Source organism: Phragmites australis, chromosome 13 (assembly GCF_958298935.1).
Source record: "Phragmites australis chromosome 13, lpPhrAust1.1, whole genome shotgun sequence".
NCBI lineage: Eukaryota > Viridiplantae > Streptophyta > Magnoliopsida > Poales > Poaceae > Phragmites > Phragmites australis.
This window is the reverse complement of record NC_084933.1, coordinates 22,916,114-23,055,296: the sequence shown is the minus strand read 5'-3', so window position 1 is coordinate 23,055,296 and position 139,183 is coordinate 22,916,114. Positions and strand designations below refer to the sequence as shown.

General features: G+C 43.9%; 12 protein-coding genes and 1 non-coding gene across 15 annotated transcripts; 5 read left to right on the top strand and 8 right to left on the bottom strand.

Annotated features, from left to right (window-relative positions):
• Positions 1-9,113: 9,113 nt before the first annotated feature.
• Positions 9,114-14,988, bottom strand: LOC133887994 (uncharacterized). Its single transcript, XM_062328067.1, has 7 exons — positions 13,174-14,988; positions 11,627-11,717; positions 11,338-11,495; positions 11,203-11,254; positions 11,028-11,107; positions 10,825-10,924; positions 9,114-10,285 (listed from the first exon to the last, which is right to left on the bottom strand). The coding sequence occupies exons 1-7, from the start codon at positions 14,491-14,493 to the stop codon at positions 9,732-9,734; spliced, it is 2,355 nt and encodes a 784-aa protein (XP_062184051.1). The 5' UTR covers positions 14,494-14,988; the 3' UTR covers positions 9,114-9,731.
• Positions 14,989-60,081: 45,093 nt separating this feature from the next.
• Positions 60,082-62,131, top strand: LOC133888981 (ethylene-responsive transcription factor ERF054-like). Its single transcript, XM_062329406.1, has 2 exons — positions 60,082-60,211; positions 60,338-62,131. The coding sequence occupies exon 2, from the start codon at positions 60,339-60,341 to the stop codon at positions 61,671-61,673; it is 1,335 nt and encodes a 444-aa protein (XP_062185390.1). The 5' UTR covers positions 60,082-60,211; position 60,338; the 3' UTR covers positions 61,674-62,131.
• Positions 62,132-67,547: 5,416 nt separating this feature from the next.
• LOC133887672 (ferredoxin-thioredoxin reductase, variable chain-like) lies at positions 67,548-69,278 on the top strand. Of its 3 annotated transcripts, none has more exons than XR_009903637.1 (2): positions 67,548-68,271; positions 68,891-69,278. XR_009903637.1 is itself a non-coding variant. In XM_062327633.1 (1 exon), the coding sequence occupies exon 1, from the start codon at positions 67,675-67,677 to the stop codon at positions 68,164-68,166; it is 492 nt and encodes a 163-aa protein (XP_062183617.1). In that variant the 5' UTR covers positions 67,548-67,674; the 3' UTR covers positions 68,167-68,353. The 3 variants fall into 3 exon arrangements, 1 of the variants encoding a protein (XP_062183617.1); XR_009903638.1 differs by having other exon boundaries at positions 68,964-69,276; XM_062327633.1 differs by lacking the exon at positions 68,891-69,278 and having other exon boundaries at positions 67,548-68,353.
• A 9,287-nt stretch (positions 69,279-78,565) lies between these two features.
• On the top strand, positions 78,566-81,223 carry LOC133887870 (uncharacterized protein At1g65710-like). The gene is made up of 2 exons (XM_062327863.1): positions 78,566-79,939; positions 80,028-81,223. The coding sequence occupies exons 1-2, from the start codon at positions 78,947-78,949 to the stop codon at positions 80,907-80,909; spliced, it is 1,875 nt and encodes a 624-aa protein (XP_062183847.1). The 5' UTR covers positions 78,566-78,946; the 3' UTR covers positions 80,910-81,223.
• Positions 81,224-85,403: 4,180 nt separating this feature from the next.
• Positions 85,404-88,066, top strand: LOC133887734 (uncharacterized). Its single transcript, XM_062327700.1, has 6 exons — positions 85,404-85,635; positions 85,744-86,219; positions 86,956-87,133; positions 87,243-87,325; positions 87,418-87,487; positions 87,583-88,066. Exons 1-6 carry the CDS (start codon positions 85,584-85,586, stop codon positions 87,705-87,707), a joined length of 984 nt encoding a protein of 327 aa, XP_062183684.1. The 5' UTR covers positions 85,404-85,583; the 3' UTR covers positions 87,708-88,066.
• Positions 88,067-90,287: 2,221 nt separating this feature from the next.
• Positions 90,288-95,529, bottom strand: LOC133888096 (ABC transporter G family member 11-like). The gene is made up of 10 exons (XM_062328211.1): positions 94,845-95,529; positions 93,299-93,588; positions 92,998-93,169; positions 92,782-92,904; positions 92,561-92,689; positions 92,236-92,430; positions 92,024-92,110; positions 91,666-91,938; positions 90,897-91,004; positions 90,288-90,818 (listed from the first exon to the last, which is right to left on the bottom strand). Exons 1-10 carry the CDS (start codon positions 95,451-95,453, stop codon positions 90,486-90,488), a joined length of 2,319 nt encoding a protein of 772 aa, XP_062184195.1. The 5' UTR covers positions 95,454-95,529; the 3' UTR covers positions 90,288-90,485.
• Positions 95,530-98,714: 3,185 nt separating this feature from the next.
• Positions 98,715-99,937, bottom strand: LOC133888978 (uncharacterized). The gene has a single exon (XM_062329403.1). It carries the CDS (start codon positions 99,310-99,312, stop codon positions 98,920-98,922), a length of 393 nt encoding a protein of 130 aa, XP_062185387.1. The 5' UTR covers positions 99,313-99,937; the 3' UTR covers positions 98,715-98,919.
• Positions 99,938-102,770: 2,833 nt separating this feature from the next.
• LOC133889721 (UPF0426 protein At1g28150, chloroplastic-like) lies at positions 102,771-104,067 on the bottom strand. Its single transcript, XM_062330179.1, has 3 exons — positions 103,850-104,067; positions 103,635-103,763; positions 102,771-103,160 (listed from the first exon to the last, which is right to left on the bottom strand). The coding sequence occupies exons 1-3, from the start codon at positions 103,910-103,912 to the stop codon at positions 102,981-102,983; spliced, it is 372 nt and encodes a 123-aa protein (XP_062186163.1). The 5' UTR covers positions 103,913-104,067; the 3' UTR covers positions 102,771-102,980.
• Positions 104,068-111,231: 7,164 nt separating this feature from the next.
• On the bottom strand, positions 111,232-115,107 carry LOC133889250 (uncharacterized). Its single transcript, XM_062329746.1, has 6 exons — positions 114,475-115,107; positions 113,901-113,999; positions 113,326-113,503; positions 112,509-112,606; positions 111,771-111,832; positions 111,232-111,635 (listed from the first exon to the last, which is right to left on the bottom strand). Exons 1-6 carry the CDS (start codon positions 115,093-115,095, stop codon positions 111,521-111,523), a joined length of 1,173 nt encoding a protein of 390 aa, XP_062185730.1. The 5' UTR covers positions 115,096-115,107; the 3' UTR covers positions 111,232-111,520.
• An 877-nt stretch (positions 115,108-115,984) lies between these two features.
• Positions 115,985-119,862, bottom strand: LOC133888679 (mitochondrial intermembrane space import and assembly protein 40 homolog). Its single transcript, XM_062329009.1, has 4 exons — positions 119,677-119,862; positions 118,995-119,029; positions 117,310-117,435; positions 115,985-116,429 (listed from the first exon to the last, which is right to left on the bottom strand). The coding sequence occupies exons 1-4, from the start codon at positions 119,792-119,794 to the stop codon at positions 116,259-116,261; spliced, it is 450 nt and encodes a 149-aa protein (XP_062184993.1). The 5' UTR covers positions 119,795-119,862; the 3' UTR covers positions 115,985-116,258.
• Positions 119,863-120,163: 301 nt separating this feature from the next.
• On the top strand, positions 120,164-122,816 carry LOC133888678 (uncharacterized). Its single transcript, XM_062329007.1, has 6 exons — positions 120,164-120,363; positions 120,463-120,541; positions 121,090-121,185; positions 121,506-122,022; positions 122,150-122,285; positions 122,412-122,816. Exons 1-6 carry the CDS (start codon positions 120,238-120,240, stop codon positions 122,598-122,600), a joined length of 1,143 nt encoding a protein of 380 aa, XP_062184991.1. The 5' UTR covers positions 120,164-120,237; the 3' UTR covers positions 122,601-122,816.
• Positions 122,817-123,095: 279 nt separating this feature from the next.
• Positions 123,096-127,091, bottom strand: LOC133888677 (uncharacterized). Its single transcript, XM_062329006.1, has 12 exons — positions 126,914-127,091; positions 126,434-126,527; positions 125,874-126,148; positions 125,703-125,774; positions 125,555-125,613; positions 125,338-125,473; positions 125,066-125,162; positions 124,909-124,975; positions 124,385-124,573; positions 124,048-124,202; positions 123,694-123,795; positions 123,096-123,602 (listed from the first exon to the last, which is right to left on the bottom strand). Exons 3-12 carry the CDS (start codon positions 126,124-126,126, stop codon positions 123,494-123,496), a joined length of 1,239 nt encoding a protein of 412 aa, XP_062184990.1. The 5' UTR covers positions 126,127-126,148; positions 126,434-126,527; positions 126,914-127,091; the 3' UTR covers positions 123,096-123,493.
• An 8,433-nt stretch (positions 127,092-135,524) lies between these two features.
• On the bottom strand, positions 135,525-135,597 carry TRNAA-UGC (transfer RNA alanine (anticodon UGC)). Its single transcript has one exon. It is a non-coding gene; the product is annotated as a tRNA-Ala (tRNA).
• Positions 135,598-139,183: the final 3,586 nt, after the last annotated feature.

Below are 139,183 nucleotides of genomic sequence, written 5' to 3'. Positions count from 1 at the left end.
ACAATAGTTGAACCACTGCTCAATTTCTATTGAGGACTTATGCATTGCTAAGCATTTTGATCAACCTTTTAAGTTAGACATAAACAAGATGAAGGTAGAAATAATGCACAACATAGGTTCTACCCATATAACCTGATATTAGAACGCTAGCATGCATAACTTACATAAGTAAAAACTTATCAGTTTAGATTCCACATGATCCAAATTATGAGGTGAAATATGTGTAGATGTTTGCCATGCTGCTCTACTTCAAAACGAGATCAACCCACAAAACCTTCTCGCGAAAACCTGCTACTCTCCGGCTCGACAATCACTAAAAGAGGAGAATGCATCACAATAAGCATGATGAAATGCTACAATATAATATATATGATGTGTGATTACAAAAATATTTGTAAAAGAACGCTCAAACGATTCAGCAAGAAGAGGTTTAAACATCGGACAAGGCAACCTAAGGGTATTGTGATCTGGGTGGCTGATGGTCAGACCGGGGGCAGAGTGGTGGTTAGACTGGGGGTGGATAGAGAGGAAAATAGCTCTGGGTGGATCTGGCAGTCAGACAGGTAGGGTTGGTGGTCTGACTCCTGACTATGGAGTATGAAATGGAACTAATTGGCTTAGTTTCCATCCCGACGGTTAAACCAGCCATAATGGTGGTCAAACTGCTGGGTCTGGTTGGTAGCGCCTCCGTGAGGCCGTCGACATGAAGGGTACCAAGACACTCTAGGAGGCTAGTGCAGTGCTTCTATGATGGGTTGGACAACACTCATTGAGCTAAACTTGGAAAGCTCCATGATGGGATCTAGGCTAGGGTGGAGCTCGAGTCTAAATGGAATGGAGACCGATTATAGCTCAGAAACGATAGGAAAAAAGTAGTAGATATCTCACCTTAGCATAGGAAAGTTTTCTATTGGAGGAGAACACTCTAGGGAAGCTTTGATTTGGGGATCGGGTTTCAGGGTGGTGTACAGGCTTAGGGTGGATGAATCCGTGTAGAAACATCTCCGATGAAGATGAAGGGGATGAGCTCGAGAAATTTCTCGAAGAGCTTGGGGAAGCCGTCTCCATTGATCTCCGGCCGTCGTGGTAGTTGAGATGAAGCTCTTTTCTCTCTCCTTCGGCTTGGGTCTTGCTCCGACAAGAGGAAAACTTGGGGACGAGCTCGGAGATGATGTGGGGGACTCGGGGACGACGTGGGGGATTCATGGAGGACCATATCCTTCAATCTTCAGCCTCTGTTGAGGTCGAGGTGGGGAATCTTCCCTCTTCTCTCTCTCCCCCTCTAGTTGGGAAAGAACTGTGAGGAACCGTCCAAATAGTATTCTAATTAATTATTAAATTGATCTTTTGCATAATCACGACTATAATAATTAACGAAAATACCATTTCAGTAGTTCCGACATGTGTTTTGTGTCCAAGACCGGAACACACACCTTTATAACATATACCATCACAACAAAACTTAATAAAGAGCAAATAATTAACATTATATTACAAGTTTTTAAACATTAATAATTTACAACAAAAGAGAGCTAGAAGGACAATACAATACAACTCCTAGACAAAAAAAAAAAAACTACGCAGCGAAAGACAAAAACCATGAACAACAAAAGATAGGTGGAGACGTATGCCCTTAGGCTCCACCCCAAAATAATGTCACTCGAGTAGTTGCCTACTTATGCACACCACCAACGTCAGCGGATGTGAAGTAGCCAAACACTAGCTCCTCCTTGCCAGTAGCACCAGAAAGAGCAGCGTGAGTATAAAGGTACTCGCAAGACTTAATCCATAATTGATACATATAAATAACCTGACTTTTAAGGATAATGTATTTGGTTAATTAGCAAGGGTCAGCCACAAGATTAAGTAAATTCATATGCAAAAGTCATTTGACACAATGTGTGAGCATCTAGCTTAACCACATATATGTTTCTATCATATATTTATCAACATGAATTTGTATGTGACTAGAGCATAATAATTAGTCTAATGCCATCACCTACCAAATCTCAACATACCATTCATCCCACATTCGTGACTCTACGACCAATGCAGATGGACATAAGCATGCTCATAACCGAGAGCACCATAATTCAAATTGATCTTACACCCTGTAGAGGGGTACAACTTTACTCACATAACTCGGGTCCATCATCTTGGCCGTGAGACAACATTTATTATACCTGAAAGTACCCACTTACATATGCCGGTATGGCACTGGGGTTACTGCGAGCGTGCCCTAGATACCTCCGGCTTCCCGCCACCTTGCTTTTTCTTTTCTTTTTCTCTTACGCGTCATAGGGACGCACGACAAGCGTTAGCACGACATATGATAATTGGCTTATCTTACCATTAGATTGACATGTAGTTAGTACGGAAAGTGCTAAAGCCAACGACACCGACAGACGATACTTAACCGATGCAAGCGGTCTATGACATTCGAGTTCCTCTACTGACTTACCCCTAGCACCGCCCACATGTCGCCTCATCCTCACATCACATACATCCCAACATTATTGTTATCCTTGTGAATAATTAGATAATCCTTATAGCTCGCGAATGATGGTCGAACCACCGATCGACTTTTACCGAGGACCTATGCATTGCTAAGCATTTCGGTTAACCTTTGAAGTTATACATCAACAATATTATACCTGGGTTACAAGGATAAGGATAATTAACAAAATCAAGGTAGAAGTAACGCATCAACATAGGTTCTACCCACAAGACTCCCGACATTCGACTCACCCCTCATGCAAATATACATAGAGCATAATTTATCAAATTAGACAACATATGATCCAAAGTAGTAGGTAGAGTATGCTTAGATGCTTGCCTTCCTGCTCCGGTGCTTGCCTGATACTGCTCGCGCATCACTCACAGAATTCTGGACCACCCTCGGTCGCGCCCATGTCACACTTCGGTCCTTCGTTCACTAAAGAAGAACACGTGCAATGATGAGCATGAAAATGATGCAATGAAGTATGGCACATGAATCATAATGTTAAGTTAAAAGTGCAAGATATGCGGAAGAATAACAAATTTTGCGAACTAAACAACTTCGAAAACTCATACAGAACTCGAAACCTCTGGGTTCAGAACTTCCGGGTTAACATCTGGACAGGGGTCCTCGGTTAGTAATTTCTGAATTAACTCGAAAGTTTCAGGTCAAATTGGAACTTCTGGGTTGGGCCAAAATATTTGGGTTAGCTTCCGGGTGAGGGCTCTTTGTTTGGCTTTGCTCCGTTTATCCTGGAACTTCCGGGCTATACCCGAAACTTTTGGGTGGTCGGATTTTTCGGGTGAGTATCCGAGCGAGGGGCTCTGTTAAACCTAACTTGAGGTATCTGGAACTTTTGGGTTGAGCAGACTTGAACTTCGCGATGAATTTTCTCGGTTGATTCAACTCACATGTTAAATCTGCCCCATATAAACCTGCATATGCACTATACAAAAGGTTCTAGACTCAATTTGCACCTTAAATCCTCACGATTCTGAAGGATAATTCAATAGGGATTTCTCAGGGCTACCCAAAACATCTAGATTGCTGTAGAGAGCATTTTTCGTAGGGAAACTTTGGTCGATTCGATTGCACGCCTCACCAATTCAAAGGTACAAGGGCTTTACACTAACTCATGGATTCTAGACTTCATCTACCAACACAACCACACAATTCCCCGGCTAAAACTCATCCAAGATCCTTTAATCAGCTCCAAAGCTCAAGAACTAGAGACATGTTGCAACTTCACAACTGAAGCTACAAACTCAAAATCTATCCAACCAAAATGCATATTCTCACCATGGATGCCTAGGGGACTTACCTGATTCTTTGCCGAGGTTGGTGATCATCGGTTGAAGGAGGAAACGACGGAAAAGCCCAGGGAAGAGGAAGAAGGCCAGTGCTCCTCGTTCTTCAACCAAGAACACCAAAACGAGTCAAGAACGGCTCGAATCCTTCAGTAATGTGCAAAATAATTGGATGATGGAAAGTTTAGGAGCTAATGACCGCGTGGGTACCACATACATACCTCGGTTTCGCTTCTTGAGGCAGGAATCCGAAGAGAAATAGAAAGATCTAGAGAGGGAGGGAGAGCTCCTTGCTCTTGGCTAGTTGGGAGGAGAGAGAGCACGTGAGAGAGTGAGGGAGAGGGAGGGAGTGGGTGGGGTTGTTGCCCCATTGAGAGATGGGGTGGTTGGCCCAATCATGTGGGCCCTATTTGCTTGAGAAATAAGATATTTCCAATGCAAGTTTTGATTCATTCTCTCTCGAATTTCTTTCTCTCATCCTATTGACTCAAAATGAAGTGTTTTAGTGCTCTAGAATAAAATGGCTCAAAATTAAGCATGACGCCTATGAAGCATAATTATGCTTAATTAGGGTTTTGGGACGTGACAAGAATGAATGAGTGGGCGAGTGGATAAGAGTTGATCGATAGCTTTAAGTGGACATTCTGGGTTCTGGAGGTTAGATGGCGAGAAGTCTCGGTCAGACCGCCCAGGAACAGACGCTATGGGGGTTCTGCACGCCTCTGGCACTGTCGCCGCCAATCTAGAGAATAATCTATGGTTTTAACAAGACCAACTTGTGATGAGTGTCATCCTATGTTCTCTCATCGAGGAGGTCTTGGCAAAAGTTGTTGGATGCTCAACAACATGTGAAGTATGACGCACAATTGAAAAGGTGCATGCATCAAGTTTCAGGTCTTGTAGAGAGAAAGCATACACATATTGTAGAGACTGGTATCTCTTTGTTGGCCTAATCCCAAATGCCCATTCAGTTTTGGGATGAAGCATTCCACTCTGCTTGCTATTTAATTAATAGAATGCAAAGCCGTGTTATAAAAAATGATACTCCTCTTCATCATCTTGTCGGTCAGAATCTTGATTATCACTCTCTAAAGGTTTTCGGTTGTGCTTGCTAGCCCAATTTGAGAGCCTACAACTTGAAGAAGCTTGATTTTAGACCACAACAATGTGTCTTTGTGGGATACGGTGCTAACCACAAGGGGTACAAGTGCTTCAATCGAAATATTGGACGGATGTACATTTCCAGGTATGTAATGTTTAATGAGAATATTTTTCCCTTTTGCTTCTGCTCCTGAAAAACTCACTCAAGATCCATATAATACTCATCATCCAATTCTACTCCCTTCTGTCACGCCTTCAGGTTATTACACTAAAGAATTCCTCACTGAGGTTAATCTGACAACAAGTACTTATGTCACTGATCCACACATATCCACCAGTTCAAAACCGACAATAGAAACCTCACCTCACCACCAATTATTACCAGCAAGCAGTCCAACAGTAGGTGATTTTTCTGCTGACAATAGACAAACTAACTCTAATGGTAACCATTCTCTCGGTGATGCTTCTAGTTTTGTAGATGCTCAAGGTGAACTAGCCAACTCTTCAAAGGTGTCATAATATATGCCATAGATAGGCCATCCTATGCGCACAAGACTTAAGGACAACATCATTCAACCTCAAGAATTCAAGGATGGTACTATCAGGTACATTGCTGGAATTACTGTTCAGTAACTGCTATTTTTACCTGCTGAGCCATCCTCTCATGTAGAACCATTACAATCACGAGAATGGAAGCAAGCCATGAATGAAGAATACTCTCCATTGATGAGAAATCACTCATGGACAATTGTGCCTCCCAAAAAAGGGGTAAATCTCATTGATAGTAGATGGGTTTTCAAGCTAAAAAGGAAATCAGACAGTTCAATTGACAAATATAAGGCCAGGTTAGTTGCGAAGGGATTCAAGCAAAGTTTTTGAGTTGATTACCTTGACACGTATAGTCCTATGGTTAAGCCTATAACAGTTAGAGTGATCATGTCCCTTGCCGTCTCTAGAGGATGGACAATGAGACATATTGACATTCAAAATGCTTTTCTCCATGGAGTTCTTGAAGAAACTATTTATATGTGTCAACCTCCTGGCTATGAAGATCCAAAGTTTCCCTCCAATTATATTTGTCAGCTGAACAAGACATTATATGGCCTAAAACAAGCCCTAGGGCTTGGCACTCTAGGTTAACAGGAAAACTGTAGGAACTGGGGTTCACTCCCTCTTCTACAGATCCATCCCTTCTTGTCCTTAATTAGAAGGACCTTATCATTTATATGCTTATCTATGTAGATGATATAATAGTCATTCCTTAGATGGTGCCACTGATAAGTTGATACATGTGCTCAACTTGGCACATTGGAGTACTTCTTGGGAATTGAGGTCAGACCTGCTCATGGAGGAGTTCTGCTATCTCAAAGAAGATATGCTGAAGATGTTTTGAAGAAGGCAAACATAAACAAATGCAAACCAATATCTACTCCTATGTCGTCCAGTGAAAAGCTTACAAAAGATCAAGGCAACTGTTTTGCAGGAGAAATGCAGTTCAAATACAGAAGTATTGTCGGGGGCCTATGGTATCTGACGATAACAAGGCATGTCATTTCCTTAGCGGTAAGTCAGGTATGCTAGTTCATTCAAACTCCCACAGATGCTCACTGGTCATCCATAAAACGGATTATCTGGTATATAAAAGGGGCAATTGAGCGAGGATTGCAAATTCAGATATCATCTACAGATATCATCAGTGTGTTTTCGGACGCAAACTGAGCTAGGTGCCCGAATGGTCGAAGATCAACTAGTGGCTTCACTGTGTTCTTAGGATTAAATTTGGTGTCATGGAGCTCACGTAAACAAGCCACTATTTCACGTTCAAGCACTAATGTTGAGTACAAAGCAATCGCAAATGCGACGGCTGAGCTGACTTGGGTGCAGTCTCTACTGAAGGAACTCAAAGTTTTTCAGCGTATGACGCCTATACTGTGGTGTGATAATCTTGGTTCCACATATTTGACTTCCAAGCCGGTGTTTCATGCTCACACCAAACACATCGAAGTGAATTTCTATTTTGTGCGTGAACAAGTGGCTCGCAAAGCAATGGAGATTCAATTCATCTCTTCTAAAGATTAGCTAGCTAACATATTTACTAAGGCTGTGTCGAGATCACCATTCAACTCGATTTGTTTCAATCTCAACCTGAGTGGATTGTGATTGAGGGGGACAGTTAAACAAATGTATGTCACGTTTTATTAGTTTGTTAGTGAGTCACGAGATGCTCGCGCTCCACGTGTGTGCGTGTGTTCAGAGCACACCCAGAGTGCGTTCATGCCGTAGTTTGCATGATCCGGCTGAGTCATGGATTGTTAGCTTACCGATTCCTTTGGATCATGGATCCGCTGTAACATTAGTTAATCTATAAATAAAGAGCTTGGTCCAACTTAGAATTGGTGCGTTAGACAATCTCCCCTTACCTCAATTCGTTTTAAAATCAACCTTCCAATCACACTCCCCTCCTCCATTTCCAGCTTCCTGCTCTCCCTGTTCCACCAGTGGATCCCAAAGCTCTCGCCTTTGATGTTTTCCACCTTGGCCTTTACCCACCTCTCGTCTCTCCTATCCTTGGGTGCAATGAACAGCCCGTCGATCTTTAACACGCACGGCGGCAGCACCGTCACGTTAACCCCCACCTACCTCCGATGCAGCAGCCTCGCCGTGGCCCTCGATACCAGGTACGGCCTGTTGTGGCCCCACTTGCTCCCATCGAACGTGGCGGCGAACTCTACGATGAACTCCCGCAACAGCGGGTGGTCTTGATCGAACGCCATCACGGTGTTGTTCAGCCGCCTCTAGTCCCTTGTGGCCTCGTCCACGGCCTGCGCACCGATGGCGTTGCGGAGGTCGGAGAGAGGCCTGGGACGACGACGTCGGCGTCGAGGTAGACGCCGCCGTCCTTGTAGAGCAGCGCGAAGCGGAGGAGGTTGGAGAGGTTCTGCCCGAGCGGGACGTTCCCGAGCCTGACTTCCCTGCACCTCACCACGCTGAGCCACGCGCCCACACCTCGGTGGGCGTGCCTCCTCGGCATAGCCCAACCTTAGCTTGGAGATGCTCTAGCCAAGGCCAATCATCCCGAAGGGCATCGACCTTCTCTCCTCTCTTCGAGAATCAAAGGTCATGCCTCCATCGCTCGTTGTGAATCATGCTCTCATTCACTAATCCGAGCTGATCACCTTCCTCTTCTCCTCCTCCTTTATCTCCTTGCCAAACCGAGGAGCACGAAGTGCCCTAGATTGCCCAACTAAGAACGAGCGTCACCGACTATCCATTCTTTTGCTATGTTCATCTTCTTCCTCCCGCCGAGCCCATTTCTATTCTCCCTCTCCCCTCCATGAGCTCAGTCTATCATAGACCACAGACCCACGTCAGCAAAACCAACGAAAAAACAACTCAAGAGGGTTATGTAATCTGGTATTTAAAGTTTGAAGTTAAATAAATGGTTTTAAAGTTTGAGTTATCTAAACACTAGGAATAGTCAAGGAGTAATTTGGACTTTTTTCTTTTCGTATTTTTTTTCATGGTGTTGATGAAATCGTTTGATGTTACCAAAAGAGTTAAGAGTCTTATAGAAGAGCCCATCGTCACCAAATAATTATACGTGGACCCTTGCATGATTGGATGGTGAGGTCGACAAATATGTTTGTGTGGCCCTAAAGATACAGTACAAAGGCGTCAGCATCAGCATTGCAAGTGGTACAGTCTTCAAAAAGGAGAATTCGCACAATACAACCGCAAAAGTCAGAGAAGGATTTGATAGGGGAGAAGGCACATTGCATCTCGGAAGTGGCCTAATTGGCTGATTGCCTTCGTGAAGCCAATTCCCACTGCGTTTCCCCGTTCGTTTGACATCACATCAAACAATCTAGCGATTCACCACCACTGTTTTCTGAATCCTCGTGTTGTTACGAGACGAACATGCGTTTTGGCGTCACCTTCGACACGCATCACGATCAGATCCTCAAATAGCTGACAGAACGAGGTCCCCGGACCCGGAGGCTGGATTTCAATTTTCAACTCACCTGGAGATTGCTTTTGCTGCCGTGGCCGCACCTCCACCGCGAGCAAGATCGGCGCTCCGGGCCTGCTGCCACTGAACAGTTGAATTCCAAGAAAATGGGATCGTCTTCTCTAGCAGCCACAAGGAAGTGAACGCCACAGTGCGCAGACAGGACGCGACACAACGGGAAAAGTGCAAGTAGCAATGATCCATAACAGGAACTGGATAGGATATCTGTTGAATAACCGACAGTTAGACATCAGATACATCAGAAACGCACCTGCCAGCCTCGTCCAGAAGCAAGGCTTAAAAGCTTCAGTAACTCAAAAAATTTCAGCTCTTCCTATTCCCTATTACTCCTATATCCATGTGCCATGAACATCCGCAAGCCAGCTATACCAGTACAACGAATTTACCACTCTATGCAACTCTTTTTTGCTTTTCTATTCCTGTAGCACCGAGATTTCTTCTTACAAGATTATATAATAAAGGGGTAAACATGAGAGGAAGAAACAAAAGCTAATCCAGACCCAACGGAGAATACAGATGAAAAGTTGGTTGGCGAAAGATCTTGGTCCAACCGGCCGACGATCCTCGTCCTTTCCCGGGCTCCATTCCCATGTACAATTCCGGGCAAACGAATTCACCACACCTTGCCAGGTCGTAGGTTAGTTGAAGTTCCAAGCAGGCGCACCTAGGAGCAAGAAAATCCAATCCCAGACCGCTGTGCAAATCACCCATATTTCCACCTATCTATACACAAAAATCACCCCCGGTTTGCCGTTGGAGCAGCAACCGAGTCCATGCAACAGCCTCATAGCTACTATACTCGAGCAGGAAATCCAAAATTCTGAAATGTTTTGATCTGACCTCCACGGCCTGCGGTGACGATTACCAAGCCCCAGGCTGACCGACTAGGAGCTTGCCCAGTACCAGTGGGAAGACTGGTACTAGATCGAGGGCTCTGCTTTGTTGGCGTCATAAGCTCTTCTGGCCAGGTTGCTCTATCACCACTGTGATTTGAACTGGTGCTTAGGATATTGCCGCCTTGGGGATGGAAATCAGAGGAATCTTGCAGTTTGTCAGGTACAGCATGCAGCAGATGATTCTCAGATACACAATCCAGCTCCTCATGCTTCCCAGAGTTGGTTCTGGATACCATTGCCGAACCAGTAGATGGCAAAGCAATTGCGACTGTCACATCCTGGCAGTGGAAATATTCGTAGGAATTGGTGACCGTAACACTACCCTTGCTTCTGCCCTGTTCAGAATTGTCATTTCTCCATATATATACGTGGGAATCCTCACTCGCGGAGATCACGTACCTCCCATTTGCAGCTAAACAGGCTGAAATTTGGCTGTTGGTGTTCCGGAAACCTTAAAAGAAACAGAATAGTGTGTCAGGAGAAAATGTAATGGATACAACCAACAATTGAAAAAGCAGCGGTGAAGAGAAAAATCTATGCATATTAGACCCACCAACTGGCAGATATGACTATTTTAGCATGCTGAGCGAACTAGGGCACCACTTTGTTGAAAGCACATAACAAGAGAAATAATATTCTCTATTCATATTCAATCAATATCCGGGAAAACATTAATCAGATGATCACTCCATGATTTGACTACTGCAGACCTATTGCAAGCATATCAAACTGCAGATACCGGGATTGTAATACAGCAAAAAAGATAGGTAATGGTAGCAAACAGCAATAGGCTGTTAACATGTAAAGAACTGGTTAATTTGGACTGTCAGTACAGCTTGAATTTCATTTTCACAAACCCATACAACTTAGAAGAAGCAGAGAAAAACAATGTTGCATAAAGGTTACCAACTACGCCGTGAAAGAAAAAGTATAATCTCATATGATCAGCCTCCTTATCTTGCAAAAGATCCGAGACTCAAAACATAATACCTTTGAATTTGTGAACTAGACTGAAACCATCAACAACTCGGATTCGCGAATCTGCAGATGTAATAAATACCTTTGAAGTATTCCTATTCCCTGGAAGAAACTATTCAAGGAACTATTATTCAGTAAGACAGGAATCTTAATGACCTCAAATATAGAGTCTACACATTCGATATCATATCCACAGTTTTGTTTAGACTAAGCACCTGAAAACCAGTGATTTTCTTCTGGCTGGACTTCTTCTTATTTTGCAGGTCAATTTGTTTCTTTAGAAGAAGCTTGTTATCTGGCCAGAAGAGTAGACGAAAAGGTTTAAGGCAAAAGCATAGCTAAAATACAACATAAACACATGATGATCATGAGAGAGATGCAGGGAGATACCAGATGTGTCGTAAATATGGCAGCTGCCTTTGTGGGAACCAATTAATGCGCTCTTAAAAAAATGAAAAAAAAATGTTAGAACTTAACATAAAGAAGACCTTTTAGATCAAATAATTCGTTATATACGATGAAAACCTGTCCATCAGGGGTGTAGGAAGCTGCAGTGACCATTTCATGCAAATCATTCCAATCAACGATTTCACGGTTTTGAATGCTCCATATGCGAACCTTTTCATCCAGTGAACCACTAATGAAGTATCTATCATCAGCAGGATTGAACTGGATGCATGTCACTGGAATACAATATCAACAAAGGAAAAGTCAGGACCCTGCTGGCAGATGGAGAGACATTACATAGTGCAAGGGGTAGGTGGGTGAGCTTGTGTCCTAAACTGCAAATAGCCAAATACAATCCAAATCTTACCATAGTCACTATGTGTGAATGTTTTCAGACATGAAGCTCTTGACATGTGCCATAACTTCACTGTTTTATCCATTGAAGAAGAAAGCAAGTACTGCACAACATTCGAAAAAGATGTTTAAGATGGGTAACTTTGTAACGACAACAGAATCATCGGAAATATGGCTACAACATTTGCAGAACTCTAGCAACCATAATTTGTAAGGAATTGATGGAATAGTAGCACTAATAATTTACAAGGAAGAGATCAAACTGTAGAGACCATATTTACTCAGTTATTGATGGAAGCATTGTTGCACAAAGTTCTAATATGCAGCTAACATAGAGAGGTGTGGCGTTTAGACTAGACCATACCACCACAATTCCAGGTACAGATGTTTTGAACTGCCAACAAAATACTCAAAGCTACTGAACACAAGAAACGCAAAATTTTGTGTCTCTAATCATGCATTTGTGCTCCTGGAAGCAATTGATTTTTTTTGCCAAGATGGTTCAAGATATTATAATTAAATAATATTATCTGGGGCAGATTTTGGAAATATTTCAGTGCCAAAACATGCTGGGGCATACAACCGTACAAGTTCTGGTTTCTAGACCTTATAAAACAACTGATTGGCGGCTAATTCAAACTCCATTTATAACAAGCAAGTATGTCTGCAGCATGTCGTGTTGGATATACAATTAGATGTGACATCTGAACCCTATGGCTATGACTCCTTATTCATTCATCAAATTCTAGCAAAAGATAGGACATACTTGCCATCCTTTAAGATAATTTTATCATGTGTATCTAGTCAGTGTCAATGCCAAAGATAACTCTAGATTTTAGAAGTTCACACCCTAGTCCATGCTATATTACGAAACAACATTATATCTATTTACTGCCTAATTGAGGAAAGAAATGGGATTTATTGACAAATCTAGGCATTATTTTTTATATTACCACTATGAAACAATGTCCTCCAAACTTTTCCCATGATCCGATAAAGGTTACATGCACAACAACCAATAAATGTATATAAATACAAAAGATAAAAGCTTGGAGGAAGAATGTTGATGGTAGGTAACAGGCACAATTGCTTTTAAGAATTTCAAGCTCCCTTGTGAACAATAGTTTCAAAGAAGCACTTGCCAAAGCAAGAGAACACATGTTTGCATTCAGTGTTGTTTCTATTTCAGCATATCTATACTTCAATTTCCAACCAGTCAGTTTATCGTTTACAGCTAATTACACTACAAATGCATTAAACTATGCCTTTCTTGGTGCCAAGGTACTTTCGTCCTGACAAGGTTGGACTTTCAAATCTTAGTTAATAGAAGATGGCTCGCTGAAACAACGTTCTTCCCAAAATTAACCATGTTCAGAGTTAAAATAGAATAATAAGAGCTAAGTGTCTACTGTCTATTATCTTGATATTTACAACGCACTTCTAAATTCAAGGAGAATTTGGATTGTGTGATTAAGTTCAACATTCACCATATGTTACTCATCAAGCATCAAGCCATCAAATTGGGTACAACCTAAGAACAAGCAGCAACACTAGCATTACCTGAGATTTGGACCAGCAGAGATCAAGCACATCCTCTGAATGCCCCTCAAAGGTTCTGACCGGCTTTTCTGACAACGCAAACACATGCTCTGGAACCATCAGCCGGTCCGAACTCACGGACTTTCGATTCTCCAAGAACCTTGCTCGACGCTTCTTCTCCCAGTGGCTCCCATCCACACTGGCCAGTGCTAATTGTGGCTCCGGGGAACCATTGCACAGCATGGCAACAAGTGGATTGCACATCCCATTCTCCTCTCGTCTCCTCTCAAACTCCGATACTTCCCAGACATGGATCACGCAGTCCTCCCCAGCACTCGCGAGGTACCGGCCATCAGGACTAAACTTGATGCTCCATATGGACCCATTGTGCGCCTGTATCTCCTGGTTCATGAACAGACCACTGAGCTCCTTGTAAGACTTCCCATACTGGCGAACCTTAACGCGCTCCGGGCCATGGTGCACGGCGCCGGCACTGTCCTGGCTGTCATCTGTCGCTGAGCTGGACCGGCGCCCGCCTTTCTCCGAGGACGTGTCCTTCTCGTCGCTGCTGCGGCGATCGCGGGAGCTGACCACCATGGAGCCGGCGACGTTTCGGATGCTCCGGAGCCAGCTGCTGCGCCGCCTGTGTCGCGTTGCGCCGTAGCTGGAGTCGGAGCTGGACCTCTGGATGGGGGTGGACGCGTCGTTGTTTGAACCGGAGTTCGCAACATTCTGGCGTCGCATGAGCTCCTGGACGATAGGGGAGCGGCCGACGCAGAGGTCAAACTCCTCCATGGTGAGCTGCCGGCCCGTGCCGACCTCGCGAAGCTCGAACTCCTCCTTCACCACGAACTCGGTGCCGTCGTCGAGGTTCCGGATTAAGCACCTCGGGTCAGCCTCTTCCCCCTCCGGCGTGGCCTCGGAGGAGCCCGACGACGCCTGGCGCGACCGACTACCCAGCGGGGGCTTGGTTGCCGAAACCGGTACGGCGCCGTCTGATCTGGACCGGGAGATGGGCGAGACCGGCGCCGTTTGGACGGGCTTGTCGTAGGAGGCCGATCGGCCCATCTCGAGGCGCGCGAAGGAGGGGTCCCCGGCGAGCCCCATCATCTGGAGCAGCCTCCGCCGCCGCTCCTGCACGGGCGCCGGCTCGGACGTCCACACGTCGAGCGCCGCCGCCGCCGCGGCGGTGGCAGCGGAGGCGGCCCCGTCCCGGCGCCGTCGCGGGTGGTCGTCGTCGTCCGAGGCGGAGGTGGAGGAGCAGGAGGAGGAGAGCAAGCGGTCCCGCGACTCGTAGAACACCTCCTCCTCTTCCTCCTCCCCGCCGTCACCGGCGCTCATCTCCCCGTCCGCATTGACCGCCGAGGCAGATAGAGTCGAGACGGCGCCGCCCCGCGGGGAATTGCGCAGTCGGCACCCGACGACGCGATGAGGAGCAGTGGGGAAGCAAAGCGCCCGCGCCTGCGCGCAGGTGGCGTCAGATCCACCACGAGGCCAACGACCGGTTCGTCGTCGGACGGGCCAATCGCGACGGGTTCCTGCCCCGTGCCGCGCCTTCCCGCCTTCGTAAAGTGGTGGTTGGTGCTGGTGCCGTCGTCGTCGTTATTGCGGTGGTGATGCCACCACTCGCTCTCCCCTCTGCGCCTGCGCGCGTCGTTGTTTACCACCGGTTACTGTTTACTGTCGGGCGGGCAGGCAGGCAGGCAGGCAGTACCAAATCGCCCTTGTCCTCTTCGGGTGCCGCCCCTCTCCTGCCCCTGGGAGGGAGGGAGGGAGGTAGAAATCCGGCGACCGCGGGGCCCAGCCGTCAGCAGGGACACTCGGGCGCGACAAGTGGGAATGGTTTACAGCTCCTGCCGTTTCGGGGAAGTGGATTATAGTACCAGCAAGAGAGGCCGGGTTGTTTTATTTGGGATGCGTGATTTGGGAGTTTTAAGGTGAGGTAGCGAAGGCGAAGCGGGCGCGTCCGGGAGGCGAAAAGCGGCGAGAGGAGGCGTCCCTAGCGCGCATGGTTTTACTTTCGCTCTCAGGGAATATAAAGATGCCAATGCCTATCGTATCTTTGATGGTCTCATACCATCGAAAGTCTGGTGTTGTCATTTGTGCCAAAAGCTAGCAGTAGATCCTTCGTCTACTAATGGATTTTGCATTGTCTTCTTCGTCTAGTCTTCCACAAGGTGAAAACGAGGTGGATAAGTGAGTTGGTAAACACGACGGGCAGACGTGTCATGGTTGTCAAACCAACAACGGTACATGATGATATCAATGAGATCTGTCATTAACAATTAAGCTATCAAGAAATGTGCTATACGTCGTGCAGATCTGCACTTATAAAAAAATATATTATAAAAAAAAAATATGTAAAATTAAACAGACACAGTAGCGCGGAGGGCGCCATGTGCCATAGCTACCAGGTTAGCACCGCATGCACGGTGTCAGGACCATCGCGTAGCACTTCATCGAAGATCCACTAAAGCCTCCCCGCGGCCGGCCGGCAGGCATCCGATGCTCGCAAAAACAGATACCCGCACCTCCATGCTCCCGTCCCACTCATCACCACAGAAAACACCCAAAGTCGCATGCGCACACCGCGTCTCCCCTCTCCGCGCGACGCGACCGACGGCTCCGTACTTCAACCCAGGCGTCCGCGGACGGCGCACCCATACACGTACTGGCGCGCGGTCCCCCGGGGGCCAGGAGCCCCGGAGCGCGGCGGCACGCACGCGTCTGGTGTCTCGTAGGTGCCTGCGCGCGAGATCGATCCATGGATCGGCGCGCGGAGTTTGTTGGGTCCGGCCGCAAGCCGCGCGACATAATTTTGAGCAAACGACCACAAGCCGGTTGCGTGCGCTAGCGCGGGAGCTCGCGCCCAAAAGAGGCCTACGAATCGCAGTAGGCGGCCAGGCGGCCGGACCACACCGTCCTCAGCCGGGTCCCCGCGGCAATTATCCGCGCTGTCGGAGCTGCTAGGGGCAGCTGGATCATTGGATGTCCATACCGGTAGCCTCTAACTCTAGCTAAGATGCTCGTTCAAGGCGGGATTATTCCGGAGCAATACATACACGTACTGACATTCGTACACGGGAGCCGTTTGTCTCCACGGGCGATCCGTATGTGCATGCCCAACCAAGCATAGTGGCTGCCAACGCGTGTCCGTTTCTCGTGCTTACCGGGTGCTTGTGTCTGGCCAAGGTAATTTGGTGGACAGATTTAAGGGATCTGTGCTAAGCAGCTTCTCGTGGCGAGCATCGGCCTGCTTGGCGGAAAAACGTGGTGAAAATAAGGTTAGTTAAATCAAGGGGTGCTGTTTTTAGTGGCTTTATCAATTTGTGTACATGTACGTATGGTCCGTTAACGCCATGGCTGACCAGTACGGTCTCTTTCTGATGGATCCATCTATGGTCTAGTTCGAGCACCCTGGATATAGAAGCTGAATTATTGCGGGTCAACAAAGCGAGCTCATACCGTCTACTTATGTTTTCTTCCTGAATACAATACAGCCCCTTTTTGTGACTATCTAGAAAAGGACCGAGCAGCAAACAAGTCGTACACTACACTGTTTTTAGCCAAATGAAGTACCAGTAAAACTACGAATTCAAAATCATATTGGTAAACAAACAGCTATTCCCTAAGACTATTGAAAACCGATGCTCCCTGATATCCCTTTCCCACCCTGGCCCGGTTCCCTTCGACTGTATCATGTCTCTTCTAGACACTGGTATAAACAAAACCCATGAAGTTGATCTCCAAAAGTGCTGGCTGTTGTGCTTATCAACAAAGTCAGCACCAGCAATGACGTCCTCATACTTGTATCAGTGTGTGAACTGAATATATTACTATTAAAACCTCTGTCAGCAATGCACCAAATCGCGCACATGACAAAGACGCTGCTGGAGAATATGGATATTAGTCGCAAAGCACAGCTCCAAAAGAGCTACCCATAGATACCTTTTATCGCTTAGCCTGGGATCTCGTATAAAATTAAGCTCACAGGAGTTTTTTTTTCTGAGGCAATAAGCTCACAGGAGTTTTGACTAACCAAGGTGGTGGATGATGACATGACTGTAATTCTTAGTGCGCACGTACTATATCTAATACAATCCAGTCTAATCCCATTGGCATAGTGATTTGTGGACATGATATGTTTGTTTTGTGATCATGCCATCCCTACTAAAATATTGGCATGGCCACAAGACAGGTTCCCCACCAAATTCTGGCATGCCAACGAATAATTGGTGTTCCCATTTCATTTCTACTGTGGATGCAGGTAAGAACGATGCTCGCCCACGTTTTGGCTGCCGCTGGACATGGCAGCAGCTCAGCCTGCACGGATTTTAAAAACTATAAATTAATAAGTTTCAAATTGCTATATCTATTAAACAGTATATTTATTCAAACTATAATCTATTTGTACCGTTATATTTCTTACAATTAAATTTATAAAATAATATCTCACTTAGATATATTTCATCAGAAGATTAATGACATATGGTCCCATATGTCATGCTCATAATTTTAATAAAAATTGGCAAGATTGAAATCCAAAACAACAATTTTTTTATCCACGTTTTGGCATTGTTCTTGAATTAGTAAGTTTGCAATCCAAATATCTTTTTTTTCACCCGCATTTTAGCATACCCATGTTTTAGTATGGCTCCCGTAGACACAAACCAAATAGGCCGTAACATCCCAGCAGCATTAACAGTAGGGTCCTAATTTATTAACTGAAATCAAATAGTAACAGCTACTGCTAACAACTAGCTTTTGGCCTTTGGGTGTTGATGAAAGTAGAGAGGGGGTGTACTATGCTGAGAGCCTGCGAGCCTTATACTAGTAGGGGGCAGGCTAGGGAAGCGTAGTGCCGTAGCCGCATAGGAGCAGGGTGGTACCGACTGGAAAAGGCTGAAAAGGCCCACTAAAAATGTGTGTCCCCATCAATGCATGCCAATGAATTTTACCACCATGAGAAGCTATGCATATGTAACAGACGCACGGCACCTCATGGTAAAGTGGCTGCCACATGACCTGTTGCCGTCTGAAACAGTCGCACGCCCAGGAAGCTTCAAACGCTGGCCTTTGCAATTTAAGGTTGCATTTAGTTAGAAGATAAAGGTGGAAAGGATAAGATCATTTTTGTTTTTGAATGGAATAATATATTATTTAGTGATTTTTTTCGATTTAAGGTTGCATTTAGTGACTTTTTTTTCGATTTTTATAAATTTATTCGAGACATTAAAAATTACTAGAATTTATAAAGTAGGTTTTTAAAAAAAATTTAATTAAATATTAGCTCATGATTTTTCAATCGAACTAATTAAAACAGATTACTAATGTATTCTAGTTTACTTATTAAAAGATTTAGAATTTTAAAACTATTCTTGTACTCTTAGATAAAACCAAGAATTAATTAATAAACAGAACACACATACACATAACACAAATGCTAGCTAGGAACAGGCTGGCGTCGTCCAACTCTTTTTTCCAAATGAGCTAGTCCAAGATTTGAAGGAATATTGGATGAAGTTATCCACCTTTATTCAGGAACCAAACAGCCCGCGAGCCTAAAAACTTGAACGGGGCGCTCTATCCACCCATACTAAGTTCCTGTTTGTTTCAGCTGTAGATTGTGAAAAACAGCTTATAGATTGTGGATTGTAAAAAGCTGGATTGTAAAATCTGGATTGTAAAAGTTGGATTGTGGATTGTTATAATCTGGTGGAAGGCAGATTGCTAGATTGTTACAATCTGGATGTTGGATTGTAACAATCCAGCTTTTCCAACCAGCTGTTTGTTTCAGCTTATGGATTGTGATCATAATCTAGCTTTTACAATCTAACTGTTTGTTTTAACTTTTGGATTTTGATCAGAATTTAGTTTCTGTAATTTGAAACAAACAGGACCTAAGTTCAACCAAACACAGTTCTGATCAAACTACACATGCATGAACCTCGGCGGGGGGAGAGAATCCTCCTGAGAGTGATGAGCCAGCCACCCGTACTGGTGCATGCTTTAACGCCAAGGCACGCTAGTGGCTGATCGGCAAGTGACAACGATCGAATCAGGGCTGGTCCTGACCTTTGGAGGCCTGGGACGAGGCATAAATTGAGGCCCTATATTTCATAAAAACAAATTTTATTTTTACTGCAAAGTTAATGTTTCGTGTCCTTCGCAAAAAAATGTTTCGTGCATCATGAGCACACAAAAACTACGTGTAATTCTTTAAACATACCACCTTTAGAAAATAAAAAAAACTATTGTAGAGTTGAATCAACTAAAAGAAAATCTTACATATCATCGTGACCATGAAAAATGCCCTAATCCCCTTCCATTGAACCCTCTATCAATTAGTTAATCCTAATTGAGATCTTTAGCCAAAAGAAAACAAATTTAAAGTTGCAATAAATGTGCTAAGGTCTAATTTCTAGTACCAATATTACTTTGCAATGGTATTTAACAGTGAAGAAAAAAGGAACAAATAAAAAAAAACATACCATGCACAAAATGCTTGTATGCGGAGTTTTCAAACAAATTTATTGCAAATTGGTGGAATTAGAGATATGTAGGCTCTTCGTGTGGCAAGAAACAGTGACTTTTTTTTAAGCTACCTTGGAAGACCATGAGAAATGAGAGCGAACGGCCACATTGTTCTATGAAAAGAAGAGTTAGGTCAGGTGCGACTCTTTATAATTACTGGTGGAATAAGAGGAATGAATGTGGGTTATGTGATCTAGATTCCTATAATTCAAGTTAATGATATGGACTAATGGTTTGAGCTTCTAAAATTATATAGTTGGAGCTTACTAGGCTGGCAGATGAGCCGAATACAAGCTAGTATCTATGTACAGACCTTGTAGTATGTGTACATGGGCTGGGCCCTGGCTTTCGTGGGGCCTGGGCGGTCACCCCTGCTGCCCTGCCCAGGGCCGGGCCTGGATCGAATTAGGCGGCAGCTGCTCCCAGTAATGCTTCTGTAGTCGGTCCCGACTCCCAACTGAACACTGACGACAAATTCCAAAAGCACAAGCCTAAATAGAACCCCCACAGTACACTGCTACACTATTCAATCGATGATGCATGCCACAGTAGTGATCTCGAAAAAGGTGCTTTGTCTGAAAAGGCTACTCGTCCAACAATCATTTTTCCAGAGAAAACGTGCGTGCGTAGCGCTCCGACTAGAAGGCAATCCTGCCTTCCGAAGAAGAACGGAAGGACCGTGGCGATTCGTTTGTCCCGGAACGGGGAGGCATCCCGGCCTACGCCCCCGAACGGCAGGGCGGCACGTAGGCACCGATACTAGCAATGCAGGGCGCACGCTGTACTAACCTGTGGCGAGTTTGCTCAGGACCGTGCAATGGAGATCGATAGCCTGGCTCTGGCTGCGTACGCTCCGGCTCGCTGCGTTCGACGGCGATCCCTCTGCGTGGGCTGTTAATGTGGGTCTGCGAGTAAAACTTTTGTTGAACACTTGTTTGGGAAGGATATAACTTAAACGTAAATAACTTGGAAGATGTGAGATATACCGATAAGATGTGAGAGTTGGTCACAAACCTCAACAAGAGTGAGATATACCGATAAGACATGAAGACCTAAATTTAGAAGATATCTTGCATGTATTTCTAGCTAAATATGAGAAGTTTTCATGTAAATATTTGAATCTGCCGCTAACTATAAAATGCAGTACAACCCCTCGTTGATAAGATGGGTAAGAAGCTATTCGGTGGAAAGGCAAGCTCCTCGGTAAGGTAGGGAGGTTGACCCTCACAGACTCAGTTCTGAAATCTCAGGCTATCTACCATCTCTCAATTTTCCAGTTGAACAAATGTGCCATAAAATGTATGGATCGGATTATATGAGCCTTCCTTTGGAAAGGGGCAGATCAAGTGAAGGGAGAGTATTGTCTTGTTAATTGGAAACGAGTATGTCGGCCAAAATAACTTGGTGAACTTGGTTTGAAGAATCTGGTGATATTTAGGAGAGCTCTTCGGTTGCGCTAGCTTTGGCTAGAATGTCAGCACCCGGACAAACCAAGGCTCGGTGCTACACTACCTTACGATGAAACTGATCAATGCTTGTTTGCTGCTTCTATTGAAGTCACTATTGATAATAGGCAAATTGCTAAGTTCTAAGACACCATATGGCTCCAAGGTCAAGCTCCAAAAGAAATAGCACCAAATCTGTTCCGTATTACTACCAGGTTAAACCGATCAGTAGCTTATGAACTACATGATGGTAATTGGATTCGTATGGTGATCAATATTACAACAGAGATTAAGCTAAATAAATCCATAGATCTTTGGATAAAATTGCGAGGAGTAGTGCTGCAGGATAATATGCCATACTCAATTGCTTAGAACACTACTACAAAAACTATTTTTTGAGATATCTAGGTTTCATTTATATATGCAGTTCATATGATAAACTGCCTGAATAGTAGTTTGCGGCTTCGTGCGGTCTTGGGCTGCCAGTAAAAATTAATTTTCACATATGATTTCTTATATGAACCGCATATGGAAATAGCTGGATTTCTACATGTGGTTCACATAAGGAACCACCTGTAGAAACAAAATATTTTCATTGACGGTTCCTTATGTTAAACGCTTATGAAAATATTCATTATATAAACCATCTGTGATAATATCTCCATAAATAGTCTCTTCCAACGGGGAGCTCAATTCAAACAGAGCTCGCTGTGTCCGAACAATACAGCTCAAAGGTGGCCACAAATTTTGAAAATAGAGAAGGAAGGTTTTGTTTTTGAATTTCTTGGAGGAGTCATCTAAGGTAAGGGCATCTAATCTCTAGCTAGCATCTTTTTGAAGTTTAGATTCAAATTTAAGGCTTAATTAGGGTTTATATGTGATTTAGAGATGCCTATTGTCGGTGTATTCAGAACCAGGGGTCCCTAAGTCCCGAGGCCAGGCCGGCTATCCCACACATGTCACCACCCTGCGAGGTAAGAAAAAGCTAAGTCCCGGGAGAAGGTGCTCGGGGCCGCCGCCTCTGGTTCCCGAGCACCCTAGTTCCCCGATGATCTGCAGGGTCCAAATACTAAGACCGAAGTGCTCGGGAGAGAGTGCTCGGGGCTGCACGTGGCAGCCCCCGAGGACCCGGTGCCCCGAAGGCCCCACCAAAGTGCTCGGGAGAGAGTGCTCGGGGCTGCACGTGGCAGCCCCCGAGGACCCGGTGCCCCGAAGGTCCCACCGAAGTGCTCGGGAGAGAGTGCTCGGGGCTGCACGTGGCAGCCCCCGAGGACTCGGTGCCCCGAAGGTCCCACCGAAGTGCTCGGGAGAGAGTGCTCGGGGCTGCACGTGGCAGCCCCCGATGACTCGGTGCCCCGAAGGTCCCACCGAAGTGCTCGGGAGAGAGTGCTCGGGGCTGCACGTGGCAGCCCCCGAGGACTCGGTGCCCCGAAGGTCCCACCGCAGTACTCGGGAGAGAGTGTTCGGGGCTGCACGTGGCAGCCCCCGAGGACTCGGTGCCCCGAAGGTTCGCGCAAGATCATTCAACGACCCGAAGGGTCCCGTCGTCAGGGTGTCATCCAGTCAAAGGCCCAATGCCGCATTTAATAGGCACGCGCGGTCTGACATCCTGACATCCTGACATTCTCAGCTGCCCACGCCCCAGTGTCAGACCCTGCCATGCACTAGCAGGGGGCCGTGGGTCCATTAAATGCACGGGTCCCGTCCCGTTTCATCCAGGTGCCTCGGGATAACGTTGCCAGAATCGAAGCACTCCGCCTGCCACCCTGCCCTGGCAGAAGAACAAGACAGGGTGGGCGCACTGGGCACCTCTGAGGCTGACCGGTGGGCCCCTTTTAGGGCGCCCCGAGGCTTCCGCAGCGGCTGGTGGTCAAATGCGCGCCGCATTTCTCCACCGCCCCTGTCACTTCGCCAAAATGAAATGATTACGCCTTTCTCCGTGGCACCTTGGCATTCGCGTCCCCTCTTTCCCATTCAGGATATGTTGAGGTCGGCGCGCCTATAAAAGGAAAGGATGGAGAACACTAAAAGCAAGGAGCAAAGGCCCCCGACCACCAGACGACCAACAATCTCCGACGAACCAGGCCAAAGATAGATCGACAGACACTCGAACCAGCTCAAGTTAAGCTAGAACATAAGAGCCTCAAGCTCTTTGTAAACAGCTCTCCCCTTAGAACCAGATACCTCCTTGAAGAATTCCCTTCAAGGATAAATATAGTGCTCATACAGGAGTAGGGTGTTACGCCTCCGTGCGGCCCGAACCTGTCTAAAACCCGGCGTACCCACTTTTTCTTGCATTAGGGTGATCGTCTCCCGCCAGCCATCGCATTTATTTCCGTTCCCGCTTATTTCCCAAACAAGTTTTTCCAGGATCATCCCCCCGGCCGAATCTCTAAAAAGGGGTCTCTCGGGATCCCTGCGACAGGAGTTCACTCTCCGACACCTATGATTCTAGCCATTTAGATCCTTGAATTAGCTAAAATTTATGGCTAATATTGATTCAATTATGTAGATTCACATGATTTTAGTATTATATTTAAAAAATATAGCTTGAATTTGATGTTTTTTAGCCTTAGAAAGTTTTAACATAAATGGAGAATTTTTAGATAGATCTAGATCTAAAGGGAGAGGGATAGAGAGAGTAATGAATCTATATTATTTTGAGTCATAAATTTATGTCAATGTAGATTTAATTGCGTAGACATATTGTAACCATAACCAACCCATTTTCCCCCTTTTTGAAAAAAATCTTTTTATTGTGTTTTTCTAATTAATTAATTAATTAATCTAATTTTGTGGTTGAAGTTAAAGATGGATAAATCATGGATGTACGATGCGCCAAGACATGAAGAAATATACATTAAAGGGCTCTTAGCTTTTAATGAAAGCACCGAAAATGATGTTTTGACTAAGAAGACAAAGGAAATATACTGTCCATATTCTGATTACAATAACCAAAAATTGTGGGACAAATCAAGCATAATCAAATCACACTTAATCTTAAGAGGTTTTGTCGATGATTACACATATTGGTCCAATCACGGCGAACAACGTACAAGTGAACCAAACAACAACATCGCTGCCGATCAAGTGGATGGTGATGGTGAGGGAGCTGAATGCGACATTAATGTTATGATGGATGATGATACTGATATCGATCTGGAGGAAATGTTGCGCCACATAGAACCGCATGTTTTAATGGACATAAGAGATTTAGATAATTTTGAGGCGTCACAGAAGGTATCAAAGGAACTTTTGTATGAATAATCGAAGGACTGTAATAAGGAGTTTATGATGTTGCATTCTGTGCTTGAACTTCTAAGGTTGAAGGAAGGGCAAATGAATGGTCTGACAAAAGTTTCTCGGATATGTTGAGTCTTTTAGCAAAGATGCTTCCGGAGTCTAACTACTTGCCCACCATCACTTATCAAGTGAAGAAGCTTATCTGCCAGTTATCATTGGATGTGTAAAAAATACACACGTGTCTGAACCATTGTATCCTCTACCATAAATAGTAGGAAGCCTTGTATAGATGCCCAGTGTGTAATGTGAGTCAGTACAAGAGGAATGATGAATGTGAGGACGAAGATACTTTCGCCAATGCGAAGAAGAAGAAGAGTAATGCTAGTCGTGACGACAAAGACACTTCTTCCAACGAGGAGAAGAAGAGAAGAAGTCCTACCATGGTGATGTGGTACCTGCCAATGATCTCTTACTTGCAGTGTTTGTACTCGAACCCTAGGGACTCTGAAATGATGTGTTGGCATTTCGATAAGTGTAAGAAGGATAGAACTAAGCTTCGACACCCCGTTGATGCTAGCTAATAGAGAAAGTTCGATATCATGTATCCAAATTTCGCTAAAGAACTAAGAAATGTAAGGTCTGCGTTGTGTACAGATAGAATGAATTCTTTCAGTGACACGAGCACCTCACATAGCACTTGGTCGGTGGTCCTGACCATCTACAACCTTTTTTCCATGGCTATGTGTGAAGCGGAAGTACCTTATGCTGTTCATTCCTATCCAAGGACTGAAATAACCTGGCAACGATATATATGTATTTCTGGAACTAATGATGGAAGATATGGCAAAACTGTGAAATAATAGGGTTCGGGTGTGGGATGAGTTCCGGCGATAGTACTTCACGCTGAAAGCCATAATTTTCGTTACAATAAGTGATTATCCCACCATTTTTCCCTATTGGGACATGTTAAAGGTAAGCAAGGATGTGTAGTATGCTTGGATGAAACCGTATCTTTGTACTTTCTGTACTAAGAGAAGGTAGTGTACATATGACACCGATAGTTCTTACTCAAAACTCACAAATATCGCAAGATGAAGAAATATTTTGACAATACGATTGAGTAAGGGACTAACCCAAAACTTCACAGTGGGGCACTAGTGTTTGAAATGGTCAAGAGCATCAAGGTTATTTTTTGGGAAGCTGCTGAAGGGTAAAAAGAGGAAAAAAAGTGAGACGCCAACCGACATGCTGTGAAAGAAGATACCATTTTTCTTTAAGTATTTACCCTACTGGAAAGACTTGAACATTTGCCACAACATCAATGTCATGCGTATTGAGAAGAATGTGTGTGATAGCATCTTTGACCTCTTACTAGACATACCAGACAAGACAAAGTATGAAATCAAGTCACGTAAGGACTTGTTGCATTTTAAAATCAGGCCATAGCTACACCCTGAAGACAAACCAAATGAGGAACATTATCTTCTCCCGGCTAGCTACTCTCTGACACCTGCGGAGAAAAAGACACTGTACAAGTGCTTACATAGGGTGAGAGTCCCGACTGGTTACTCATCCAATATCAAGAAACTAGTCTCGATGAAAAATTTGAAGCTAATAGGCATAAAGTCTCATGATTGTCATATGATGATGATGCAGATGCTCCCCATTACAATCAGGGGTATCAAGCCAGGATACATAAATGTTGTTATCACATGATTGTGTCACTTCTTCAACGCAATTGCTCAGAAGGTGATTGAATCTGAAAAACTCGGTGCTCTACATAATTACTTAGTAGAAACTCTATGCCAACTTAAGATGTGCTTCCCTCTATCCTTTTTCGATGTCATGGTACACCTCTTTGTTCACATCGTGAATGAGATAATTACACTGGGGTCTGTATTCTAACATCAGATGCATGCGTTTGAGCAGTACATGGGCATTCTCAAGGGCTATGTATAGAATCGTGCTCACCCAGAGGGTTCCATGATCAAGGGCTACAGTACCGAGGAAGTCGTTGAGTTTTGCATCAATTATATAAAAGATTCTAAACTGATTGGTATACCTGTATCTCGAAATGAGGTGAGGTTGTCTGGGAGAGGGACCAAAGGAAAGAAAAGATTCATCGATTATGATTACAAAGCAGTGAAAGAAGCACATTTCACCATCTTGCAGCAGCTCAAGATAGTGGAGCCGTACGACGAGCAACAACAGAATGTGCTTCACACAGAAAATCATGGCCGCTCAGATGATTGGATCTTGAAAGAGCACAAACGTCACACATGGTTCAAGAATCAAAATCTACCAGATGGTGAATCCGTAGATTAAAAATATATGAAAATGTTGGCTTGTGGCCCATCAAGTTTAGTTACGTCATGGCAAGCATATAATATTAATAGGTACACGTTTTATACCAAAGCAAAGGACAAGAAGAGTACGGCTTAAAACAATCGAAGTTCGGATAGAAGCTTATGACACAACAGGGGAAAAGAGCACCTACTATAGGTTCAATGATGAAATCTAGGCGACTATGGAGTAAATCTGTGGATCTCATCTTTCGGTGTAAATAGGTCAAACACCGAAATGTCACGGTGATGGATCCCATCTTTCGGTGTAAGTAGTGCTGATTTGGCATTGTGTTATGCAGATGCGGTATGATGGATTCTTTAGACTGCTATTGTGCTTGCCTGTAATGTGACTGTATTCTTTCTACAAAACATGACCAAGTCATTTTTGTTCAATTTATAGGGTACCCTTTCTGCTATAAGGTTAACAGCCTTTAAGTAGTGGATGTTTTCCAAGTGAAGTTATTAGTTACAATATTTGTTGACATCAAAGAGCATGAACTTGAAAATTAAAATGGAAACCAGCACTAATTATTTCTTGTAAAAGGGGCTTGTCTTTTACTTATGCAAGTGTAAGCCGAACTCTGAAATTCATAATGTTTAACGTGGTGAAAAGTATTTTAAGCTCCAAACTTAAGTGGAATTTGAGCATTACATACATAAAGAAATGTTCAAAATGACAATTAGCATCTCCAACAGGCTTGACCTGCAAAATTATCTTCACGTGCGTTTATATAGGTAGATCTCAAAAGTTTTTTAAGGTTTTACCTTCTTCGCTGTGCATTCTCACTAAGTTTGACTTATGCTAGTGCTTATCACCTAAGGTTCTCATACATGTTCTGACATGTTTACACATTGCAATTTTGTACTTCCCTCTAGTGATTGTGTAATAGTTGTTTGGAACGTTTGGAAAAAAGCCAGTTGATTTCCCTATTTTACTTGGTCTGTTATATGCAAGTATCAGATATCCCTTTGACATGCCGGCCAATTGGTGACCTGAAAATAAGTAATATAGAATATAATTTTGAGTTCATGCAGTCAGCTTAGGCACAACAGAAATTAGAATTCCAGACAACAGTACTAAAAAAACAGTAGAGATATTATTATAGCTTGGGAGCGTGGATGTTAAGGCCTATTTGAATTGGAACAAATTAAAACTCGGGATATGTCAACGGTCAACTGCGTATGTTCAAGTACCTTCATGAATTAGTGGTGGTCAAATTTCCTCAATTTTTTAACAAACAAAACCAAATTCAACATAGGCCGGTAATTCACTTGTTAAGAACTGTAGCCTAAGTTTTTTTTCCCACCAAAATCGTCAAAATTGTTAAGAACTATAGCAGTTGGTCATAGGTTGTGTTTGATAGTGCCAAAAGCAGCAAATTTTGGATAGTCATAAGAATTTGGTACTGATTTAGATGTTGTTAAATATTTAATAAGCGCATGCCTTCGTTATCATATCACATGCCTTGTTATTATATTAGTTTTACCGTAGCTTTTGTGTGTGTTCATTATTCACCCTTCGCTAAAATATCAACTCACAGTCCACAACTTGGTTGGTAATAATTAACTGCTGTCAAGTGGCAGCACCACTAGGTTTCCAATATTGCCTTGGCTATGTTGCTGTATTGGATAGGAAATGAAGCAAATATTAATTCTAACATATTAATTCTAGCATGAATAAAAGATAATATGCAATACATAAAAGTCAGGTGGGATCTCAGATGGACTCAGGATTTACAAATTTAGTATGGTAAACTTTTACATATATGTTGACTATGAATTACAAAAGGAGCAATTTGATCTTTATTGCATCTTGCTTCACAATGGCATATTGGAACGAAAAATTTCATTGATGAACAATTACATACTTATCAGTTTTTTAAGGCAACAGTAATCTAGTAGGTCGATTAAGTACCATAGGGCAAAAAAGGATAATAACCCCTAAAAAACTAGAAGTAAACAGGAGGTCGGATAGGAGCCCAAGCCCGCTAAGAAACCAGAAGCATAGAGGATGCTCACAATAGAGGTCTCCTCGACACAGAGGCTGCTCGCAATAGAGGGCGCATCTGCACAAAGGACACTTGCAATAGAGGGCGCCCCCGCAGAGAGGATGCTCGCAATAGAGGGCGCCTCAACACAAGATGGGGCTGATGAAATCAGGAGGTTGGATAGAAGCCTAAACCCGCACCAGCCACCCTCCTCCAACAGCAGCGAAAGTTCAGGCTCGTATCACATCCCGAGCCATGTTCCGTGTGCGCAGGAGAGTCGACGTTGAGAAAGAGCTCCAAATACGATCCAGCCGAAGAGGTATTGAGATGCGTCAATATATTTTATACTTTTTCAACATCCTTTTTTAAATGGAGAAATATTTTTTATTTATGTCGATCATCTGCGCCACAACCTTCCGCTCCCTTTGTGCCCAAACCTTTAGGTCTCTCTGGGGGTTCGCTGAAATGAAGACATGACGAACAAAGTAGAAACAAGTTATTGTCCGACACTTATACAATAACGCAAGTTGGTATTGAAGGGGAGCTTGTTGCACCTCGTGAGGCCTGTGCCAAATTCCGCAATAGTTGCAGATTTTTTGTCAAAGAGTACGTCCCAATCACAATAACTGATTGACGGTTGTTGCCGGATCAGGCGAAGGAGTTCATGTAAGCAACATTGCAGAGAACTATCTGACTTGCCTCAGGAATAGAGGAAGCAGCCAAACTGAATGCATTGAAAACTATGGGAAATAGCTTCCGGGGTTGGAAGAGTGAGCTGAATAAGGACTTTGTGAAGAAGAATTTGGTACCCTTTAATAAATACGGAAATATTACGCCAATCCAATAGACGAAGTTTGGTCGGCAGAAGACCATACCCGAGGCCATCAAATTGGGTGAATCGTTCAAGCACCTTGTGAAAAAGAACAAGTACCATCATCACCTGGGCTCGTCTGAGTATGCCCCTAAAATTTCTAAATGGAGGAGGCAAGAAGAAGATGATGTCCACGCTGGGAAACCTAATCCTTTGGAAAATTATGATGAGCGAAGTAGGAACTGAGTTTACGATCGATCAGAACGAACCGAGTTTGTGGACTTAGCCTTCAAAAGCCCCAAGACCATGGAAGTGAACCAGACCATTCAAGAGATCACTAACAAAGGGTGTTTAGAGCCTGACAGGGAGAATGACCTGCTTACCAAGACCCTAGGGAACAAGGAATACCCGGTTCGCACTTGACGTATCGGATCAAAAGTGGGCTGGAAGCATGGGTTCCTAGACGCTGTGGGCCTATATAAGACATGTAATAGATATAAGAAGACCCTAGCGGAAGAGATACAAGAACATGTTAAGGTCCAGTTCATAAAAATATGGAATAAAAAGAAGGAAATGACGACATTAATGATGATAGAGCAACCATCCAGCCTAGGCTTTCAGAGCAGCGTCGGGTCCATGCAGGCCGATAACTAGAGATATCATGTGGATAATATCACAGAGGCTACTCCTTTCATGCTAAATGTTTCGGTCGGCAAGGGGACTTCACTGTCGAGGTTGACACGGGCTAGGCCATTCCAGGTCGTGTGTTTTACAATCAAGACATTCCGGTCGGTTACACCAAGGTACAAGTGGACTCAGTACAACTACTTTTCATGAATGACAAGCTAGACATCTGCACACGTGAGGCTATCTATTGGCAACTTCATTTTATGGCTCAGACGGGATATATCATCTTCAGCTGTCAGCAACCATAATCGCTAGCATCACGGCTGTCCTCGCGCCAACAACTCTGCCTCAGGCACCTTCGTCCTAGTTCCAAGCCTCTCCACCTTAGGCACCTTTGCCCACGCGCTCAGTCTCTCCGCCTCATGCATCTTCATATCGTGCTTCACCGTCTACGACTCCAGCACCTCCACCTCCAGCGTCTGCGCATCCGGCACCTTCATTTGAGCATCGAAGAGTCCCTATCATAGTTAGCTCATACGAAAAGACTAACATCTTCGGTGAAAACGTGGCTTTTGTCCTCCAAAGCAAAAGCATCATCCGCTCAGGAATCTCCAGCAAAGTGCAATCTAGTGAAAGAGACCGGTAAAACATTACGTACCACCTAGTTGGATTTCTTGCCTACACCAGATGTTTCTGAGAAATATGAGAATGAAAAACCATTTCTACCAATGTTTCAACTCCAAGAGGGTCCATGGGAGATGAGGAGATTCCACGAATGGTAAATGAGGGCATGTCCCCCGGGGTTCTCGATAATCACTGCTACTGTCTCCACAAATATTTTTCTAAGCGGAGACTCCTATCTTATAGTGGATTTTAAGGACATGCATGCTTTGTTCTGCTGCGACAAACTCAACATCAATCTCATAAGCATGTGGTGCCTGTAAGTGCATAAAATCTACCATTATATTCATATATCTACCGACATATGCTATAGAAGCTAATGATTAGTGACTTGTTCTGTAGAATGCAATTTAAGAATATAGAAAAGTTGAAGTTACCGATCAGATTCCTTAATCTGCAATGAATTTCCCAGCCCAACATAATCGTGAAGTTGAGAACTGATGCCCTCGAGATTAAGGGAAAGAGTAATAAGGAGAAAATAAGGGTCAAAAGAGAAATGACCAAATCACACATGCTTGATATGTCAACCTACATTGGAAGGGCTATAGTAGAAATGTAAGACAAGAACTATATCATGGTTCCCTATAATTTTAAGTAAGTTTGATAAATCAAGAACTTAACATACGTATTCAACTTAATTGGTCGATCAAGAACCTAACATAAGTATTCAAATAGCGACCACTTTATTTGTATAATGCTAATGCCGAAGTTGAGCAGACTCGTGTTCCTTGACGCAACCGATCTCCCCCAATCATCCTACCAAGATCTCATCGACGTTATATAGAGGTAAAGGAAATCCCTATACATAAAATTCTTATAAATTATTTATGAATTGGTAATAACTTATTGACATTCGAATAGGGCCTACAAGTGGTACGTACTGAAAGGTGGGACACACGATATGGCCAAGCCGGATGCATTGATGGTTAGTACATACTTTTCGGTAATAACACACCTCTAATTCTTGTATCTTATGATGAAATGTCTTATTGAACTAACGAATACGTTACGTTTTTTTAAGTGTCACAAGCAAGGTTTTGACACCGTTCTTTGTGGATACTATGTTTGCCAATTTCTTAGGGTAAATATGAAGTACACAACAAACCCTGAGGATGTAAGTCATCATTGCACTTGCACATTTTTATTTGGTTTTGTTTCCGTTGTCAGTAGTGTTTTATTTTCATTTCAGGCACGGATGATCGAATGTTTCCACACCTCGATCAAAGACGAAGATACCCAAAACGTCTACCGAGACATGTGCCGGTTTATTATGCACGAAGTCATTCACAAGAGTGGCAAGTTCTTTGACCTCGGAGATGAATTGGCTAGCCATCTGAGACTTTGTGAGTGTGACATGAAATAATACTTGTGTTGAATATTTGGCTTGTGATGTAAATTGACTTGTGATGTAAAAATATTATATTTGTGAATATTATTGTATTTGTGTTGATTCAAATATTGTTGAAATCTGTTATGTTAAAATCTGTCTTGAAAATGTGTTGAAATCTGAAGGGAATAAAATATATACTCATTATTAATTTTTGAATGAAATACATACCACATGTGAGTTCTTATATCACCCGCCTGTGGAAATCTACCTATCTATAGGTGAATGCAAAAGGGACTATATGTGGAAATAGATTTCCATATGCGGTTCACTTAAGGAACCGCTTGTGGAAATTATTTGCACAGTTGATTCTCTTAAGTAACAGCCTGTGAAAATTATTTTCACAGATGGTACTTTAAGTGAACCGCTTGTGAAAATGATTTCTACTAGTGGTCTCTTTTGCAGATGTGAAAATCGCCATTTCTACAGGCATTCGATCACAGGCGGGTGCACTAAACGTCTGTAAAAATATGTTATAAATTGCCTCTGAAAACAATTTTTATAGTAGTGGACGTGGACACCAGATGGTGCAGTTATGTGGTTCAGTTTCATGGCTCCTTCGGCCGCTCCAAAGCCAACCTTGTTTGGAAATTCAAAGTAGAAAACAAATGTAAGTTTTTGCTTGGTTACTCATCCAACATAAACTTAACACTGTGGACAATCTCGCAAGAAAAAATTGGTCACGCAACACCTCATGTTCCCTTTGTGATGGAGCTCCTGAAACTACGATTCACCTTGGCCAGCAATGTGTGTATTCTAAAAAGGTGTGGGAATATATTGCTAACTGGTTGAGTCGACCAGAGTTTAGGAACATGCACTTGCAGCACCATACATCAGTTCCAGTTTGGTGGGAAGCGACAATGGTGAGGATCACCAAGACTGATCGGAAAAATAGCCAACTCTGTTTCTATCTATGTGTGCTGGAGCATATGGAAAGAAAAGAATCGAAGAACTTTATAGGAAAAAAACCTTACAACCATTCCAAATTTCGTCTTTAGCAAAGGAAGAAATGAGAGACAAACTGGGAGAGAATTTGAAGATCACCTAGATGATTTGTGTTGCTGCTCCGGTTAGTGTGTTTTTAAGCTATTTTATGGTGTCATATGTTATATCTTATAATTGATTTATTCTGATATTTTATATTGCTCATAGTCATATATCTTTCGATGTGTGATGTATCTATGCAAAACTTGTTTTCTACCTTAATGAATGCAGAGCTCGTGTCCTTTTTTTTAAAAAAAACGTAAATAACAATACGCTTTTCCATACCGTGGTAGAGAGTAGAGACTCCGCTATTAACCGCATGTGATGGTATCGCTACACTTAGGGATAAAGCAGCCGGCCACTTTGGCAATCGATGCTCTCGTCGTTTGCCCGACAAAATTATGGGCCTAGCTTACTGGCCTCACCTCTCCGGCAGAACGTTGCATTGGCTATTAGGCACCCCGCGACGTGCCGCCTTTTTCTTTTTTGTCGACAAATAAAGAACATGCCACGGCGGCGTGCTGCCAATCCATGCACTTGCGCCACCCTTCTGCCACCGCTCGACAAGGGCTTAGCTCGTGTGCGGCCGGCAACGGGTCCAGATTCTCATCGAACCCTCTCGAGCTGACCGGACGACGCTGCACGCCATGCGCGTGTCGTACCACCGTGCTTTATCAATCGCATGCCGTACGCCCTCTCTAGCTAGGCCACCGCCTGACGGCCGGAGGGTCGGCAAACAAGAAAAAAGGACCAACCAAACCAAGAAAAAAGATCAACGGGCGGAGGGTCGGCAAAGCTAGAGGTAGAAGAGTTAGTGTTTGTTTGCTAGTGTTTCAGAGCAGCTTTTCGTTGAAAAAGAAAAGCTCTGCAGCTTTCAATTTTTATTTATTAAGTAAAGTTTATGAGAGTGATTCTCTAAAATAAATTAGAAGTTAAAAAACGTAAAAAATAATTTTCTCTGATTCATTTTCCGTGCAAAATTACTTCATCCATATATTTTATTTTAAATAATTACTTTCAGCTACAAAATCACTTCTTTAAAATATCACTCCTTATAAAAAAATTTAGATCAAAGATAACTTCATCAAATATATCGTTAGAAATGTGACAGGAACAGTAGGACACGCGTTAGCTATGTTATAGGTTAGTGGCCCATAACTCCATGAGACCGCTACTAAGGGATCTATAGGAAGAACATGGCTAGGCTGGTGGCGTGACAGCGGTAGCTCCATGGTTTAATATTGTGTCTGTTTGATGATTATTGTTTGCGTACGAGAAGAATATTTACGGGTAACAATGACTTAACGATCGATTGAACCGTTGCGTGTACGGTACTCGCACAATCCTTGTAGACTACTTTTGCTATCGGCCGGTAATTAATCGACGGATCAGCTGCCATAGAAACGCCGGATCGTGCACAAATGTAAGGATGGTTTGAATTGCAACTATATTTATTACGTCTAGTTTAGTTAAGTTTAATTTATTATAAAAATACATATAATAAATTTTGAGTTACATAAGTAACAAAATGAGTAAAAACTGAGTGTATGACGTAATAGTTAGTGAACTAATAAAATATATTTGTTATAGTTATAGGAGCTAACTAAATAGTTATTTAAATTATTTATGACGTGACTAAATTTAGATACGATAAAATTAGAGTTAAACCAAACATGCCGATAATAACACGACACTAGTTAACCACAACAGTAGTACTAGTAGTCGCGTACGCCCTTCTCCTGAAATAGTTGGACCCTGCCTTCAGTAACTGCCCTCGTGTCGGAACGATCGGGGACAACCACTAGAACAACACTCGTGAAAAGGTCCATGTACCAGCCGCAAGGTCGTCAGAGACAAACCACAAACTTGGCCGTTGATTTCTGTGCATCGAATATTACGAATTCTTTTTAAATAGTATTATTTCAATGATAAATTATTTTAAATAGTATTATTTGAATGATAAAGTACATAAATATTATTCAAAATCGATTAATTGTAAAGATGTGTTAGTGGGCACTTGGAAAGCTGTGTCCTGTATGCCGACTAGCTTATGAGGTATCAGTGTGGAGGTGGGAAGCGTTTCTATTGGCACCGACAAGACCTATCGGTTAAGCAACTGCCAATAGAGCCTTTCCTCTATGCTCGGCATCTACATAGGCATGTTGGCACTTAGACAGCTGACAGGCATGTCGGCTATTCTAGACTCGAGAGGCTTGTCGACTAATCACATGCCAAGCTATCTTTTTTCTACATTTTGTACAAACATTTTTATGATTTTTGGCGACAATGTGATTTTTTTTTCACAACAAGACATTATGGCTAAACAAGAGAGGATTATAATTTTTCCATTATGAAATACAATAAAGGCTCTACTGAGTCGAGTGGGGATATTTTTCTCTTCTCGCACGTTTCACTTCACACTCCTCTTCTTCACAATAAAGGATAGCTTCACGCCTCCATAGTAGTTCCTCTCGCCTTTATAGTTTATCCTCCTGTCTCTTAAATTCAACTTCACGGCTAGGTGTTCCATCTCCCACATGAGAAGATCCTCTTCCTGTCACTTGCAGTCTTGTTCATGGCACTCTTGGGTATCATTTTTTATATCCTATTTTTGTTCCAGCAGTGGAATCCACAACGGTGCAGAACTCATCGACATCCGCCTCCATCTGGTCAACAATTACCTCACCATCTTCCAAATCTTGTCTTGTGTTCCGAACCTCCTCCGGAGCACTAATCCTCATAGAATCCTAAGAAACCACATTCTGCTCTACAACAACAATATTTTCATTAACCTCCTCAGGGCACTAGCTCGCCTTCTGTCTAACCTACTGCACTCCCTTCGATAAGAATGGCGTGGGGAAACCTCTAATTAAACCTCATGCTCACAAACTGTTGCCATTGTTTTAAACTTTTTAACGCCATAAGCTTCCATTGCCATCCAGTTTCATACAACCTGGGAATCATAATATTTATTGTGAATTGTTGCTTTGATGGACTAACTTGTAAAAGACCATACAACCACCCAAACACTTCAGTCCGCTACATCTCTTCCGGTCCACTCAGGCTTGTGTCCACATACTGAAAATTGCTTAAGTCTACCCCACTGTCACAATGCATGATATAGCCATGATCGTAAAAAAAACTCTGAATTCACTATTGTTGACATCCCTGATCCAACAACCATAATTTTCATTAATTAAATTAACAAAAATGAGAAGCTATATAAAAATTATGAATTCTAATAAAATCATACAATAATTAGACATTCTTCACCATTACTCGAATTAACTATTTCTATATAGAAATCTAATAAAAATCTTACGCTACTTGCAATCTCATACATGCACTAAACTACTAAAACATAGCCTAATAAACCCTAAATATGCTCTAATTACAATCTCATACGAAGCGCTACTTCTAGATCTAACCTAATCTATTAAATCTAAATACCCTAAATATACCCTAATATATTAAACCTAAATAGTACCTAAATCTACCTTCTAGTCTAATAGATTGAACTTACCCTAAATATACTATAATCTACCTTCTATTTCTAATGCAGTTAACCTGATTTCTATTTCTAATCAAAGTACTCGAATTCATAAAAAAAAATTGAGTATATTGAAGATAAAAAATTACCTTCTTCACTGCAGGCCGCCGGTGGCCTCTCTGCCCGGCCGTGCCCACTCCCTCTCTCTCCCCACTGCCACTCCACTCTTTCTCTCTCGCCCTCCCTCCGTCACGCACATTTGCTCTGAGCGCCGCCCCTCTCTCCTGGTAAAGAAGAAGATAACGAGAGAGATAGGGCACCTATGAAAAAGTATCCAAGGGCCTATAGGCACATAAAGAACCGATAAATTCACATCGGCTCTCTAAGAGTGATAAAGCTACGTGGCCTCTTCTCGGCCACGGAGGACTAGGAAGTGCTATATGCACATCAATAGTCTACATGGTATCAATATGATTCATTATCTATAACTTGTTTCGCACTATGAGCCGACAATTGATAGTTGACAATCCAACTACCGATACCAACTTAATCAGCATTGATAGTGCTGGTTTACATCTACTCTTGCAATTAGCTAATTTTAGTAATATTTCTGCACCTTTTCATTAAATTAATATTATTACAAATTGAGTATTACTCCGGAGGCATGGGCGTTGGACAGTCCGCGATTAGCGTGCTGAAATTAAGTTTATAGTGTGCAAATAATTCTACGTGGGATCGAAGAACGTTGAAACTCGAGGCAGGGTTACTCCAGAAGCTATGCGCTGCCGCGCCGGCCGAAAGGCGAAAGCACTGTGTTCTCCTCAATGTCAATGGACCCCAAAAAGCTCTGACCTGCGCACCGAAGACCTGTCGCTTCGCCGCCACTGTTTTTTGACATAACGGCCGCTGGCTCTGACCTTTCAGCGGCTATCTGGTTGATCCATAGTCACCAGTGACTAGCACTGGTACTCGGTGGTCCACTGGTGCTGCTCTGTTACATCGATGTCAGGACCGCCTACGTCCTCAAGGAACAATGCAGCGGCGCACATCATGGAATGCAAACGCAGCAGGTCAGTAGCTAGAGCGCCTCCGCATTATTGTACCATCAAGGGATCACGTACTGCGCTCAGAACAGCGGATGGACGGACCACTCTGCCAATAATTCTTCGCGCATGCGCCCGATCCCAAACACGCACCGCTCCGCGATCAGATCGTCCAGCATGGGCGAGTGCCGTACCGATCGCTTGCCCAGCAGCGGTACGGCTTCGGCACTGGCGTCTCGAACAGATCGTGCGCCGGTGCGCGCTAACGTGCATGCCACTGCTAGTTGTCTGCGGCATGGCACGGCCACGGCGTGTTCGCTCCGGGGCACGCCTGCGGCAAGGTACGGCACGGCAGGGGGACCGGATCCGTGGATGGCTGGATGCATCATGCATGGCACAAGCCCGTGGCAGCGGCGCAGCGCTATACCGAGCCGGTCCGTCCCCCGTGGACCGCGCATAGGCGTAGGTGGTGCGCCCACGCCGGCGGCAGCTGTGCGCATCGATCGCGTTAACGCCGGACTCGTCGGTCAAAAGCGGTGGATCAGCTAGCTACACCAGCAGCTATGATCAGCACGAAGGACCGGCCCGGTTAATGGAGTCCAGCGGCTGCACTCAGCGGGGCCTTTAACTCGGGTCTATATGTAGACTCTACAGGAGATCGGACCCAACATTTTAACAGGTCTTTAAGCTTGTATGATGTTGTTCTGCTCAGGTCCATGAGTTGCATAGAACGTGCCCACTTTAGCCCACCCGTTATTCAGGGAAAAATGAATCATGCTAGTACAGTACACATACATACGGCCAAAGCTTTGTACTCCCTTTGACGTGAACACGCCCCTAAAACACAAATTTGATCGTTGATTTTCAACACGGGTCTTAGTACGAGAGTTTGATGCCCCTGAGCTTTCTGATTTGGCTAGTCAGTGCTAAAATATAACAGCTAGTGTCCAGTGGTTGTTGCCAACTAATCCTTTATTTGACTATTCCAACCCCCTAAGTTAGTATAGTAACTGGGTTCGTGTTTCACACTTGTAGAATCAATTCGGTGTATAGCAATCGAAGAAGTAAAAAGAATATAATATAACAAAAGAGATATTTGCATACACGAAATTCACAACACGATTATGTAATTTTATGAGAGAGGAGAATAACGTGTACTTAGATAGGAGGGTGTACGAGACCATATTATCCAGAGTTGGCCGTCCCTAGCAATACTGTGAGAAACATTAAAAAGGTGATTGATTTGTGAGAGGATGAAAATAATTCTCGTATAGTAATTTGGTGTAAAGATAGCGCGATGGAGGCGACTTCCGTGCTAGATGTCGTTTTAGGCGACGTGCGGAAGGTAGTGCATCCTCTGCAGAAAGCCAGCGCGAAGTGCAGGAGGCGGTGCACCCTCTAGAGAAACCCGACGCTATAGACGAAGTGCGGGAGTCAACATATTCTCCAGAGAAACCCAACGGTGAATATATGCGATGATAAATAATGGGTAGTTAATATATCCGGGCACCATAGGGTTTCATACAATTCTTGAGACACATCTTTATCTCCAGGAAGCAGATACTTGGATGAAAGAAAACTATCCGTATACATCTAAGGCATTCCATAACCGAGAATATTTATCTTCAAGAATAGAAATAAGAAGTCCAAAGGACATACAACACCCCTATATATATATATATGGAGCTAGAGGTCCTGCGGAGGACAAGCGAGACACACCCAAACAAGAGGGAGAACTAGAACCGAAGCACTACAAACCAACAGAAGTAAGCGAAGAAGTCAACGACTAGGTTTAGATCCATCTGACTAGCTACATCCTATTATAACAGGCTCATATCTATACAAGACAAATATGAAATAAGGTTATTATGCTCAGAGAGGTTCAAACCTGTCTAAAAACCCCTATGTATCCCTCTTGTGAGTCGTCTACTCAAAGCACCCCCTATTCTTCAACAAGTTCCATAGATCGGTAGTTCAACAATCGTCAACAGTTGGCACCATCCCTAGGGATCATGACAAAAGGCATTGAAGAGTCTATACACGACATGCCATTGACATCTCCTGAAGCTTCGTCAAAAACTGGTTTTTAGATGAGGGGTTCTACGATAACTTTACCTATCTTCCCCACGAACCGGCGATCGATCGTTTGGATTTCAACGATGAACTTTCTAGTGATGATTCAAGCAATGAGGTAAGCCTATTTATAGATCAATGAGCCAAAGATTAAAACATCGAGTTCGAACCACTCGACTGTCAAAACAACCATGAATGTCCAATTCACAGCAAGTCAGGATCAGTCCCCCAGTTTCTTATAATATGGATTGTCAAGATACCAATCCGGAGCAATTCGATGGTGCATCCATGATGGATTTTGACACCTCCTCTAGCAAAGATTAGCCACCGAGAAGTTTTCGCTATCGGAAATGAGGGTTATGATCTAGGTCATCATGACGATGACCCTACGAATGATCAGGGTCCTCTGACCCCTGCAGTAGGCAATGGTTAGCTTCAGGCGAGCACACCATCTTCAACCCGTCAGAGTGCAGATAGCCGATGGCTTGTCCTTGGTCATCGAGATCATGAACATATAGCAATATAGATTAGAAAAGAGAAGGGGACTATAGGAACTAGGCAGAACGAAAGGTAATGTAAATTATGTTTGATTGATTGCATGATGATTCTCCATCGGCCATGACCCTCTTATATTTAAATGGCAGTAGGTCTTAGCTGTACAAAATCAGGACTCCTGATTCAAATCGAACAAGACTTATAGATATGATTCAGTCATACCTTCTAATTTCCACACTTTCTATGACTAACATTTCTTTCTAATCAACCATGTAAACTCACGTATATTTGCTCGAGTATCCTTTATTATAGTTCGGCCTTCTTGTATTCAACTACATGCTCGATCCGAACATCTGTTCGCGTACTACCTTCTAGGTCTAACTACCTTCTTAGAGACCAATTGCTCGATGTACACATGTGCTCGTATCTGTCTAGTTCTTTCACCTGTCCGGAGACCAACTGCCGAAATTTGTGTTCGGAGATCCTTGTGGTCGATGGTGGTCGTGGTCATGGTTGCTAGCCACTAGTAGTGGTCATGGTTGCTAGCCACTAGTAGTGGTCACTGGTCGCTGGTCAATAGTCAATGGTCATGGTCACTGGTCGGTGGTCACTAGTCGTGGTAACTGGCCATAGTCACTAGCTCAAAGATCACCTCCAACGTATTCGATTAGGTCCAACAAAATCACTTTTAGCTAATCATCATTGTAATGACCATTATAGATGTCAAGTCTTATCATCAACACATGTCACCTTGTTTTTGGTAAATAGACATGTTTGACATAAAATAATATCCTCAGTTGTACCTCAGAATGATGGTAAGCAACACATTGGCTATGTTTTATCTAAGTACTTTGCCACACATTAGGATAATATTTCTTCAAGTATCATTCGTTAATAGTTTTATGCAATTATTTCCTTACAAGGTTTCTAACAAATAGGAATTTCTGGGGATGATATTTACAACTTTGTATGGACCTTCCCAGTTCGGAGACCACTTACCAAACTTATTGTCCTTTAACCTAATCGGCAGGATAGTCTTCCATACAAAATCTCTAATTTGAAATGAATTTGCTTTTACCTTCTTATTGTAAGCCTTGGTTACTCTTAATTTGTCCTTCTTAATTTCCCTCAAAGCCTGCAATCTTTCATCCGTCAATTCATCAATCTCATCTATCATTAGATTATAATAATCCACAGCCGATAAGTTATTCTGCTCGACCAATCTCAAAGTATCAACATGTAAAATAGCTCCTTGTCCATAAACAAGTTCATACGCCGTTATTTTAGTAGCACCATATCTAGATATACGATGTACCTATAAAACCTCCGATAGAACCTCATTCCATCTTCTACGATGTTTTTATATCTTTTTCTTGATAAGCCTAATCAAAATTTTATTACTAGACTCAGCCGGACCATTTGCCTGAGCATAATACAAAGATGAATTGAGAACCTTAATTTTTAAGGACTTGGCAAATTGACATACCTGATGTGACATAAATGAAGTATCTTGATCCATAGTTAAAGTTTGCGGAACACCGAATCTATGAATAATATGCTCTAGTATAAAGCAAATCACCTCATGTGTCATGTTCTTGAGAGGAATAGCTTTAGCCCATTTAGTGAAATAATCAGTAGCAACCAAAATAAAATGATGACCTTTAGATGAAGAAGGATGTATTTGACCAACAAAATTCAATATCCATCCTCGGAACGGCCATGGTTTGATAATAGGATTATCATAGCAGTAGGAACTAACTTAATATCACTAAACCTTTGACATGTCTCACACCCTTTTATAATACCTGATGTAATCATTAAGCATAGTAGGTCAATAGAAACCAGCTCTTTTCAATAATTACTTCATACTGCATGCTGATTGATGTGTGCCATATATGCCTTCATGTATGTCTCCCATAGCAATTTTTGCTTGATCTGAATCCAAGCATTTAAGAAGAAAACCATCTACAACTTGGTGTTATAAATCATCATTCAACAATACCTAGGGCATGAGGATTCCTCAAAATTTTGAAGCCACTGAAAAATTAGTGACCAAAAATGGTCGCCACCGAGCAAATAGAGCTCCTCTCTATTGTGTGCTCAGGCTTGGGAAAGGAGAAGGTGACTTTTATATAGTCGAGACATCACTGCCGGTTCATATAACAAGCCGGCAGTGATGCCCTGCTATCACTGCCAGTTGGTGGATTAAATCGGCAGTGAAGATGGAGCAGGGTATCACGGCTGACTCAAGCCAACAGTCAGTAGTGATACCCTTATCACTGCCGGTTTGTAAGCCACGATGATTGTATTTTTCCCGCGCAGCTTATAAACTGGCAGTGATTCCTCATCACTTCTGGTCTATTAGGAACCTGCAGTGATAGACCGATATATATAGAGGTTTATGTAGTAGTGGTGCCACCTCCCTACTTCAATTTTAATCCACGTACATCGTTCGTGTTAGAAATTCCATTTTTGGTCGCTAGAGGCTGTTCAAGCTAGCTCTGAGACAAGACTTACGGCTTGTCACGCATGACATGGATAGGTCCCTAGCTCCGATCAGTTTCTGCCATCAATCAAGCAGAGCAGGGGCTATAGGAGGCTTCATGAGACACCTTTTCCTAGCTACAGTATCTGAGGCAAACTTAAGATGATCTTCAAATCCTGACGTTGATCTGGCCAGTCCTCTCTCCTCAAGCTGCCTCTCCAGCGCACGTGGGGAGGGTACTGATATATTGACGTCTACTTATCTGAGGGTATAGTTAGTAGCTTCTAAGATGTAGAGTGTAGTTTTGTTAGATTTGGGTTCGATAGTGCCTTCTCTGTGAAGTACCAAGTCGGATTTTACTCCTTATGGCGGTTTCTGGCTATGACACCCTTGTTGGTTTCGTCTCCGATGACCTTTGAAGAGGTATGTGTGTGAGCTGGTTAAGATGGGGGGGGGGACGGGTTTTGTGCTTGTTAGGTTCTCGAATTTTGATTCGGCGACGATGATTTTGGTTTTCTGGGCCTCTATCTTCGACGCCATTTGGGATGGTGGTGCCTGATGTGGTTTCTCTCTGCTGATACTGGTGTTGGGGCTGCAGATATTCTTTCTCAACAGAAGATGTGCCATGGAAGCATTTTGATGGCGTGGGATGTTACGGCTTCTCAATGTTTGGGCTTCTTCGTTCCCATCAGCAGGAGGAGTGCTCTGAGCCTTCGTCATTACACATTGTTTTGTGTCAACACCATGGCGAGATGTATGGTGGATGGCGTTGGACATGAAGAGATGACTCTGGATATGATGTATTTCTTTTCCTATTCTCTTTGTTTGGGCCTATTTGTAAAAGGGTTGTAGTGCTTATCAAGTTTAATATAAGCCTGCCCTTTGGCAAAAAAAAAAAAACAGAGCAGGGACTGTGTAAATATGTCACGTAGCTAACCAGGCGAATACTTGATGTACTACTTGTTTGTCGATTTCCTAACAAAGTGAAGCCCTTTTACTTCTGCGTGTCGTACATTCCGGACCAAGAGAGAATCGAAGGAAAGTTTGTCTGCTGACTCCGGTATCTGGTCAAGGCGATTTCCACAGAGCACTACCGGTACAAGGATTTTCTAATAGCCAAACACCTTCGATTCGGTAGGCAGCTCTAATAGTTAAAGCTAACAGGTATTAACTATTAAAATATACTTTTAAAATTTATAACTAACTCGTTGTTCTTAATTTTTTATACTTACAGAAGAGATAGGTGTTGAGATGAGATCTAATTTGTTTTTAAAACTATCTCTTGATGAAATATGTTGAATCCAAAGACATTGACTCACTTCTCCACTTTCCAAAATTCTTTCTATATCTATAAAATAAAAGCTAACAACTAATTTTTATCTTTACCTTCACCCATTTCTCTCTTCTTTGAATATGTAAAACAAAAACTAATGACTAGCTTAACCATTGAAGCTGCTTTGCATGTGGAACATGATGAATCTACCGCACATTAGACTCCACAAAATCATGTTACTCGATGTGACTTCATGGAGGAGATGATTCAGCAGTTGGGCGTGCTCAATGATTGTGCGGGCTTGTTCTTGGTTGCCCACAGACACGGGGCGATTCAGACAGGCCGCGACAAAAGAAAACTCCGCACGAAGTCCCTATTGCACAGGGTGCCCAGAGGCGAGATCCTAGGCTAGCTATAGGTCGGTTAGCCGTAGGCTAGCCTTTCTAAGGTTAGCTTAGGTCATGGAGATCCAGCGTGATCAGCAACGTCGTCGTCCAAAGACCATAGGTTTGTGTCGAGATTCGTGGATATTGACAGGTTGGTGAGGGGCCACCACTCGTTTTTTTCAATACATAGTTCAAAAATAAAAAAATGTAAAAGTAGATATCTTTTGAAAAATTTGAAAAAATAAATGATTGTTGCCCGCTAAAAACGCGGTCGGTGCATGCTCTCCTTACATCGGGTGACACATTTAAAAATAAAAATAAAAATACTTCGTTCTTTTGCTTTCAAATAGACGTCTATTTTGTAACTTTTTTATTTTCAATATATAAAACAAAATAAATCCAACGACCCGGCTCGTGGTGCTTGGACCCAACCACCCGAGTGAAGTGACACCGCGTCGATGCAGAGCAGGGGATGGGTCTTGCTGAGTACGATTCGATGCGGTTGAATTTACAGACATCAGAACTTGCATGAGACTGTACATATGGTTGTTTGGCATACTTCATGTTGGTCTTTCTTAGAGATTCTTGCATGGTCGTGAAGGCCGCAATCTTTCGATTCCTCAAGGGCTGAGCTTCGTGTATGACAAATCATGCACTAGGAAGACATGAATTGACTTTCTGTTGACGCTGGGCCAAACAAGTGGTCAAGCACACCCTTATTATCGAGAAATATTTTTTTCCTTCAATACAACAAGAGGATTACGTATCTTTGTATTAGAGAAGAAAATATAAGTTCTACAACAACACCTGGAGCGGCAAGGTGCATGCTAGTGCCACACTTGGTCCGCAGCTGAGAAAGCATTCACCGCACATAGGAGGTCATCCTTAATGCTTGGCCGGGTCCTTTGGTAGAAGGCACCGGTGAATCCGTCTGGCACAGGCACCTTATCTGGAGGCTAGTCTTGATGGCGCTCCAAACTTCCTCTTCGGTGAACAGGGATTCAAGATTGGAGAGCTCCTGCGGCAACATGCCCAACGCACTATAGTTGATAGTAGATGGTTAGATGGTTTATCAATGTGATGGTTGAGCAAGGAGGTGAAGTGGGAAAGAAGCATTGTATGGATCCCGAATGTCAACCAAGGAGCACCAACCCTTTACCCCTGCAAACAGCATCACGGTAACCATCAAATTTGGGCTAGAAAACTTCAAAGTGGAAACATGGTTTGGAACGAATGTCTGCGTTGGTTTGCAAGAAAAGAGGGGAGTAATCAGAGATGTACAAAGAGAGCGCCTGAAGAAAGCAATAGTGGAAAAGCTCCTCCCAATCCAATAAGGCCAGAATTCGGTCCAGCTTGATTAATGTGGGGTTCTCTTACTCTTTTCTCCATGTGTAACTATGACCATGTAGATGAATGTCACGATTCTCGAGATCGTTGACCACCTGTCGAAATCAGGTGAGATTCCACCGATTGATCCTCACATTATTCTTGTCTGCTTCATCCTAGATCAGGTTAAAGTTGCCAGCTGTAACCCAAGGTCTGACGCAAGTATCCATGCAATTCCTCAAGGAACAAAACCTTGTCATCATTAGATTGACACCCACATAACAAGGTAAGCCATCAGCTAGAGTCCTCTATCGTGGAGGTGGTCTTCACCATAATAGGAAAACATCTTATATGAATGTCCAAGAGTGTGACCTCAGATTGACGGCTAGCAATCAACTCATGAGTGACTACATCAAGCGTTGTTTATTATAAATAGACGATCAAAGCTTTGGTGTCATCAACAAGTAGTCTTGTTGCATCACGACGGGATTTGGAGTTTAAACCCCTCACATTCCATGAAAGGATGGATGTATTATACATTAGAGAGAAGCCTAGGGTGGGTAGCGCGACGGTGGTGTGGCCCGAGGGGAGGGGCAAGGGGCCTTGCCCAAGGCCACATCCCAATTTGATGATGACGAGGAGGGATGGGCTGGAGATATGTCAGACGCCGCGGAAAGCGGATTGTCATCCCTCCAACACATATTCTTGAGGCACCCTGTCGACGACTCCCCAACATAGAATGGTCACATGGCTGGAGATAGGGGGTGGGGTGGACAACCGATTTGCAAAGAGGATGACCAGTGTGGTGGCTATCGGGCTTGTGATGAGCGTTAGCGTGGGGCGGGTTGGTGGGGGATTTGGACTGCACGTCTGTAAGGGATACGCAAGGAAGGAGCCATCTCTTCTTAAAAGGAGCAATCCTCTAGGAAAAATTACAAATCTATTTTTGCGAAATACTCTTAGGTTAACTGCAGTTTTCGAAGATGTAATGCGAGTACAGTGGATTGCTTCTTCGAAATAAGTTCTTTATGAGCAGTATTGTGCATCTTACTGGCTTACAGCATCCTAGAGGAATGGCAAGTCGCAACCCTTTTCCTTGAAAGTCAAAATGCAAGTCTCCATGGGCCCTTTTTTGAAAGGCTCTGAACGTGGCCTTTAAAGCGTGGTAACTGCAGCGCGTATACTACGATATCGCGGACTAGATCCCAAGGCCTGCTTAATGAAAGTGCTAAAACTTGGTCCATATCTTCTCGCAGCTGACCCAGAGAATCTCCGGCCTGTAGGCTGCAGGCCGGAGCACCGGCTATGAGCTGATCACTCGACCACTCATACTCGCCTGCATCGGCAGGGACGGCGGCCGCGCGCGGCGAACCTAGCTCGTGCCTCAGAGGGAGAGCACGGACTTGGCCTAATTGTCTCAGTTAGCATGCTGATTGGTGATGGAGCAAAGGTTCCGAAATTCAAGAACCTTCAGAGTTCAGAGATGATGGAGCAGCCAGGAGCTCTTTGTAGAGTAGCACTTTCTGAATACTTGGTCCAAATCTTATGTTGTTGTACTCTCGCAAGTCTCAAAGTGTTAGTTTTCTATGCCTAGAGTATTTGATCATTTGTCTTATAAAAACTAGAGCATTTGATCATGCTTGCAACTTGCAAGCATATTTGTCATCAGCATTCAGCAGTAGGCTCTGAGCCTCCGAGACCATCGGGAACCTCCTTTCAAGGGAGTATATACTTCTGGACATTATCCCTTGAAGGTAAATAGAAGTCATTATGAGGTGTCGCATTTGTTTAGCATTTTGCGCGATTGCATAATTATTTAGCAATCGTACCTGTGCCGTTCAAGCCAAGTCATTATTTAAGGTCCATGCAATATGATGATGTGTTGATCATATCCTCTGCTTCCGGTGGACGGAAGGAGCTGATGATGACTATCATGGATCATCCGCTCTTAAGTATTAGCTAAAAGCCTAAGACAAAGACCTCACAGCTTTTGTTTTATATGCTTAAATCTTCGTTAGATTTGATGATTAGTTGCCCGATTTTTCTGCAGCGTACGACCACCGCATGCTCTTATTTCTTTGACCGCGATCGAGCAAGCAGGAGATATTTCCAGCTATTCAGTTAGAGGTGAGAACCAAAATTCAAAGTACTATTAATTATCTAACTAGCTAAAGAGTCTTCCTGCCTCCATTTTGCTAGTTTGTGTGGTTAGGTATGACGAAGTGTCGAAGTCTTAGAATTTGTAGCGCATGATGACTGTTATGGACATTGCTGCATTAGAAATTTTCTGCTGGAGCAAATTCGGGCTACGACGCCTCCATTTCGCTCTGACGATCGACTAATCATACTCGCTCTGACATTGTCTCGTCACTTACATGACTTAGACGCGAAGCAAGCAAATTTGATGCTGTTTGACATCTCTTGAGCGCCTGATCGGCTGGAGAAACAGAATTAGCGCTGCAACTGCTTAAATTTCAGTGTTCTTCACTCTCATGTTCGCCTGATAGCTTTGCACCCTGAACGCCCGTGACTGGCAAATGGCAATACAAGTTCAGGTGGGGAACCTACCATTGAGGCCTAAAAAGAAGAAAAGAGAAGAGAATCACATAGGCTTGCTGTTTACCTTTTACCTATCGGCAAAGACCCATCCATTCGGTGAAGTAAAAAACAAAAATCGAGGCTGCAAAAAGTCTCTCGTCCAAAACAGTTCATTATTCGTTAACCATACGTCATGGTCGTTGTCAATCAAGAACAACAAAAAACATGCATGCAAGAAACAAAAAGGCGCTACGCAACCAGTCGTCCCTCAATTAAAAATCCTGTGCTTATCAAGATTGTCGTTTTACTGTCTGGAAAAAATCTTACTTAAAACTTGCTGAGTACATCACCTCGCCAACCCTAGCAAGTAGTGTAGGGATATGGCGACTCGCACAAGAAGATACGCAAAGGCTACGCTTACTTGACAATGACACAGAATATCAAATGTTACTTATGCTAATCCATTGAGCCGGACCATTCAAGCCGCGGTATTGTTTTCTTGATGATTAATTGCAACTAGTATATATACAGGTCTAGAACCGTAGCTAGATTCATTTCTACCAGCCCCAGCTAATCCTGTGAGCTGTGCGTGCGTACACATACGAGGCCTAGACCAGGGACCATTTATCCTGATAACGTTGTTATATTCTTTGACTCGCTTGTACGCATACGATACAGTAGTTACCAGGTAATCGTCATTAACATATTCTATTGGCGCAGACTTGAGCCAAGTACCGCGGCGCATGATGATTTATATCGCGTAATGGAGAGAGTTTAGGTGAAAGCTTTCTCTCTTGGGGTCTTAGCCTCCAATAGCACGATGGTAGACGCTCGAACACTTCAGCTGAGCTACGTGCTACATGTTGGAAATTATTATGGCATCCATAAACGCCTTTTTTTTTTAAGAAGTATGGGTTCCTTCTGATTTGTCATTAACAACCCAGTATATATTTATCGCAATGAGCCACAATGTAATCTTCATTTGCCATCTATTGAAGTGCATACCGGAAAACTTGTATGGCTTCAGCTCATCGGTAAATTCAGCCATAGTAAGCCCTAATTGCCTATAATAAGGTTTTTGGATGGTTGAAAATATAAGCACTTTTAGGTTTAAGTTAATTCATAAATTATTAATAGGCATAAATTGATAAACTAACATATTAATATTACCATAGCATAATCTAAACATCTACATGATAGCGCTACTTATGACTAGATCTACTATATTTGAAATTAGGAGATAAAGTACGAGTAATATGACTTTTACATACTAGTCATACGCTGTGAAGGTTGCTGAAGATGCGGATTGCGCCACACGACATGATCGATCCTGTTGACGACGTGCCGGATTTGTTGACGATGACAACAGGTGGTGCCGAGGCGACCAAAAAAACGAGTCATGGTGAAGAACTTAAGCAGTCGTGTGGAGCGCTTCCAAAAATCTTATCCGTCCTCTTCCGGTGCAAGATCTCAAGAGGGAGAGTTTTGAAGACCTACTTTCTTGTTCGCCAATGCACGCTGACGCCAGGATATAGTAGACTACAGTGGCAACGTAACAGAGAGAGGAATAGGTAAAACCCCTATTTTTTTATATAGACCCACATAATGAAAATATTGTGACATTAAAAGCTACTCTCTAATTAATAGTCTATATTATTATCTCCAATGATGTGAGAGTCCTTAGATATATTGAGAAAAAATGTATTACTTCCATCTTCATTAATAATATAGTACTAATGAATGAAGAGCCTCATAAATCACCTTTCTGCAAGATAGATCTTAGAGATTTATTGAGAACAATTAAAATTATATGAGCTCTGGTAATTCTAACATTACACCTGCTCATGTAGATTGTAACCTCAACTGATGGTGATGTCGTACTTCCTCGTAAATCGTAATCATACGAGAGCCATATATGTATTGTTCTCCATGACTCTGTTGTCATACAACTAGCTAGATTTGACAGATACAACATTTATAATGGTAAGCCACTCATGCTTCCGTATCTTGGAAGTGAAAGATTCCACACGCGGTAGGCCAGTTCGAACCATGGTAATTGGTGGCAACCGGCACCAACTCCTTAAACTAATCTCCCATCTGTATCGTAGCACCAGCAGGTCAAAGACCTCTTTGTCGGGCCGGATAAACATCCGAACGCAACCTACCGTAACACGCCACGCACCCACGCAGGACGGTCGCAACGATCGTCCGGCGCAAGTGGCGCCACGTTTCGACGAGCGCTTGGGGATCCCGCGCACCAACGCGCCTTTGCGGCAGGCGTGCAGCTTGACGTACGGACGCCGGCCGAAGAAAAAGTCTCCGCGCCATTTGCAAGCGCACGGCCAGTAGCAGCAAGGTCAGCGCCTGCCCCAGCCGGCCGCCCCCCGCCTGCGTGCCGCCTTAGCACGCACGGAACCGTGCCGCGCTGGGTCAAAGCAAGTAAACAACTGGCCTGCCCGCGGCCGGTCCGTGCTAGGGAGCCGGCGCGGCGGCTTCGACCACACAAACGAGTGCCCAGAGTGGGTGGTGGTGGCCACCGTCAGGTCCGACCACCCGCAGTGGCCGCCGGCCGGTTGCATTGGCGGGTCCGTCGCGCCACATTGCCAGAATTTTGTGGGACGTGGAGCCGTGAGCTTTTTCCCGCTGGGAGCCATGGCGAGGAGCGGAAGCGAACGATCTTTTGGACCTGTGCGGCTGTGCCTTTGGTACCGAAAGCGATGCCGAGCGAGTTAGGTACCCGGCCGACCGGAGGGGTACGTCCTCGCGCACGCGTGCCGCGCAGGGCCAAGTACGCCCGACAAAGAGAGGTCCAATGGCTCCGCCTCTTACATCGGCCGGTAGACTTTCCATGCAAACTTACAAGCTCCTCCACTCCACCTCCGGTAGATGTGGTTTGAGTGGATTATATCCAAGAGCCCTTGGATTAGATTCTCGATCCGCTACGACCGGAGAGACAAGGTCTTTTTCCACTCATGCATTAAGATATCCCTTAAAAGATTTAGCCCCAACACTCTATGCCGACTTAAAAAGGAAAAATTGGACGGTTGCAAATGCCCTACAAGATAATAACTAGATTCGTGATCTTCGCCACAATTTGACCACACACCTTATTGAAGAATTTGTGCAACTCTAGAATAAGGTTAGTGGAGTGCAATTGAGTCACGCAGAGGACACAATATGTCAGGACCCCACTACTACAAAATATATCTTATATATTGGTTCATTACTGACGGTTTGTAAGGAAAAGGACATCACTACTGGTTCATATATTCAACCGGCAGTGAATGTAAGTCTCAGATCCGAAAATTTTATCCAATTCGTCTCACCTCGCGCAGCTCATCCTCGCGAACCTTATCTCTTCACACACAACGTTAAAACTCTCATTTCTCGATCTCTACCTCTATCTCAATCTCTCCTCTCATCCTCATCCTACTACCTTATCTCCGATGGCCGCCCAATGCCGGCCTCCTCACCCGTGTCCTCTCTCCCGTCGTCCGCCTCCGTTCAGCTCCATTGCGGGGGCGGCGACAATGGGGCCACGGGCATCCAAGTCCCGTGATTGCTACCTCTCCATGTTTGTTTGTCTCTCTCACGCTCTCTCCTCTCGTTTATCAATCTCTTCTCTCTCTCAATCTCTCATCTATCCTCCGATCTAGATCCGGGAGGAGGAGGAGGCATGGGGAGGTGGGCGTGAAGGGGTGGGGCGCCATGGGGAGGCAGATCGGAGGGGGCCATGCCGCGCTGGCCTGGGTTGTCGCCATGGTCTCCGTGCTGCTCCAGGCGACATCAAGATCGAGGTTTGGCGAGCTGCTCCGGGCGGTGCGGCAACACCTCAAGAATGTTTGATTTCTTTCTCTATGGATGCATGTGAGTCTCTTTGTGGATGTGAATGTTTGAATCCTTCTATGGATGTGAATCTCTCTATAGATGTGAATCTCTTCGTTGATGTGAATGTTTGAATCTCTTTGTGGATATGAATCTCTCCGGGGATGTGAATCTCCCTATGGATGTGAATCTCTTCGTTGGCGGTGGTCGCCGGACCAGCGGTGGAGCGGGTGCAGGGGTGAGCGGATGCAGTGTTTTTTCTTTTCTTTTTTTGTTTTCAGAAAATAGAATTACTATCGGTCGATAACTGTCGGCTGTGATAGCAAATCGACTATCACTGTCGCTTGCGTACTGCCGGTTCGAAAATCGGTAGTGAAAGCATGTTCTATAGTAGTGCCCCGACCTCGGGTTCCGTGTGCCTCTTGTATTAGTCTCTAGATCAAGTAGCTAATATACACAAAATTCAACAGAACAGTATTGAAAATATACTTCAAATAAAATAATTACCTAAAAGGGACGAAAGATGATCTCGTGGATAAGGATACGACAAACCAGCCAGGCAAAAGAGCCTACAACGAAGCGGAGCGAAACAAACGGTGCAACCCAATACGACAAGCAACTTGGGTGCAGACATGACCTTAGACTTCTTCTCTTTAATTTCATCTGGGTTGATATTGATCTTCGTCTCAATATTCTAAAAGCAACAAGACTGAGTACGGAAGGTACTCAACAAGTCATACACTACTTCAAAGTGTGATAGATGCATAATGGATGATTCAAGAATAGGGCTTTACAATATAGTTTTAAGCATAAAACAGTTTTATACAGGTATTCAATGGGGTTTTCTACTGCTAACCTTTAAAACAGTTTGAATAAGAAAAACCACGTAGCAAGTATTTCTGGGGGACTTCGGTCCTGGGAGGGGCTACACATCACTCCGCGGTACCTATCATCGCATATGGTGTATCTCTAATACCACACAGATCCTGGCGGATTGAGTCAGTAACCTCATCATATGAACATCTAGTTCACACACTCACTCATCAAGACACGCACCCAGAGTTTAATCAAGCATGACAATACCTTCTCATGTCCATGATCGCGAATACAGTTATTCGAATAGTTTTATACTTTATAGAGATTATACACTGTACTCACACGATATGCTAGACTCCAACCATTATAAGCAAAGGAGCAATTTATACCGAGACCCTTAAATCACCTTTCCAATCGAGTTTTTCTACGAGACACTCCAAGTACTAGAGGCCTTGTACTAAATGTCAGGTTCTATTTTTTAAGCACGTGTTGGTCTTTGCACATTCAAACAAAGAGACATATAGTCACTTTACTCCTCGTTGTTCTCAGCCTCCTAGTATGATGCTCAACCTAGTCCGGTGAATAAAAAGTCAAGTCCTACTCATACATAACGTATGGTTGCACTCGGGTGGCTAAACATGATGGCACAAGATTCAGTGCTTAAACGGTCAAGGTAAGTATCTTCTGGCAATGAATACCACAAAGTTAACTCAAGCCTCCAAAAGTATCCTCATCTAGAGTACTACTCTACTTGCCCCTGCTAAAATAGTTTTCACTCATTTTTACACACCACCTGACATATTCCACATGGCATCAAGGATCTCACCGCCATCACAGAATTTACAACCATCAAGAATTCATGGTATATGAGTTAACATCGATAATGATCAAGCGATGTCTCTAAAGAGATGTATTTTGGAAAGTGATGTCTCCGGGAAGACGTATTCAATCCTAAGCATGCTAGATATCAAAGCGTCGTCCGACGTTAATATAGATAACGATAGGCAAATCCTAGAGCGATATATATTCTAGATGATAACAATTAAGGTATGACAATTGTTTGATAGGATTAACTAGTATAAGCAGTTGAAAAGCACAATACATAGTACATGCAATAATAAATTCAGTTTTTAGTTGATCATGTAGATTATTTGAAAATATAGGTTTAATATGACCAAGGAGATAGGACTTGCCTTCATGAAGGTCAATTCATGATTGTTCTTGTCGTTCGAGTTTCCTGGGTTCTTCATCATCAGGCCTCGCCTTCAGTTCCTTTCTCGCGTTCTTCCTTAGATCCTTGATTTTGAGCCTATGCATACTAATGATGAAAAGTGCACATTGACTAAGCAAATGAACACCAGAACAAAATGAAAGTAAACACCAAAGCGAAAGAAAGAACAACCGATGAAAGCGAGGGAAGCTAACCTAGTAGAAAGATGATCGGCAACTCTAAGCTAAGAGAAACTAACATACCTAGCGGAGTTATCGAGTTAAGCGAGGCTAAGTTGTTAACTTAGTTATTTCATTAACTTAAAAAAATCCTAAACAAGTTATAAACGACAAGGTGAGTGTTTAATAGCTTAATTGTCAAAATACGACAGTTAGGGTTTCTACGTGTAGGGGAATACACATTTACCGATATAAATATATGTGTGATACTTACATCTATATGTATATGAGCATGTATACATATATACGTTAGTATAATTCTATGTGATTATATGTGTTTAAGTGTCAGAATTAATTATTCTAATATATATCACTATTCTAATCTACAGCACTATTCATTTATCTAGTATTGTTTCATTGCCAGACTAATTAAGCTATAACTATTGTTATGGTAAAATCATTTATGTAGTTAATTTAACTAGGTTAAATTATTATTTAAAATTAATTAATTAATTATTAAAATGATATTAGTTAATTAATTACTAATGCTAAATTATTCAATTGTAATCTAATGGCTGATATTTATTCATTTATCAGCTACACTGGTTAATATTATTATATTAATTAAACCAAGATTAATCTATAACCTATAGCATGAGATGACAATCTACATCTAAATACTTAATTAAAAGATTAATACTTTAGTTATTCTAATAACTATTCTTAATAAACAAAAGGATTAAATCTACTCTTAAGATAGATTAACATAAGCAACTAATATACCATTACAACCTAAATATGAATATGGAATTAACTAACTCAACTTTATTTAATAAAAGAGAAAACTAATCCTAGTTAAGCGTCACGACATGAAAAGAAATATTGGACGAGAAAATAAATGGAGCTCCAAAAATTACAATATTTGTCAGGGAGATAGATTATGATTTTATAAGAATATTGGTGAAAGAATCACCAAAATCGGAGTTGAAACGGATGAGTTATGAGCTACAGAAGATTTGTCAAAAAGGATATCCTGGAAATTGGAAAATGAGACTATTATGCGGACTTGGTCCACTAAACTTATGAACAGGTATGAGAATTGCGAGTGTGGTGCATCGTAGACTGGAGGGAGCGGTGCTGTTGGTGGGCTCGGTCCACGGGTAGTGGATTTGATGGATCGGGGGGAGGGGGTGAGTTCGGGTGTGTGGTCCACCGTGGACCGGTCTTGTGGACAATAGAGTGGTGGGGCCCACATGTAAGAGAGGGAGAAAGAGATAAGGCCGGCCGGTTTTGCCCGTGTGTGTGAGGCTCAGAGAGAGAGGAGGAGGAGAGGGAGGCAGTGTTGGGATGGAGTGAGGAGGCACTGGAGGGAAGAGAGGTGACCGAAGGGCGATCAGCTGAAGGAGGAAGGAGATCGGTGACGGGGCTTGCTGGCTGAGCAGAGCTTAGCTCGACGATGGCTCGAACTCAGGCAGCTGGGGCTCATCGAGGAGAAAGGGCAGGGAAGAGGGAGGGAGCACACCAGAGATGATGGCGCAAAGGAGGTGGAGGCGATAGGAAAAGCTTAGGCGACGTGCGGGCAGAAAAGACCAGGCCGATGGAGCGGCGTGGCATGACACGGCATGCGAGGGTGGCACAGAGGCACGCGTGGCTGAGCGCATGGGCTAATGCAGCGCGGCAAGATGCTACCGCAGGGGGGAAGGCTGGGATGGAGTGATGGCCTGGCCACAGCGTGACACTTGGCGGCAGCGCATGTGGTGGAGCAGAGGGGCGATGGGGAGAGGGAGGCTCACCATGAAGACACGGGCGTTGTGGGACGCGGTCATGCTTGTGTTGCGGTGGTCGGTGCCATGAAGGATGCACAGGCGTGGCTGGCGAGCAGTGGCGCACGCGAAATGGCGTGTCGGCGTGCGGGATGGTGCAGCTCGCTGGCGAGCAGTGGAGTGCGTGGCAGCGGTGCGGCGTGTTATGCTCGGCAGCAACGCGACAGTTGAGGCCGGGTGGCTCGCTAAGGGGCTGCAGCACGAGTGGCTAACAGCATAGAGGAGCGCACAGTCTCGTGACGATGGCTCGCTACTGGAAAGTGAGGATGAGTAGTGACGCGGAGGAGAAGCTGAGCTGCTATTGTGTGTGTATGCTCGTATGTGTAGGCTTGTGTGTATGGGGAGGATTGCTTGCAGGTGATGAGAGAGTGGAGGAGAGAAAATTGGTTTTGGTTACCCGTGAAAAGATCAACGAGAGATGATGCCGGTGCTACTTTGGTGTGAACATGACCAACGTTGGCGGCGGCGTGAGAAAGATTAGGGAGAGGAGAATATGTATTTGCCTGGTATTATGTGAGACATACAGAGAGAGAGAGAGAGAGAGGATTTGAATGTCAATTGAAAAGAATGTAATTGAATTGAAATGAATTTGTAATAATTCAAATTGAAATGAATTTGAATTGGATTGGGTTTGGATGATTCAAACTGCGTGACTTGAATTTGAAATGTGATCAAACTGGAATCAAAAGGAATATATCTCTAACGATTTGAATTAGCATTTGAATACGAAATTAGCGACGATTTGAATGAATCTTACTTTGGATATGATTTGATACTAATTCAAATAGGTTTTTGAATTAGGTTTTGGATTTGAGACTGATTCAAAAAGAATAATTAAAGTTGGATTTGAAATGGAGTTTGACATTAATTCAAATAGGGATAGGAAAAATATTTGAAAGTGAAACCTTATGATTCGAGAGGTTTGAATTCAAAAGAATTGAATCCGATTGAATTTCAGATGAAAAGAATATAAGAAAATAGATTTGAATTTGGGTGATGATCAAATTCAAAACTCCACTCAATGATCCATAAAGCAATTAAACCAAAATGCATATGGTCAATCTAATGTAGGGATCAGACTAGAAATTAATTTAGTGATCTCTAGAATACTTAGCCAAAATAATATATTTGAATATATACATACAAGTATATATACATCAAATAATATTTTCTTGATTTTATATTGGTTTAATAATTAGAAAAAAGTTAAACATGAGTGAATTTTTTTATTTTCTAAAATGCTAAAACTCATGATGTTACATATTAACTTGAACGCTAACAGCACATGGCTCCTATACAGTAAAGTTGACATGCAAAGCCTAATTTGCGGACTTGCCAAGCAAAAGCTTAAAAAAGCTCTTCTAAAAGGCTTGTGCCACCCAAATGCAAATTCTTTGCATGGCTTTAATCCAGTACTATATTTGGACTGCACAACACTTGTAATTGCACCATTGTAAGAACTAATACTTCTGCCTAATGTGTATCCACAATCTGAAGAATGTGGTTCATTGATTCATGGAATGCCCAACAGTTAAAAGGCTATGGTCACGTATAGCAGCTTGGATACACCTACCTTCTCTACACCCAAACTCATGGGCCAATATATGATACATTGAGGCTTGGTGGAGCGAGTGCGCTTGCCAACCGAGAAGCTTGAAGAAGGGCATCACGACAATGATTATCTTGATCCTCTGAGAGTGGTGGAAAGAAGTCGGATCTTTCAAGGAGATGAACTCATGGAGGACATGTTGCTGCATAGGATTCAAGAGGAGGCAATGACCTATTTTATAGCGGGTGCTCATGCTTTAGCAACCCTCAGAATAATCGAGAAAATTCTTGAGTGGCTTTTTCTTGGTTTCTTTTTCTCTTCTTGGCCATGAGCCCGGGCCAATAGCGTGTATGTATAAACTGTAGACATTCTTGATGCCTTTTCCCTTGTTCTAATATAATCACCCACCATGGTGGCTTTTAAAAAAAAATAGCTCCACACCGGTTGTACACAAGCTAAGACTTATACATATACTCAAACTCATATGCTACCTTAAAGAGATGTTCTCAACTCCTTACACGCACACACCCACCCACACCCCTATACACAAGCTAATATCTATATCTATAGATAGACTCATGTGCTGACTTAAAAGATATCTCGGACTATAGTCCTCAACACGTGAGGACCTGAAATTAATTGAGAACTAAATCTCAAGTCAAACCTAAGGTTCGAACGCTGGTGGTCTAAGATCATCTCCAACCATATTTCTTTCATTTCGTTCCCTTCTCGATTCCCTTTCCCGTTCTCATTCTCTTTATTTTCTCTCATCTCCAACAACTTCCCTTCGAGGGGAATCGCAAAGGAAAAGGAGAGATAATTCCGTCCTGAAGGGAATGACTCTAAGAATCCCGTCGTGACGGGAACCGTAAAGAAAAACCGTTGGAACGCTAAAGGAAACGAAAATCCCTTCACATTAAAAATATCACCTCTGAAGAAAATCACTTGGGGCTAGTCTTACCATCCGAGCTCAGGCTCGGCCTCTACCAGTGCCAAGGTTAGTGTAGATCCATCGATATCGACCGATCGATGCTTGTGGTACAGCTGAGTTGTTATTGCCTTGAGGAGGACATGATGGAGCAATCAGAGCAGATTTGTGTTCAACTACCAACCTAGCTAGCAACAGCATGAGCGTACAGGATGCCTTCCTCAGGCCTCAGGAGTACGCAAGTACACCAAGCAACATACGTACGTAAGACATAGTATGTGCCAAGTAATAAGCAGCCTCGTGACGCACTGTTGCACATGAAACAAGGTGATCATGAGAAGGAAGAGGCATGCATCCTTAGTTCCTCTAATTTGGTCCAAAATAGGGAAGCAAAGAATATCAGCGTGCTAGCTCGAGGCTGCTATTCACGTCGATCGTCCGGACAAATCACGTGGCGAGGCACCTAATTAAGAAGCCCTAACGACAGGCTGAGCTTTTTTAAAAAAAAATATTAATTCTCATTGTTACATCAAGCTAATACAATCTTATAAAAATTTATCTTAAATCTTTGTATTACTGAGATATAGATAATTACTTTAAGAAGTAGCACATTATAAGAGACCCATTATAAAAAAAGACTAATAAGAATAAACACATCTCCTATACTAAAGGTCTTATGTTTAAATTTAGATATAAATTCTAGACTAACATTTAAACCGGTTAAATAGTTCTGTAGCCATCCACTTCAATCTCGTACATACAATAGTAATCATCATGCGATACTATTAATCTATGTGGCAAAGTCCACCACTAGCTTAACCAATTCGGGGGGATAAGCTACAATACAGTTCCCGCAAGGCGATGAGTTAGTTAATTCATTTTCATCTGGCAGCTCGTACGTACAGACCAGAGTGGGAGCACGGAACGACGACAAACCCGATCGGATTAGGAAAACTAATCTCTCCTCACCTACTGCATAATTATGCATCTTGTTATTCCCCTGTGCTCCCGTACCTAATTTGAATGTCCATTAGAGGCATAAGGCAATTGTTACGGGCGTGGTCGGGTTGGCGCTAAACTCGCAAACTCGATTTAAAAACGAGTCGCTACCTTTCGTGGAATAAGACCAGAGTCGATGCAGAGAGAATGGAGTACAAGGAAAGCAACGGAAGGGTCAATCTAGCGAAGTGGTGGCAGCAACAGAAAAGCTCGTGTCGCGATCCCAGCGGTAGCGTGGAGCTCCGTGCTCCCATGACGTGTCGGCATCGGAGGGGCCGTATTGAGCCAATGCGCGGTGGGCCCCGACCACCGACCCGAAGTTCGTTTTCTGGCTCGCAGCGCAGCACCGCCTGTCTCCGCAAGCCTGAGGTGCGAAATCACGCATGGCCTCGCTTTTGTTCCCGAGCTTTATAAGCACAACATTTCGGTCGCACTCGTCTGGGAATCAGAACCAAACACCACCACGAGCACACGCCCGCTCTCCCGGCACCGGTCGCCCGCGGAGTGATCATTTCACCGGGAGTTTGTTCGTCGGGCCGTGCTACAAGTTGGTCTCAGGATCAGATTTTTTACGAGGTATGGCTGCTCACCCATTTGCCCTGATCTATATATTTCTGTAGCACCGCGGGCGCCCGGGTACGTTGCACCACCCGGCTTCCGGTTGCGTGGATACTCACCGGCGTGCCGTTGCATTGGTCTCAGCATGGACGGATCGAGCGCGAGCGGTGAGAGCGGTGGCGGTGGCGGTGGCGCGCGGGGCGGGCGTGGCAGGAGGTGGAAGGGCAAAGGGGTCACGCCCATACAACCGCGGCGGCAGCTGGCGCCACTTTTGGAGGACGCGTCGGCGGCATTGCTGCGCCCGCTCAAGAAGATTGGACGGGCAGCCGACCGCCTCTACCGGTCCGCACCGTCGCTGTCGACGCCTTCGTCGGCCCCGCCTTCACCTCGCTCCAACACCACGCCGTCGCCGCCTTTGGCGCGCCATATCTCCCCGTTCGCGTACGAGCCCTCGACGCCGGTGGGTGGGAGCCCGCGGCTGCTCCCGCCATGGCAGCACTCCAGCATGTCACACCCGGCGTCGCCGCAGCAGCAGAAGCCGCAGCCCTTGCAGCATCAGCAGATGATATCGTTCGGCGCACCGCCCCAGTACCAGATGCAGTTCTTCGTGCCGGAGAGCGCGCAACAGCAGCAGATGCTGCTGCGGTACTGGAGCGAGGCGCTGAACCTGAGCCCGCGCGGCGGCCAGGCCGGTGCGCTGTCGTCCCTGTACCAGCAGCTGCTGCGGGCTCCGCCGCCGCCGCAGAAGCTGTACCGCGGGGTGCGGCAGCGGCACTGGGGAAAGTGGGTAGCGGAGATCCGGCTTCCGCGGAACCGCACGCGTCTGTGGCTCGGCACCTTCGACACCGCCGAGGACGCCGCCATGGCGTACGACCGCGAGGCCTTCAAGCTCCGCGGCGAGAACGCGCGGCTCAACTTCCCGGATCGGTTCCTCGGGAAGGGCCACGCCGGCGGGAGCGGCCGCACCAGCGCCAGCTCCGCAGCCGCCTTGACTGTTGGCGCCACGTCGGTCTCGTCGTCGTCGCCTCCGGAGACTCCTGACGAGGCAAACACACAGCAAACGCCGCCGCAGCGGGTAGAAGGATCGTCGGACAAACAGCAACAGCCTCCGGTCGTGACGTCGTCGCAGCAAGAATGCGGCTCTGGCAACACAGCCATGGCCTACTCCGCTGAAATGTTTCACACGCCGGTGGCGTCAGGCAGCGAGTGGGGTCCGGCCGACGAGGCATGGTTCAACACCTGGGGCCCCGGGAGCTCGTTCTGGGACTACGACATGGACAGCACCCGCGGCCTCTTTCTCCACGGGCGCTTCGCAGGTGATGAGGCCGCCATGGAGCACTCCAACGCACAAGAAACCATAGCGACACCTGCGGCGGTAACATGGATGGACACGCCATGCGATCACGTCCCGGTAACCCCTGCTTCTTCTTCCCATCTTCACTCCCCGACACCTCATAATCCTACTATCTTAATGGACTAAACAGCACATCCTATCACCTTGCTGATTCGTTCTTTGTCCGCACTCCTATTACATGCAGAAATAGCACTAGCTAGGATAGAGATGCACGCATGTTTCAGGTTTTTAAGACAACTTGCGGCATCACACAGATTCACATCACAGCACCATTCACGAACCATTATTCGGCATTGCCTTTCTTCATCAAACCTTTCTTCTGAAAACTACAAGGAAGCCCTGCTCTAGGCTGCAATTTTTAGGTCAGCTTGTAGAGCAACCAGTGAATTTCCCTCCCATGTTCTGTGTCACTGTCACCTAGGTATGACTCCTGTGTGTTAGATATTCTTAGTTAGCTAGACTCTTCACAGTGTTGTTCAGTCTGTGAGATAGCTTCACTGATTTAGCTATTTGATTCACCGAGTTACGATAATGGATTTATGTATGTATTACTCTGAATTATTACTTTGTACTCTTTTCTTTTCTGTCACACTTTGGCGTTTTCAACAATGTATCGCTTTGACATGTTAGTCATCAAGTGTGCATGCATATTCGTTCGGTGATACTGTAGCACCTTCTTGTTAGATCATTAAACTCAACTTAGATACAACATCTTCACGAACCTCACTAAAGTAATGTTGCTTAATGCGGAATTAGGGATAAATACCCGAACTTGGCGGTGCCATTCCCCATTGTAGATAGGAAGCAAATTCTATAAACCTCGAGAGAAAGACCCGCGTGAGATCTATACCCGTGCCATGCATTCTTGATCCAATGGCCTACGTTTGTGTCTGTCTACACGGTGGAGGACACGTATCGGACGCAAGCACATGTCTACTTGTGAGACCTAGTCTTATACAATTTGCTTCTGTTGTAGATATAGATAACTTATCTTGATCTAAGGAAGCCCCTGACGACGTGGAAGAGCTCTACAGATTGGTTTGTAGATCGAAAAATGGGGCAACAGTTAACAGATCACTAAAATGACGAGATTAGAGTCGTGATTAGGCATGCCCCCTGTTTTTATAGCGTTTACTGATCTGGATCTAACCATTTTACATTTAGCTCCCTTTAAAGGCTTAATTACTAACTAGCCCTTAATTATATCTTAATTCCTTAATTAACTACTGTTGTGTATTAAATCAAGAGCTAACTATTACCATCGATCACATTTATGTGTCTAACACTTCTTAGACTTGGAAGGAATATTTCGGGCGTCATGACCATACATATCTTAATGCTTTGTCAGTTTGTCTAATAATGTTGCGAATAATGTTAGTAGCTTTCAAATGTCGGACCGTGCAAGCACAAAATAACTCTTTTATCATTTGCACGCAAGTAATGGCCTTGCTGGTTGGCCCTTGGGGCGCTACAGAACACAATAAAGGTTTTACGCATGCAACAACAGGACAACGCAAGACGGTGGCGCCCTTTGCCGTTTGATATCTGAAGCAACGGACCGAGCTGAGCTAGGCCGCCGTATGCGTTCGCAGGTTAAACGCCATCGCACGCGCGCGTGCGCTGGGGCGCAAGCGGAGCTCGGCATTCGCCACCGTGTGTGTGTATATCTAGGCTTTAGCTGCGAGTTCCCTGCTTGCCTATCTGCCCACCTCACCGGCTCGGTCCGGCGGCGTGCCAGTCAGTATTCTTTCGTGCCTCGACTCGTCGAAACCGGCGTACTGAGAACCGAGCTCACGCACGGGTGGCTAGCTCCGACGGGAGTTCGGGCAGCCCATGCAGGTTCCATCGGACGTTCCTTGAGCGTCTCACCAGAAATTTATTCTCTATAGGGGAATTTGTTTATAGAGGTAGCCAACATACTTGAACTTGGCGCCTATCTCCTTCTTAGTTAGTATTCGGAATAGTTGGCTCGTGTAATTAAAAAAACAAAGAAAACGGCGTACTCGACAATAGGTCTCCGATAAATTGTTTCCGATCCGTTTTCTACATTTTCGATTCCGTTTTTCAGAGAAAATGTGAAGATGAAAATGGTTAAGGATTTTTCTAACCGTTTTTAGATTTCTCATTTTTAATAGGGAATTTTTTGTTTTTTCAAATAAAATCAAACTTCGCAAATCATAATGTAGCTCACAGACCAAATCCAGCCGACCAATCTAAATATCATCCCTATCTCAAACTTTACCCAGACTTTAGTGGTCCAGTTCCAATTGGCTGCCAACCTACCGATATTGTTCAAGCTTTTATGTCGCCTCCAATTCTAATCTTTGTGTGATTATATGTTATATCGAGTATTCGAATTACAACATAGTGGTTATTTTTTAGTTAGACTTATGTTATTATGTGATTCATCTGTGTAAGGTATGAATTATTTTTATTGGTGTGAATTAATTATGTGTACTTTCAATGCTTGAAGTTATGGTTTTATGGATCGGTGTTCTCGATTTGAATTATTAGTTTCTGACCAACACTAGTATATTTATGTTTGGATTGGTTCGTTTTTTATATCCTAACATTTTCTGGCTTGTCCGTTTTTAATTTTATTTTTGAGAGGAAATATGAAAATGAAAATGATTAGGGATTTGCCGACAGTCACCGTCCGTTTTCATCCTAAATGTTGGGCGGCTGGCCTTAGGGGTTCCTTGACCCATTTAAACTGAATGATTAGGCCCAGGCTACATGAACAAATTTCAGGCCCATCTAAGCCTCGGGCTCCATAGGCCCATTGGTAACTTTTGTCTCTCTCGAACCAGCCCAATCGCCCATCCTCCTCCTCCTCCTCCTCTCTCTCAATAATTTTCGCCTCGTCATATCAAAAAGAAAAAAATGTCGCCTCAAACAAAATCATTTGTATACCATAATTCGAAAGATAACCATGACTTGCGTGCGAATGATTTTCCGTAGAGCTTCTACAAAAGATGACAATAATCAAGGCCCGAGTGGAATATCCAAACTTAAAAACAGCAGTACAGATCCTATGTAGTGTTTACAAAATGCATCAAACCAGATCTGAGTGGCCTCCATTTCAAAACAAGATCTGAGTGACCTTGCAATGATAAAACTGAGGGACTATTTGATTGCTTACCACGCTGTGCCACAGTTTTTGTGCTAAATCTTGGCATGGCGTAGCTTTTTGGCGGACAAATTGTTCACCACGAGTCGATAGCTATGGCAAGATTCGGCAAGAAACAAAGCCGCAATCGGATGAAGATAAAGCTATGCACATCAAATGTCTAGCCACAAATTAGACACTAGTAATCAGGGTATCAGACGTGTTCAGTGGTGGATCGGGACCAGTGGTTCTATCTCTTTCTTCGTCCTCCTTCGATTCTTCTTCCTCTTTCATGAAAAAAAATTGAAGTGGAGCCTTGGTGGCTCGCAGGTGCACCCGCTCCGCCTAGCCCCTGACGCGGTGGATCAGCCCTGAATGCGTTAATAGTTGATTGGTTTGCCAAAAAGAAAAAAAAAGAAATTCGGTTGATCTGGATGGCCCTTGGCGTGGAGAGATTTTAGAATTTAACACTCAATTCGAGTCTCTCTCTGGATGTAACACCTAATTTGCATGCCTTTTAAAATTAAACATTGAGGCTATGAACTTCTTTATTTCATACCACTATTAATTATTATGGACTATTTTACCATTTTTTTCTTCCCTCACTTCTCTCTCCTTTCTCCTCCCATTCCAGGTCAGCTCGGCCAGCTCTCATCGGTGGCCCAATCAGCCCGACTGAGGGTCCAAAAGGAGTAGCGTCCCGCACTTCTTTTATCAGTGGACACACAGTCTAGAATACTCAAGGCGCATAGCCAACCCCTTTTTTGAAAACACGAGCACATTGCTCACTCACACACCAAGAAGGTACTCACATCGAAAAGCTAATCATTGTGACCGAACCATAGCATGTCTTTGACCGAGAGCACGGCTATCCGGATAGGTTTAACATTCTGCAGAGGTTATACACTTTACCCACAAGATATGCATAGGCTCCCACCTTAGCAACTGGTGGAGCTGTCATAACGAGACGGAACGACCTCACGACGTAGTCATGATATCCACCCATAGGGCACTAAGATACCAGGGGTCTTAGAAGATCCACGAGAAGGATAATTTACCAATCCCAAGGCTCTGACATAACCTTAACAATATTACCAGCCGGATCTTAAGCTACGTACCACCCAAGTCTTCTCCTGATCTCCATTGCTACTACTAGCCTCTGAGTGGTTACCGAACTAAGTTGGAGGGGTTAGATCAAATCCTGCTCATTCAAGCCATGTGGTTGTATGAATGGATACTAAGTAGGATGTCACAGTGAACCGGTCCTTATACGACCGAGGTAAGTATCTCACAGCAAGAACACCACAAAGGCGAACCTTGCTCCAAGGTAGTTCTCACCTTTGTGGGGTACCTTACTCACCCTCGTCAACAATACTCAAGTTTCTAGGAACACAAGTTTTACACGCCCACATATACTAAGCACACAACACTTCACATTTTCGAAAAGGCATGATTAATATATGTAATATCCTGGTTCTTTCTTTCTTTTGAGTAAAACAATCCTAAACATGCTAGTAAACAAGCATTCATTCAAACAATCATTATAGTTGATTTTGGGGACCTTCTAGGGTTTCAATGGAATAAAGGTAACAATATCAAGATATGGCATAAACAAGCTAGGTCATAACTATATTAGCATATTCTTTAAAATCGCAGTCATTAACTTAAGCATTCATATCCCTATCGTTTAAAATAATGGCTCTATGGGTTGTATTTAAAAACATAGGATCAATATGATCAACGGTGTAAGGCTTACCTTTGCTGAAGTCCTTGTTTGCTCCTTCTTCAAACTCCGGATCCTCTGGGTCTTCGAACACGCCTTCCTCTAACAATCGTAACATATGACAATAGTGCACACATAAATAACCAATCAAATGATTATAATAAAAACTAAATAAAATTACAAAAATTATGAAATTAACATGATTGGGTAGATCTCGAATTTAGATGAATATCGATGGAAGAATCGTTGAAAACGGAGTTAGGACGGAGGAGAAACGAGTTTCGAAAATTTTGCCGGGAGAAAAAATCAGAAAAAAGAAAAGAGAGAATATTCCTGAAATATTCTAATTTTGGAATCGGCTCGGCCCCACCTGTCAGCGATGGCAAGAGAGAGAAAAGGAGAGGGGGCCTGGCCCAACTTTTTTCGGGGAGAACGAGAGGGTGAGAGGGAGAGAGAGAGGCGACGGGGCGACGGTGGGCACGGCGGCGGCGCGCCGACGGAGGTCGGCGGTGGGCTCTGCCAGCTGGCGGATCGAGGCGGCGTTGGTCGGATCCAGCCCGACGGGGCGGATCTAGTCGGTGGAGAGGGGGGCGAGGGCGTCGGTCGACAACGAAAAAGCGACGGCCGGCGATGACGACGGAGGCCCAGGTATGCTCCTCTGGGGAAAAGGAAGAGAGAGAGGAGAGAGAGAAAGATGGTGGAGCTTACCGGCGGTGACAACGACGCTCGGAGAGAAAGAGAGGGAGGCGCAGAGGTGAGGGAGAGATAGGGCACTGTTCCCCCTTTTATAGGGGTGGCGATGGGGCTGTGGCGCGAGGTGGTGGCACGAGGAAGCGACGCGGGGCGTGAGGTCTGCCTGCGACGTGCGGCGACGGGACCGCCTGCGACGCGTCGCGATGTGACAGCGTGGTGCAGGGCAGAACGACGTCAGGTCACGGGGAAGAGAAGGAGAGGGAGGGAGAGAGAGAAAAATATAATTTATTTTCTTCTTCTTAGAATTAAAGTGTGAGAGAAGAAGAAAAGGATGAAATAGTCTATAGTAGTAGAAAAGGAAGAAATATACAGTCACAATGTTATATTTTGAAAAGCATATGAATTGAGGGTCGTGAATTGATTATTAAATTCTGAAATCTGTTTTGTCGTTAGCCATTGGGATGTCTGTACGTCAGTAGCGCTCTTTCTTTCTTAAGAGGAAGCAGCCATTAGCTGGGATTTCACGCCACTCGCTATCTACCTCCGCCTACAGCTCCTGCATTTCTTATGATCTTATCCCCACACGCCCACCAACCTCGCCGATGGCAACCACGGGGGCTGCCGCTGCCGCCACCGCCACAGCCGTAGCGCCCCCCTCCACCTCCTCATCCTCATCCTTCCTCCTTCCCCGCGGCCGTTCTATCCCTCTAGCGTCCACGGCCCCCCGCTGCCGCTTCCCGCCGCCGCGGTGGCGCGTGCGTCTCCACATCGCGCGCCGGGTGGCCGTCGGCAGCGACGTGTCCTCGTCCCCGGACGTGGCCGCCGAGGAGGCCGCGGCCGCGCCCAAGATTGGGAGGCGCGTGCGCGTCACGGCGCCGGTCCGCGTCCACCACGTCTCCAAGGCGCCGGGCCTTGAGCTGCGCGGCATGGAGGGCGTCGTCAAGCAATACGTCGGCGTGTGGAAGGGCAAGCGGATCACGGCCAATCTCCCCTTCAAGGTGGGGATTGAGCTCAAGCTGGACGGCCAGGACAAGCCGGTCCAGTTCTTCGCCCACCTCCGCGAGGAAGAGTTCGAGATCGTCGGAGACGAATAGATAACTCGGTTACAGGAATAATTCGCTCTTGGCAGCCGGTGTGGCATCTGTATACTATCGTGTCAGTGTGAAGGGAGGAGGTTGAAGTGGGTGAGGAGATGGCAAGTAAGTTGCTCTTTGTTGCGTTGTGCTTAACCTCTCTCTTCACTTCACCATCAAAATTTTCAGATGTGAGAAAATTTACGAATGTGGTGATTATTATCCAAAGTAATTAAACTGACGATTCAGTTGTTTCAAGACAAAATGTTACTACTAGGATTGTGCAGATACAGTGACAGTGATGATGATCGAAAGTAATAAATTGGTTTGATAATGGAATTAGCCAGACCTTTGCTAAATGGGGCCTAAATTTTGCAATTAAAGGGAAGAAGGCAAAATATCTTCTGATAACTGTGCAAATTGTATAATGATGATCGAAAAGTTATCAATGTAACAATTTTATTCTGAAACTTTGCCACATCAACATGTTAATCTACTTTTCTGGCGTTTCCTTTTTTTCCTCACTTCGAGTAGTATGCAAAACATACTGCTACTGAATGCTGGTTGCGATTCTTTCAAGATCAGAACAACAGAGAGCAAGTCAGCAGTTCAGAAAGCTCCTCATTTATTGAACAGAATTGATATTGGCACGGTGGCTTCTGTTAATTGGTACAGTTCATGTATATAATGCCTTCTTAATTGCTCACTCAACACGTGTCTTGTGATTTTACCTTTGCGTTTGCAGTATGCCAAACTGATTTTAGTACAGTGCATTGGAGCTTCTAATGGACTGATAGACCAATCAAACCTTCTTATAGATCTTGGTAGTTCAGCATGGGCTTGCTTATGTGTTATGTACGGAATTACTTATCAAAGGAGGCGCCCCAAAAGGAAGTAAATCAAAGACCTATTCAGATTAGTTAAGTTGGGTGAGAATAAAAGTTAAGTCTTATTAGTATTGGAGTCGGTTTTGTAACCTTCCATAATTAGTATTCTTATTAGTATTGGAGTTGGTTTTGTAACCTTCCATAATTAGTACTTTCCAACCCTTCATATATTGGGGTTGTCGCAACTGTAAGGGGCAAGCAATTTCAATACAATCTATTATCTCATCTCTATTTCTCTACTCCTCATCCCCTGTTCCCAGCCGTAAGGCTATTACAGTGTGCTTCTTCATCCTTGCTCATGCTATACTTAGCATTAGTGTGCTAAGCAGATTAGCTTGATGAAGTAGCTCTTACGGTTCACATGGTTGCCTTATTCAATATGGAAGATTTAGGAGCGATAACATTTATCTGCTGTATACTGTAGATTTGGTAATGGGGAAGCAAGGATTTCTCTCTCTCTCTCTCTCTCTCTCTTTTGGCTAGATTTCTGATCCAGGTCGAATGAATATTATGCTGCCTTTCTCTAAATCTTATTTGACTATGTTTCAATCTGGAAACTGAAATCTGCTCCAGTAAGGCTTTCCTGGAATTTTTCTGGAAGTCTCTACATACTTGATAATCACCATTCACTTTCCTTTGTATATTTGCTAGCTTGTCTGGTATGCTTTGGCCAGTAGATCAAGGAAATGAATTCAGTTCAGACCTCTTCAATTTTGGTAAATTGGCAGCATCTTCATTTGGATAAAAAAAGAATCACAATTCATTTGCTTCAATCATTTTCAAATATTCAAGAACTTCCTGGTAGTGTGTAATTGTGGTTTGTGAATCTTAGCTTGTAAATCAGATCCATCCCACTTTGAATGCTGGATTCCCATGGGAACTTCATAGGTATGTACCAAACTAGTGAGCATCGACCGGTGCCGTGCCACCTTATATATTTTACTGCTACTGTACTCTTTGTAGTTGTAATGTCGTGCCGGTGGCTTGGTGCCACATATGTTATTAATGCCGGTGTTTTTTCTGTTATTCTGTTTACATAACTTAATATGGATGATAGTGAATAGTGACAGACAAATGATAGAACTGAGGCATGCTGTTCTTTCTAAAACTTGTATTTGGTTGGTGCGAGAATAGAAATTAGTGATAATCAGTTTTCAGCCATCCAATTGTGTAGATCTGTTAGGCTGTTCTACTTGTCCATGAATATGGTTTACAGAAAGAATCTAGAGCTGAGCCCAACTTTTTTTTTTGAACCATGGAGCTGAGCCCAACTTGATGTTTCAACTACCACTTGATCCATTTGACCTCAGCATGTGTCCTTTATTTCTACCGTGGGAAGAAGTTATTCAAAATTTGGACATTATCCCAAGTGCATACTGACATGGAGTGTCATGTTTTTTTTTAATTTTCTGAATAAATTTAGTTAACCAATCCATCTTATGGGAATGAATTAAGGCATGTTTGGTTGGTTGCCAAACATTGCCACGCCAAACGTTAGGCACGCCGCAATTTTTTTAGCTTTGTGCCGCACCTGTCATACCAAACCTTGTGTAAGGTGTGGCAAACAAATTGTTGGTCACATATTCACATCTTAGGCATGTTTTTTTTTTTATCGGAGCTTAGGTATGGTTTGGCAAAGAGTTGTGGCAATGTGTGAAAGTGAACCAAACATGCCCTAATGCTCATTAACTTGCTTGTTGACATAGTTTTTTGTCTTTAATTTTACAGCGTATTGCAGGCGTCCTTTATGATACCGTCTGTTTTGGTCATTTGGCTTTGTGCAAAATCAGCCATATAATGTGTTGAGCTTTTGTTTTTCTTTTTCTTCACGGTTTCATCCATTTGCCATTTATGTTTTTCGGGAGTAAATTCTCCATGTTGATGACTTGGTGGTGGATTCATCGACTGCTTAAAGTGAGTGCAGGCTCATGAAACATGAGTCATGCAACCAGCTTTGTTGTGTTACTTTGATGAGAAGAGCATTCGACTTTTTTGTATACCTCAGCTTTTCACAGCAGAATTCTGTCAAGTTGGTGCTACTGAGACTCTGAGAGCATTGGATTCTGTTATTTAAAGAAGAAACAAGAATATATAAGCGCCCAATTTATTTCTGAGCCTTTTCAACCTCTTTGGAAAGAAACACGACAAATTTTCTTTGGCATCTCGAGCAGCTCCCTACAGAAATCTTGTGAAATTCCTGGACATGGCATGACCCCAATGCATGCCTTTTGAATGAATGCTCTGATTTGACTCTCATTGACTACATGTTTGTTGGGTTTGTTTATGGATCCCCCCCCCCCCCCCCCAAATTGATTAACTGCACAAAATAAAACTATGGTCATTTGCAGTGCAACTCTTGATAAATGCTTGGATGAAACCGATGTGTGGGATGAGTTGTTAGTTTGGTATCTTTGATTGCCTAAGTGAGGACTGCATATTAACCTGCTAAAATGGCGTGCTACTACTGAATTACTAGTGACATGCTCCATCAATCCGTCATCTCGGAGAAAAGGAATGACATACTCCACAGTAGCATGCAAGATAGACCATGGCCCTCGGCCTCGCTCCTGGTGCGAAGTTACCTCTGCGTTCACCAGGGAAAGAGATGGGTCGACGAATAAAGGGTGAGATTCTTCTTTTACCCAGACCTGAACAATCTTTCCCGCTATCACGTGAAAGGTGAAACTAGGATGCTCGTCCCATGCAAAGAAGAGAAAAGCTCCCGTGATTGCCGCCAGCCAATCCAGTCGGATGAGATGATGCGAGCACGTTGGCAGTGGCCGAGTGAGACTGTGAGAGAGTGCTCTCCCGTGCCACCCCTGCAACGGTGGATTCTTTTTTAGTTCAAAAAAATATAAAAATACCAAAAGTTCCGTCAGCCATCCAGCCCTCTCCTGTAACGGTGTCTCATGTCATGGCTACTACTAGTTAGGGCGGATGATTCCAAGGGTCCAATTTGAATTTACTCTAGCTAGCAGTCCAGTGTTACACGAACTTGTGCCTGGCACCAGGGTCCGGCTCAGGTCAGATAGGGCAGGCCCAACGCGGGCTACCAAAATCGTCGGCCTCAACCAAAAGCTGCAGAACACGCAAGGCTCGGGGCTATCGAACTCCCAACGCAGGCCACCGGTCCACTTTTGATCACGGTCCCAACACTCTGGCTCCCAACTGAAAAATCGCTTTTGCACAACTTTGAGCGCCACCGGCCTTGAGCCCGTGAACGCATCAAGAAATCACGTATTTGAAACAAGAAATCGGGCCCACAGATTAATTCACCATATTGTGAAATAAAATATTGAATCGGTCTCTAGATATTAGTTCACAGATTTGTACATTACTTAACGAACTTGGTAGTTGAGCTTGCAACAAGTTCAAGCTCATAATTGGTTCTTGCATAGCCATGCAAGTTCAAGACCACAAAGTCAAAATGCGAAATTGCTAACACGTACAATGATAAATCTAAACCACATCTATTATTATTGGTATTGTAGCCGAATCGCACCCAATTATGTTCCACCAAATCCCTTTCAGATTTCATCATCTTTTTCAGCTACCCGGGTGAATGAAGGTATAGACCCAAGATGAATCTCTCGTGGTGCAGCAGTATCATTCAGATCAGGCAAGTCTTCCACCATATCCTTCTCAACTATCATGTTGTGTAGTATGACATATGCTCACATTATTTTTCCAATATATGATTGGTCCCATACCCATGTTGGTTCCACCATGATTTTGAATCACGCTTTGAAGACTCTAAATGCTCGTTCCACATCCTTTCTTGCCCCTTCTTGCTTTCATGCGAACAATTGATCCTTCTCTATTTGAGATTTTGATATTTGTCTTCACAAATACCACCAATTCTAGATATATCTCATCTGCAAGATAGTAGCCCATGTTGTACCACCTCCCATTGACGTAATACTCAACTTGAGGATCATTCCCTTGCAACCTTTGGGTGAACAATGGTGACTGATTAATGATGTTGATGTCATTGTTAGACCTTGCAACTCCAAAGAAGGCATGCCATATCCACAGATAATGAGAAGCAACGACCTCAAGGATGATTGTGGGGACTCCATAGTCACCATGAGTATATTGTCCCCTCCATGCAACTAGATAATTTTTCCACTCCCATTGCATATAATCTAAACATCCTAGCATGCCAGGAAATCCACAAGCCTAAGAAAGCAAATCCTAACATGACACTCCATTACGATTGAGTGAAAAAGAACATATCTAAGATGTTTTAAGAAGGGGCAATCACCAGATTAAAAAAGGAAATGATGGATGCAACACAATCACCTAGGGTTAGAAGCCATGGAACCTGTGGATGTCAGAAGAAATCTTGCTTTGCATGGTGTCATGGACTCGGCAACGACTATTGTAGTCGGTCTGGCAACAACACGACGAGCGAAGGGAGTAGTCGACCAAGCCTCAGTTGAGTGGAACACTGGACATCAAAGAGTCTTGATCATGCCGGACCAAGAGAGCACTTGAGGCACTTAAGGCAGGCGCGCGCGCGCGTGTGTGTGTGACAAGTGGGCCCAGAAGGCCAGTGTCTGAGTGTTGGCTACTTAAAACGAGCTTTGTGTGGAGTAGGAACTCAAGAAAGAACATAATAGAAACCCGACGAACAGAGAGAGGAGATGGAATCTTTCTAGCGACCGTCCTCCCTAATTCTTGCTTTCTCCCTCGGGTTTCTCTTCAACATCTATGGTTTGTTACATTTGGCATCATAGCCAGGTCGCACAACATCTGCTCGATGCAAAGACTTAATCATCCCTTCGATTGGTGACATCCAAATCTGATGAAGAGAACCCCTACCTCAAGCCCTGGTACTGATCTCGCCATCATGAGCAGATCACGAAGAACATGGCATTCGAGAACCAGTTCGCTGACTTTCTCAAGCAGTACGTGAAAGATCAGCAAGAACAGGATCAAACACTCGAGAAGCCGCAACAATCGATGGAGGCTTGGAAACCAATGGAGGAGCAGGTGGAGAAGCTCCATCATGCGGTGGATCACCTTCATTAGGACCTAGAACATCTCCAGCAACATCCTCATCTTACGGCACCGGAGTGAGAGCAGCCAACCTCCGAGATCACCAACCCTGACCATAGGTCGCGTCAGATTCACTGCTGGGTGTGCTACCTCAGGATGCACGACCCAGGCCAGATAGCCACTACAAGGACTCGGATCACCGGGGACAAGCATATGGGTCGTTCACGATTCATTTGCCAACCTCGGTCAGAGGTACGCCTAGTATGTGACACAATTTCTCTAAAGTGGATCGTTTCAATTGCGAGTCTAGTGAATTTTCTAGCCTAAGCTCGTCATCTGAAGTGAGTAACCATGGTTTGCAACTTGAATTTCTATGTTTCGATAGTGAGAGCCCTCAATATTGGTAGAGGCATTAAATATTATTTTAAAGTATGTGTGGTGCCGCCACACATCTGGGTGAGGATCTCCACCTATCACTTATCAGGACATGCTGCACTCTGGCTTCAGGCTCAGATGGAATTCTCTTCGTGGGATGATCTTTGTGCTCATGTGTTCAATTTATTTGGCCAAGATCAACACCATGATCTAATCCACTATCTATTTGAGGTACGACAAAATAGCTCGGTTCGAGTATATGATTCGGTTTGAACCATTGCTAAATAAGATATTGGAACACAATCCTTCCAACGACCCAATTTTCTTTACAACTCGCCTGCAGATGGCTTGAGGGAGGATATTTGGGCTTCGATCATTCTGCACCAACCCAAGGATCTAGACTCGGCATATTCTTTGGCCCACTACAAGAAAGTGTGCAAGGTATGGCCAGATCAAAGCCAGAGAAGACATACCCCTCAGCAAGTTCAAGGGCACAAGTGAGAATGTCGATCCAGTCATCTGTGTCATCTACTCATTCTCTAAGTGAGAGCCATGCTTATGACCAGAGGGGTGTGGAAGGTGCAAGAGCAGTAGAGAGAAGGAACTTAGATGATAGGCTGTCAGCATTGAGAGATCACCGTAGAGCAAGAGGTTTGTGTTTTAAGTGTGGAGAGCGATGGGAACAAAACCACAAATGTGCCACGACTACACATCTACATGTAGTGGAAGAGTTGCCACAATGTCAAGACCAAGGGGACAACACTTACCAAGAGGAGGATTCAAAAGAAGAAATATTGATGTGCATCTCTAAATTGGCAATGGCAGGTACAGAAGGCCCAAAGGCAGTAAGGCTATGGGGTGTGATTGATAGCCAAGAAGTCATTATCCTTATAGACTCTAGGAGCTCTCATAGCTTTATTAGTTCCACCACTGTAGACCACCTAAACAAAGTCAAGAGCCCATCCCTCCTACAACAGTGAAGATTGCAAATGGTGGGATACTTTCTTGTACTTCTCAGTTCATTGTATGTTCTTGGTGGATGTAATGACACACCTTCAAGACTGATATGAGAATATTAAAGCCGGGCTATTGTGACATCATATTAGGTTTGGATTGGTTAGAGACTAACAGTCCTATAATCCATGAGTGGGACAAGAAGAGGATTTTCTTTGAGCATGATGGCAAGATGATATCCTTACAATGAGTGGTGCCTAGATTGACTAAATGTGCTAGTCTATTTGTCTCTCAACTGAAGAAACTATTAGAGAAAAATGGAGTTCAACATATTGTGCATCTCTGTGAATCTTTGCAAGGAAAATATGATGTGATACCAGAACCAATTCAACAAGTGCTTCATCAATTTGCAGAGATCTTTGAGGAACCTACCAGTTACCACCCCACAAGCATTGGGACCACTCTATCCCTCTCATAACTGGGGCCAAACCAATTACTATTAGGCCATATAGATATACTGTAGGGATTGGTGACGTCTTAAGATGGGGTAGTGAATTAGGATACTTAAAATTATTCGGCTCCAAAAACTTAACAAGATAAACATATATCAAATTCTATCTAAATGTGCTCTAGTCTTATTTAGTGTGTCTACTCTATCATTCAAAAGAAATTGTAACATATCTAGTAAGGTAAATTGCAAATATGTAAATGCGGAAATGTAAATAAGATAGAGAGAGCAAACTCGGCACAAGAGATTTTTATCCCGTGGTATCGATGGTATAAGTATCACCCCTAGTCCATGTTAGAGCTCCACCAAGGATATGCTCCCACTCGCCAAGACTCGGTCACGGTTCTTGAGCACCAAGCGACTAAGGCAAGGGCTCAAGCCGGATGAGCCACCAAGGTAAGGTCTCCCTGCTAGCCTCTCTTCCAGTCACTTACAACCGTCTTCACTTCAGAGCTTGAGCCAACAAGGCAAATGTCTCTATATCCCCGTACAAACTTCTTGCTGCAACTCCACATCAAGTCAGAGGGTCAAAAAGCATGAGCCACCAAGGCTCACGGTGCTGGTGAGTCATTAAGACTCTAAGGTGTCGACGTACCACTTAGTATACTCTAAGATTACTCCTTGATCCACTCTTAAAAAGCAACATCTAACAACAACTCTCTTTAGGCCTATTAGTACTAATCACTTTCTAATCTTATGCATAATTGCCTTAGATGATCACTCTTTAACTTTTCGCTCCAAACTCCGATTTTGATGATTTTGAACTCTATGAAAAGCTTGAGAAGAGATTTACAAAATTATACAAAAATTCATCCCATTTGATCACATCAAAATTCATGGAAAAATCTAATTTATTCCTCTCTTTGTCTCGATTTCGGTGACTTCTCTTTTGTTGCATACATGAGACATACTAAAATATATACTTAACAAATATGTTAGTCTCATTGACTATGTTGTAATTAATCACCAAAATCACATATATATACTCTAAGAGGACCATGCTTGCTACATATACACCAGATCAGAAATGTTACAATCTGGATTAATCAGACAAAGTGTTAGCCCCTTTTTCTCCCTAGTGTTGCTAGTCAGGAAAAAAGAAAGGACCTAGAAATTTTGCATACATTACAAACACCTAAATGCAATCACAATAAAGAACAAGTACCCTTTCCCATTATAGATGAGCTACTTGATGAGGATCAGGAGCAGCATGATTTACAAAATTGGATTTGAGAGTTTGATGACATTAATATTTAGATTGAAAGAGGTAGATGAGATGGATATAGCTTTCCAACCCCATCATGGGCGCTTTGAGTTTAGAGTGATGCTTATGGACTGTGTAACGCACCAGCCACTTTCCAAAATGCAATGAATGAAATCCTGGTACCTCTTCTCAAAAAATATATATTGGTTTTCATAGATGATATACTCATCTACAACCCCACCCTAGAGAAATATGTGTCTCATGTGAAGCAAGTGCTGGAATTACTGTAAACTAAAGGTTTAAGGTAAAGAAATCTAAATGTACTTTTGCTTCTCAGTAAGTTTCTTATTTAGGTCATGTTATATCAGAAAAAAAGGAGTACCTCCAGATGATAAGATAATAGAAGTTGTGACTTAGCTTGCACTTACTTATGTGAAAGAGCTCAGAGTTTTTTAAGCCTAGCTAAATATTATAGAAAATTTGTGTAACACTATGGTATCATTAGCAAACTGCTTACTGGGAGGGTTAGATTAGGTGGAGGGGAGCATCTTGGTATCCCAGTTCGATGGGGGAGGCATGGAGGACGGCAAACCAGGCGGCGGCGGGTGAACACGAAGAGCGTGAAGGAAGTGAAGGCGCGAGGAGTTTCGCTGGTCGGGAGAGTTCGGTGCATTCGTTTCGGTAACTTGTAGTGTGTGAGGGCTGTGTGCCCGTGGTCCCAAGAAAAAGCGTTACAAGGTCTCACCTTCGCCACAACGCATGCTCCAGCGATTGCTTCTACGTTTCATCAGACCGAGCAATCGCTCCCTCTGCAGGTTGTTCTAACACTCTGTGAGGCCACCAATTAGTGTGATCTGGACGCTGTGTGTAGACGTGGAGCCTGGGAGCTCCAGCCATCGTGGTGCGTTAGGCCTGCTCTAACGGATGTTTGGTTTCATGGATGAGGTTTCATAGAGCTGTATTGTATAATTTGTTTAAGTGAAAGTAGATTGTGTGGAGTAATATTTGTTGAAAAGAATAATGTTTGATTGGTTATATTTGTCTGGACAGGATGAACTGAGTTTTTGTTTGGTTGATCAAATCTGAGTTCGTATAAGCGAATATAAGAATTGAGATTGTGATTGATTACGTACATTGAGATAATTTTGTGGTAATGACAAGTGAGGCCGCTTGCATCTGCAAGATCAAGCTACGGAGTGAAGCTCGAAGCAAAAATGAGACAGTAAATTTACATCAGTAAAATCAGATTATAATAATAGATATAAGCAACCAAACATATATATTTTCAAAATTATACATGTGGATAACAAGCACACATTAGTGATTCCATGTTACAGCAGATGAGCCAAATCTACCTGGCGTAGTGTCTGCAATGTAAAGATGAAGCAAGAATTTAGAGATGTAAATTTCGGCAAGAAAAAAAACACAGAGCAATGGCGAGATTTGACACCATCTGCAACCGTACTGGACTAGAACACGTCTTCAATGGTGCTCCCCTTCATTGAGCCGGAGCACACTCTCCTGTATACCGCCCAACGGCTTTTTCCTATGTGGTGTGCGCATCGTGCGCCGGTCGCCGTGGGTGCGCGCAGCCCCCAATGAAGCAGCAGAAAATTTGAAATCCCTCTCGCGTCCTCGCCGCCGCAGGGCCGCACCTCACTTCGCCTGCTTCTGTTGGATCTGTTCTCTCTCGGTCTCTCGCGCACACGCAGCAGCAGTACAAAACGCAAAACTCCAATCCACGCCTCCCAATTCAAGCCCTGCTCCGCAAACAGAAGCAGCAAGCCTTCAAGGCTTCAACCGGCTCACCTCACACTCGCATTCCCAGATTCCCACCACAATCCGAGCTTCCAAATCCATCCGTCTGAACCCATGGGTCTCTGTTTCAGCAAGAAGCAGCAAGCGAAGCGGCGAGAGGGGCAGCCGTCCGATGACACCAAGAAGAGCGGCGGCAAGAAGGCCGGCAGGGACTCCGCGCTGGCCGCCGAGGCCAAGAAGACGGGTCAGGCAAAAGCGTCGGCGCCGGCGCCTCCTAAGAAGGCTCTAGCCAAGCCGGAGGAGCCGGCGGCCGACAAGAGGAAGGTGTTCGTCGTCAAGGCTGCCGCGGCGGCGGCGGGAAAAGGCGAGCAGGAGGAGGAGGTGAAGAGGGCGACGCCGGACGACGAGGCTAAGCCCGTCCAGGTGGGCAGGGTGCCGGTGCGGACGTCGAGCTGCACCAAGGAGGAGGTCGACGCGATACTGATTCAGTGCGGCCGCCTCAGCCGGAGCTCGTCGGCCTCCGGGAAGGCGCCGTCGGGGGAGCATGGCGGCGGGCACCGGAGGTACGCCGGATCCAAGCGGAGCTACGACTTCGACCACGAGAGGAGGGGCGGGGGCGCGGACGACGAGTGCGATTGGGGCAGGGAGGGGGCCGCGGTGTCGAGGCCCTCCCCGCGCCGGAGGACGCCGGAGCGGAAGCGGTCGGCGAGCCACGAGGGCCGCAGTGGCAGCGGGAGCGGGAGCCGGAGCAGGAGGGTGAGTCGGTCGCCGGGGCGGCGAGCGGACGTTGCACCCGCTGCGGGCACGGGGACCGGCGAGCGGGCCGCGCGGCAGCATCCAGGGAAGATGGTGTCGGTCCCGGCCAGGGAGAAGGGGCGCGCGCCATCGCCAGTGAAGGCTGCGCCTGGGAAGAGGTATCCATCGCCACGGTCGAACTCGCCTGCGAGGGCCGCGGCCGCTGCGAATGAGAATGCTGGGGCGCAGCCAACGCACGGGCCGTCGCTGAGCCGGAGCTCGTCGAGGAAGGCCGAGCAGCCGCCCTACCGGCGCAACCCCATGGCGGAGCTCGACGAAAACACTCTCGGCAACAACGGCAAGCCCCAAAAGGTACATATCGATGAAAGTTTCAAACTTTCCTGCATTTTAGCCATCACATTCGTCACCAAATCGTTTAAATGCTTGGAAGGTCTTGCAGAAATCCACCGAGAGTTCCGTCGCGGTGCCGCAGAAGGCGGCGGAGCAGGCAAAAGATCAGATCCCCAGCAGCCGGACTGCGAAGGAGAAGACGGAGATTGTGGACGAGGCCGTGGCGTCGGACACCAAAGCATCGTCTACAAGGATGAACGCAGCCCATTCGGTGAGCATTGTGGCCGAGAGCGCCACCAACCCGAGGGCCGGGCCGGGAAGCAGGTCGTCGAGGCGGTCCTCGCGTGACTTCGACCACAATGGCAACTCGTACGCATCCCTGCTCCTCGAGGACATCCAGAACTATCACCAGCAGAACACCAGTGCCGGTGCCGCGCCGGCCTTCTCGCTGCCAGCGTGCGTGTCGAAGGCCTGCTCGATTCTTGAAGCAGTCGCGGACCTCAACTCCTCGTCGTCAGAGAAAAAGAGCTTCGAAATAGACAGGTCGATCAACGACAAGGAGTCCGTCAACGGGAGGTACGGCGGGAAGGCGGCGAGCGCCTTTGTCGTCGAGTCGGAGGTCGTTGTGAAGGACGACCTCATGGAGCCGAGCCTGCACAAGTACGTCTCCGTCCGTGACATCAGCGGGGAGACCGAGCTGCAGGAGTCCGCGGGGAGCAACAGCTTCGCCGGCAACGCGTGGACGTGCTCGTGGGAGCCCCATTCCGTCGAGTCCACCGACCGGACGAGAACGGCCTCGCAGTCGAATAACGGCGACGAGGTCGAGCAGCTCACTGACGGCATGGTCACGGAGCAATCTTGGCAGAGCAATCAGAGGCCGTCGTCGCAGGAGCCCAGTGGCCGTTCGCGGGTGGGTTCTACTAGCAATGTTCAGGTTCAGAGTGGACGCGGTGCTCACCGTGGCAGTGTCAGCGCCGTCAGTGGCCGGTAGGATGTTCGCGGCGTCTCGGCGAGCTCTTAGGGGCTAGGTTGTTCGACGATGCTACTGGCAGTTTAGGCATTGCGGATTCTAGGTGGTAATGATGTAGTGTCTGGTTCTGAAGTTCTAATGGCAAGATAGGTTGCTGTTTCAGATAAGTGTTTCAGCGTTTGTATTCTTTGCTTAGTTTGATGAGACATTGTTCAGATGTAATCATGCTGTGAAATTGGCAATGTATACTCTTTCATTTCACTTGTCTGTGCTTAGTGTTGGACAATTGATTGGAAACAAGATTCAATCTTCAGTGGCATTAGGAACTGAGTTTAGCTCAGTTGATTGAAGGTGTGGATATACGCTTAGACTATTTAGTTTTGAGTCATCTTCAATATGAATCTGGAAGCTTATTTCTTTTTTATTTACAATGTTACCTAGTTTTTTTAGATTTGTTGAGTTTTTTTTTCATGTTCAGCGGCATTGACACTACAATTTCTGCAAGTGAATTATTTGCATCAGATTTTTTATGCCACTTCATAACTTTACATTTTTATTGTTTTTGTTTCCTGCTCTATGTTGCAAGCACAGGACGGCATTGTGGTTTATCTTGCTCAACTTATATGCATGAATTAATGTGCCAATCCTGCCGCTGGCTCTTAGCGGAGTATCTAACAGAAGTTGTACAGCTAATGAACTGTAATCTATTGGTTATTACTACTTTAAAGTTTATTAATTGGCTCCATTGTGATGCAACAGTGCTGTAATAGCTCAGTTGTTTAGAGTACCTTTTTAGTAAGCGGGAGGTCTTGAGTTCGACTCTCAATGAAAGCAGCCCATTTCCTTTTATTTTGTTATGACCGCACTTTGCAGCATTCTAGCATGTTTATAGGACGAAGATCCCGCTACTAATTTTATGCCAAGAGTAACATGCAGTTCCTAGATCAAAAGACGTGCAAACTCCTAATTTGCTTCAGAGAAACCGGGGCACTTAAAATAATTGCTTCTCTCTCTAGTTCATTTTTTGCTCGATAAAAGGCAGGCTTTTAGAGCCCGAAGTGCTTAACCAGTCCTTTTTTCCCGAACGGATTAACCAGTCTTTTTTTAGTTTCGAACTCGGTCTAAGGAACCATGCAGATCCTGCTGTGTGTATAGACAGAATCAATCATATACACACAGTGACATTATAAATTAATAGTATAGCAATATCTATTAATTATTATGAAATTATCCAAATCTTACTAAAGATATCTTAAGGGTCAAAATATGAAACAGCAGCAAAAACTAATATAAACCTTCGCTTTGGAAACACACGATCCTAAGACGCAACACCATTTTCAACTTACTTCACATAGTCTTCTCTAACTGAGTAGTTTTATTATGCAGAAACAACAAGTGTGAGTATATATCATACTCCATAATTTATGATAAAAATACATTTTGAAAGAAAGTATAATAGTTGCTTATTTGCATAAATGTGACATTTATTTAGAAACAACTTTTAAAGCATAATGTTAAAGGCATGATCAATAAAATGACATCAAAGGACAAGGGTTCCAACCACTTTATATTATCCAGGGTTCCAACCATCCAAAACATATCCGTGTATCAAGGGTTCCAACCACCAAACCATATTCAAGGGTTCCAATCACCAAGGTTCTCAAATTAAATCCATATTTCCAAATATAATCACGTATGACATTCCATACCGCTCTTAATCATGAGCACGACTGATTAATTAATTTTACATTCTGCAGAGGTCATACACTTTACCCATAAGATATGGTCAACACGTTCGCCGATACTCATCAGTACCTTACACACTTTCTATGGTGTGCGCTGAGATATCATTGCAAGGTCGTTACAGAGCATCTTTCAATACGTGTTTGCCTGCTAAGGTTTTATCGTGTGGGAGTAAACCCTCCGTTCCATATGTGAGGAATCATCTAAATCATATTCCAATTAATCATCAAGATGATTATTACTTAATCACGATTATGATGATTAACCGAAATAACATCCTGGTAGTCCCGATACGTGTTTTGTGTCCAAGATCGAAACACATGCCTTTTTAACATATAGCATCAAAACAAAGTTTAAGAAATAACGAGTAATTAAATTATGTTATAAATTTTTAAGCATTCAATCATTTACAATAATTTACATCAAAAAGAAGCTAGGAGGATAAAGAATCTTATAACCAAAACTAGAAACTACACAGTGAAAGATTAACATCTATGAACCAACAAAGCTAGGTGAAGTCATATGCCCTTGGGCTCAACCCAAAAGCCTTGCCGCATAAGTAGTCATAAGTAGCTTGCACTACTCATTCCCGCTACCTACATCGACGGACGTGAAGTAGCCAAACATGAGCTCCTTCTCACTGATAGAATCTGAAAGAGCAGCGTAAGTACGAAGGTACTCGTAAGACTTAATCTATAATAGGTATATATAAATAACCCAACTACAAGGATTATACATTGAGTTATTAGCAAGGAGTAGACCACAAGTTTAAGTAACTTTCATAAGCAAAATGCAACTTGACATACACATATGAGCATCATCTATACATAACCACAGATATCATTCTATCCCATAATCAGCACAAGAACATATGTAACTGGACCATAATAAGTACATATATACATAGAACCGTCTCAACCATAACCCAACATGTCATGCCACATCATCCCACATCCGTGACTCTACGACCGATGTGGATGGACAGAAGCATACTTATGACCAAGAGTGAGGTAATTCAAATTGATTTTACACCCTGCATGGGGTATAACTTTACCCGCATAACCCGGGTCCATTCTTTTGGTTCTCGAGACAACCTTTCTCATATCTGAAACTACCCACTTGCACATGCCCCTATGGAACCAGAGTTACGGCGAGTGTGTCCTGAACACTTCCAGCTCCCTGCCACCTTACTTTTCCTATTCATTTTTTTCTTACGTGTCATAGAGTCGTAAGGCAAGCGTCGGAACGGCGTAAGAAAATCGGCTTATCTTACCATTAGATCGACATATGATTAGTATGAAAAGTGCTAAAGCTAACTACAACAACGATCGATGCTTAAATGACGCAAGCAGTCTATAGTATCCGAGCTCATCTTTCGACCTACCCCGGAGAACTCTACATCGAGGCAAGAGAAAACACCTCTAACACCACCTAGATCTCGCCTCATCCTCACTACGCATCCAATCCACACCATAAAGCCAACATTGTTGACATAGAGATGTTATGAAGGAAGGAAACTTATGAACATCGGGAGTACAAGCAATAACAGAAGAAACTACGACTGAAGCATCAGGAAGAGGAACACATGAGGAAGGCAATGAAGGAGCGCGCCGCAGCTGAAGTACGCAAAGCAGAGAGGGAAAGGAAGCAAGAGATGGCCCATCACGCTAAGGCAGAGGGCCCTGATACCTTGAGAAAGGGTAAATATCCTAGGTGCACTCAGTAGAAAGGATCTATTGCACCCTGACCTATTTTCATTCCTAAGACGTTTTAGGTTTAGCAGCGGCATGCTATTACGTTAGTTTTTAGACGTATCGTATATACCAATATTTGTTGTCATCTCTTTATGGTTAAGGTATATTTGCGTAACGACAAAAAACCTCATGTCCCATATAATGTTTATTAGCGTACGTAAACTCCATGCCGGGTTATATGATATTTGTGCTTCATAACTACTATTATTCGATAAATTAGATTTTGTATTCTCATAAATCCATTTCATAAAAAAATCACATACTTTCACACCAACTAAATAAAGAAATATCGACAAAATGACATTCAACTAAAATTAAGGATAGAATGAACCGTTTGGATAACTGTATGCATAACTACCATTTTTCGCCAAATAAATGTGCAACATTTTTCAATTTATTGAATACAAAATTTATATTAAAAATTAATTATACATATATTTTCGTATTTGAATTAAATCAAATATATCGCCCGGGAGGTGGTACAAATATGTGACCCATTGTACGGGCGAGATGAAGGTATCACCGTTCAACGGAAGAGATTAAGTTCTCATCTATTTAGCCATCCGTTGAACGGATGAGATCTTCCTCTCTTCGGTTATTTAATTTATGATAGCTAGAGCTCACAAAGTCTCAACTTTTTCTCCCCTATTTATATGAGCGACGGTAAGATATGTTTTATTATTATTTTAAATAGACATATAATCTTAAAATATTTGAAAAGAATATATATAAAAATCGAAGAGAGGAAGCTGTAGTTTGGGCTCGGCTCAGTGCGGAGAGGTGAGGTAGAATGCAGGGAGCGAGCTGAGCTCAACCCAGGTGGGAAGGAAAGTAGAGAGAGCTGGGGAAAGGAGGAAAAAGAGAGAGAATGGGCTATGCCCCAGAAGAGTTGGGGTTCCGGTTCAGAAGGAATTCTCAGGGTTTTCTTGATTGGGTTTTTCAGAAAAAGACATAAAGCAAATAAACTCCAACTAAATAGAAAAACACCTAATTAAATAAACTCCTAATTGAGGGAAAGCCCACTGCCTCTGGAAGAACACAGCCCAGAAGCCTCAAACGCCCAAGCGTGCCGAAGAAGGAACTAAACCACCATTTCGTCTCCTTGTTCGCGAAGCCTTCCCAAACCCGCGCCAAACCCCCACCACCACCAAACGAAGGAAGAAGCTGCCGCCGCCGCCGCCGTCGCGAAGCACAAATCATGAAGTTCAAGGCCTTCTTCACCGACGACGGTATCGCCCTACTCGACAAGCGTAAGCCCCCCGCATCACAAGAGCACAGCCTCTTTCCTCTCCCGCCCCCGTCTCTCTCCCGCAATTCGTCGAGCACGTGACGCACGTCCGGTGATCTCGCCGCCGCAGGATTCCTCCCGGCCATGGACAAGGTGGGCCGCGTCTGCCACGTCTACCTCACGCCCACGCACGCCATGCTGCTCCACAACCTCCTCGGCCCCACGGCCACGGGGCCCGACGGCGGCGGCCCGCAGTGCGTCGCTCAGTTCGCCAGGGACCTCCTCTTCCGTGAGTACACTGTGTCGTCGCGGAACGAGAACCGCGTCGCCTTCGCTGTCGACGTCTCCCTGCTCCACCGCGCGCTCCGTAGCGCGCTCGCCGTTCACGCGCAGTCGCCCGCCGCCGGGGACGCCCCTGCCGCGATACAGGTGAAGCTCGTAAACAAGCTGGCCGCGGGATCACGGGCGGCCGCGCCGTTCCTCACGTTTGAGACCAAAGGCGCCCGCGCTGCTGTCGTGCAGGATGTGCCCATCTCGCGCCCTCTGTCACGCTCCGATGTCGAGCGGTTGCAGGCCGCCCTTGACGCCGCTCAGGAGCTTCCTCAGGCATGTAGCCTTCGCGTGGCATCTTAGTTTTCCTTATCGCTTATCAAAAGGGGAAAATGTTGTTTACGGTTCGATTTCATCAGATTAATTCGGATTTAAACACGCGTCCCTAGTTGAAAGGTTCGATCATGAAATGAATAATGGCTGAGATTCAGTCTGAACTCCTTTTTCGGTTGAAACGGTGAACTACATCTTCACACAATTTGCTATTGGTAAAGCCGTAAAGATGATCTAGTTCTGTGGAATGGGGGTTGATCCTAGGCATTTATGCTAAGCAATAACCAGTGCATCTAAATACGATATGGAAATGAACTGTATTATCTAGTTGTACCTTTAGAAAATTCATGAAAATTCACTTGCCTGTTAGATACTAGACATGATGTAACCCATATGTAGAAATTAATTGTATTATTTTGTTGTACCTTTATGAAAATTCATAAAAACCCACTTGCACCATGTTCGTCAAAACTTACACATTCCAACTACACCTTCCTAGGGGAAATGTGCATGCACTTTTACTCACTTGCACTGTGTTTGTCAAAATTTGCATAATCCAACTACACCTTCCTCGGGGGTCTATATTTATTCACTTTAATGTTAAGTAGACCAAAGGCTCAAAACTCTGCATTTTCGCTTTCTTGTTAATAAAACAAGCCTGGCGTGACCTTCGTTTTGGTTATCCAGTAGTAGCCCACTAGCCCTAGGTGTTGATACATAGTGGTTGTCCTTTGTGCAGACTCTTGTCCAGGTTCCTGATCTGCCTCAGTTCCAGAGCTTAGTGGATCGTCTAAAAAATGTTGGTGATCTGCTAACAGTAGCTGTTACCCAATACGGTGATCTCCATCTACAAGTTTCGACCTCTCTTGTTAAGGTTGGCTCCGAATTCAGGAAGCTTCGGGTTCTTGGTGATCGTGGTAAGATATGGCACTATGTGGTTTTAATCAACAGCTTCCTCACATTGCTGCCTTGTTATTGTTCAACTAACCTGATCACATTTTCTTATGCCATTGTTCTGTGTCTCAGCAAATGCACCTGTTGGTGACCAAAATTTGACTGCTTCCATTCGCATGGATATGGCTGTTGAGAGAGGGGAAGCACTTTCAGTGGTATTATTCCTAAGCTCCACTTGTTTTACTCTTTTGCTCTTCTTTTTTGTGCCAGCTTTTCACATATTTATTTTATTTCTATGTTCTCACAGCAAGTGAATATGAAGCACTTCGTTAAGAGCCTACACTGCCATTTGGCCAAGCCAGACTGTACCTTCTATGGTGTGCCTTTTCAGCTATAATCTCAGTGACAAATTTATTATATTTTGTGTTGAGCAGACAGTTTTACCTAAACATTTCCGTCGCTATTTGTATAGGTATTGCTCCTCATGGTGCTTGCTTGACTGTGATATTCCAGTATTTCATCCCGGGAACTAGATTGACAGACAAATCCATTAGCTTCTACTGCAGGCTTCCGGTCCTCGACCCTGGCTCCAGTTAATTATTTTACAGTGTGGTACATAACTTGCTTCAGATATCAGCAAAGAATATGTTAGGTAAGGCTATCAGTTAAGCTGGCGTATCTTTTTTATTTGTCTCCCTTATGACTTGTTTGTGGCTTTAATGTATTGGCTTGACAGTTAGTGATCTGCTACTTTATGTCAAAAATGTGGAAGCTCATTGTGAGTTACTGTATTTGCAAATTGCTGGCACTTTAATTTTGACATTGTACAATGTACACACATGCTAGATTTTTTAGTTTCACTGACCTTCAACCTGTTGCGCTAAAGCTACTATCAACTTTTTGTATGTCAAAACCGATGCTTCACCATTTTGTTCTGCTGTGACCTGTTGGGTGATATACCTATTGAAGGTAGCTGTTGCAATAAGAGTATGCACATAGCAGAGAAGATCAATTAAGTTTGGCTGGTACTTTTACAAAAATTGACAGCACGAAGCCCAACAAAATCCAGCTGGACCTGCAGTTACGCAATTCTTGCTTGATGCAGAATATTGCAGATATTCAATTTTTTGGGAGTATTGTACTATTATACAAATCTGCAAAGTTGGCCTCTTTGATTTAATTGAATTTATTTCATGACTAGGTTATTCCTGGTTTAAGAAGTTTTGCATTAATGTTATTACAAAGTTATCACCATATTAGGTGTCATTAGTATATTCACATTGGTCATATCTAAACTTGTATCTAAAATTTACACATCATCAAATAAAGGTACTCCTAGATGCAACGGCCTACCTTTGTCCTCTCCCCCCTCAACAACTAGATATCAATATGCTACAGTGTTGTCCTTCAGCATTCTTCTGAAGAGTATAAGCATAAGGAAATGCATCCTCAACGGCCAAAGGCAACTTAATCTTGAGGAATGATGCATAATGTCTACATAACATTTTGCTCAGGTCTAGCTTAATCAGGTTTCAATTGTAAATGTATTTTCCTCACAAATGCACCACGCATATCCTGAATCTACTCAGGGCATCTGAAACTTTACGAATTGAGTTTCGTGCGCTAATCATCTTACTCAGAATTAAGCTTGAATCAAAATTCAACGGAGATTTTCAGCATGATTATCTTAATATTTTTGTGGAAGGTAACTAAATTTTTCTGACGCTCAATTAAGTTTCGAGCCGAGAACAGTGCGAAAAAAGTTGAAGCAAAAAATCCAAAACAGAACTGTTTCACAAATGGATCCGATGTTAATGCTCCAAATCCTTCTTGGAAGATTTTTGTTGTTGTCGAATATCTAACTAGGGTATATACGCATAAGAAATACGCCATATATGGACAGTGTATGTCGTGCACATGTTTAACAACCTCGGATACTATGGATTGAATCTGCGGTATCTGATATATCCGAAAATTTAGAAGACGTATACTAGAAAGGTCTCGATTAGTTGTCCAACTCGAGAACAACTAGTATCCAAATCGAATTCATCTATTTTATTTTCATAGACAAGATGAATACCTTCCTATCGACTACGGTTAGATAGAAGATGGTATATTAGTCATATATAAAGCGGGAATTCAGACCCTCGGATGAGGACAACACAACAAAGGAAACTCACGTAAGCACTAAGACTATAAGAGATACTCGACGATATCCTTAGTGTAGCTTAGATCCGATCTGCTCCTTGTAATAGGTTAGACGTATCGCTTATACTTGAGATAATACATATACATCATCATCTATACACGATGTAGAGTATTACTCTAACCGAAGGTCAGAACCTGTCTATATTGTGTGTCTTGCTTCATGTTCAACCCTGATCTCGAAGGTACCTTAATCAATTACATATATATTGTCAGGAACTAATCTTCGACAATTGTGCCCATGCTCTTGACTGTTTCACCCACCCTACTGTATTTGCGTTTGCTCTGACAAATGTCTCCATGCAAACTCTTATCTGGTTCCTTCTGCATCTACCACCATGACATTTAAGAAGACCATAACGAATATCTATCTGACCGACACCTATTCCAAATTCCAGGTCCGTCTCTGCTCCTCATGTTGTCAATAGATCTTTATTTTCACGGCGTGAAGATGCAACAAGCGTTTAGTTTTAGTAGTGATAGTTTCTTCTGCTGTAATGCTGTTATCTGCATTCAGAAATAGAAGTGGGTGTTCTGGGTCGCATTTTAGAGCAAAGTTCAAATGAAAAGAGCCGGAATTGTTAGCATTGAATACATGGAAATGGGATAGGCTTTGAGTGCAGTTTCCAGGCCAGATCAAAAACGCTAGCGCAGTCGTATAGAAAGACTCGTAGTGTGCTACTCACTGCACTGATTAAGGCCGGTCAGTAACTTAGTCTTAACGAACAGTTCGCTTGTTACAAACACTACTTGAATGTTACCATGTGGAATTTGCCCAATCACAACTATGACATTGATGTTGTTGCTCTTTTGAAATGGGACATTTATTGTTCCTTCAATACGGAGTACTTCTCTCAGTAACCCGTATGCCAGCAGAATCAATGTGATCATACGGTGTGGTCATCTGAGGCGTACTATGGGGCCTTTAGTGCTCCAACCATTTCTTCGTCTGTTTCAAATGAAGACAACAAATTATGAACCATCAGTTATGTATCACTCTGCATCTCTCTGATGCCAGTTTGCTCACATTACATGTATGTATACCTGTACTCAAATAAGCTTCAGTTCCAAAACGTATGATACCAGTTTCTCCGATCTTAAATACAATATATCACCAAGAGCTAGCACGAGACGGCCTATTTCTGCTACCCAAAACAACCAGTTTATCTTTTAGCTTTCGTTGGGGCCAAGCTCTGGATCCACAACGTAGCCTCTTAGAGAAGGCGTCTTGGTGAAGGTGGCAGTAGAGTCTTTCTTCTGAATCCTTTTCCTCGCAATGTGCCCCCGGATCCATGGCATCACGTCCTCGTTTATTTTGATCATGAGGAAAAACAGGATCCGGTAGATGAAGATCATGCTGAAAATGACCGATAGATCGATCCACTTAGACCGGTTCACGTTGATCTGGAAGATGTAGTTCAGTATGAAATCCCCAGGGATCTTGGGTTGGTCTGGGTACTGGTTATCGAATACAAGACCTTTCATATCATTCTGGCATTGGCCCTGTTAAATGTAGAGTTTGATATCAAATTTCAGATTGGGATCAATTTATTGTATTGCTCTGTGTGGAACCAAATTTACCTGCAGTGCCCAGTAATGGAAGCTGATATACTGCATGGGGTATCTCCAAAAAGGCTTTGGGATGTCATATGGAAGTCTGAAGTATCCAGAGACAAGCATAAATATTCCCTGCCCAAGGAAAATTGTGAGAAAATTTCTTCTTGCCAAGCCCCAAAGTCGAAAACTTTTTGGGAAGTAATTTGATGTTTCTTTTGTGTTGGCATGAAACTATACAACATGTCAATGTAACTAAAACATTGGATCAACGATAATGTATCTTCTGCAGTAGCTAAAACAAGTCAAATCTTTAATGATCTCGTACTGTCTTCAAATTGCTGAAACTATAATGGCATACTGGCCCGTGTGTAATAAAGCTGCAAGTATTTCTCCTCACTACTGGTTTTATATTTCAAGCTTGATCACTTATAGGATTAATACATTTTAAAGTCTTTTGATGTATTCTGGTCCCAAAGAACCCTACCAAGTTTTGGAACTCCTCTAATTAATGAATACATCTTAAATACCACATGGTCCTGCAATACTTATGCCATTAATAATGAAGGCTTAACAACTGCACTAAACAAAAAATACCGGCTTCCTTGTGTTTTTCTTTTATTTCCCTATTTATTCAGGAATGTGCTTCAAACCTCTATGCAGAGATATTTGAATGAGATTGAAAGCAATTGCAGCTAGCATGTTGATTCACAGCGCCAGCCGTAATATACCCCAAGCAATAATAGGACTATAGGGGCATAAAAAACCAAATGGAAAATGGGTGAAAACGTAATACCTGAATTCCGGCTCCTATGATGATCCCCATCAGAAAATTGGGAATGACACTTGCAATGGCCATCATTAAGCTCTCGACCACAGTGACGCTGGCGTACAGGTTCAGGACGAAGAAGATATAGTGTAAGAAACCAGGGTGGAGTCGCACCATATAGTAGCATATGGTTCCAGACAAGAAGCATATCAGAATCAGGAACGGTGTTGCTGAGATGGTGTTGCTGATGACGAATGCCGCAACACCATAATGCCCATTCAGCCGTTCCCGCTGGAAAACCTGGATGAAGGAAGCAAGGGAAAGGTGAGCAAAATTTACATTGCATTTGTAACCTGCAGATGAAATGATATTGTTTGAATTTAACCTTCATTTCTTCAACAAATGAAGGAAATCCTCCAATGGACATGAATGTGACGAATCCAAAGACAAACGCAGCACAGGAAGCCCTGGCCTACAGAGATAAGGTAATAAATGTATATCAACCAAATGTTTCATGACATTGCTCATGTGACTACATTATTGTACATTCATATCAGTGAAGCCCTAGTAGACGCTGATCAATTTCTTCATGCTTACCAGGATGGATGTGTATTTGGTGCCAACATCCAGGTAGATTGTGCCGATGCAGACGGTCACCAGGAGATAAATCAGGAGCCTCAGCCAGTAATACCCGAAGTCCCGTGACATGTTGATGAATGAGCGCTTGGTCAGGGTACAAGCCTGCATCAGGAAGCTGGCCTGGCTGCCACCTGAATCCAGCACCGTTCCTTTCTGCAACAAATAACATGGGTTTTTCCTCAGGCCATTTCCTGTCCTCGGATGCGATATTGATTATGTGGAAACGAAAAACAGATACATATCAATGCATTATATATTGCATTTGGAGACTCAGAACACTTACTATTCGCGCGATATCATTAACTTTCTCCCTAGCGGCGTAGTAGTATTGGGACCTGCTGTAGAATACAACCAACTTCTTGATGGCTTCTGATGTGGTCATCATATCCAGGGGGTCCTCAGACCTCTCGACCTTTTTATGAAAGCCAAACATTAGATCATTTGCAGCAGAGAACAAGCTCGCAAAGTTTGCAGATTTTGTCGATCAATCTGTTTCCTTCTTACCCTTGCTTTCATTGATCCTTTCAGGGTGGCCTTCACCTTGTCGAAGTCCGAGTTGACGCACCTCAGGAAATGATCCGACGGATTCCTCAGAGGCGGGCAAGGGAAACCAGCTTGAGCAAAGAACTGCAAGCGAGCAAGGTATCAGTCGTTTAACCAAACGCCGTATGCTGTACAAGCATAATTATAGACTGTTTACTCTGGCAAGCAATCAATTACCTCACATGCTTGCGACGCTTGGCCGAAGTAGACGGTTTTGCCCCCGGACAGCAGGAAGAGCATGTCGAACAGCTCGAACACCTCGCTGCTAGGCTGGTGGATGGAGGCGATGACTGTCCTCCCGTCCCTGGCCAGGCCCCGCAGCGTCTGCGTCACGAAGAACGCCGACGAACTACACAGCCACACAGCGACGCACAATTAACGTTGATCCCCAAACAACCGTAAGCTAGCTTGCCGGCCGGCCGTTGCGACCGTGAAGGCAGCAACGCTTCTCCTTGCCATTCTCCGACGACGAACGTACCTGTCGAGGCCGCTGGTGGGCTCGTCGAGGAAGAGGAGGCGGGGCCGCATGAGGAGCTCGAGGGCGATGCTGACGCGGCGCTTCTCGCCGCCGCTGACGCCGCGAAGGTGCCAGTTGCCGATGACGGTGTCGGCGCAGTCCTGGAGGCCCATCTCGATGATGGTGCCCTCCACCAGCGCGCGCTTGTCCTCCCGCGGCATCTTGTCCGGCAGCCGCAACAGCGCCGAGTAGCCGATCGTCTCGCGCACCGTCAGCGTCCCGATCAGGTTGTCGTCCTGCGTCACGTACGCCTGCGCGCACCAACATGGGGCAGCCTCAGTCTCGGCAGCTCTTGAGCACGCCACGGCGTTAACATGCATATGCACCACGCAAATACACGCATGCTTCGATCTTTCAGTGAAAAGAAGATTTGTTGGTCGTAGCGTGCAGTGGTTGCAAGTTGAGCATACGAAGTCGGCAATCGACTCGTAGGAAGCCTTTTCTTTTCATGCCGAAAGGAGTGGAAATCATATTTCGTTTTTTTAAACTAGAACCAGCACTAGATTAACAGCAAATTTCGCATGTTCAAAAACGCGTTCCGTAAAACTGGTAGCAAGACAGACCCAAACGCTACAGCCGAACGTTTCGTATCACCATAAATTCGCGGCAGCTGTCTGCATTTATGCTGTATAGGTGGGTTCAGGTTCTCACAGACACTGACAGCAAAAGTACAGACCATATCTCCGTAAGCAAACTCTATAAAATCTGTTTAAAAAGATTTTTATAAAATCTTATCAAGATCATCACTCGTGATACAATGACTGAGCTGATCAGAAAAGAAAGTGTTTGAGAGACCTATAGAATTTGCTGCCCTCTCTTTTTTCTTCGTTTCGAAATTAACACGACGCCAGTACAATTTTCCCCTTTATGAAAAAAGGAAGGAACGGCACGTACGGTCTCTACATGAATGGATTCAAAGTGCTGGCCCCGGCCGCATCGAACAACCGGAGCGAATTAAAATCGATGGAAGGGACAGGCCTATCGCGTAGCTTGCTCTCACCATCCGGAACATGTACGCGAAATAAACAGGCCGAATCGATTTTAATTGGACGCGTATCCATCACGAATAGGAGTAGTAATCGCACCGTGCAACTGTGCGGGCTAGCCGATCGGACGATGGGAAGGTACAGCACATGCATGTCTTACCCGACATAGAATGAGCCAGTTGCCTCTCTTGGAGTGCTAGTGAAGCGTCAGCCATATGTGCGTGTACTTCTAACCACACTTAGCAACAGTGGTTACTACTGTCATGCACGCCATGTATATTTTTACCAGATCCTGATCCCTCAGGTATACTATGATGTTCTGAATGCCAGCGATGGATGACCCAACTTACGCAGATCCTAGATAAGAAACCTTAACGGTACTGCTCCTATGTATGGATTCTCTGAAGTCTCACAGTTTGATGCCCAAAAATAGAACAGTGATTTTGGCAGTTAAGAGTACTGCAGCTAGCTTAAGTGAAGCAAGGAGACTTAAGCTAGGAGGCTGGGAGATGAATATATACCGCGGCGCCGAAGGAGAGCTTGGCCTTGCGGCCGTTGAGGAGCACGGAGCCGGCGAGGAAGCCGTTAGCGGCAAGGCGTCCGGCGAGGGCGTCGAGGAGGGTGGACTTGCCGGAGCCGGAGGGGCCCATGAGCGCGGTGAGCGAGCCGGGCTCGGCGTACCCGGTGAGCTCGTCGAGCACGGTCTGCGTCTTGCCGGGGCCCAGCGCCACGGTTACTGTGAGGTCCTTCCACGTCAGCCTCGCCGACACGTCGCCGATGAGCGCGGCGGCCCCCGCCCCTGGCAGCGCCTTGCTGTCCCGCCACAGCGTCTCGCTGAGCGGGCTCAGCCCCACCACCATCGCGCCGCCGGCCGCCGACGCGTTGGCCTGCAATTCCACCATGGCCTGCCCGGCTGCCGCGGACCTCCTCGTCGTGTCGCCCTCTCCCGATCTCATGGCTGTCGGGCGGCGGAGCTGGGAGGGGCAGAGAGCGGGGCCAGGGACTGGAGAGGCCGGTGCGGTGGAGAGGGGCAGCGCGGCAGGAGTTATAAAGGTGGAAAGCATGCATGCACAATAAAGAGAGGGAGTTAATGGATGGATGGAGCAATCAGAGAGCAGCAATGGAGCCATGGAGGCCACCACTTAACAAACTGCCAACCAAATTGTCTTCGTTGGGCTTCAGCTGACAGGAATACTCATCCTCCACGGTAGTTGTATTTCTCTTTATCAACGAAGTGTTTCCTAATCCATGTTTCTTCAATTTAAACGATTTATATTTCGGATCAGAAGAAGTAGACTACTCAACTGTACTTATAACCTCCCTACGAAGCAGTTTTCACAAGGGATCGTCGGCAATCACCAGCCGGAACTGGGCATTTGTGGCTTCGTATACATTTGTGACAACTATTCAGATCTTACGTTTTTTTTTAAAAAAAGTTTCACGCTATATGGTCGCCCTGGACGCAGTGCCAATTCACGAGCCGTACGTGGATTGCACAAAACCGTGCAGGTAGCGTTTCAAGCTTTGTCATGCACGCTGCAAAAATTACTGAAAGCTATGCTGACAAATTAGAGCGGAGGCCGGCAAGGGAGGTCAAGCGGCAGACCACGACGAGAACATGTTACGGCCGGCGCAGCACAGTCCACACACGCCACATGAAGAAGAAAGAGAGGAGAGGAGACGGATGAGATCCAGTCAGGTGCATTAATACTGTACTGGTAGACGTTGGTATTGTACTTCCATTGTCATACCTTCCGACTCACCCTTTACCCCCATAATTCTCGGTTCCTGTGCACGCATTCAATCGCCCCCGACCCTTGCGTGGTGAGCTCTATTTACATTATGTTTTAACAAGGTGTCATTTTCTCTTATTGACATACATGACCATCTATATTAATAATATGTAGGCTGGAATAGTAAATCTTTAAAAACTCATCTAAATTAGTAGCATATAAACAAACTTGCATGTTACTAGTCTTCACCAGCAGATGCAGAAGAGAGCGAGGGATGGCATGCACTTGGAGTAGTGTAGTAGCTCATTTTCTGCAAATAAACCTGAGCATATGACAAACCAGAAATGATGTACAGCATAAAAACCTCGCGTAATGGTTGTTCGTGAACGATGAAAACTACCTTCAAGTTTTCAAGTGTTGCCAACTAAATCTGATCTTGATAGCAAAAGGAAAAAACAAGGGAAAAACTAAAGCTGCTATTAGTACTCGACGTTCGCTTAATGATGATAGGACACCAACGCAACGCTGCGATCTGTACAATTCTGCTGATTAAACTTCCGGTGATATTCAATGATATCTGACACCAGCGGCGGTGGTCATCACGCATTGGTGACAAGGTTGACTAGAGAAAATTGCCTCCAACTTCCAACTCCCCCTGATCCCACACGCGTTCGCGTTGCTAGCTTAACCGGCGCCTAGCCGCCAGCTGACTGCTGCTTGGTTCCCGTCCTAGCAGCTAGTCAAATTCGCCACACCTCGATCTGGCCGTGTGCATGCAGGCGAGGCAGGCGTCACCGCCGGCTGTTCGGCTGATCGCTGCCTCCAAAACTCCGCTCAAACTCACACACTGTTGATTGTGGTCTGTGGTCTGTTGCTACGGGCGGCCTATGAGACCGACCTCACCTGCCATCCCCCCAACAAGACGCGCGACCGCCAAGGTTTGACCGCTGCCTGGTTCTCCACCTCCCCTGCGCCACATGCACGGAACCAGGCGCGCGGAATTAATGGCGTCGTTAGCCGGGGTGCGAGCGAAGCATGGTGCCGTGGGTGAGGCAGACGGGGAACCAGAACCCTCGCCGCTGGCCGCGCGCGCACGCAGGTGGCGTTGTTTGTTGGAGCCGTGCGGTGTTGTTGCGTGTCAATTCGCGGCGCCGGGCAAGTAATGAGCTCCGGCCTCCACTCCGCGCGCAGCCGCCTACCTCCAACCGCGCGCGTTACGTACACCCGCGCGCCAACGGCACGCGTTACGTGGATCCGCGCCGGCTGCGCGCATCCGCCCTTCCTTCCGTGCACGAGTGAAGCAGCAGCGGGTTTCCGATGAAAAGATGCGCAACCGCGCGCGATGGCGATGCGTCGCGGAGCCGAGCGAGCGCCCGGCGCGTGTAAAACGAGCACACGGTCGCGTGGGCGCAGGGCTAGCATAGCATCGTCCGAGGGGCCCTGCACGCATTTTTTTTTTGCTGCTTGTACGGCGGCACCTGTTCTCTGCTTGGGTTCCTGGCCCCTTGACCATCATATCATAGATAGTCAGAACAAGTTCTGGACACGCATCCTCGGACTTTGCTCAAACAAAGTCAGGGATGCTACAGTAATTCGAGTGAAAGGTACAGTTCCTGTGCAGTTTACTGCAGCGAGAATGCTGTAGCAAGAGCACTGTATCGCAGATATTGTAGCGCTCATCACGGTCCATCCGCTCACGATCTGATGGCTGAGAGCTGATTCGCGTTACTGTAAATCAGAGGATACGAATCCGTCAGTTCTACGATTTGAGGCTGAAAACGTATACTACAAATTAACAGACACAGTACTCTTGTTTCTTGTTGGACAGTCTCGAAGTATAAATAACATCCACAAATTAGCAGAGGACTGGCTCAATCCATAAATTGCGTTAACGAAGCTACCCTTACAATCCTCGTAACATCCGATTCGTACGTACAGTCACCTACGTGCTCTACTCAATCTGGTCGTCCTTGTCCGAGTCCCGTAAGTAGATAAATTCGAAGAACCAGAGACCGACAGGACGATAGTGCTGCACGTATCGCTGAATAAACGAGTGATATCAAGATGGGCATGAGAAAAATCTCATGGCCAAGGAAACGCTGAATCGGTGTCACGGTGGAGCCGCGCTCTCAGGTGAATGTATTGGTCACGAATTTTGACGGAGAATCGGGCGTTCCGTCGTGAAAGAAACATGCGAGTTGTATTGTACGGCGCACAACGGTTCGGCTTGCCTGCAGTCTGTGCAGCACTCGGAAAGAGGAACTATATATGGATGGCATCCAGAGCTCTGACCCTCAACTGCAAACCATATACAGTATTTCTCTTTCTTTTCTAGCTCAAACATTAGGTCAGATGGGGATTCAGCAAATGAACACGCTACCCATATGCTGAACAATCATGGATGTCATGAACGATCTGGCACTGCACCATCCGGGCACGTAACTTGGCTCCTTGAATAAAAGTGTCGACGGTTGGCAGTTCGATCGTTCGGCCCTACCGTCAGTAGTCAGAAAACTGAAGCCTGACCGGGCCATGCACGGGTGACGGGACGCCATACCCTACAACCTCATACATAACGTTTGCAGTTGATGATTTCTGCACGACATGACTCCTACACAAATTGCCAGTGTACTGTGGGAATAAGCACAACAATATTCAAGTTGAAAATACCGAATACAAATTCCAAAACGCACAGACGGAGTACATTATAGAATTCACTACCTACTACATGCATGGATCTTTATTCCACTGATGAACCTACGACAAGAAGTTACTATTATACCGGTACCAGTACCACGACCACAGGGCACGGAGCTGAACAGGAGGGCTCGAGATCCACGGGGAGTGGAGACGGCGAAGAAACCTAGCAGGTGGGCACGCACTTCTTGCACTTGACGACGCACCTGGAGGGGACGTGGTTCAGGCTGGCGCGCGACGCGCCGTAGCACCTCTTGCCGCAGATCACCCGCTTCTTCCGGCACATCGCGGCGGTGATGCAGCTCGCGCTGGCCGACTTCCTGGGCCGCCTCCGCGCCGCCGCGGCCCTCAGGTTCTTCACCTCGGCGACGTCGTCGTCGGCCTTCGCGGTGCGCCAACCGGCGGAGCTGAGCATGTCGCCGGTCTTGGCGATGAACCCCCTCACCTCGCGGCCAACAATGGCCGTAATGCTGCTGCCCTCGTGAGCGGCGGCGAGCGAGAGCCTGCTGACCATGGTGATGGCCAGCAGAAGCACTAACACGAAGCAAGAGTTCTTCATGCTCGCTATCACCTCGTGATGTTACAGGTTCAGTGCAGATGAACACACGTTAACTAATACTGTTATATAGGCCGAAGTCGTCAGGATGGCATGGAAACATCTGCATGGGCTACCTAATTGCAGTGAGCATCAAACGCGTGTGACGAACAGACGGGGCTTGAAGCGTGAGCCATGGATGCAACAGCAAGGAGAGCACACCTTCTTAGATTCAATTGGGTTGGGTGCAAGTAGATAGCCGGTGACCCGAGAAACCATAAGATGGCATGGAGGTTCATGTCCGTAGATCAGTCTGCTTCCTTTCCCTTGTAATATCTCTGGGAAGCTTTGATGAGCTCAGATCGAGCTGATGGTACACCCTTTGGTAAGTCACTTGCATGATTGTAGCCGAAGTAAATTGTGCCCGTAAGGACCCATGGTTGTACAAGTCCTCTTCAACATGGCATGAATTGAACGTGGGTGTACTGAAAGGGACTTGTCAGGGGCCAGTGCACTCATGGCTCTGTTTGGCACAGTTCCTAAACAGTTTTCCAAGTGAAATTAAAAGGAGTTTTACCAAACAATATTTTTAGTTTTAGCTCTTAAAGTGAAATTTGTGAGAGTAATTGCCTAAAATGAATTAGATACTGAGAATTTAAAAAATTAGTTTTTTTATTCACTTCTCATATAAAATCACTTACTTATAGTTTATTATAGAGAATCATTAAAAATAACTTTCAATTATATAATCACTCCTTTCGTAGAATTTAAATTAGAAAGAGCTCTAACAAACGGACACTTACTATATCACCATACTTTACTAGTCAGAACAGTGACGCATCATGTAATAACTTATTTCGTTTATGCTTAGCCAGGTGTCTGTTCTATAACCAGCTGCATGAAATCAACGCAGAACAGTGATGTATCATATGCATCCTGATGTAGCAGAGGTTTCAGTCATACCGTTTTAACGAGGACATGAGGAAGTATAATTAAAATTTCAGTATACTAGTATGAAAGATTGGTACTTGGTATGTGGGTAGTCCATTAGGACTCGTCTTCGCAAACAGTGCAAAATGATGTGGCCTGCAATAAGTTTAAGTTGCCTCACTTCCAAGAATGTTCTATTCGTGTGACTTACCACCACGACATTACTCTGCGTCCCTAGCCAATTTATTCTTATTTTCATCACTTCAGAGTTCAGTCCTTATAACACTCCAAATTATGGATGAACCATGATCACCCTTTTCCAATCAGAAGCATAGAAAGTCTAGCGGAGAAATGTTCCAGTCACCATCAAGTAGTTAGTGGTTGTACTGGTTTATCACTCGAGTTCACGTCAGTGGCTCCAGATTCAAATCAACAATAACAGCTTCTGGTTCCGAAGCGCCAACCACACTACGCCAATAGCTCGCCCGCAAGTTGGAGCTGGAGACTTACAGGCGAAGGATATTCTTCAAGCCGTTCCTGCTAGATCCGTGTGACCGTGTCCATCATTGGATTAGTTGGAAAGCACCGCCCAACAGCCTGATTAGCCCTGCACGGTTGAGAGGAAGGAAAGAAGAGACCAAATTGCAATGATCAAATAATTGTGCAGCCGAAAGAAAAATACCCGGTTCAGAGTTCGTCAAAGTTCAAACTGAACTTTGGACTTAAACATAGACTTTCAAATAAAAAAGGGAAATTTACCTACTAATTATACAAGATTTTATCAGTGAGTTGCATGCGGGGAAGCATCCATGTATTAAAAGCAGTCTGCCCAACTTTATAAACATAGCTGATTAGTCTTGGTCAACGCTCATGGCGTAAATACACACTCTCCAATCACAAAAGAGTGGTACATGTAATCAATCGAACTTTATAAACATGATTACCAATGCACTTTATTTTTACTACTCCATTTTTGGGACCATGTCTATATCCAAGACATCGCTCTTTTGTGCAAATGGACGATTTGAAGCTCATATAGAATGATACCTTTCTTGCATGTGAAAGCGAAAAAGAGAGCTAGCGTTTAACAAACATTTTCAGTTTTTCATTGGACAAAATCATTCGTGAACCTAAAATGTTCTAAAATAGTGATCTTTCCTCCAAGAGGGGAATTGGAACGACACCTATCCCGAACCCAGAATGCTGATATTTTCCAACAGATGGAAAGATCCTCTAGTTTTTTCAGCATTAACAGAGGTTTTCTTTAGAAAATGGAAGATCATTGGAGGTGTCCGTGTTGAAGCATAAAAGTTAATTGTTTACATATGTAGCATCATTCTGGACTAAACCAAGAGCGTAGGACACAACAACTTAAGCAGCTACTAGCATTCAAAATAACAATTATCTCCAGAATACCTCATGAATATGCAATACATCAGTGAAATGAAATAATATTTTTCTAGGACCTTTTCTTTTATTCCAAACTGACCCAGCACCCTCCCTCCCTTCTGAGTAGAGTGCTCCTGCCCAGAGTTTCGAGAAAAAAAGAGAGACCCTGTTCTTTTTCTCAGCAGGAACTTATTCCTTTTTTCTCCCCACAAGAATATGTTTAAAGCACCTTTTGCTACTCGAATATTTCGGTTATATTGTCCACAAACTTTATCCAAATCATGAAACAGATATGCCAAGATCTTTAGTTTCCTTTAAGTCTGAGATTTGCAAACGAAATTATGTATATCTATTTTTCTTGTGGTATGCAAACCAAAACTATGTATAAGCAGCAGTGCTCCTTATAAGCAGTTTCTATGGACACCCCCCAAAAAACTGATTTTTTTCTCTTTTTGAAGGGTAAATAGTATAACAGACTGCTCTATTTGAATATGCAGTTTAGTCCTCTAAAAAGCCTGTTCAGAAACATCCCCATTTCATGAATCAATGCACTACACCTTCCGTAAGACAAACTGGTCCAAACTCCAAACTCAAACGTGATATCCACTTAAATCATATTCAACAGAAACCCCATGCAAGATCTTTTTTCCATGTCAACTTATGGTTGGTCTTAGATATTCAATTTAACACTTCACTTGAAGCCAATGGATACACAAGGCCAACGACCAACAATATACATTTTTTATATCAAATAGAACAAAAAGAAAGACAGCACAGGATGACTGTCCTATTTTTTCAATAAAGCTGCAGCGCAGGCAATATTTGACTGCAGAATGCTTAATAGTTGGCGTAGAAAGGCCAAATGATGTTTGAACATCCAACTATCCACTGAACATGTAAGTGTGGAATTCATTTTATTGTTGTTCAAGAAATCATTGGATATTACAGGTCTGAAATTACAGCTCCTAGACAACTCCTCCTTACATTTCACAATATAAGGCCCCAACAAATTACGACAGTCAAAGTTTGCAAGCTTTGTGAAACAATTGGTGCAATCATCTGTAGGTTTAGTCAGACCAAAATAATATTACCAGATTTGCATTTGAAAAGAAAAATTACATGTACATAACTTTTTACGTACCAGTAATCTACTGCAAAATATGTAGAGGAATGAGGCCTAATATTATGAAACAGGAGCAGTAGCACAAAAGCAGGGGGCAATGTTTGGTATCAATGCTGACCCAATATTTTGACTTAAAAACAATATTAGCACATAAAATTTGGAGCAAACATTTGACGACTCAGGTACTACAAACATTCAGGATAAGTTACAAAGACAGATGTAAAGTGGGGCAAAAGGTAGCCAATGCACCTCACTCAATCTCAATTAGTTGAGGTGCATCATTTTCACCCCCCTCACTTGATTCTTCACTGTTCTCCTCAGCTATTCCAGAAGCCTCTACTGTTCGAGTGAGCCATTCCTTGAGAGGATCCTCATTCAGGTCAAGCCTCAAGAGGCCAGCAAACACACCACCCATGAATGCCACTGGCTCCTACAGAATTGTGCAAAACATCAGCATTAGTATCGTTTGATGAATGTCACTAAAGTTTTACCTTTTCGCAAAGCATTCTACTTTCCAAATTCAACAGGGTCCGAAGATTCTATGACAGGCAACCATGAACAAGACACCTAAATATCATGTAGAAGGTCATTCTTTTTTTTTTTTTTTTTTGCTTATACAGGCTATACTGTTCATAGTTGGCTTTGTATTGACACCTTTAGAGTTAAGAAGATACATAACAAGTATCATCAAGAGTTAATGCCATAAATCATTTTTTAGCTTCTCCATCATCACGAACAGTGTACAGAAGACTACAGAGTATTGCTACAAGTCTACAAGTACGTGCAAGAGTCGGATTATATTGAGTGGCCGATTTCACACCCCCGCACAATTAGAAGCTATCTACAGCCTCATATTAACTTCAACACAATGAATCAACAGGAAAAAGAGTTGGAGAAAATTCACCTTGATGGCTTCTCGGAGGATGCGCTCGTCGCCGAGAGGATTGAAGCAAGCTCGCACGACCCCCGCCGCTCCCCTTCCCTTCCCCGTCGTCCGCCTAGAAACCGCATGGGGAAACCTCCTCTCGGACAGCTAGAAGAAACAGAGCAAAGCGATACCTAATTAAACTCCTGTGCAGCAAGTACTCGTGGGTTTCTGTTCGAAGAGTGGGGTTTTACCGCGGCGGGAGCTCGCCAGCTGGGGATGAGTAGAGCAGCAGATGCAGCAGCAGAAGTCGCCATGGACTACAAACGCCTCTGGTGTTCGACTGCTCCGGACGTTTCCTCGCCTCGGAGCCGGAGGCGGAGGATTTTTCTCTCTCTCTCTTACAGCCGCTGCGCTGAGTCTGGCAAAGGGGACGGGCGCTGCGGGCGCAGAGGTCGGGTGTCCCGGGCCAATCGTGCCCGTGTCTGGAGTTTTTTAATTTTTTCATTTTTCAACATTAATATATAAATAATATATTTGCACAAATATACGTCTTTTTAAAGGATAGTTAGCATACTACAGTAACACGGATATTTCTTACCGTCCTCTCAGATGATAGTTAGATCTTACACTTTTCTTACCGCTCTCTAAGAGAGTGGTTAGCACCCATGCTATGTCCCCTCGAACGCCCCTTTATCGCTTTCTCATAAAACAGTTAGCTCAGTTTTATTATAAAAATAAAAAAATTAGAAATTATTGAAAATAAAAATAATAAAAATCTTAAAAGATATTAAAGTGAAGATAAAATAAATATATGTAAGTGAAATGTAAAAACTACACTGAATGTTAGATAAAATATATACATAAGATAAATACATAAAATTTAAACATTATTAATAGCATGTAGGCTACATCTAAGATACATATACAACTTAGATAATAGATTAAAAATAATTAACTACCTTGAATTCAACAAATATAATATTTAGTAGCATAAATATTACGGACAAAATAGCCATGAAATTGTCTGTGCCTTATCTCCCGTTCCATCTAATGGTAATTATATTGTGGGGATTTTGGTCTACGTGGTGCCGGTATATATAGAAAATAATCAAAGTTAGGATCTCAGTCATCTGCCTCGTTGTTAGAAAATTCGCAACGACGTGGAGTTCTCTAAGGAGTAAGCATGAAGTTATCATTGTCGAAACCAACCCCTTCAGTTGTAGCGGAAATGGTAGAAGCATGTCCTCTTGTGGTTGTTGTCGAACGACCACCTCTTTCACAGCGGCTCGAACCACCGCCTCTTTCACAACGGCGTGAATGTCTCGAATGACCACCTCTGCATCTCCAGTTATGTCCGGGTAGGCAGCCGTCACTGAATAGTAGATATAGCCCAAAGAAGTTTTCGATGGGTTTGTTCAGCAGCTTTTCATCATGAGGAAATACCTAATATAAAAAAGAGCATACGGAAATATAAACGTGTCTTAAAAGTGTAACATAACAAATAACTGTGACATGTAATAACGATGAACGTACCTTAACATGCTCCTCGAACTACTGAGAGTGCATAAATATCGTGTGTGCTCGCTTGCTAAAACACTTTGCTAGGTCATCTAGTTCGCACATCATGATATGTCACTAATAACACTCTAATAAGTGCGTCTTTAGGTTTATAGAGATCACAGAGCTTACCGTTCGCCGTCATTCCTCCATGGTGAAATAGAGATAGTGGGTCACGGTCTACCATTTTGACAACACTTTATTTAGGCTCTCCTCCTTGAACACATCGTCACCTTTTGCCTAGGTCTCGCTTATAGTCTGTAGGACTATCATTGAGAATTTAGATGTCTACGAGAAATGTCTACTTAAGGAGGCAACCATGGTTTGGCATTAGGTGTCAGATGATAGTGTTGTTTCAAAAAACTATGATGTCATGACCTTCTCATTGCCTCAGCCTCGCCTTTTATAAGCAGGAATCGATGGTGTATGCACCAAGTGTAGGTATATAATTTAGAGACAGTATATGCATTGGATACCGTCCCATAGAGAGCGGTCATTGGACTATGAGTAGTCGACAGCGTGCGGTCACATCGATCTAAAAAGGTGGTTGCGAGCGATTTTATAAGTCTAAAAAGTTGACAATGAGGGGTCGCATCTCCCTGAAAAGGTGGCAGCGAGAGGTGACTTCACTCTGAGAAGTTGGTAGAGTGATATCACATGGGATTAAGAAATACATTAATGACATGGTAAATAGTAATCTCTGAACTTGTAATACATAGAAAGCTGATGTGCGGTCACATCGCTCATAAAAGGTAGCAGCGTGCGATCACATCACTCATAAAAGGTAGTTTCGTTAATCTAAAAAGGTACTAGCATGCGGTCACATGTAGTACATAGAAAGTAGACACGTCCGAATATATAAGACTAGTTTGCGAATCGAACATTCATCATGAAACAAACATGAAAGTTACGAAAGCAAAGATAAAACCCTACAACTGTCTCTCCCGCTATCGCCGGTTGTTCCCACCATCATGGTCCCATCGCTGATGCTCCTGGTTCGCCCTCTCATGGCCCCTAGAGTAGGTCATGTTGTTTGGTGGAACAACCTTCCTGGTAGGCCTCTTAGCGATCAAGGGAGTCAAGGCCTCAACCTGAATTTGCTGTGTTGGTAGTGGAGCAGTAGGCAACTGGGACCTCGTGACTACGTCGTAGTCTGGTGTGCCCTAAAAAAGTCCCTCACGAGGTCGAATGAGGGGGAGGGGGTCCGACCCATGCTCATCCTCCTAACTTGGGTAAGACCACTATGATGGCGCCGCTATCGTCCATGCATAATCACTAGAGGGACCTATGAATAGATGAATGTATTAGATACGGTACATGTGGAAATAAATGTATTAGTAAATATGCAATATTGTACCTGTATGGTATGCATGGCAACTGTTGATGGCCAGGCCTGAGTGCCAAAGTAGGGTGCGAACGGTAGAGGTGCAGATGAAGACGTGCCAGCTTCATCACCTTAGTAACCTATGGAAGGATGATTATATTAGATATACTATTAAATATATTAAATGCGAAAGTATATTGGTGCCCATTACCTGAGAGGCCTACGAACGGTGAGGGTATCGACGCTAGCAATAGTCTAGGTGTTAATGCTGATAAGTGTATGTGCACATAATATAATTTGTGAAATTAATGCATCGATAACAAAAGGATATCACTAAACGTCATACGTATGAAAAATACGTACCTAGTGTTACCGGCCCTGGAGGCCGTGGTCGAGGTGGCGGTGTGAATGTCGGTCCTGGTGGGGGTCATTGCACATTAGACCTCCTGAACGACTTTGCATGGACCCTATCGGACCTGGAAGTAGCACCAACAATGTCTGTGGTGAATCGGCATGAGGTAAGCTTTAGGGCTCGGCGGTCTTGGCGAAAACTCGCTTCACAAATCCTGCTACATCCACCACACTAAGATGAATCTCTTGCCTAAGATGTCTCATGGCTCCATCCGCGTCCCTTTGGATATCATATATGATATCGGCCTATTGAAACAAACATGAAATAGGAATTTCAATTCATAGCGGTTCATATGAGATTATATGATGACAAAAAGATACGTTAATTAAACATAATGCTAATGTAGCGTCCTCATCCTAATGGCTCTGGTAGGCCTCCGTAGTCGAAGCGATGTGCGACCAAACATTACTTGGGGTGTAGGTGACCCGTATACATGTACGTGAGACGTACCACTGCAGGTACTTCTCGAAGCTTGGGTCGGCGAAAGGATGAGGCTCCTCGACGACATCCTCAAAGGCATGGGCCCACATCGAGGTATATGACGCCAAACGATCTACCCATAGGTTGCCACCCGGTTGGCCCTTACATGCATACCTACAAGTCAACCATGTTAGATAGACTAAAAATGAGATTAAGCATGTTATGGATTATATATTTGATTTTAGTTACCTGTGAACGTGGGGCAGAACCGATGGATCAGCCTTGTGATTAATTCTCTCACAAGGATGATGATTTGTGATCCGGTGAGGTCGTAAGTAACTTTGGCTTTAGCAAGGTTCCTTACCGCTCCTAGATTTTCTGAGTCCACCTAGCCTCAATTGTAGATTTTATTTTGATTAAGACAATAAAAAAGACGGCACTGTTGCTAGGATTTGGGAGAGTGTAGAGACAACAAAAGGAGGTGAGGAAAAAGCGAGTTTGGATAGAGATTGTGACTCAATGAAGCGGTTAGTGGTGGTAGTTCTAGCGATGGTGGACCAACTGAAAGAGGTGAAAGGCATGATAGTCGTCGTGGGAGATGATGAGGTGGAACCATCATCTGCCTCCTAGGTGGCAAGAGCTGCAACAATGTCTCGTCGATGGATCTTGCCTACATCGAGGCAAATCTGGGTATGCAAAGCTTGGGAGAGGATGGAGGTGGTGATGGAGTAGGTGGGGTTAGGGATGGGGACTGAAAAAGAGGTAGGGAGGTTATACAGAGAATAAGGAAAAAGTGCAGTTATACAGAGAATAAGGAAAGAGTTATATATATGATAGTTATACAGAGAATAGGGAAAGAGCAGTTATACTAGAAAATTTGGGGATGCAAAGCTTTGGTGAGGATGGAGGTGGTGATGGGGTGGGTGAGGGTTAGGGATAGAGACGGCAAAGGAGGACAAAAATAGATAGAGAGAATAAGGCAAGGAAGAGATCCATTCGATCTTGATGCAATGATCTCTAAATACACCTAATGTTTAAGGAAAAGAAAAAGTTCATATGACTCATTACTAGATGGTCCTTTTTGCAAAATTTCAAAGAGTCAAAAGTATTTGTGGGATTAGACTTAAGTGTAAATTTGACTTGAGGGCTCACTACATTTTAGTATTTTGTATATGATCTTCTTAACTTCCTTCCTTTCTCTCTTATACTCAGGTGTATGATCTATGTTGTAACTTTCCTACTCTAGCATCTCTGAGTAGTGTAGAGCTCTCACCATCAACTTGGATATCAGTTTTTTTGGTAACTTTTCATAATCATTTACTTTTTAGTTTGAAATGATAATACTTCTATATCTAGGTTTTCTACCTGAAGTAAACAGTGACCATGCTTTTGTGACTACTTTCTTTTCTTGTCCTCTAGGTATCCAATAAATCATGCCCCTGCAATGAATCGGTGAGATCTAAATACTTGTTTTTTTGACTTACCATAACTTGTCCACATCTGAAGGTATATGTTAGTCATAAATAATGATAGTACGAAATTATGCTTTTCATCTTCTTTCTTCAGAAGAACATATCTAGAATTTTGTACATTAATGTTGCAGGAGTACTAAAAACTGTTTTGCAACTTATATGGAAGGGGGACAATGTTGGTTCTTTTGAATTCGACAACACAATGAACATATGAACATGTATTCTTTATAAATGTAACATTGCGACATATTATTGTAGAGTATGTGCCTTTGGATAGTGGGTATGCCTCAAACCATGTGGCACTCACCCCATCACAACAAACAAGCTGGACCAGAATGTACGGGCTAGCCCTGACTTCGGTGGCCAAAGTATATTGCCTCTCTCTTTGGTGTAGCTGAGTCATGGTTGAAGAAGCATGACATCCAACATAATGACTTCAACTTCTTCTCCCGATATGCTCCTCCACCTAAATAACATGAACTTGACCGATCGACAAGTTGGCAATGACTAACAACTCAAGCATGCCTCGTGTTGTTCTTAGAGCAAGTCCACATGCATGGAGACTACAATATATGGCTAATTTTCATTTTCTTTTCTTTCTTTTTACTTAGTTGCAAACTGGTAGCGCTGGAGTTTAAAAAATTAGACTACTTGATACTTGTTTATGCGTTACACTCTTAGAATCATACTCTATGAGTTCTATTGGTTTGAAACCGTGTGTTTACTTGCATCTTGGAAGTAGATGCCTGAATTGATGCTCTACTTGAAGAACCATTCATAGGAGCCAAAATATACTGTATGATACCATTCATTGGTAAATAAAACTTACATTTCTAGTATCTTTTTGTGCAAAATGTTACAGACCTTGTGGCAAAAGCACATAACTCCCATTTAGAATTAAGGACCTCCATGTTCACATACTCCATCACCAACCCTTTTGCTGTTACTTCTCCATCTTTACCGTACGATTTGATTCTATACTTGAGCACACATTATTCAATAGGAAACATATAATTACTAAGAAATTAGCAAGCTCCCCATAGTTAACTATCAAATTGGATTCAACATAAAGTTAGCATAAGCTTGCATTCCTTATTTTGATACCGGATTAATAGGAACCTCTAAAAGATATGGACGATCAACTGAAAACATCTTAAATAGATTTACCTAAAAGGCATATCAAATGACTCTCTTAAGTATACAACTGGATTCAAAGCAAAGTTGGCATTCTTTTTGACACAGTTAAAAGGAACCTCCTAAAGATGTGGTCAACAATCAATTAGAAACATATAAAACTGATTCGCCTAGAAGCCTTCTAAAATAGCCCTCCTAAAGTTGGCATGAGTTTGAATTCCTTTTTCCTCCAACACAATTACTAGAATCACCCAAACACATGGTCAACAATTAATGAAAACATCTAAACCGGATTTGCCCAAAAAGCATGTAAATGGCTCTCTTTGACTATCAAATAAAATTCAGTTCAAAGTTGGCATGAGTTTGCATTGCTCTCTTTTTGGCACAATTAATAGCAACATTCTAAAGATATGGACAACAATTAATTGAAAACATCTAAAGCAGATTCACCAAAAATACATCTAAATGGCTCTCTATGACTATCAAGTGAAATTTATTGCAACGTTGATGTGAGTCTACATTCCTTTTCTTGTTGACACAATTAATTGGAACATCCCAAGGATATGACTCACAATCTGCTAATATATATAAACATATTCATGAGTGTAGTGAGATCTTCATATTTGAGTATTAAATTAGATTCAGTGTAAAGGTTGGCATGCATTTGCATTCCTTTGGGGAAACCTGAAATCTCTCGCTGATGGGCTGAGGATCATCTGGAAAAATCTGTAAATTCATCTGGTTTGACCAGACGCAGTGCAATTACTGATAGCATTCGGTGGCCGTCATCCCGATTCTTCTATTTCATGGGCCTGGAGTATGATTATTGTAAAGTTTTCAAGAAGCTCGTGCCATGATGTTTCAGATGACACTCCAATTTTAACAAGCTGGTGGAATACAGTAGCATTCAATTTACCCACTGTTTAGTGATCCTTGCATTCCTCGAATGTGCTTATGGTCCATTCCAGAGAATTTTTTTTGTTTGTTTCACGTTCCGAGTGATTTACAGTGTTGTGTTCGTAAGCTGCTAACCACTTCATTGGTAGGTTAACAACAGAAGTTGGACCTGTTGCTGCCCTATCGTGTACGATCCTGGTTTTTTAAGGCTTCATTTGGTTGTGTTCCGCATGGTTAAGTTTCAGTCCAATCCATATTGTACGGACGGAGACGGAAAAGTGAGAATCATTTCATCTTAACATACGAGCACACGACATCACCATGGTTAGCAATGCCGAGCACACAAATGCCTGCCATCCTTCAATCAGTAGAGCATCACATAAACTTGGTTGGTTTGTTAGTTTAATGACAGGGATAGAAACAAAAAATTTAAGACGGATTAAATTCAATTAGCATTCCCGCTTTCTATAAACTCATTGCTACCATTCTCTTGGCAAGTTTTACTCGAGTAATGGACAGGTCTGGCCCACTGCCATACGTTACAAGCCTATCCAAAATGCGATTTACAAAACTTCCAGCCAAGTATCCTGCTCCCTCCCTCAATGGCTGGAAAAAGAACAATCGAAAAAAGGGCTGGAGAAACTCACGCAAGCTAAAGTTGCAACACTATCAATGGAGATGCTTAACATTATTCCATCACCATAATTTAAGATGATGACGAGGGACCATGTTCTAAGTGAGAATCATCGACCATCCTCTGTATAGATTCGATATCACCAGCTTCAGAGAGGGTATGAATCCGGATGCTATCCGCGTCCTCACTGCTCGCAAGAAAACCGGAAACAACATAATTACAAATGAAGGATAAGAAAATCTTCCCATAAAAAAGGGAAGGAAAAAAGCTGCTGAGGTGAAAAAAAATGGAAGGATTCTCCATAAAGTAGATTAGGTCATACTCTGTAACTCCAAAGATTTCTTTGACAACAAGTGAGCTGTCCCGTGAACAGAATTCTGGAAGCTGTATAGAGATTCAAAAACAATTTCAGTTAAAACCTGAACCATCATGGTAATTTATGCGCTGGCTAATCAGTAACAAATCATAGCAAGGATTAAAATAAACTCGAAATTAAACAAGATGAAAGGAGTACATTGATTTGAATGAAACCTATAATATGGTTGTAACAAAATTCCTATAACAAGTAACATTTCTAGCTGAAATGAAAGACAATGTTTCTACAAACTGGGGTAATTAATTATCCACATCTTCTGAGATAAACACATTACCACAACAGTCAACAGTGGAAGCAATGAGCAGAGGTCAATAAGAAGCGGCAAAGGCATCCGTTCGCTGTTTCCTTTGAGGAATGAGACAGTGAACAGACCATCTGATCCTAACTCAGAACCTAACCAGCCTTTTGATATGAGAAACATCTTGCACATGTCTAGTGTAAAATAATGGAATGGTGTCATCCGACCAAAATCATGGAATGATCACATGATGGACTAACCCATTTAGTATGATCTGGCTCCTCAAACTAAACACTCCATTAGAGACTAACAGAGCAAGCAGTGGTCCATCAAACATTTGTTTCCGTTGCACCTCAAGCGGTTCATTTAAAGGTACAGGATTTGGCTTAACATCAATAGATCTGTAGTTACAAGTCAGTAATAAAAATGGAACATCAACAGCTTACCTCTGACAAGTACATGATTTTTCCAAACAATGCTTGCACAGCAAGCTTCCTTTTGAAACCTTGTTCAGTAAACCCAGATAAATCCATAACTATTGGTCCTGCAAGATTATAGATACAGAATATCTTGAGTGCTTCTATCAAATAGCTAGCATAATATCACAACCAGCTAATTTGAAATTGATAAAAAAAAAATAACTATCATGACTAGTAAATTACACTGAGGATGCTGCTGCTCTTCACATATTACAATTTGTGTGCATTTTAAGGGGGGGGGAGGGGGGAGTTGAAGTGGGGAGAATTGGATATCATAATAAAAAATCTGCATAGCATACATCTGTAGTGCATTATGATCACCCCAGCAACCATGTATGATTCTTTGGATATGCTTTCCATGAATTAAAATTCAGAACATTGCAAGCAGCAATGATAGAACACAAATGACAAAAAAAGTAACATCAGAACAGATACTCCCAACAAAATCAATTTCCCATCCATGCATGAAAGTGGAGTTAGACAAAAGAATTGGATTTGAGAATAACGAGAGAAGCAGCAACTGCAAGTCAAGCATCCTTCAAAAAATTTACAAGTCAAATCTAAAACTTTGTTGTTTACATGGAATGGCAGATGGCACATAGTTATTGCTTTACTACCAAGTTCTACAAAGGAAGTTCAACATAAAGGCCTTACAAGTTTTAGTGGAAGGGAAGCAAGAAATGGAGATATATCGTTGATTGGCAAAGATAAGCAGCCAGAGCCAGGTATTTTGGAAATATTTGGATCGCTTCTGTAGTACTAGTATATACAGCAGTAGTTGTACCTTTTTCCCGAACAATTCGTCTTGAAATCTCATTCAAAATTTCAGCAACTTCAGCATCTTCTAACATTGATGCCTTCCTTAGATGTATAAGATCCACCACCACATCAGGATTGAATGGTTTTTCATTCAGTGTGTACCGAATATACTTTCTTACTACATCATCCATGTCAAATCCTGTCTGAGTACACGTAAAAATATTAATAATTTCGTGACTCTGTTATTCTCAATGGACAGAAATCTTTTCCAACAATAGAATAATCAGTAAATTATTCCTCCAGTAGCAATAGATATTAACTATGGATGCATCGGTGTCAAGAAGTAACAGTTTGCTACGTAAACATCACTGTAGTGACTTATGAAGCAGAATTCTAATCTAGATTTTCACAACAGGTCAACAATAGGTTGAATAAGATTAATTCACTAACTCTACGGTCAGAATAAGATAGCTAGTCAAGTAACATTCTCTAGAGTAGAATAATCGATTGAGAAAATGAAGTATATCCAACCATTGGTTTAATATCACTTCACTACTTCAGTTTCTCAAGAAGATTATCAATGATGAATAGGGGACACACCTTCTGCATTAGGTCTTGAAGAGCTGGATAATCCACTGCCTCCCTGCCCTTCTGGAACAGCTCATCTAGTGACTTCAACAAGAATATATTCTTACCCACCTGCGGAGAAACACTGCTTAACCATTAACTACCAGCAAAATATAGAGATCGTAGTGTAAAACTGAAACTGCAGGTTTACTTGTGAACTGATCTATTTAGCATGATTTCAAGGTACTTGACACAGATAAATTTGCAACTACAAAAATTCTCTGTTAAAAGAACGGAAAAAAAATTATCATTGTCCATGGCCTTGACAAGGCTAACCTCTATTGAGCGAACATTAGGGGGGCAGAATGATGCCAACCAACTTATGTTCCACATAGTGTACCTAATTTTTCACAAGGCTGAAACTCAACTGCAAGAGAAATATGCCATCACTGTACTACAAACCCAATATTGCCACTTAGAAAACGAAATGGAAGGAAAATTTGACTCTGTATGTAAACTCCTATGTTACATCATTACCTAAACCCCCAATTAAGCAAACAAATTACGATCAAGGAACCACACTAAAAATAATGACGCGAACACTTACCCTTCGCTTCTTCTGAGTGCGCGGGGAGGTGAACCTGCTCACAGTGCGGACGACCGCGAGCACGAAGGAGACGCCGACGTAGGCGAGCGGCACGGCGAGGAGCCACGGGACGGGGCTGGAGCCGACGCGGGGCCCCGGGATGGCCTGCGTGACGGTGCCGGTGAACTCCACGAGGTCCAGCGCCTTGTCCTGGATCCACGGCATCTCCTCCTCGACCTCCACCTCCTCCTCCGCGTCCCGCTTCGGGGCCGCGCTGGGGTTCGCGGGCTTCCGCGAGGCAGCGGCGGGGGCCCGGCTGCCGGCTCGCTTCGCGCGGATGACGAGGAGCGGCGCCGCCCGCCGAGGCGCGGTGCGGGCGGGGACCGGTAGGGTGAACGGGCAGCGACCGAGTCGAGCGCCACCGCCACCCATCGGGGCGGCGAGCGGATGGAAGAAGGAGGTGGTCGCCATGGAGACGGAGGTGGCGAACTGGCGATTAGGGCTTATCGCGGTGCAGGTGGAAAAAGTTGTTGGGACTTGGGACCTCCGGAGTTCGGAAAGTTTTGGAGGAAGAGGAAGAGTAGAGGATATGGGCTGGCAGCCTGGTAAGGAACAGCTGCTTTGGGCATTCGCGCGGCCCATTTCTCACCGTTCTTGACCTCTTTCCAGACAATGCCGCAACGCAACTCTTGTAGCTTTGCAAATCCTCTCAAAGAAACTCGCAAAAAAAAAAAAAAATCCTCTCACTGCAACCAGCAAGTCTGCAAATCTGCCACCCGTAGGCCGTAGAAACTCCTTCACGAACATATCAGCAACAGGAGATTAGAGTTTGCGGTAAACCGAGGAGAAAGGGGCTCAACAGAAAGAGAATTCTACTATAAAAAGAAGCACAGAGGTTAACCCATTTCAAATATGAAACATGGATTCTGGCAATGCAACGAAGTTAGGTTCTCACCTACCTATTGACTAAGGTAAGACCTCTGACTCAAGGTTCATAGGAAGGGGGAATCTAGACGTAGTGGGATGTAGGCTTATGTTGTTTTGGTACTTTTTTTAAGTGTCTTTGAGAGGATTTGTAGTAACGATGTAAGTTGTGTAAGAGGAGGATTAATCTATGGAAAAGTTGAAAATGATTTTTGTAACGGGAGGATTAACTTAAATTAAATAGGAGGATTAAAATAAAATTAACTTAAATTAACTACAAATAAAACTTAAACTCCTATTCACTTTATGACATGTAATAGAAAGATTAATTGTGAACCCATATATTTTCAGAGATGACAGATGAGTTTACGGTGAGAAAGTTATAGTATTTTGCAACATATGTTAAATAATTGTAGATTTTTTAATAAACACTATAAATTATAGTTTATACAACATATGCTAAAATAGTTGCAGATTTTTAAAATTACTCCAAATGCATCAATCAGAGCATCAAGGGTCAGACAGCAACTGGTATCATTGACAACGCGATCTTAAAGACTGCCACCAAAACCACAGTAACACACTAGCCCAGCATGAGCTATCATCATGGAAATTAACTCGGTTGTATCTCTACTAGCCCGTGTATCAAGCAATCGAATTGTTCGGATTACATGTTGGTCGGTTCCCAATTGCAATCGCATGTATGTTTTCTAAAAAAAATGTGAAACATTTGTACTACACAAAATATGTGTATTTCGGCCATAGGATTTCAGATGACTCTTTGCTCTCTGAAATCAATCTACAACTGAACGGTTTATAAGAGAAATAGTGTGATGTCTGCGGACTGGATGAATCTCAGTATCAGTTAACACCATGCAATCTCAAAGCTTCGGTTTGGATTCTTTAGACCACCCTGGAGCTCTAACTTTCAGGTTGGACTTCTCTGCTTCCTCGTCATTCTCCTCTTCCTCCAAAATCTCCTTAGAAAATGCCTCTGGGTCTGCTTTGATGCAGTCCTGCAATGCGATAAAGGGTTTCACACAATCTGATCCCTGGAAAGCAAGAGACAGAAAAGTTTAGTATGAGTTAATGTATACGATGAAACAGGCATGAATGAAACAGTTATTAGTAGCACTAGCACATGATCAATTGTGATTTTGCATACGCAAAATACCGGATGTTAAGATGAAGGGTTCAAGCTTTGTGAAATAGTACAGCAACAAGCAGGGCACAAGGAACAATACATTTTAAAAAAATACTGAAAGAAATTAAGTTCAATCAGGTTAGAGAATGGGAATTTTCAAAGTCATTTGATTGTGAAGAACAACCAAAACCTTGGGGTTTAACTTATATGGAAGTAAACAGATATCCACAACAAGTTCCTATGATTAAATTGAATTGCCTCACATTAACATTGTTGTCTAACTAAATTGACAATGATACAAGTAGTTTTATTATCTATTGGCTTATAAGAAGAAAGCCCTAGGAGGCTAGGACAATAGTTTTTTATTATGTTCCATCAGGTCACGAACAGCTTGGGGGCACTTTTAAAGTATATACACAACATATTTCCTAGTGTACGATAAAGCATATAGCAAATTGGGATGAATCGGTCAAAAAGAAAACCAAGAATGCATATAGACAGTGAAAAGTAAGAAACAAACATGTCCAGCAACACTGAAACATAATTAACAGAAATGTCACTAACATGAGAATCATAAATTACATCAATTGACAAAGGATTTGCAAGTACTAGTTTCACATTTGTGGAGCATTTATTAATGTTTATGATATTGAGCTAAGTGTACAATGAAGAATACCATGCTATGATTATCAAGATGTATATGCATGTAATGTCATTCGCGTAAGACGCATTACACTGAACGCAACTTGGTAAATTGAAATTACTAGAATTGTAGGAATAAATATAACCTTCTCTTCTTCAGTGCTCCTAAGAAAGCAGGAAAATGCATCGACAAATTGTCCTCCACAGGGACCATTTTTCAACTCAGCTACACACGGACAATCCAGAGCTTTCTGTACCTTCACATCAATTGACTGCAGAAGCAAAATAGAAACAAAGTTGAAATGTGTCTTGGTTTATATGTGATGAGTGATTGATAAGATTGTTGATGTGGTTTCATGATTTTAAGATTACATGAACAAGTCTATGTATTGCAATTATGATCATTACTAACAAAATTGAAGAGAAAAATAAAGTTGAAAAAATGTGTTTGCTTGTCTCATGATGTGTAGGTGGTGAATGCAACTTGGCGGTTTTAACGACGGGATGATCGAGGCTAAACGGGGTGCTTGGTGCCGAATGATCAAGAAGGCCGGACGAAGTCAAGAGTGATCCTAGTTATACACATGAAAGTCAAGCAAAGCATAGAAAACGATGCAGACGACGTGTTGACAAAATCAAATGAAATGGATACCAGTGCAAGTGACAAGGTAACCCGAGGAATTTAAAGCGGGAGAGATTTGCCGACAGTCAAGATCGTAAGACGGAGTGCACATGTCAATATCGGAGTGCTTGCTCAAGGTGTGAGCAAGGGACGGTAAGTCACGCTTTGAGAAACGTGAGAGGCGGTTTCGCGGTTTGACCTCAAAACCGTAGGAAAGATAGAAGTGCACGTGACATTATCGCGAAGCTTGCGTTGAGGCAAAGATGAAAGTGCATGAAGGCGCTACGGCTATCTGATGAATAGAGGAGAAAATAGACCAAAATACCCTTAGTGGTAGGTAAGAGTATACTACAAGAGAGGGTTATTTTAGAAAAAAGCTATAAAACTTAGCGGTTAAGGAAACTAGGCCTATAAATAGAGGAGTGGGGTTATGGGAGAAGGGGTATCAGCCACTTGAGTCTCTTGAGCTATTCATATGAGGGCCTTGTGCTAGGGTTTTAAAGAAGAGGGAGATAAGTGCTTAACCTATGTATTAGATGAGAGCTTTGTGACAAAAAATCTTTGTAATTTGTCTAAAATAAAGCTGACATTTGGAAGTAATGAAATTTATTTTTCTTCTCATGCTTGTATTAACATCCTTCTAGTTTCCCTCTATTGGTCCCTTTGCAAGTTTTCCTGTTTCCGGTTATGATTTTCGTTTTTATGCTTATGCTAAAAATTTTCACCTTGTTGGAGTCATTTTTCTCAGTGCCATAAAATTCGCGTGTAAACGTACACAATTGGATATTGAATTCTATTGCCTCTAAATCATCAACGTGTAGAGTTTCTTCCCCCCGTCCTTTTGGATAAAAGTGTTTCTTTCTTCAAGTTGAAATCTTTTGTGACTATGACTCGTGGAATTGGTTTCAATAGAACATAGGGTTCAAATGCAACCATGAGAGGTATGATTTCATTTCTGTTCTTAATTGCAACTTGCTTCTTTATAGATTTTGCTTCCGCTTGAGTTTTGATGTGCGTTAGGTGAAACAAAGAAGAACGAAATTCGATTCGAAAGAATTTGGTAAGGCACATATTCATCTCTCTCTAATCGCTATTCTCGATCCTTCACAAAATGCTATTTCCCTGACCACTAGTAGCACCAAGAAACAGTGAAGCAAGTAGGTGACCAATGTATAAGCATCCATCTAGAAGCAAAAGGAAGGGCCATACCTCCTCATTGTCATCCTCATCAAATGACATAGCCTCTGCGCAGATAAAAGAATGCAGCATTATAAAAATGGCAAACCGGATTAAGGAACGCGCCAAATGACAAAAAGAGAAAAGAACTACGCTATGCCCATGTAAAAAGGAGCGAGCAAGCTGTGTGGAGAGCTTGAGTTTGCCAGGATTTTTAAGATAGCTAAGATTCTATCAGTCAGGCTAGTCATTCTGAGAGAACATTGATCGATTAAAATTCGCTAGCTCGTCAGGGCCCTGGTTAATTAACTTACAACGTCGCTGTCACGGCATCAACAACCAATACTAGCTTTATTTCACCTAGAATGAATATATTCTCGAATTGCTAAGAGCCCAAGATATCCCGATGGCTTCCTCAAAAAAAAAAAAAAAGATACCACGATCAAGACAAGTTCTGAACTATCAAGTACTAGAAACATCACAGGAACTACCTCATCCTCCTACTTTCCCACCATAAGCATACATTACTGGCTACCCAAAATTATCTCGAAATCCGAATACTACCAGCCCAAGAGCCACACTTTCCACCAATGCGTCATGCCTCCATCCAAACCCAAGCAACGGAAAGGCCTAGCGCAACTGCAACTCAACCAGTACGGACGAGGAAACCACCACCGACCCGTGAGATTCGGAGCTTCACAGGTATAGAACATACCTGCAGCAAGCGCCTCGAGGGAGGAGGACGCCGGGGCAGGAGAACGCGGCGACGGCTCCACGGCGGGCGGGGAAGGCTCCGCCGCCGGCGGGGCTGGCTGGCTCTGTTCTTGGCCCATGGCGAGAAGTCGAGCAGGAGCAGGCGGCGGTCCTCCGGTTTATACCCTTTTGCTAAAGAGGTACCCCTGTCTTCCCCAGCGGAGCGAGAGCGACCGGGCGGCCGGGTCAGTTTGGACGTTGGTCAATTCGGGCCGGCGACGCGACACCACCAACGTCGGTACTCGGTAGCAAACTTGGACCCGAGTGCGACTCGCGTCGGCGCATCCCAGCCGTCCGATCGCGCGACAGGGAGGCGCAGGTTCACTGGGCCACGGCCCATCATGGCATGGCGTTGCGCGTTCAACACTTGACGGGCCGACCTCTGTGGGCCGGCTCGTTTCACGCGAGACGAGCCGGTTTCTGTCAGTGGGTGGGTCCTCGTATCGGTCACCCCGGACTCCTCTTCCCCTAGACCCCCGCGTCGCCGCATCGCCAGTTCGCCGCTTGGGGACGGTGAGCCGCGATGGTTGGAGGCGGCAAGCCGCTGGGCGACAGCGTGCTCGCCGGCCACGCGGCCGCCGGCGCGGCGGCGGTCAGCGCCTCCGCTGTCGCCGTGCACCCCCTCGACACGGTCAAGACCCTCCTCCAGGCGAGCGCCCATCCGCCTTTCCTCCTCCTTGTGTTGCTACACTGGTGCTTTCTCAAGGTTTGATTTGGCATTTTGCGCGGTGTTTTCTTGCCTCTGCAGTTGGGCGCGGTGGGGCAGAAGCAGAAGATGGGGCTCGGCCAGGTGGTGGACCGGCTCATGTCCGTCTCCGGCCCTGCAGGTTTGGTTGCTTGCTTAGTTGCTAGAGATCTTTGGTGGTGGCACTGTATTTTGCGATTGGAGTATTATCATCTTGATTTGCATTGCTACCGAGACCTGGGAGATATTGGAGTTGACAGGATATGGTTTTGACTATGTTGAGCTGCCATCCTAAGCTAGAATCGTTTGCTGAGTTTGGTTGTTGATTGTTGAGCCTGCCTGACACAGCTGCCAATTATATGGAAAGAGCAAAAAAGAACATGCAAATATAGTTATCCTGGGTTCTGTATGAAACTATCAACCCAAGCGCTACAAGATCCATAATCTTGATGTTTATTGGTTGAACCCTGTAGTTGTACTTAACTTTCCAGATGTACAACCAAGTTTTCCCCAAGTTTTTTAGTTACCTGTTCCATGTAAACTTTCCTGAGTGAAAAATATAGTAGAAAATCCATATGAATCCTGATTTGTGTTTGTTACTTTCCTAGTTCTTATATGATGGGTTCATATCGAGTTATGTATTCTTCATGTATGAAATTATAATCGTCTAAATTTGTTATATGCCTTTAGGTTTTTACAGTGGCATCGGATGGTCCATAATGGGTAAACTGCCTGGGTTGGGAGCACGTTTTGGGACCTATGAACTTTTAACAGCCTTCTATAAAGGTATATATACATTCTTCCACAATTCACCCCTTTTGTTGGGCTCATTGACATGAATGTTTAATTTTATACCTCTAAAGAACCATTTCACTTTGTTTTCTCTTTTGCCCTGTAATGAAACAATCTGCAGTTCATTTCGAACTGCATTCCTTTCCTGATAGTTTAAAGTAATTTGATGATCTAATCTACCTATGATGACATAAGCTACTTCTTGAATGGAAAATAATATCTATTATCTAATATTACTGGCTACACTTCACCAATTTAATTTTCCACTGTGCCAAATATGACAAATGACCACTCTTTTGTATATGTCTTGGCAGACGGCAGGGAGGACAACTATGTTTATTATTCTGAGGCTATGTTGGCTGGCATTGCTGCTGGTGCTGTAGAGGCTGTTTTCTGCACACCATTTGAACTTTTCAAACTTCGGAACCAAGTTAGTTCTATGTTACCCTCGAAAGCAGTGAGCCCTGCAAGTATTACACAAGAATCATTTCCACTGCTTTCCAAACTGTTGCCTGGTTATGTTCCTGACATGAGGGTATGGAATAGCACTGTGAACCTTTTGTCTGATCTTTCTCCGAAGCATCCAGACATATTGGGTGCCCTGAAACAACACCCATGGATGCTTACTGGCTCTGGGAAGCCCCCATTACCCTCTGATGTTCAGCTACCTTCTAGAGTAATATCACTTGAAGGATGGAGTGCTCTGTGGAGAGGGCTTAGACCAGGGATAGTTCGAGACTGTGTCTTTGGTGGTATGTTCTTTTCAACTTGGCAATTCATACACACAGTGATGCTCACATGGAAGGCAGTTAATATGAAACCTGAACCTAGGTAATGGATCATTTTAGCATATTTGATTTGGAAAGTAAAGATAGGAATAATGTTATAACTAAATTTCTTGATGCCCTAACATTTTTAGTTTATTTTGACCCCCCCCCCCCCTTTTGTCTTTTCTCAGGAAACTAGAAGAAGCAAGCCCTGTACATCCTTTTGCTTCTAGTGTTGCTGCAGGCTTCTCAGGGGCAGTAGCAGCTGCTGCTTCACATACGTTTGATACTGCCAAAAGTCGTTCAGAATGTACTGTTGTGCCTAAGGTACGTTACATTGAAATAGTTTGTCCTCTTTTTACTCGTGTAACACTGTAGCTTCTTGCCTTCAAATTCCATTCTTCCCTATTTGTGATACAACTTGTTTCTTTTGTTCACATTTTTGTTTTGCAGTATATCGCAATGGAGAGGAAGTTTCTTAAATGGAAAGCGCCAGGAACGTGGATAGAGAGAAATACTGGAATATCTCCTGCTGATAGGAATGTTCTGTTCCGTGGCATTGGACTGCGAATGGCCCGTAGTGGAATTGCATCGTTTGTACTAGTCGGGTCGTACTATCTTGTTGTAGATTACATCTCATAGATGACATGAAAATACATCATATGATGAATTTTTTCCATTTGATGAAATTCAGAAATACGAATGTCATGATTGTATATGCATTCACTGAATGCACCCTGATTATTTAGCTTTCCTTCTATCCTTTTCATCTCATGTAACCTTGCTCGATTGGAACTGATTGATGAGGAAATCTTTGGTGTAAACTTGCAAACAACGAATGTCATCCGTTCGATCCTATTCCACGTGTCCACATATGGGTTTCCTGCAAATCATCCCTTCATTAGTGAAATGGTAAGATCAATCAGAAGGGGGTTTCCTACAAATCATCCCTTCATTAGTAAAATGGTAAGATCAATCCTAACCTCGGATAGAGATTGGATGAATAATATTTGTTGTTTATATATTTGCACCTATCTGTTTATTTGCACCAAAAAGTTTCCCATGATGAGAGGTAGGTTTTAAGATGCCAATGCAAATGTTTATGACAAATAGAATTGAAGGCTGACACTTTTGGTCTGAGGCTGGTTCCCTATGAAAGTTATAGCCCTTGAAGTATCATCAAATTTGGCAAAGCTATTGCTGGAGCACGCATAAAACAGAACGTATCAACGAACCCAAAACTATGCCATTGTCAGGGGAAATGCAAGCATCAGGTTCGAGAACAGTCAATGGAAACCCTTTGACAAGCATTTCCTTTGTCAGAAGAAGAATCGCCTGTACAATGCTCTTCAGATTATCTTCTGGCCTTGCTAAATTTTGCTTGAATTTTTGCTGACATCAAATTTTGTTCGAAAATATTTTGTACACTTCATTTGTTACCATGTGCAGCTTTGACCATGGCAGATCTTGGTTCTTCCTTTCTCACCAGAGCAAAGCTTTTTTCTCAGAAGAAACCCTTCTGCTGCATATCCACTTTAGTGACTTTCTTCTTTGTTCCAAAGTGGATCTAATGGAGGAAGATCATAGTCGTCAGGTGTTAATGCCAATGCGAAATCCGGTAATGGAGGTGGTGTTCCGATGACCCTGCAAATTCCCCAAAACACTAACACATCAGTTCATGGGATTCACAATTCCAGTATGTTTGTCATGAGCAATTTTTGCTGAAGGTTCTTACTTTTCTTGAGTATACAGGTCCTGCTTGATTCGGACCTTGCTTGAACCGTCCTTTGGGATCTTGTCAAACAGATATTTTGCTGTTCCGAATGGAGTGGGGCTCCTGCAAAGTTACAGGTACGGACTTCAGTCTCCCTGATTATGAATGTATTATTAACAACCCTGCTATACGTAATAGCACGGGCACTGTAGCAACACTTGTCGTAAGACCGGGTCATAGCATTTTCCTATTATTAAAATTCACAGCAACAGCTGTTCCTCAAACAGATTATTGAACACAATTTATTTTGGTAAAATGTTTAAAATGGCAATCCCCAAATCATGGTGAGTGGTAAAGTAGGGGAAAATGTCTTACCTCGATGTTGGAGGAGTGGAATGGAAGGCTTCCGAAACCCTTTTGCTTTCTTTCAAAAATTCCTCGGAGGCTTGGAGCGCGGCTATTGCCATTCCATGGGATTTCTCGGTATTTCCTTCGTCAAGTATCAAACCATGAAAATAGTATGCTGCAGCCTGAGATAAACATGTAAAATAGACGTCACACAGAATATAAATGCTTATAAGATTATATATTAGAGATGAATAGATCTGTAATCTGAAGTAAAATCAGCCTCATGGATTGAGATGAAATCTTGCAGTTTGGAGAAAGAAGATAGCTAACAACAAGGAAACAATTATTAGCCTAGCTTATACACCTTTGCTTCAACATATTTCCACTTGACAAACAGCATATGCTTTCTCCCCCACCCATCAGAGACAGGAAGCTCTGGAATGCTCTCTAGAACCTGGTGCCAATACTTGACCATCTCACAGGCTAAGCGCCGTTTTACTGCTAGAGTGGCCTTTGGACTATCGATTGCTAGCCCAAGCTGCATGTCGACACCCTGCAGGAAGAAGATCACCAGTGTTCAGGACCACAATGAAATATCAAATGTACTGTCTAGCAAAAACATAGGTAGGAATAGGACTAATGTACCAAATCTGACAACGTGTAGATCAATGAATCTCGAAATCATGATAATACAAAACCACAACCTATGTATGTTGCTTCACCAGTCATAGCAAATATATCATTCAAAATTACATGCAGCCATAATATCGTCAGTATTCTCTTAAAAAATCATCAAATCAAATGCAATGTCCATTAAAATCGTGATAGTATTTGAGAAGTTGCTATCAAAATCAGCTAATCCAATTTGTCGAGTTGAGAAGACAGTACCTGACCCAGAGGTTGCAGGCTAAGAGCTTTGAGGTTTCCTTCAGCCAGGTCTACTGGAAGTTGTCTCCTGAAATCCACATGTTGAAGGGGAATATTTCAGTATATGTTTTCAACTTTAAAGCCTAACACTACAAGTAAGCTACTCAAGAGTATGAACCTTAGTTCTGGTGGAATCTGCGGAAGTACATGTCGAATTGCGCAGTCTAAGTAGCCAGCTGCCTTCAAGAAAACATCGACAGTGGCCCGTCTACTCTCTGTGGAAAATTGAAAATACATGCTGCCTTATCAACACATGAACACTATGGACAGCAATACTTCAATGCTCAACAGATCATTAGCACTTTCAATGACCAATTGAAAATGCATAAATTTTGAACAACAGTCTCTAAGACCATGATATTTCAGGTGTACATTTAACAGTTGTAGTACCTTCAGAAACCCTTGGCGCATAACCATCGCCATATGACCTGGGAAGAAGCAGGGTGTTGGCCTGCAGCAAGCAGATCATGGCCATCAAATGCAGCACGGACAGCACCTCGTACCAGGCATCTGCCATGGCCGTCTCCTGAGATTGAACAACTGATTTTACATACTGCTTAGGAGCGACAAATCAACAATTAGATCACATAACCAGGACTGGACATACCTCCGCATTATCCTCTTGGTTAGTCCAGGTGAACTGTACCTTCTGCCTCAGCATACTACCTGCACACTTTGCAGGCTTGATCGATAAAGACAGCAAGATTGTGACTAACATAAGAAAACACCACCAAATTACTGCAGTAGTTGCTCACCTTCCTTTGCTAGTCCTAGCAGAACTGGCAAGTAATCTTCGAGGGCTTGTAAGAGATTGGCTGTACTAGACCCTGCACAGAAGCACAACGCAATACAAGGTCAGCTCTGAAGTCCTCCTCTTACAGACAAAACTAGCCATCAATTCAGACGCTCTAGCACTCCGTACGCACCGTGCCGTGCCGCCATCTTTCGCCTCGGCTTCAGGGCCGCCGCCGATTCTTGCATTGCCATCTCGACGACTCGCGCTCTCGCAGCAGTCAGCCTCTCCACGGTGCTCCTGTCCACGCACCCGCCAAGCGCTTGGGCGAAGTCCACGCTTCTAGGCACCCGGAGTCCCGGGAGGAACACGACCACGTCGCCGACGCTCCCCGGCCGTCTCCGAGGCCCGCCGGCGTCCTTCTGGCTCGACACACCGCAACCCATGGCGGCACAGCGGCCTGCTTACCTGCAAGCATCACGAATTCACGACGCAAAACACCAGCAACAGAAAGATATCAGGAACTCAACGGCCCAAAAGGCGAAGCAACAAGGTTCTCAAGAACAAGAAAGAAATTTATCATCCGAAGGATCCGTGGCAGAAACAGAAGATAATTAACAAAAGAGGATTGTTGAATTGTTTTAGAGTAAATAAAGGATAACTACGAAAGATTGTAACTTGTAAGCAAGCACAACCGATCGGAGGGAACTCGATCGAACAAGAATCGAAAAGAAATCGATAAAAAGCTCTCACCTTTGTTCTTCCTTTCTGACTGCCTTTCCGGGATTCTGCAGGCCACAAGCACCACCCAAATCGAAGCCCCCACCACTATCTCTTCTCCCTCTCTCTGCACGCGCGCACAAACCACACACCACATCGAACACACAAGTAAGCAAACAGTGGGAGGGCAAAACGGAGCAAGTCTTATCCTTTAAAGGTTCGTGGGGGACCAATCGACGTCAGAAATGGGAGTGCAACTTGGCGTAATGTACGGACAAATTGGCATACTTTTGCCCAGAAAAGGCGCTATTTTTGCAGATCAGCGGCAAGTTGTGCCGCCAGAAAAATTAAAGAAACGCTGCTGCTTGCGCTAGTGCTGCTAGTAGGCGAGCAATGCATCACCCGATATGTAGCGTTCGATATCCTATGCAGTATTGAAATGATAAAGCACATTGGAAAGCTGTTCAAAGATCGCGAACCGAGCTGAAAATCCAGAGGAAAACGAGGAGCCACCTAATCCTTGACGACGGTGAAACGTCACACGCGCGCGCTGTTTCTTGTTGCAAAGTGCAGGTACGATTCTGGAACGAGAGGAAGGACTTCAAGTGTGGACGCGAGATGAGGGAAGGAGGCTATGGAACTTCTTGCTGGTGAGCTGGAGCCTGGAGGAGGAAGTTAGGGGGGGGGGGAGGTGGGGACTGGGGAGAGAGATGAGAGGCCTACAGGGATGACCTGCGTTTATTTAAAGGGGCAAGTTTTTTTGCGCTGATGCAAATGCAATCTGCCCCTCAATTATTAAGCTCACAGCTGGTCAGCTGCACGGGAACCGGCCAAGAAAAAAGATCTGATGAGCCATGGCCAACTGCTTCAGGGCATACGAGTAATCTGCCCCTTAATTTATTTATTTATTATTATTTTATCTATCTTATAATTTTTTATTAATTTTTTAAATATAAATTTCAATATAAATGAACAGTCTGATCATCATAATTTTCCCCAAATCCTACTTGTGCGAGACAAACTTGTGATCTCCCTGCCTGCACGAAACTGGCTGATTATCACGTGAAGTACCAGTCCTCTGAAATAATCTAAGTAGACACCTGTATGGCCGTGCCCAGTCTTCGGAATAGACTAATGTCGGTCCCTAGGTACGATTAGTATCTGCTCGTACATGATGAAACTCTCGTAAAAACTTGACTGGAGTGTCAAGGCAGGCGTCAGCTCGTGAACATTTCTTCTACGTTCTTCTGTTCGCCTTTCCATCCGAGAATATCGAGGAGCAGACAATATACGGAGGTCGAAGAAGGTTCAGTCTTAATTTGCCTACAATTCTTTGTACTGAGCTTTGTTTTGTAATCTCCTTGTACCAAGAATTCGAGATGCACATTCAAAACTCGAAGTCATGTGTTCTAACTTCTAACTTGTAGTTTTCTAGTTTGAAAGGTGACCATTGTTTTGCGTATGTATAATACACTGCTTCTGTATGAGGAACTCTGGTATTTTAGTACGTGTTGCAGGCCTACCCGACGTCACGACATAACCAACTCCAGCGTTGGATCACGGCATGACTTAAACACCAGTTGTTTAACCCACCGGATCAGATTAAATAGGCACGGCTGCCACCCCTAATCATAGTATAGTTAGGTTCAGATTGCTACACATTTGGAGTGTTTTGGTGGTCTTACTAAATGTCAAAGCTTAAAGGCTCCTGATGGAACTACTGAACCACACGTAATCATGGATTGATCCCAATCCTGACATCAAGTGGGCTGTAATCCTCTTTGGTCCTAAGGAAACGATGCTATTACTTTTCTGCAGTCGTTGTCGTAACACAACCAATCCAGTGACCATCTCCGATACATAGATTCTTCAGACAAAACAGTATCGCTTCAGCAAATCTGCACACATGCGCTGCCGTTTTACTACTGATCCATGCGTACCTGCTGCTGCGCTTATGCATGGGCCATGTCCAAGATGTGTAAGGCTTCTTTGTTGCAATGTGGAAAAGGCATTAGGAATCTGAACACCAGGCACCTACCTCTTATAATGCGGTTGACATCGACATATTTGTCACTTTCTTGCCGAAAGGGGAAAGGCGCCGGGGCCGCTTGAGTGTTGTAACAGCATTCCCTTTTGTGGATAAGCACACCCCCATCCTTAGCTTCAAAACAAAGTTTAGGCTTCAAGTTTTAGAGACGCATGAGAAACAGAGCAAGGCTGTGCACATTCACAAGGGTATTCGTCACGTCATGAATATCGGCATGACACTGCAGCCCCTGTGCTAAGAATGCCCAGAATGGTTAAGACCCTCTGAAGCTTGATCTATTTTGTTGATCGTACAGAAGGCTTTGCTGGGATTGGCAAGCCAGTGAACAGTGCCAACAACGTACGCGAGAGTGTCTACAAAGTACTCGCATCTAAGACCAGCAGAGCTAGCATGAGATACATGTCTGATACCTCTCGTTGCTTGCCAAAATCCTCGCTAAAAGCGCAAAAGAAGTGATGACCCGCGCGTGCTTCAAGAGCTTTTCATGGCCTTTTTCGCTGGAGATAGATGATAAAGCCATCCTCACTCCGTAAGAAAGCGTTAGATTTGAGGCCTTGAGATCGTGGATGCATGATATTGCCTCATTTCCTTTTGCAGTTAGTCGCTTCAGCTCAGCCTTCCCTGCCTGTCTGTTTGACGATCACAAGCACTTTCCAAAAGCAACACAACGGGCCGAGAATTTCCGCTCGCCAATAATTGCGAACGAACAGGGTATGAACAGTTGCATGATTGCCTCAGCGAGAGGCTGCCATGAACTGTTGCCAACAACAGATGGCATGATCCAGTGGGGTTTCGCCCGCTTTCAGGATGCACAGACAACTAGGTGGATTAGCGCGACGTAAGCGCGCTCATTTTTGTTGTTGTATGCAGCATGATAAAAGAAAACTGTAAATTGAGTTCATTAATTTTAGACATCTTAATATTATATTTAATACATTCATTTAATTATAAAAAAATAATAGTATTTTCATGTTAACACATAATTTTAATATGCAGACGATAGTAATACGAATCTAACAAAATTTGTTTCATATTTTTTTTGAGTTTTAGATATTTTTCTTTGCATTTTATATTATTTTAATCGATTTATCAATATAACTAATATTTATTTTAACATTTTTCTAGAATTTTTCGAGAAAATTATATTATACATATATGTATATGTACACATACACCCATATACTTATACATATATCCATATATACATGTACGTACAGGAACAAATGAGCGGAAGCTACAGTAACTTACCCTAGGTTAGGCTGTGTTTGTTTGCTGCTTCTGAAACTGCTTCTGCTACTAGCTGAAGCCAAAAGCCAGAACAAACAAGGTTCTAGAGAAGTGACTTCTGGAGAAGTCAGAAGCCTGTTTCTGAGGAAAATGAACTAAAGCTGAGAAGCTCGCTGAGATGTGCTTCTCTGAGAAGCTATATACTGAGAAGTCAAAAATTTATTGTAGAAACCAACAACCTATTTTCAAAAGCAGCTTTTCAGACAAACCAAGAACACAGCTTTTAAAAAAACTAAAAACAGAAGCTCAAACAAACACGACCTTAGTCTTCGATACTTGTCCTTTAATATATGTAATAGACGCACAACAGATTGTTTTGGCCGGACAAGTGGCGAGTGTTTCCAACGGTGTTTTGGCCGGACAAGTGGCGAGTGTTTCCAACGGCGTTACGGCGGGACCTCCCCGTATGTTGACTTGCAAGCTACACAAGTGATCCCAAGTGGCGAACGTTGATACGGCCACCGCACCAGCCGGGAAATATCTCAATGCAGATGTGAATGCGAGGACGGCCACGGCAGCCGCTGGTGGTAGCTACTCAATGAGTAACGTGATCTAGGTCGCCCGGTCGAGGCCCGTCTTCAAGCGTACGTGATGTTCAGATCTCGTTTTCAGCAGTGACCAAGTTTGAGAGGTCCTGAACGAAAACCGATCGGGTACCGATCGTTCTTCATGACAGCAGTTGAAGCTCCCCGGCCTGAGAAACAGAACATGAAGGTAACTGGCCCAGAAAAACGATCGAGTGACGGGCTGTTGGGCAAACAGAACCTCCATGGCCTATTGGGCTGACGTGGAGTTGTAAGATACAGTGCTGCCGATACAATCAAGTAATCAACCCATGGTTTCTCCAAGTGATTATAAATTTCACTGTCGTACTACCGCACAAGTATCACCGCAGGAAGCTTCCAGAAAGAACAGGGAGAAGATCGTGAGGTCGAATGAGCAGTGAAAGCTTCCAAGAGGCCGCCGCCGGAGCAACCACAGCGCGCCGCGTAACAGTCTAAGCGCCCTGTACCTGCAGTCAAAGCCTCAAACCCAAGCTTTCGGCTGGACCAGGCCAGACACGGCCGAGTCTCTGTAAATATCGGAAAAAGCCACGGTTTGTCCGCAAGCTTCGGGTGGGCACGCGCGCCGTCGTTCCCTCGGCGGCAGGGCAGCGCCGTGGCTGGCCCGCGGGTCGCCCGCTGTGACTGTCACTGGCCGTTCACCGCCACGCGGCGGGCCACGTAGCCGTAATGGTCCGGCGAGCCGTGACATCGCGCATTTTTTACAACTCCATATTTGCTTGTGTGACATAAAAAATTGTGAAAGCTGTGACGTAAACTTGATGCCATGCATGCGAAACAAGCTGGTCGAGGATCCAAGCAGGACCCCTTAGGCCATCAGCGATGTGGGCCGCGTGGCGCCACAGGTTGCCGGGGATGGGGAAGAAGCGAAAGAAGCAGATGCTGTAAAGGGAATTTGTTAAAATTCATGAGTCAATCTCCACACAAGCAGCAATCCGTGTCGTCAACAAGACATTAATGTACGAATGTAGTCCTACAAAGAAGATATGAATATCATGGTCATTTTACCCTACTATTCTCTGCTTGTCCCAGTTTTCACCTTACAAAGAGGGGAGATGTGTGGATGTAGAAGTTAAAAATGAGGGGGGGGGGGGGGGGATTTAATATCTTTTGGACTTACAGCCACAGGACGTGGATGCAAATGCAGCTTGACAGACTTTCAATCTCACTGGACTGGACTTTACTGTTCCATACTGAAATATGGAGCATGTGAAGTTGTTTCTTGGGCTCTTCTTCACGTATCAGTGTCAGTTGGCTTCTGTCAATCTTGACTCGTAGCTTTTGTTAGCCTGTGATGTTGCCGTATTCGTTCGTTCTCGTGGAGGAGCAATACAGCCCGAAAAGAACTGAAGAATTAGAGGATGGAGGCGATTCCGAAGGACGCTCGTTCCAGCTTCAGGATCCAGGGACTTGTACCCCACGGATCCAACTGATTAGACACGCGGAAGAAGATGAGTTTTTTATTTATATTATTTTAATATTTATAAGAATATATGTTTGTTTCAACAAATTAAAACAATAGACTACATCGTTCGTTCATCAGATGAGAATAAAATCTCGCTCTTTGAATAGGTGAAACCTCATTAGTCTAGCGTAGATGATTAAAAAATACAAAAAATACTATTAGATCACGTGTCGCCTACTAAATAGATGAGATCTTGAGCACGTCTATTAAACGAGTGAGATCTTGTGCCAAATAGCCTATCCAAAAGTGTCACCAAAAATGAATTTACTTTTTTACTAAATAAAATAGGGTTGCAATATTTTTATAAATTATTATATCATATGAGAAGAATATTAGTGAAGTTTTTCTGATTTTTAGTAATTTATTTGAGGCATTAAAAACTCCTAGAAGTTATAAAAATAGATTTTTTTGGAAAATTTAGTTAAATATTGGCTTAGGATTTTTGGATCAAAACAATTAAAATGGGTTCTAGTGAACTCTAGTTTGCTCAGAAAAATATTTACAATTTTTAGACTACTTTTGTACATACAGATAAAATCGAGAGTTAAATAAAATAAATAAATACACACTTACACGTAGGGAGCTCTGTATAGAACGAACGGACGTTTGTATAAAAAGTGTCACGTACTGTTCGGTGATATTTTTGGATGGGTCGACTTAGATTTTTTAATCAAACTAATGCTAGCGAGCTCTAATTTACGTAGTGAGCTTGTAAAAAAGAACGGACATTTATATAGCTCAAATCTCGTCCGTTGAAGGATGGCGCGTGGTCTAATTAATTTTTTTTATTTTTTAATCATCTGTGTTGGGCTCTATAAGGTCTCGATTATTAACGGGCGAAATCTTATTCTCGCATAATAAACAGGCGACAATAGACTATTCTGCAATTTGTTGAAATAGACTTATATTCTTACGAATATTAAAAAAAGAAAATATATAAATAAAAAATTCGAAGAAGATGACCCGCTTGGGCCATGCGCCCGTGAGGCGGATGGCGGGCCAGATCGTTCGAAATTCCATCCACGCAGGCCATTTGGGCCGACAAATTATGCCTAAATTGTTTAACTTCTGCATCAAAGAAAGCCATCTCTGCTGTGTTCGGATCGATCAGATACGGCCCAAGTCCATACACTACCAGGACAGGCAAAGAATACAGATCACTCGTTGCGTTCCAACGAACAGGTCCAGACCAAACTCAACGATCTCTGTCATCTTCCGTAAGAAAAACCGTTTCCTTCGCTTTGCTGCCAGCCTGCCAGGGTGCACGCGCGATGCATCTGACGAGAGCCTGATACATTCCACTAAAGAAAAAACATCACCAAAACGATTGGCTGGAGCTGTCTAACCTGTGATAAAATCAGGCGCCCCATCGATCAGAGTCCGTCACCTCCCAAAGAACACTAAGCAGTTTCCGGGTCGTGCGTTAACGTGTCATCAAATCAAGCGCCCCATTTCCTCTTTCGGCGTTAGCTAGCAGTAGCAGCAGCGCGCGCAGCCTGTACGGATGGCCTTGCTTGAAAGGAGACCAGGTCCCCCTGGCGATGGAGCGATGTCACTTCAACAGTTCGACGCCTCATGTCACCACGTGTGACGTGTCGTCCCAGAGCTGGTGTCGAACAATCACAAAAAGTTCAGGAAAGTGCATCCAAACGCCACACCACGAATTGACATGACCCACGAGAGTGAGTACTAGCAATGGTACAAGCACGACGATAGAGGAAACCGGTTGCAGCGCGAGGCTCGCGTCATACTGCGCTTCGAACAAAGAGGGATGGAGATAGCGGCAGATCAATTGCGCGGAGAACGCAAAATGTGGAGAAACTCTTGCTCAGGAATCGCAAGTCCACTCTTGCCTTTTCCATGGTCTCGCTCCCCAAAGGCTGCAGCAACGGCAAGAGTCCATACCGTCTTCGTACACGGCACGGAGATCTACGCGCGCTCCCCAACATTACGAACCCCAGATGGCCCAAGCAGACATGCCAAAGTCTCCATCCCATGTGACCGTGCGACCCGACGCCCAGTAGTCCACCTTGTCCCTACGCCGATCGGGCGATCCCTCGTGCTCCATCCACCACGGACTCGCGCTACTACGGACTTGCGGACTACGGAGTCGGAGTGGTAGCTCGTGAACGAACCGGGGGGGTAAAAGGTCCGATCCGTCCGAGACAAGAATTATATATTCCACCACCCTCACTGCACTTTGCCCCCATCCCATCGCAGCCGCAAACCCACAACCCAACGCTGCAAGCCCTGCAGCACAAGCAAAAGAGAGCTGAGAGGCAGGCGCGCGCAGAGCTAGCCCCGGCTAGCTCTGTCTGCGCACTGTTTGTTCTTGGCATCAGCTTCTGCTTGCTGGTCTCATCAGCTCCAGAGAATGGCTGCCGTGGTGGTCGCCGTGGAGGCCGCCGGTGTTGCCGCTCGCGGCGCCTGTAGGAGCAGGTACCTGGTGAGGAGCCTGTACTGGAGGCTGCGCGCCGGCCTCCGGAGGCTGCACTCGGAGCGGCGGAGCAGGTTCAGCTTCCACTACGACGCCCTCAGCTACGCGCTCAATTTCGACGATGGCAGCGCCTCCGCCGACTTCCTGCGGTGACTGGCATACCGGCGATTCCGCTGCTGGTCACTTGGTAGCGCCGCCGGTACGGTGTTTGTTTTCATGCTTCGTAGGCCGACTGGCTGGAAGAGGATTGGGTAATGGAGGAGGGAGCCGAGGTGTGTCGCCGTGGCTATAGCCTATCTTTTGTTCGAAGCAGCAAGTGCCAAATGATAGATGCATTTGTTTCCAAACATTTGTCGCGCCGTGCTGTGTATTATGTAGCTAGTTGTCTTTCATTGTTTCATGACAAGATGCTTATGGGATTAGAGATGCTGAGCAAGAACATTTGAGTATATTGAGATTGCAGAGGATTTGAGTACAGAATCTTTACTCGATAGTAGGACCTCTTTTTTAGACGAACTTGATTGAAGCACTGCCGCTGAAACAAAACAAAGCAAGCTTGGAAGATTACGATCTCGCACCTCCATCGGTTGCCATGAATGCTCTTTCCGTAAACGGTGCCGAACTATCGCTTTCTCTTTCTAGGAAGTGACAATGCAGATTGAAAATCAGAACGGTGTAGCGACTTCGCCCATCTTCGGATGAGCTGACACATTTACATTGGGGTCAAAGGTGACGACCGCGAATCGTGATCGCTTCGGGGTGCGGGCAAAGTTTCGGTTGTGGTTGAGTCTAGGAATTCTCTCTCGGGATAAGTCTCAGGGTAAGGATTTCTCTGAATTTTATATAGAAATTTTACAGAAATTAGTTCAATTTCGTAGGAAAAATATGGGATTTGAAAAAAATCTCACGTTCTAAAGGAGACATAAAGGTAAAAGTGAAAGGCCCAGTGGCATTCCTCTGTGGGTCTGAACTTTGCTTTTTGAAAGGAAAGAGAGACAGTGTAAAAGGAGGCGAGTATGAAGAAATTGATCTCACGCTGAACTTCTGTTGTTGCTGGCCGAACTCAAATTGAAAGGGCGTTTTCCTTTTTCATCTCTTTCGTGTAGCCGTCCGAAATTCTCCATTGTATTCGGTAAAAAAAAAATCTAGGAAAGATGGTAGTCTGAGAAACTCTAGGGTCCAGGCCTATTGGCTGTTGCTTTTCTTCTTAAACAGGCAGGGAAGATGATAGCACGAAACACGGATTGGAAGCCTGGGCGTGGTGAGTGGTAGAAGTAGAATGGCCAACAAAGCAATGCGGAAACGTACAAAAAGGGCAGAAAACATGGAGATGCGGGGGATCGAACCCCGTGCCTCTCGCATGCAAAGCGAGCGCTCTACCATTTGAGCTACATCCCCTTCCGTAAGGAATTGTTAACACTTAACCATCTATTTATTATATTACTATTTGAGTGTTAAAAAGAGCAAAAAAAAATGTTCAATCTCAAGTCACAATATCAACATGTTAATCGAAAAGGTAATAATCTAAACCAGTGATTGTTATGAACATCTAAATGTCTAGATTAAACCAAATAGTTTATATCAAATATTATTAATAAATAGCTAAATTCGAAATTAAAAATTATGAAAAAATTGCATTTCGATTTCCATACTATTTGGAAGAAAAGCATCTGAATAAAGAGTTCAAATAAAATAAAATTAATAATAACTGAATTTAGGGTTAGAATAGAAAAATATCCATATCAAATATAGTCTAAAAAAATAAATTATTATAACAAAATAAATAGCTAAATTAAGAGTCTATGCAAAATATAATTAATCAATAGCTAAAATTCATAAGAAAAATAATAAAATAAAATTTCTCACTAAAATAATAGATTAAGAAGCACAATATAACTAAAGGTTGTCGCATCAAAGAGTTAGTAGGTAAGGTAAATCTATTCTAATTTTGGTTAGGTCATCTACACCTGAAGCACAATTTTGAGAGTTGTTCAAAATATATATAAATCGAACCAATACATGTATACGATTCAAGTATAAGTTTAAAACATAAATAATTTTCTCTTCCACTAACATAATTTTTATTTCTTATTCTAATTTTATGTGTTTTGTAACTAAACAAACGCTTACATCAAAAAAAAAACTAAAAAGACTAATTTTTAATCAAAAGTTATCATGATAAAAATATTATAGTAAAACTACCCACGCTATTAGAGTATGCCACATTGCTAGTTTTGTTGAAAGAACGTTGCAATAATAAGCTGAAATATGAATATATGGTGTGCCTGTGTTGGCGATTTACTATGTACATATGGGGTTGTGTTCTTGTTTCTAAAAAAGGGGGCTGTGCTGATTCTTCTATAGTGCAGCACAATTTTTTATGGTGTGGAAGTCCCTACACTTAGTGAACTCTGCTTTTATTTTTCTTTGCGATTCTTACATGCGATGACCAAGCATGCACGTCGGGATTAGTGTTCGAGAGAGGGCGAGGGAAACAGATCCTATTCAAAGAAGCAAAGTCACGAATAAATAGTGTTTGCAGGTAGATATTGTATCTCTAGTACAGTTTATAAGAATGTTGTGCTGATTTTACTATACCACAATCTTAGCTGTCTATTTCTAAACCAACGGTTCACATCGGAGCAAAGTCACATATATTGTTTACCCCGTGATTTTGCTTGTTCAAATCAGTGGATCCGTTTCCGCGTGCGAGAGCGTGAGGCTGCGGTGGGAGAGGACTGGTTGGGTGAGCTCCGGTAGAAACGAGGAAAGGGGACGAAGGAGAGCAGTGCCCATTGGAGAGAAGAAATGAATGGAAAAAACAGTCGACTGTAGTATATGAGTTCCCCATACTTTTAAGCGATCATTTTGGTTCAGAACAACTAAAATTGCAACAATTTTGATTCAGATAAACTAAAATTGCTAGAGTTTGACATGTATCAGTTCCCCCTTTTCCAGTTCTGACTCGTGTCATATCCATGATATATTTATGATTAGGGCACACGTTTTGATCAGGAAGGAAGCAACATAATTAAACGGTAGCCAGATCATGACTAAACTAGCGTTTATTCATTGCGACATGCTTTATTCCTTGCTTTTGTCCATGCAGTTCCTGTAGTGTAGCACGGACAGTTGCTGCGTGCTGAAGATTGTCGGCCTCGTGAAGTTCATCATCTGGGAGTACTTTGTGGCCATCAAAAATATTAACTAAACGCGGATTGCCGTGCTGCACCTTTGGATCAAGCTCTATCGCTCTCTGATTTGGGGACGACCCTGCATCTCTGGCCCAGACTACTCCGGCCGGCTCACCGATTGGCCTCGGATGGCTCTGGCGGTGCGCACCAGACGTCGGAGAGCTCCTGGGCGGCTTCGCCAAGGACGCGCTGGGGCGGGTCGTGGCGCGCGAATGTGGACGTGGGGTGGTCGTTGTTTCCCCACAAGTTATTTCTCCTTTTCACATCCATACACGGATCGCATTAGAGCGTGAAATTTCATACGATGATGAAGCGATGTACTCCGTGGATCCATGATTTTTTCCCCCTGGGATTTTGGTGCGCTCGGGCTTACGAAAAGTTGGGATCGCCCACGATCGTAGTTTAGTGTGCGTTTGGTTTACGGGATGAACCTTGATGAGGATTCCATCCAGGTTTCATAGGTGTTTGGTTTGTGGATAAAAATGGTTGAGAGGGTTAGAGAAGAGAATACTCTTATTATGCTAGATGACTCTGGTCTGTCAAATCTGCTCGATTGGCTCATTGTCCCGTGTGTATGAGTTTATGATTTTTATTTAACACTCTATTTTATCTATAAGTACAAGAGTGTCGATAATTAATCCTCGATAGTAATTTCAGTATACCGGTCGATAGGCGTGTAAATAATATCTGCGGTGTGCTTGTGTTTGTGATGAACTCAAGAACACAGGGGCTATCCACATATCTTTCGAAGAATAATAACCCTACGTCATGTGTATTTTATTATCAGTATTTATGAACTGGTTCCAGATTCTCTCTCCTTGCCAGACCCATTCTCCTAATTATATACAAGAGAAGGAGAACTTATAAATGGGTCCACAAGAAGTCGACCCATCCCCTCTAAAATCTTCTACCCTTAGGCTATTACAATGGGCGGCGTACGTGCCTCTTTTGCCCTGATGAAGCTGTCGAGCCCGTCCAATCTGTTGGATACCTCAATGCTTATCTCACCCCGATCAGCCGGCCTGCCCTGTTCTATTATCGGTCTCGCACGCGCGCCTATGAACAGCTTGACACGTCTGTGCTCACGTCCCATCCCGTAGCTTGACACGGGACATGACACCTCTGCGTCGGTCACGACCTGTCCACTAGGGAGGACTGTTTAGAGAAGAAAAAACACTTGAGTGGAAAGCATTTAATGAGAACGAACTAGTTTGGTGAGTACATGTCCCGCGGCTAGCGAATGTTGATCATGGAATCTCCTTATGTGGTAAGGATCCTAGTCGTAAAGGCACGAATTGGTCACACGGTGGGACCCTAATAAGGGAAAAATCTTCTACCAACCGGTATTGGCTTGTGTGGGCCCTCAAAATGAGGGACCCTCTATTCTATATACCAATAGTAGCCTCCAAGCTCCCATGCAGATGTGGTGATCTGAGCGGTTTGTCGCGTGGTCGTGGATTGACCTGGTCGTACCACTTGGGTCCAGGTCAACATGAGTTCACCTTGGGAGTGGCTATCAACACAGTCCACTTTCATAGTGGATCCATAAAACCGCATCTCGATGAGAGGTTTTAAACTTCCAAAGAGAGAGACATTGTAGGAGAGTGACATTGATTTCCGTCGGACCTGAGGAAATTTCAACCCCCAAAGAGCGATCTTTCGAATTTCGAGACAATTGAGCTCCACGCGACAGTTGGGATATCGCGTTGACCATATAAATTAGAATGCCAAAACTTGCTCATGAAGCCTTTCGCCATCCCCCACAGCCACCAAGCCATTACGCTCAGAGC

Coding starts and splice junctions, on each gene's coding strand:
- LOC133888978 (XM_062329403.1), bottom strand. CDS start 99,312: ATGAAGAACTCTTGCTTCGTGTTAGTGCTTCTGCTGGCCATCACCATG.
- LOC133888096 (XM_062328211.1), bottom strand. CDS start 95,453: ATGGCTCCATTGCTGCTCTCTGATTGCTCCATCCATCCATTAACTCCC. Junction 93,589..94,844: donor AGCTCTCCTTCGGCGCCGCG/GTATATATTCAT, acceptor TGGTGCGCGCAG/GCGTACGTGACGCAGGACGA. Junction 91,939..92,023: donor CATTTGTTGAAGAAATGAAG/GTTAAATTCAAA, acceptor TCCTTCATCCAG/GTTTTCCAGCGGGAACGGCT.
- LOC133889721 (XM_062330179.1), bottom strand. CDS start 103,912: ATGGCGACTTCTGCTGCTGCATCTGCTGCTCTACTCATCCCCAGCTGG. Junction 103,764..103,849: donor GCTGGCGAGCTCCCGCCGCG/GTAAAACCCCAC, acceptor TGTTTCTTCTAG/CTGTCCGAGAGGAGGTTTCC. Junction 103,161..103,634: donor TCCTCCGAGAAGCCATCAAG/GTGAATTTTCTC, acceptor ACAATTCTGTAG/GAGCCAGTGGCATTCATGGG.
- LOC133887994 (XM_062328067.1), bottom strand. CDS start 14,493: ATGAGCGCCGGTGACGGCGGGGAGGAGGAAGAGGAGGAGGTGTTCTAC. Junction 11,255..11,337: donor CCTACACCCCTGATGGACAG/GTTTTCATCGTA, acceptor CATTTTTTTAAG/AGCGCATTAATTGGTTCCCA. Junction 10,286..10,824: donor TCTAGTTCACAAATTCAAAG/GTATTATGTTTT, acceptor GTTTCTTTTAAG/GTTTCCGGAACACCAACAGC.
- LOC133887672 (XM_062327633.1), top strand. CDS start 67,675: ATGGCAACCACGGGGGCTGCCGCTGCCGCCACCGCCACAGCCGTAGCG.
- LOC133887734 (XM_062327700.1), top strand. CDS start 85,584: ATGAAGTTCAAGGCCTTCTTCACCGACGACGGTATCGCCCTACTCGAC. Junction 87,134..87,242: donor TCGGGTTCTTGGTGATCGTG/GTAAGATATGGC, acceptor TCTGTGTCTCAG/CAAATGCACCTGTTGGTGAC. Junction 87,326..87,417: donor GAGGGGAAGCACTTTCAGTG/GTATTATTCCTA, acceptor ATGTTCTCACAG/CAAGTGAATATGAAGCACTT.
- LOC133888679 (XM_062329009.1), bottom strand. CDS start 119,794: ATGGGCCAAGAACAGAGCCAGCCAGCCCCGCCGGCGGCGGAGCCTTCC. Junction 119,030..119,676: donor CCTCGAGGCGCTTGCTGCAG/GTATGTTCTATA, acceptor TTATCTGCGCAG/AGGCTATGTCATTTGATGAG. Junction 116,430..117,309: donor GGAGCACTGAAGAAGAGAAG/GTTATATTTATT, acceptor CTTGCTTTCCAG/GGATCAGATTGTGTGAAACC.
- LOC133888678 (XM_062329007.1), top strand. CDS start 120,238: ATGGTTGGAGGCGGCAAGCCGCTGGGCGACAGCGTGCTCGCCGGCCAC. Junction 120,542..121,089: donor GTCCGTCTCCGGCCCTGCAG/GTTTGGTTGCTT, acceptor ATATGCCTTTAG/GTTTTTACAGTGGCATCGGA. Junction 122,023..122,149: donor AATATGAAACCTGAACCTAG/GTAATGGATCAT, acceptor GTCTTTTCTCAG/GAAACTAGAAGAAGCAAGCC.
- LOC133889250 (XM_062329746.1), bottom strand. CDS start 115,095: ATGGGCCGCGCGAATGCCCAAAGCAGCTGTTCCTTACCAGGCTGCCAG. Junction 112,607..113,325: donor ACGAATTGTTCGGGAAAAAG/GTACAACTACTG, acceptor ATAATCTTGCAG/GACCAATAGTTATGGATTTA. Junction 111,636..111,770: donor GAAATCTTTGGAGTTACAGA/GTATGACCTAAT, acceptor TCTTGCGAGCAG/TGAGGACGCGGATAGCATCC.
- LOC133887870 (XM_062327863.1), top strand. CDS start 78,947: ATGGGTCTCTGTTTCAGCAAGAAGCAGCAAGCGAAGCGGCGAGAGGGG. Junction 79,940..80,027: donor ACAACGGCAAGCCCCAAAAG/GTACATATCGAT, acceptor AAGGTCTTGCAG/AAATCCACCGAGAGTTCCGT.
- LOC133888981 (XM_062329406.1), top strand. CDS start 60,339: ATGGACGGATCGAGCGCGAGCGGTGAGAGCGGTGGCGGTGGCGGTGGC.
- LOC133888677 (XM_062329006.1), bottom strand. CDS start 126,126: ATGGGTTGCGGTGTGTCGAGCCAGAAGGACGCCGGCGGGCCTCGGAGA. Junction 125,775..125,873: donor AAAGATGGCGGCACGGCACG/GTGCGTACGGAG, acceptor GCTTCTGTGCAG/GGTCTAGTACAGCCAATCTC. Junction 123,603..123,693: donor GACCTGTATACTCAAGAAAA/GTAAGAACCTTC, acceptor GGGAATTTGCAG/GGTCATCGGAACACCACCTC.